We start from the raw sequence: 144,179 nt of genomic DNA, 5'->3' as shown, positions 1-144,179 counted from the left end.
CGGTTTAGATATTTCCATGTTTATACAGATAGCGGTGTAGATATTTCCATGTTTATACAGATAGCGTTGTAGATATTTCCATGTTTATAGAGATAGCGGTGTAGGTATTTCCATGTTTATAGACATAGCGGTGTAGATATTTCCATGTTTATATAGATGGCGTTGTAGATATTTCCATGTTTATACCGACAGCGGTGTTGGTATTTCCACGTTTATACAGATAGCGATGTAGATATTTCCATGTTTATACAGCTCGCGGTGCAGATATTTATATCTTTATACAGATGGCATTGTAGATATTTCCTTATTCACACAGATGGCAGTGAAGATGTTTCCATGTTTATACAGATCGCGGTGTAGATATTTCCATGTTTATACAGATCATGGTGTAGTTATTTCCATGTTTATACAGATCACGGTGTTGATGTTACCATGTTTATAGGGATAGCGGTGCAAATATTACCATATTTGTATAGATAGTGGTGTAGTTATTAGCATGTTTATACAGATAGCGGTGTAGATATTTCGATGTTTATAGAGATAGCAGTGGAGATATTTCCATGTTTATACAGATAGCGTTGTAGATATTTCCACGTTTATACTGATCGCGGTTGAGATATTTCCATGTTTATGGAGATGGCGGTGTAGATATTTCCATGTTCATACAGATAGCGGTGTTGATATTTCCATGTTTATAGAGATATCTGTGTGGATATTTCCATGTTTATACATATAGGTGTGTGGATATTTCCATGTTTATACAGATCACGGTGTAGATATTTCCATGTTTATACAGATCGCAGTGTAGATATTTCCATGTTTATACAGATCATGGTGTAGATATTTCCATGTTTATACAGATGGCTGTGTAAATATTTCCATGTTTATACAGATCACGGTGCAGATATTTCCATGTTTATAGAGACAGCAATGTAGATATTTCCATGTTTATACAGACAGCAGTGTAGATATTTCCATGTTTATACACATAGCAGTGTACATATTTCCATGTTTATATAGACAGCGGTGTAGGTATTTCCATGTTTATACAGAGAGCGGTGCAGATATTTCCATGTTTATACAGATGCCGATGCAGTTAATTCCATATTTATACAGAGGGCTGTGTAGATATTTCCATGTTTATACAGATGGCAGTGTAGATATTTCCATGTTCCTACACATGACTGTGTAGGTATTTCCATGTTTATACAGATGGCTTTGTAGAGATTTCCATGTTTATAGAGATAGCGGTGTAGATATTTCCACGTTTATACAGATATCGGTGTAGATATTTCCATGTTTATACAGACCGCAGTGTAGATATTTCCATGTTTGTACAGATAGCGGTGCAGATATTTCCATGTTTGTACAGATGGCGGTGTTGATATTTCCATCTATACACAGATGACCGTGTAGATATTTCCATGTTTATACAGCTGGCGGCACAGATATTTCTATGAATATGTAGATGGCGGTGTAGATATTTCCATGTTTATACAGATAGCGGTGTAGTTATTTCCATGTTTATATAGATAGCGGTGTAGATATTTCCATGTATATACACATGGCAGTGTAGATATTTCCATGTTTATACAGATGGCGGTGTAGATATTTCCATGTTTATACAGAGAACTTTGTAAGTATTTCCATGTTTATACAGATGGCGGTGTAGATATTTCGTTGTTTATAGAGATAGCAGTGTAGATATTTCCATGTATATGCTGATCGCGGTGTAGATATTTCCATGTTTATAGAGATGGCTGTGTAGATATTTCCATGTTCATAGAGATAGCGGTGTTGATTTTTCCATGTTTATAGAGATAGCTGTGTGGATATTTCCATGTTTATATGGATAGGGGTGTAGATATTTCCATGTTTATAGAGATGCCGGTGTAGATATTTCCATGTTTATACAGATCACGGTGTCGATATTTCCATGTTTATACAGATCGCGGTGTAGATATTTCCATGTTTATACAGATCATGGTGTAGATATTTCCATGTTTATACAGATCGCGGTGTTGATATTACCATGTTTGTAGGGACAGCGGTGCAAATATTTCCACATTTATACAGATAGCAGTGTAGATATTTGCATGTTTATACAGATAGCGGTGTAGATATTTTCATGTATAAACAGATGTCTGTGTATATATTTCTTTGTTTAAACAGATGGCGGTGTAGATATTTCCTTGTTTATACAAATAGCGATGTAGATATTTCCATGTTTATACAGATAGCGGTGTAGATATTTCCATGTATATAAAGATGGCTGTGTAGATATTTCCATGTTTATAGAGATGACTTTGTAGGTATTTCCATGTTTATACAGATGGCGGTGTAGATATTTCTATGTTTATAGAGATAGCTGTGTAGATATTTCCATGTTTATACAGATAGCTGTCTGGAAATTACGATGTTTATACAGATCGCGGTGTAGACATTTCCATGTTTATACAGATCACGGTGTAGATATTTCCATGTTTATACAGATAGCGGTGTAGATATTTCCATGTTTATACAGATGGCGGTGTAGATATTTCCATGTTTATGGAGATGGCGGTGTAGATATTTCCATTTTTATAGAGATAGCGGTGTAGATATATCCATGTTCATAGAGATAGCAGTGAGGCTATTTCCATGTTTATACGGATAGCAGTGTAGATATTTCCAATTTTATAGAGATAGCGGTTTAGATATTTCATATTTATACAGATAGCAGTGTAGATATTTCCATCTTTGCAGAGATTGCTGTGTAGATATTTCCATTTTTACACAGATAGCTGGGTAGATATATCAAAGTTTACTCAGATAGCTCTGTAGATATTTCCATGTTTACACAGATAGCTGGGTAGATACTTCCATGTTTATACTTACAGAAGTGTAGATATTTACATGTTTATACAGATAGCGGTGTAGATATTTCCATGTTTATACAGAGAGCGGTGGAGATATGTCCCTGTTTATACAGATAGCGATGTAGATATTTCCATGTTTCTACAGATAGCGGTGTAGATATTTCCATGTTTATAGAGATAGCGGTGTAGATATTTCCATGATTATACAGATGGCTGTGTAGATATTTCCATGTGTGTACTAATGGCAGTGTAGTTATTTCCATGTTTATACAGATGGCGCTGTAGATATTTCCATGTTTATACAGATGGCAGTATAGATATTTCCATGTTTACACAGATAGCGGTGGAGATATTTCCATGTTTACAGAGATAGCGGTGTAGATATTTCCATCTTTGCACCGACTGTGGTGTAATTATAGCCAAATTTACACAGATAGCGGTGTAGGTACTTACAAGTATACACAGATAGCTTTGCAGATATTTCCATGTTTACAGAGATAGCATTGTAGATATTTCCATGTTTATATAGATTGCGGTGTAGTTATTTCCATGTTGATACAGATAGCGGTGTAGATATTTCCATGTTTATACAGGTAGCGGTGTTGAAATTCCCATGTTTTACAGATCGCTTTGTAGACATTTCCATCTTTCTACAGATGTCAGTGTAGATATTTCCAAATTTATACAGATGGCAGTGTAGATATTTCCATGTTTATACAGATGTCTGTGTAGATATTTCCATGTTTATGCAGAATGCGGTGTAGATATTTCCATGTTTATAAAAATGGCAGTGAAGATATTTCCATGTATATACAGATAGTGGTGTAGATATTTCCATGTTTATACAGATGGCGGTGTAGATACATCCATGTTTCTGAAGATGGCGGTGTAGATATTTTCATGTTTATAGAGATGGCGGTGTAGATATTTCCATGTATATTGAGATTGCAGTGTAGATATTTCCATGTATATAGAGAAATCGGTGTAGGTATTTCCATGTTTATAGATACAGCGGTGTGGATATTTCCCTTTTATACAGATAGCTATGTAGGTATTTCCATGTTTATACAGATGGCGGTGTAGATATTTCCTTGTTTATACGGATATCGGTGAAGATATTTCCAGGTTTATACAGAGAGCGGTGTAGATATTTCCACGTTTTACAGATAGTGGTGTAGATATTTCCATCTTTATACAGATAGCGGTGCAGATATTTCTTTGTTTACACAAATAGCCGTGTAGATATTTCTATGTTTACACAGATAGAGTTGCAGATATTTCCATGTTTATAAAGATAGCGGTGCAGACATTTCCGTGTTTATACAGATAGCGGTGTGGCTATTTCCAAGTTTATACAGATAGCGGTGTGTGTATTTCCATGTTTATACAGATAGCGGTATAGATATTTCCATGTTTATAGAGGTGACTCTCTAGATATTTCCATGTTTATACAGGTTTCCGTGTAGATATTTCCATGTTTATACAGATGGTGGTGTACATATTTCCATGTTTATACTGATAACTGTGAAGGTATTTCCATGTTTATACAGATGACTGTGAATTTATTTCCATCTTTATACATATGTCAGTGTAGATATTTTCATGTTTATAGAGATAACGGTGTAGATATTTCCATATTTATACAGATAGCTGTGTGGTTCTTTTCAGCTTTATACAGATAGCGGTGTAGATATTTCCATATTTATACAGATAGCGGGGTAGATATTTCCAAGTTTATAGAGATGGCGTTGTAGGTATTTCCATGTTTATAGAGATAGCGGTGTAGATATTTCCATGATTATACAATTCGCAGTGCAGATATTTCCATCTTTATACAGATGGCAGTGAAGATTTTTCCATGTTTATACAGATAGTGGTGTAGATATTTCCATGTTTATACAGATGGCGGTGTAGATACAGCCATGTTTCTGAAGATGGCGGTGTAGATATTTTCATGTTTATAGAGATTGCGATGTAGATATTTTCATGTTTATAAAGCGGTGTTGGTATTTCCATGTTTATAGAGATAGCGGTGTAGATATTTCCATATTTCTACAGATAGCGGTGTTGGTATTTCCATGTTTATACACATGGCGGTGTAGATATTTCCATGTTTCTACAGATGGCAGTGTAGATATTTCCTTGTTTATACAGATAGCGGTGGAGATATTTCCATGTTTATACAGATAGCGGTGTAGATATTTCCATGTTTTCAAAGACAGCGGTGTAGATATTTCCCTCTTTACACAGATTGCCGTGTAGATATTTCCATTTTTACACAGATACCCGTGTAGATATTTCCATGTTTACACAGATAGCATTGTAGATATTTCCATGTTTATACAGATAGCGGTGTAGATATTTCCATGTTTATACAGATAGCAGTGTAGATATTTCCATGTTTAAACAGATAGCGGTGGAGATATTTCCCTGTTTATACAGATAGCGATGTAGATATTTCCATATTTATACAGATGGCGGTGTAGATAGTTCCATGTTTACGGAGATGGCGGTGTAGATATTTCCATGTTTGTAGAGATTGTGGTGTTGATATTTCCTTGTTTATAGAGATAGCGCTGTAGGTATTTCCTTGTTTATAGAGAGAGTTGTGTAGATATATCCATGTTTATACAGATGGCTGTGTAGATATTTCCATGTGTATACAGATGACTCTGTAGATATTTGTATGTTTACACAAATGGCGGTGTAGATAACTCCATATTTATACAGATATCGGTGTAGATACTTTCAAGTTTATACAGATAACGGTGTAGATATATCCATGTTTATACAGATAGCGATGTAGATATTTTCATGTTTATTCAGATAGAGGCGTAGATATTTCCATGTTTACAGAGATGGCAGTGTAGATATTTCCATTTTTGCACAGATTGCGGTGTAGATATTTCCATCTTTACACAGATAGCGGTGTAGATATTTTCATATTTATACAGATCGTGGTGTAGATAATTCCATCATTCCACAGATGGCAGTTTAGATATTTCCATGTTTATACAGATGACAGTGTAGATATTTCCATGTTTATACAGTTAGCGGTGTAGATATTTCCATGTTTATAGAGATAGCTTTGTAGATATTTCCATGTTTATACAGATGGCGGTGTAGAAATTTCCATGTTTATACAGATCGCGGTGTAGATATTTCCATGTTTATACAGATCGCGGTGTAGATATTTTCATGTTTATACTGATAGCGGTGTAGATATTTCCATGTTTTTACACATATCGGTGTAGATATTTCCATGTTTACACAGATTGCGGTGTAGATATTTCCATCTTTCTACAGATGGCATTGTAGGTATTTCCATGTTTATACAGATGGCGGTGTAGATATTTCCATGTTTATATAGATGGTGGTGTAGATATTACCATGCTTATACAGATAGCAGTATAGATATTTCCATGTTTATACAGATCGTGGTGAAGGTATTTCCATGTTTCTACAGATCGCGGTGTAGATATTTCCATATTTATACAGATCACAGTGTATATATTTCCATGTTTATACAGATGGCGGTGTAGATATTTCCATGTTTATAGAGATGGCGGTGTAGATATTTCCATGTTCATAGAGATAGCGGTGTAGGTATATACATGTTCATAGAGATAGCAGTGAGGATATTTCCATATTTATACAGATAGCAGTGTAGATATTTCCATTTTTATAGAGATAGCGCTTTCGATATTTCATATTTATACAGATAGCGGTGTAGATATTTCCATGTTTATACAGATTGTGGTGTAGATATTTCCATGTTTATACAGATAGCGGTGTAGATATTTCCATGTTAACAGAGATAGCGGTGTTGATATTTGCATCTTTGCACAGATTTCGGTGTAATTATTGCCAAATTTACACAGATATTGGTGTAGATATTTCCAAGTTTACACAGATAGCTGTGTAGATATTTCCATGTTTACAGAGATAGCATTGTAGATATTTCCATGTTTATACAGATTGCGGTGTAGTTATTTCCATGTTGATACAGATAGCGGTGTAGATATTTCCATCTTTATAAAGATAGCGGTGTAGATATTTCCATGTTTATACAGATGGCGGTGTAGATAGTTCCATGTTTATGGAGATGGCGGTGTAGATATTTTCATGTTTATATAGATGGCGGTGTAGATATTTCCATGTTTGTTGAGATTGTGGTGTTGATATTTCCATGTTTATAGAGATAGCGCTGTAAGTATTCCCTTGTTTATAGAGATAGTTGTGTAGATACATCCATGTTTATACAGATGGCTGTGTAGATATTTCCATGTGTGTACAGATGACTCTGTAGATATTTGTATGTTTCCACAAATGGCGGTGTAGATATTTCCATACTTATACAGACAGCGGTGTAGATATTTCCATGTTTATACAGATAACGGTGTAGATATATCCATGTTTATACAGATAGCGATGTAGATATTTCCATGATTATACAGATGGTGGCGTAGATATTTCCATGTTTACAGAGCTAGCGGTGTAGATATTTCCATCTTTGCACAGATTGCGGTGTAGATATTTCCATTTTTATACAGATAGCGGTGTAGATATTTTCATATTTATACAGATCGTGTTGTAGACATTTCCATCTTTCCACAGATGGCAGTTTAGATATTTCCATGTTTATACAGATGACAGTGTGGATATTTCCATGTTTATACAGACAACGTTGTAGATATATCCATGTTTATACAGATAGCGATGTAGGTATTTCAATGTTTATACAGATCGTGGTGAAGATATTTCCAAGTATATACAGATCGCGGTGAAGGTATTTCCATTTTTATACAGATCGCAGTGTAGATATTTCCATGTTTATACACATAGCGGTGTAGATATTTCCATGTTTATACAGATAGCGGTGTAGATATTTCCATGTTTATACAGATGGCGGTGTAGATATTTCCATGTTTATAGAGATGGCGGTGTAGATATTTCCATGTTCATAGAGATAGCGGTGTAGATATATCCATGTTCATAGAGATAGCAGTGAGGATATTTACATGTTTATACAGATAGCAGTGTAGACATTTCCATTTTTATAGAGATAGCGGTTTTGATATTTCATATTTATACAGATAGCGGTGTAGATATTTCCATGTTTATATAGATTGCGGTGTAGATATTTCCATGTTTATACAGATAGCGGTGTAGATATTTCCACGTTTATACAGATGGCGGTGTAGATATTTCCATCTTTCTACAAATGGCAGTGTAGATATTTCCATGTTTATAGAGATGGCGGTGTAGATATTTCCATGTTTATATAGATGGCAATGTATTTTCTTGTTTATGTAGATGGCGTTGTAGATATCTCCATGTTTAAAGAGATGGCGGTGTATATATATCTATTTTGATGGAGATATTGGTGTAGATATTTCCACGTTTATAGAGATAGCGGTGTAGTTATTTCCATGTTTATAGAGATTGCGGTGTAGATATTTCCATATTTCTACAGATGCCTGTGTAGATATTTCCATGTTTGTACAGATGGCAGTGTAGATATCTCCATGTTTATAGAGATAGCGGTGTAGATACTTTCATGTTTATACAGATTGCGTTGGAGATATGTCTATGTTTATACAGATATCAATGGAGATATTTCCACGTTAATACACATAGTGGTGTAGATATTTCCATGTTTATATAGATGACAGTGTAGCTATTTCCCGGTTTATACAGATGACTGTGTAGATATTTTCATGTTAATACAGATGGCGGTGTAGATATTTTCATGTTTATAGAGATAGCATTGTAGATATTTCCATGTTTATACAGATGGTGGTGTAGATATTTCCATGTTTACGCAGATGACTGTAGAGGTATTTCCATGTTTATACAGATGGCGGTGTAGATATTTCCATGTTTATAGAGATAGCGGTGTAGATATTTCCATATTTATACAGATAACGGTGTAGAAATCTCCACGTTTATACAGATATCGGTGTAAATATTTTAATGTTTATACAGATAACGGTGTAAATATTTCCATGATTATAGAGATAGCGGTGTATATATTTCCATATTTATACAGATAGCGGTGTAGATATTTCCATGTTTATACAGACCGCGGTGTAGATATTTCCATGTTTATACAGATTGCGGTGCAGATATTTCCATGTTTGTACAGATGGCGGTGATGATATCTCCATGTTTATACAGATTGCGGTGCAGATATTTCCATGTTTGTACAGATGGCGGTGTTGATATATCCATCTATACACAGATGACCGTGTAGATATTTCCATGTTTCTACAGATGGCAGCGCAGATATTTCTATGGATATGTAGATGCAGTGTAGATATTTCCATGTATATACAGATAGCGGTGTAGATATTTCCATGTTTATATAGAGAGCGGTGTAGATATTTCCATGTATGTACACATGGATGTGTAGATATTTCCATGTTTATACAGATGAAGGTGTAGATATTTCCATGTTTATACAGATAACTTTGTAAGTATTTCCATGTTTATACAGATGGCGTTGTAGATATTTCGATGTTTATAGAGATGGCAGTGTACATATTTCCATGTTTATACAGATAGCGGTGTAGATATTTCCTTGTCTATAGAGATAGCGGTGTAGTTATTTCCATCTTTATACAGATTGCGGTGTAGATATTTCCATCTTTATACAGATGGTGGTGTACATATTTCCATCTTTATACAGATGGCGGTGTAGATATTTCCATGTTTATACAGATGGCAGTGAAGATATTTCCATGTTTATACAGATAGTGGTGTAGATATTTCGATGTTTATACAGATAGCGGTGTAGATACATCCATGTCTCTGAAGATGGCGGTGTAGATATTTTCATGTTTTTAGAGATGGAGGTGTAGATATTTCCATGTATATAGAGATAGCAGTGTAGATATTTTCATGTTTATGGAGAAAGCGGTGTAGGTATTTCCATGTTTATAGAGATAGCGGTGTAGATATTTCCATATTTATACAGATAGCGGTGTACGTATTTCCATGTTTATACCGAACGCGGTGTAGATATTTCCATGTTTCTACAGATGGCGGTGTAGATATTTCCTTGTTTATACAGACAGCGGTGTAGATGTTTCCATGTTTATATAGGTAGCGGTGTAGATATTTCCATGTTTACAGAGATAGCAGTGTAGATATTTCCATCTTTGCACAGATTGCCGTGTAGATATTTCCATGTTTACACAGATAGCTGTGTAGATATTTCCAAGTTTACACAGATAGCTGTGTTGATATTTCCATTTTTACACACATATCATGGTAAATATTTCCATGTTTATACAGATTGTGGTGTAGATATGTCCATGATTATACAGATACCGGTTTAGATATTTTTATGTTTATACAGATAGCGGTGGAGATATTTCCATGTTTATAGAGACTGCGGTATAGATATTTCCATGTTTATACAGATAGCGGTGTTGATATTTTCATGTTTACAGAGATAGCGGTGTAGATATTTCCATCTTTGCACAGATTGCTGTGTAGATATTTCCATTTTTACACAGATAGCTGGGTAGTTATTTCCAAGTTTACACAGATAGCTGTATAGGTATTTCCATGTTTACACAGATAGCGGTGTAGATAGTTCCATGTTTATACAGATAGCGGTGTAGATATTTCCATGTTTACAGAGATAGCGGTGTAGATATTTCCATCATTGCACAGATTGTGGTGTAAGTATTGCCAAATTTACACAGATCGCGGTGTAGATATTTCCAAGTTTACACAGATAGCTTTGTAGATATTTCCATGTTTACAGAGATAGCATTGTAGATATTTAAATGTTTATACAGACTGCGGTGTAGTTATTTCCATGTTGATACGGATAACGGTGTAGATATTTCCATGTTTATACAGTTGGCAGTGTAGATATTTCCATTTTATACAGATGTCTGTGTAGATATTTCCATGTTTATGCAGATGGCGGTGTAGATATTTCCATGCTTATACAGATGGCAGTGTAGATATTTCCATGTTTATACAGATGGCAGTGAAGATATTTCCATATTTATACAGATAGTGGTGTACATATTTCCATGTTTATACAGATGGCGGTGTAGTTACATCCATGTTTCTGAAGATGGCAGTGTAGATATTTTCATGTTTATAGAGATGGAGGTGTAGATATTTCCATGTATATAGAGATAGCAGTGTAGATATTTTCATGTTTATAGAGAAAGCGGTGTAGTTATTTCGATGTTTATACAGATGGCATTGTAGATATTTCCATGTTTATACAGATATCGGTGTAGATATTTCCATATTTATATAGATAGCGTTGTATGTATTTCCATCTTTGCTCAGATTGCGGTGTAGTTATTGCCAAACTTACACAGATAGCGGTTTAGATATTTCCAAGTTTACAAAGATAGCTGTGTAGAGATTTCCATGTTTACAGAGATAGCATTGTAGATATTTCCGTGTTTATACAGATTGCGGTGTAGTTATTTCCATGTTGATAGAGATAGCGGTGTAGATATTTCCATGTTTATACAAGTAGCCGTGTAGAAATTCCCGTGTTTATACAGATCACTTTGTAGACATTTCCATCTTTCTACAGATGTCAGTGTAGATATTTCCAAGTTTATACAGATGGCAGTGTAGATATTTCCATGTTTATACAAATGCCTGTGTAGATATTTCCATGTTTATGCGGATGGCGGTGTAGACATTTCCATCTTTATAGAGATGGCGGTGTAGTTATTTCTATGTTTATAGAGATAGCGGTGTAAATAACTCCATGTTTATAGAGATGGTGGTGTAAGTATTTTTATGTTTATAGAGATAGCGCTGTAGATAGTTCCATGTTTATACAGATAACGGTGTTGTTATTTCCATGTTTATACAGATAGTGGTGTAGATACTTCCATGTTTATACAGCTCGCGGTGTAGATGTTTCCATCTTTATACAGATGGCAGTGTAGATATTTCCATGTTTACACAGATAGAGGTGTAGATATTTCCATGTCTATAGAGATAGTGGTGTAGCTATTTCCATAGTTATACAGATTGCGGTGTAGATATTTCCATCTTTATACAGATGGCGGTGTAGATATTTCCATGTTTATTCAGAAGGCAGTGAAGATATTTCCATGTTTATACAGATGGCGGTGTAGATATTTCCTTGATCATACAGATATCAGTGTAGATATTTCCAGGTTTATACAGAGAGCGGTGTGGATATTTCCACGTTTTACAGATAGTGGTGTAGATATTTCCATCTTTATACAGATAGCGGTGCAGTTATTTCCATGTTTACACAAATAGCCGTGTAGATATTTCAATGTTTACACAGATAGAGTTGCAGATATTTCCATGTTTATAAAGACAGCAGTGCAGACATTTCCATGTTTATACAGAGAGCGGTGCGGCTATTTCCATGTTTATACAGATAGCGGTGTGGGTATTTCCATGTTTATACAGATAGCCGTATAGATATTTCCATGTTTATAGAGATGACTGTCTAGATATTTCCATGTTTATACAGCTTTCCGTGTAGATATTTCCATGTATATACAGATGGTGGTGTAGATATTTCCATGTTTATACAGATGACTGTGAAGTTATTTCCATGTTTTTACATAAGTCAGTGTAGATATTTTCATGTTTATAGAGATAACGATGTAGATATTTCCATGTTTATACAGATAGCGGTGTAGATATTTCCATGTTTAGAGAGACAGCGTTGTAGATATTTCCATATTTATACAGATAGCTGTGTATAGCTTTACAGGTTTATACAGATAGCTGTGTAGATATTTCCATTTTTATACAGATAGCGGTGTAGATATTTCCATGTATATAGAGATGGCATTGTAGGTATTTTCATGTTTATAGAGATAGCGGTGTAGATATTTCCATGATTATACAACTCGCAGTGCAGATATTTCCATCTTTATACAGATGGCAGTGAGGATTTTTCCATGTTTATACAGATAGTGGTGTAGATATTTCCATCCTTATACAGATGGTGGTGTAGATACAGCCATGTTTCTGAAGATGGCGGTGTAGATATTTTCATGTTTATAGAGATGGCGGTGTAGATTATTCCATGTTTATAGAGATTGTGATGTAGTTATTTCCATGTTTATGGAGAAAGCGGTGTTGGAATTTCCATGTTTATAGAGATAGCGGTGTAGATATTTCCATGTTTATACAGATTGCATTGTAGATATTCCCATGTTTTCAGAGATAGCGGTGTAGATATTTCCCTCTTTGCAGAGATTGCCGTGTAGATATTTCCATGTTTATACAGATGGCGGTGTAGATAGCTCCATGTTTATGGAGATGTCGGTGTAGATATTTTCATGTTTACATAGATGGCGGTGTAGATATTTCCATGTTTGTAGAGACTGTGGTGTTGATATTTCCATGTTTATAGAGATAGCGCTGTAGGTTTTTCCTTGTTTGTAGAGATAGTTGTGTAGATTCATCCATGTTTATACAGATGGCTGTGAAGATATCTCCATGTGTATACAGATGACTCTGTAGATATTTGTATGTTTACACAAATGGCAGTGTAGATATTTCCATATTTATACAGATAGCGATGTAGATATTTCCATGTTTATACAGATAATGGCATAGATATTTCCATGTTTACAGAGATAGCGGTGTAGATATTTCCATATTTGCACAGATTGCGGTGTAGATATTTCCATCTTTACACAGATAGCAGTGTAGATATTTTCATATTTATACAGATCGTAGTGTAGATATTTCCATCTTTCCACAGATGGCAGTTTAGATATTTCCATGTTTATACAGATGACAGTGTAGATATTTCCATATTTATACAAGTAGCGGTGTATTTCCATATTTATACAGATAACGGTGTAGATATTTCCATGTTTATGCAGATAGCTGTGTAAATATTTCCATGTTTATACAGATCACGGTGTAGATATTTCCATGTTTATAGAGATAGCGGTGTAGATATTTCCATGTTTATACAGATAGCGATGTAGATATTTCCATGTTTATACAGATCGCGGTGTAAATATTTCCATGTTTATACAGAAAGCGGTGTAGTTAATTCCATGTTTGTATAGGTATTGGTTAAGATATTTCCATGTATATACACATGGCTGTGTAGATATTTCCATGTTTATACAGATGGCAGCGCAGATATTTCTATGGATATGTAGATGGTGGTGTAGATATTTCCATGTATATACAGATAGCGCTGTACTTATTTCCAAGTTTATATAGAGAGCGGTGTAGATATTTCCATGTATGTACACATGGCTGTGTAGATATTTCCATGTTTATTCAGCTGGCGGTGTAGATATTTCCATGTTTATACAGATAACTTTGTAAGTATTTCCATCTTTATACAGATGGCGGTGTAGATATTTCGATGTTTATAGAGATAGCAGTGGTGATATTTCCATGTTTATACAGATAGCGGTGTAGTTATTTCCATGTTTATATAGATAGCAGTGTAGATATTTCCGTGTATATACACATGGCTGTGTAGATATTTCCATGTTTATACAGATGGCGGTGTAGATATTTCCATGTTCATACAGATAAATTTGTAAGTATTTCCATGTTTATACAGATGACGGTGTAGATATTTCGATGTTTATAGAGATAGCAGTGGAGATATTTCCATGTTTATACAGATAGCGGTGTAGATATTTCCATGTTTATACTGATCGCGGTGTAGATATTTCCATGTTCATAGAGATAGCGGTATTGATTTTTCTCATATTTATAGAGATAGCTGTGTGGATATTTCCATGTTTATACAGATAGGGGTGTAGATATTTCCATGTTTATAGAGATGGCGGTGTAGATATTTCCATGTTTATACAGATAACGGTGTAGATATTTCCATGTTTATACATACCGCGGTGTAGGTATTTCCATGTTTCTACAGATCATGGTGCAGATATTTCCATGTTTATACAGATCGCGGTGTTGATATTACCATGTTTACAAGGATAGCGGTGCAAATATTTCCACATTTATACAGATAGCGTTGTAGTTATTAGCATGTTTATCCAGATAGCGGTGTAGATATTTCCATGTATAAACAGATGTCTGTGTATATATTTCCATGTTTAAACAGATGGCTGTGTAGATATTTCCTGGTTTATACAAATAGCGGTGTAGTTATTTCCATGTTTATACAGATAGCGGTGTAGATATTTCCATGTATATACAGATGGCTGTGTAGATATTTCCATGTTTATACAGATGGCTGTGTAGATATTTCCATGTTTATACAGAAGACTTTGTAGATATTTCCATGTTTATACAGATGGCGTTGTAGTTATTTCCATGTTTATAGATATATCTGTGTAGATATTTCCATGTTTATACATATAGCGGTGTAGATATTTCCATGTTTATACAGATCGCGGTGTAGATATTTCCATGTTTATACCGACAGCACTGGAGATATTTCCATGTTTATACACATAGCGGTGTACATATTTCCATGTTTATAGAGACAGCGGTGTTGGTATTTCCATGTTTATACAGATAGCGGTGAAGATATTTCCATGTTTATACAGATGCCTATGCAGATATTTCCATATTAATACAGAGGGCTGTGTAGATAATTTCCATGTTTATACAGATGGCAGTGCAGATATTTCCATGTTCCTACACATGACTGTGTAGGTATTTCCATGTTTATACAGATGGCTTTGTAGATATTTCCATGCTTATAGAGATAGCGGTGTAGATATTTCCATGTTTATACAGATAGCGGTGTAGATATTTCCATGTTTATACAGACCGCAGTGTAGATATTTCCATGTTTTTACAGATAGCGGTGCAGATATTTCCATGTATGTACTGATGGCGGTATTGATATTTCCATCTATACACAGATGACCGTGTAGATATTTCCATGTTTATACAGATGGCGGCACAGATATTACTATGGATATGTAGATGGCGGTGTAAATATTTCCATGTTTATACAGATAGCGGTGTAGTTATTTCCATGTTTATATAGATAGCAGTGTAGATATTTCCATGTATATACACATGGCTGTGTAGATATTTCCACGTTTATACAGATGGCGGTGTAAATATTTCCATGTTTACAGAGATAACTTTGTAAGTATTTCCATGTTTATACAGATGGTGGTGTAGATATTTCGATGTTTATAGAGATAGCAGTGGAGATATTTCATGTTTATACAGATAGCGGTGTAGATATTTCCATGTTTATACTGATCGCGGTGTAGATATTTCCATGTTTATAGAGATAGCGGTGTAGGTATTTCCATGTTTATAGACATAGCGGTGTAGTTATTTCCATGTTTATATAGATGGCGTTGTAGATATTTCCATGTTTTTACCAATAGCGGTGTTGGTATTTCCACGTTTATACAGACAGCGATGTAGATATTTCAATGTTTATACAGCTCGCGGTGCAGATATTTATATCTTAAAACAGATGGCACTGTAGATATTTCCTTATTCACACAGATGGCGGTGTAGATGTTTCCATGTTAATACAGATGGCGAAGTAGTTAGTTCCATGTTTATGGAGATGGCAGTGTAGATATTTTCATGTTTCTAGAGATGGCGGTGTAGATATTTCCATGTTTCTAGAGATAGCAGTGTAGATATTGACATGTTTATACAGATGGCTGTGTAGATATTTCCATGTGTATACAGATGGCATTGTAGATATTTCCATGTTTATACACATGACTGTATAGGTATTTCCATGTTTTTACAGATGACAGTGCAGATATTTCCATGTTTATAGAGATAGCGATGTAGATATTTCCATGTTTGTACAGATGGCAGTGTTGATATTTCCATCTATACAGAGATGGCCGTGTAGATATTTCCATGTTTATACAGATGGCGTCATAGCTATTTCCATGGACATGCAGATGGCGGTGTAGACATTTCCATATTTATACAGAGAGCGGTGTAGATATTTCCATGTTTATACAGATAGCGACGTAGATATTTCCATGTTTATGCAGACCGCGGTGTAAATATTTCCATGTTTATACAGATAGCTGTGCAGATATTTCCATGTTTGTACAGATGGCGGTGTTGATATTTCCATCTATACACAGATGACCGTGTAGATATTTCCATGTTTATACAGATGGCGGCGCAAATATTTCTATGGATATGTAGATGGCAGTGTAAATATTTCCATGTTTATACAGAAAGCGGTGTAGTTATTTCCATGTATATATAGAGAGCGGTGTGGATATTTCCATATATATACACATGGCTATGTAGATATTTCCATGTTTATACAGATGGCGGTGTAGATATTTCGATGTTTATAGAGATAGCAGTGGAGATATTTCCATGTTTATACAGATAGCGGTGTAGACATTTCCATGTTTATAATGATCACGGTGTAGGTATTTCCATGTTTATAGAGATGGTGGTGTAGATATTTCCATGTTCATAGAGATAGCGGTGTAGATATTTCCATGTTTATACAGATCGCGGTGTTGATATTACCATGTTGATAGGGATAGCGGTGCAAATATTTCCACATTCATACAGATAGCGGTGTAGTTATTAGCATGTTTATACAGATAGCGGTGTAGATATTTCCATGTATAAACAGATGTCTGTGTATATATTTCCATGTTTAAACAGATGGCGGTGTAGATATTTCCTTGTTTATACAGATAGCGGTGTAGATATTTCCATGTTTATACAGATGACTTTGTAGGTATTTCCATGTTTATACAGATGGAGGTGTAGATATTTCCATGTTTATAGAGATAGCTGTGTAGATATTTCCATGTTTATACAGATAGCGGTGTAGATATTTCCATGTTTATACAGATCGCGGTGTAGATATTTCCATGTTTATACAGATCGCGGTGTAGATATTTCCATGTTTATACCGATCGCTGTGTAGATATTTCCATGTTTATACAGATGGCGTTGTAGATATTTCCATGTGTATACAGATAGCTCTGTAGGTATTTCCATGTTTATACAGATGGCGGTGTAGATATTTCCATGTTTATAGAGATGGCGGTGTAGATATTTCCATGTTTATAGAGATAGAGGTGTATATATATGCATGTTCATAGAGATAGCAGTGAGGATATTTCCATGATTATACAGATAGCAGTGTAGATATTTCCATTTTTATAGAGATAGCGATTTAGATATTTCATATTTATACAGATAGCGGTGTAGATATTTCCATGTTTATACAGATTGCGGTGTAGATATTTCCATGTTTATACAGATGCCTATGCAGATATCTCCATATTTATACAGAGGGCTGTGTAGATATTTCTATGTTTTTACAGAAGGCAGTGTAGATATTTCCGTGTTCCTACACATGACTGTGTAGGTATTTCGATGTTTATAGAGATCACGGTGTAGATATTTCCATGTTTATAGAGATAGCGATGTAGATATTTCCATGTTTATACAGATAGCGGTGTAGATATTTCCATGTTTATACAGACCGCGGTGTAGATAGTTCCATGTTTATACAGATAGCAGTGCAGATATTTCCATGTTTGTACAGATGGCGGGGTTGATATTTCCCTCTATACACAGATGACCGTGTAGATATTTCCATGTTTATACAGATGGCGGTGCAGAAATTTCCATGGATATGTAGATGGCGGTGTAGATATTTCCATGTTTATATAGATAACGGTGTAGTTATTTCCATGTTTATATAGATAGCGGTGTAGATATTTCCAGGTATATACAAATGGCTGTGTAGATATTTCCATGTTTATACAGATGGCGTTGTAGATATTTCCATGTTTATACAGATAACTTTGTATTTCCATGTTTATACAGATGGCGGTGTAGATATTTCGATGTTTATAGAGATAGCAGTGGAGATATTTCCATGTTTATACAGAGAGCGGTGTAGATATTTCCATGTTTATACTGATCGTGGTGTAGATATTTCCATGTTTATAGAGATGGCGGTGTAGATATTTCCATGTTCATAGAGATAGCGGTGTTGATTTTTCCATGTTTATAGATACAGCGGTGTGGATATTTCCACGTTTATACAGATATGGGTGTAGATATTTCCAAGTTTTTACAGATATCGGTGTAGATATTTCCATGTTTACACAGATTGCGCTGTAGATATTTCCATCTTTCTTCAGATGGCATTGTAGATATTTCCATGTTTATACAGATGGCGGTGTAGATATTTGCATGTTTATATAGATGGTGGTGTAGATATTACCATGTTTATACAGATAGCCGTGTAGATATTTCCATGTTTATACAGATTGTCGTGAAGATATTTCCATGTTTATACAGATCGTGGTGTAGATATTTCCATGTATATACAGATCGCGGTGTAGATATTTCCATGTTAATACAGATAGCGGTGTAGATATTTCCATGTTTATACAGATCGCGGTTTAGATATTTCCATGTATATACAGATCGCTGTGTAGATATTTCCATGTTTATACAGATAGCGATGTAGATATTTCCATGTTTATACAGCTCGCGGTGCAGATATTTATATCTTTATACAGATGGCATTGTAGATATTTCCTTATTCACACAGATGGCGGTGTAGATGTTTCCATGTTTATACAGATGGCGGAGTAGTTAGTTCCATGTTTATGGAGATGGCAGTGTAGATACTTTCATGTTTATAGAGATGGCGGTGTAGATATTTCCATGTTTATAGAGATAGAATTGTAGATATTTACATGTTTATACAGATGTCTGTGTAGATATTAACATGTGTATACAGATGGCATTGTAGATATTTCCATGTTTATACAGTTGACTCTATACGTATTTCCATGTTTTTACAGATGGCAGTGCAGATATATCCAAGTTTATAGAGATAGCAGTGTAGATATTTCCATGTTTGTACACATGGCGGTGCTGATATTTCCATCTATACACAGATGGCCGTGTAGATATTTCCATGTTTATACAGATGGCGGCGTAGATATTTCCATGCACATGGAGATGGCGGTGTAGATATTTCCATGTTTATACAGATAGCGGTGTAGATATTTCCATGTTTACACAGATGGTTGTGTAGATATTTCCGTGCTTATACACATGGCGGTGTAGATACTTCCATCTTTATGGAGATGGCAGTGTAGATATTTTCATGTTTATAGAGATGGCAGTGTAGATATTTCCATGTTTATAGAGATGGCGGTGTAGATATTTCCATCTTTCTACAGATGGCAGTGTAGATATTTCCATGTTTATACAGATGGCTGTGTAGATATTTCCATATTTATACAGATGTCTGTGTAGATATTTCCATGTGTATACAGATGGTATTGAAGGTATTTCCATGTTTATACAGATGGTAGTGTAGATATTTCCATGTTTATTCAGATGACTGTGTAGATATTTCCATGTTTTTACAGATGGCAGTGTAGATATTTCAATGTTTATAGAGGTGGCGCTGTAGATATTGCCATGTTTATACAGATAACGGTGGAGTTATTTCCATGGTTATACAGAGAGCACTGGAGATATTTCCATGTTTATACCCATAGCGATGTAGATATTTCCATGTTTATACAGCTCGCGGTGCAGATATTTATATCTTAAAACAGATGGCATTGTAGATATTTCCTTATTCACACGGATGGCGGTGCAGATGTTTCCATGTTTATACAGATGACGGAGTAGTTAGTTCCATGTTTATGGACATGGCAGTGTAGATATTTTCATGTTTATACAGATGGCTGTGTAGATATTTCCATGTGTATACAAATGGCATTGTAGATATTTCCATGTTTATACAGATGACTGTACTGGTATTTCCATGTTTTTGCAGATGGCAGTGCAGATATTTCCATGTTTATAGAGATAGCGGTGTAGATATTTCCATGTTTGTACAGATGGCGGTTTTGCTATTTCCATCTATACACAGATGGCCGTGTAGATATTTCCATGTTTATACAGATTGCGGTGTAGATATTTCCATGTTTACACAGATTCCTATGCAGATATTTCCATATTTATACAGAGGGCTGTGTAGATATTTCTATGTTTATACAGATGGCAGTGTAGATATTTTAATGTTCCTACACATGACTGTGTAGGTATTTCCATGTTTATACAGATGTCTTTGTAGATATTTCCATGTTTATAGAGATAGCGGTTCAGATATTTCCATGTTTATACAGATAGCGGTGTAGATATTTCCATGTTTATACAGACCGCATTGTAGGTATTTCCATGTTTATAGAGATAGCAGTGTAGATATTTCCATGTTTGTACAGATGGTGGTGTTGATGTTACCAACTATACACAGATTGCCGTGTAGTTATTTCCATGTGTATACAGATGGCATTGTAGATATTTCCATGTTTATATAGATGGTGGTGTAGATATTTCAATGTTTACACAGATGACTTTGTAGGAATTTCCATGTTTATACAGATGGTGGTGTAGGTATTTCCATGTTCATAGAGATAGCTGTGTAGATATTTCCATGTTTATACAGATAGCGGTGTAGATATTTCCATGTTTATACAGATAGCGGTGTAGATATTTCCATTTTTATAGAGATAGCGGTGTAGGTATTTCCATGTTTATAGACATAGCTGTGTAGATATTTCCATGTTTATATAGATGGCGTTGTAGATATTTCCATGTTTATACCGATAGCGGTGTTGCTATTTCCACGTTTATACAGATCGCTATGTAGATATTTCCATGTTTATACAGCTCGCGGTGCAGATGTTTATATCTTTATACAGATGGCATTGTAGATATTTCCTTATTCACACAGATGGCGGTGTAGATGTTTCCATGTTTATACAGATGGCGGAGAAGTTAGTTCCATGTTTATGGAGATGGCAGTGTAGATATTTTCATGTTTATAGAGATGGTGGTGTAGATATTTCCATGTTTATAGAGATAGCATTTTAGATATTTACATGTTTATACAGATGGCTGTGTAGATGTTTCCATGTGTATACAGATAGCACTGTAGATATTTCCATGTTTATACAGATGACTGTATAGTTATTTCCATGTTAATACAGAGAGCAGTGGAGATATTTCCATGTTTATACAGATAGCGGTGTACATATTTCCATGTTTATAGAGACAGCGGTGTAGGTATTTCCATGTTTATAGAGATAGCGGTGCAGATATTTCCATGTTTATACAGATGCCTATGCAGATATTTCCATATTTCTACAGAGGGCTGTGTAGATATTTCTATGTTTATACAGATGGCAGTGTAGATATTTAAATGTTCCTACACATGACTGTGTAGGTATTTCCAAGTTTATACAGATGTCTTTGTAGATATTTCCATGTTTATAGAGATAGCGTTGCAGATATATCCATGTTTATACAGATAGCGGTGTATATATTTCCATGTTTATACAGATCGTGGTGTAGATATTTCCATGTTTATTCAGATACAGGTGTTGATATTTCCATGTTTATACAGACCGCAGTGTAGATATTTCCATGTTTATACAGATGGCGGTGTAGATATATACATGTTTATACAGATAACTTTGTAATTATTTCAATGTTTATACAGATGGCGGTGTAGATATTTCGATGTTTATAGATTTAGCAGTGGAGATATTTCCATGTTTATACAGATAGCGGTGTAGATATTTCCATGTTTATACTGATCGTGGTGTAGGTATTTCCATGTTTATAGAGATGGCGGTGTAGATATTTCCAAGTTCATAGAGATAGCGGTGTTGATTTTTCCATGTTTATAGAGATAGCTGTGTGTATATTTCCATGTTTATACAGATAATGGTGTAGATATTTCCATGTTTATAGAGATGGCGTTGTAGATATTTCCATCTTTATACAGATCACGGTGTATGTATTTCCATGTTTATACAGATCGCGGTGTAGATATTTCCATGTTTATACAGATCATGGTGTAGATATTTCCATGTTTATACAGATCACGGTGTTGATATTGCCATGTTTATAGGGATAGCGGTGCAAATATTTCCATATTTATACAGATAGCGGTGTAGTTATTAGCATGTTTATACAGATAGCGGTTTAGATATTTCCATGTATAAACAGATGTCTGTGTATATATTTCCATGTTTAAACAGATGGCGATGTAGATATTTCCTTGTCTATACAAATAGCGGTGTAGTTATTTCCATGTTTATACAGATAGCGGTGTAGATATTTCCATGTATATACAGATGGCTCTGTAGATATTTCCATGCTTATGCAGATGGCTCTGTAGATATTTCCATGTTTATACAGACGACTTTGTAGGTATTTCCATGTTTACACAGATGGCGGTGTAAGTATTTCCATGTTTATAGAGATAGCTGTGTAGATATTTCCATGTGTATACAGATAGCGGTGTAGATATTTCCATGTTTATACAGATAGCGGTGTAGATGTTTCCAAGTATATACAGATGGCTGTGTAGACATTTCCATGTTTATACAGATGGCTGTGTAGATATTTCCATGTTTATACAGACGACTTTGTAGATATTTCCATGTTTATACAGATGGCGGTGTAGATATTTACATGTTTATAGAGATAGCTGTGTAGATATTTCCATGTTTACACAGATAGCGGTCTAGATATTTCCATATTTATACAGATCGCGGTGCAGATATTTCCATGTTTATACAGATCGCGGTGTAGATATTTCCATGTTTATACAAATAGCAGTGTAGATATTTCCATGTTTATACAGATTTCGGTGTAGATAATTCCATATTTATAGAGATGGCGGTGTAGATATTTCCATGTTTATAGAGATAGCGGTGTAGATATATCAATGTTCATAGAGATAGCAGTGAGGATATTTCTATGTTTATACAGAAAGCAGTGTAGATATTTCCACTTTTATAGAGATAGTGGTTTAGATATTTCATATTTATATAGAGAGCGTGTTGATATTTCCATGTTTATACAGATTTCGGTGTAGATATTTCCAGGTTTATACAGATAGCGGTGTAGATATTTCCACTTTTATACACATGGCAGTGTAGATTTTTCCATCTTTATACAAATGGCAGTGTAGATTTTCCATGTTTATAGAGATGGCGGTGTAGATATTTCCATGTTTATATACATAGCAGTGTAGATATTTTCTTGTTTATGTAGATGGCGTTGTAGATACCTCCATGTTTAAAGAGATGGCAGTGTGTGTATTTCCATGTTAATGGAGATAGCGGTGTAGATATTTCCATGTTTATAGAGATAGCGGTGTAGTTATTTCCATGTTTATAGAGATAGCGGTGTAGATATTAACATGTTTCTACAGATGACTGTGTAGATATTTCCATGTTTGTATAGATGGCAGTGTAGATATTTCCATGATTATAGAGATAGCGGTGTAGATATTTTCATGTTTATACAGATTGCGGTGGAGATATTTCCATGTTTATACAGAAAGCAATGGAGATATTTCCACGTTAATACACATACCGGTGTAGATATTTCCATGTTTATACAGATAGCGGTGTAGTTATTTCCATCTTTACACAGATGGCTGTGCCGATATTTCCATGTTCATACAGAGTTCTCTGTGGATATTTCCATGTTTATATAGATGACAGTGTAGATATATCCAGGTTTATACAGATGACTGTGTAGATATTTCCATGTTAATACAGATGGCGGTGTAGATATTTCCATGTTTACAGAGATAGCGGTGTAGATATTTCCATGTTTATAGAGATAGCGGTTTAAATATTTCCATCTTTATACAGATAATGCTGTAGATATTTCCATGTTTATACAGATGGCGGTGTAGATACAGCCAGGTTTCTGAATATGGCAGTGTAGATATTTTCATGTTTACATAGATGGCGGTGTAACTATTTCCATGTTTACAGAGATTGCGGTGTAGATACTTCCATGTTTATACTGCAAGTGGTTTAGCTATTTCCATGTTTATACAGATAGCGGTGTAGACATTTCCATATTTATACAGGTAGCGGTGTAGGTATTTGCATGTTTATACAGATGGCGGTGTAGATATTTCCATGATTCTAAAGATGGCGGTGTAGATATTTCCTTGTATATACAGATAGCTGTGTAGATATTTCCATGTTTATACAGATAGCGGTGTAGATATTTCCATGTTTCTATAGATGGCAGTGTAGATATTTTCTTCTTTATGTAGATGGCGTTGTAGATACCTCCATGTTTAAAGATATGGCGGTGTGTATATTTCCATGTTGATGGAGATAGCGGTGTAGATATTTCCATGTTTATAGAGATAGCGTTTTAGATATTTCCATGTTTATACAGACCGCGGTGTAGATATTTTCATGTTTATACAGATTGCCATGCAGATATTTCCATGTTTGTACAGATGGCGCTGTTGATATTTCCATCTATACACAGATGACCGTGTAGATATTTCCATGTTTATACAGATGGCGACGCAGATATTTCCATGGATATGTAGATGGCGGTGTAGATATTTCCATGTTTATACAGATAGCGGTGTAGTCATTTCCATGTTTATATAGATAGCGGAGTAGATATTTCCATGTATATACACATGGCTGTGTAGATATTTCCATCTTTATACAGACGTCGGTGTAGATATTTCCATGTTTATGCAGATAACTTTGTAAGTATTTCCATGTTTATACAGATGGCGGTGTAGATATTTCGATGTTTATAGAGATAGCAGTGGAGATATTTCCATGTTTATAGGGATAGAGGTGTAGATATTTCCATGTTTATACTGATCGCGGTGTAGATATTTCCATGTTTATAGAGATGGCGGTGTAGATATTTCCTTGTTCATAGAGATAGCGGTTTTGATTTTTCCATGTTTATAGAGATAGCTGTGTGGATATTTCCATGATTATACAGATAGAGGTGTAGATATTTCCATGTTTATAGAGATTGCGGTGTAGATATTTCCATGTTTATACAGATGACTGTATAGCTATTTCCATGTTTTTACAGATGGCAGTGCAGATATTTCCATGTTTATAGAGATAGCGTTGTAGATATTTCCATGTTTGTACAGATGACGGTGTTGATGTTTCCATCTATACACAGATTGCCATGTAGGTATTTCCATGTGTATACAGATGATATTGTAGATATTTCCATGTTTATACAGATGGTGGTGTAGATATTTCCATGTTTATACAGATGACTGTATAGGTATTTCCATGTTTTTACAGATGGCATTGTTTATATTTCCATGTTTATAGAGATAGAAGTGTTGATATTTCCATGTTTATACAGATGGCGGTGTAGATGTTTCCATGTTTATAGAGATAGCGGTGTGGATATTTCCATGTTTATACAGATAACTGTGTAGATATTTCCATGTTTATACAGATAGCGGTGTAAATATTTCCATGTTTATACAGATCATGGTGTAGATATTTCCATGTTTATAGAGATAGCGGTGTAGATATTTCAATGTTTATACAGATAGCGGTGTAGATATTTCCATGTTTATACAGACCGCGGTGTAGATATTTCCATGTTTATACAGATAGCGGTGCAGATATTTCCATGTTTGTACAGATGGCGGTGTTGATACTTCCATGTATACTCCGATGACCGTGTAGATATTTCCATCTTTATACAGATAGCGGTGGAGTTATTTCCAAGTTTATATAGATAGCGGTGTAGATATTTCCATGTATATACAGATGGCGGTGTAGATATTTCGATGTTTATAGAGATAGCAGTGGAGATATTTCCATGTTTATACAGATATCGGTGTAGATATTTCCATGTTTATACTGATCGCAGTGTAGATATTTCCATGTTTATACAGATGGCGGTGTAGATATTTCCATATTTATACAGATGTCTGTGTAGATATTTAGATGTGTATACAGATGGTATTGTAGGTATTCCCATGTTTATACAGATGGTGGTGTAGATATTTCCATGTTTATTCGGATGACTGTGTAGATATTTGCATGTTTTTACAGATGGCAGTGTAGATATTTCAATGTTTATGGAGATGGCGCTGTAGATATTTCCATGTTTATACAGATAAAGGTGGAGATATTTCCATGTTTATACAGACAGCCGTGGAGATATTAACATGTTTATACACATAGCGGTGTACATATTTCCATGTTTATAGAGACAGCGGTGTAGGTATTTCCATGTTTATACAGATAGCGGTGCGGATATTTCCATGTTTATACAGATGCCTATGCAGATATTATCATATTTATACAGAGGGCTGTGTAGGTATTTCCATGTTTATACAGATGGCAGTGTAGATATTTCCATGTTCCTACACATGACTGTGTAGTTATTTCCATGTTTATACAGATGGCTTTGCAGGTATTTCCTTGTTTATAGAGATAGCGGTGTAGATATTTCCATGTTTATACAGATAGCGGTGTAAATATTTCCATGTTTTATACAGATCGTGGTTCAGATATTTCCATGTTTATACAGATAGCGGTGTAGATGTTTCCATGTCTGTACAGACGACGGTGTTGATGTTTCCATCTATACACAGATTGCCGTGTAGTTATTTCCATGTGTATACAGATGGCATTGTAGATATTTCCATGTTTATACAGATGGTGGTGCAGATATTTTCATGTTTCTGCAGATGGCGTTGTAGGTATTTCCATGTTTATACAGATAACGGTGTAGATATTTCCATGTTTATACAGATAGCGGTGTAAATATTTCCATGTTTATACAGATCACAGTGTAGATATTTCCATGTTTATAGAGATAGCGGTGTAGATATTTCCATGTTTATACAGATAGAGGTTTATAAATTTCCATGTTTATACAGACCACGGTGTAGATATTTCCATGTTTATAGAGATTGCAGTGTGGATATTTCCATGTTTGTACAGATGGCGGTGTTTATATTTCCATCTATACACGGATGTCCGTGTAGATATTTCCATGTTTATAGAGATGGCGGCGCAGATATTTCCATGGATATGTAGATGGCGGTGTAGATATTTCCATGTTTATACAGATAGCGGTGTAGATATTTCCATGTTTATATAGATAGCGGTGTAGTTATTTCCATGTATATACACATGGCTGTGTAGATATTTCCATGTTTATACAGATGGCGGTGTAGATATTTCCATGTTTATACAGATAGCGGTGTAGATATTTCCATGTTTATACAGATAGCGGTGTAGATATTTCCATGTTTATAGAGATAGCGGTGTAGGTATTTCCATGTTAATAGACATAGCGGTGTAGATATTTCCATGTTTATATAGATGGCGTTGTAGATATTTCCATCTTTATACCGATAGCAGTGTTGGTATTTCCACGTTTATATTGATAGCAATGTAGATATTTCCATGTTTATGCAGCTCGCGGAGCAGATATTTATATCTTTATAGAGATGGCATTGTAGATATTTCCTTATTCACACAGATGGCGGTGTAGATGTTTCCATGTTTGTACAGATGGCGGAGTAGTTAGTTCCATGTTTATGGAGATGGCAGTGTAGATATTTTCATGTTTATAGAGATGGCGGTGTAGATATTTCCATGTTTATAGAGATAGCAGTGTAGATATTTACATGTTTATACAGATGGCTGTGTAGATATTTCCATGAGTATACAGATGGCATTGTAGATATTTCCATGTTTATACAGATGACTGTATAGCTATTTCCATGTTTTTACAGATGGCAGTGCAGGTATTTCCATGTTTATAGAGATAGCGGTGTAGATATTTTCATGTTTGTACAGATGGCGGTGTTCATATTTCCATCTATACACAGATGGCCGTGTAGATATTTCCATGTATATACAGATGGCGGCGTAGATATTTCCATGGACATGGAGATGGCGGTGTAGATATTTCCATGCTTATACAGATAGCGGTGTAGATATTTCCATGTTTACACAGATGGTGGTGTAGATATTTCCGTGTTTATGCACATGGCGGAGTAGATACTTCCATCTTTATGGAGATGGCAGTGTAGATATTTTCATGTTTATAGAGTTGGCGGTGTAGATATTTCCATATTTATAGAGATAGCGGTGTAGATATTTCCATCTTTCTACAGATGGCAGTGTAGATATTTCCATGTTTATACAGCTGGCGGTGTAGGTATTTCCATATTTATACAGATGTCTGTGTAGATATTTCCATGTGTATACATATGGTATTGTAGCTATTTCCATGTTTATACAGATGGTGGTGTAGATATTTCCATGTTTATTCAGATGACTGTGTAGATATTTCCATGTTTTTACAGATGGCAGTGTAGATATTTCAATGTTTATAGAGATGGCGGTGTGGATATTTCCATGTTTATACAGATAACGGTGGAGATATTTCCATGTTTATACAGACAGCAATGGAGATATTTCCATGTTTATACACATAGCGGTGTACATATTTCCATGTTTATAGAGACAGCGGTGTAGGTATTTCAATGTTTATACAGATAGCGGTGCAGATATTTCCATGTTTACACAGATGCCTATGCAGATATTTCCATATTTATACAGAGGGCTGTGAAGATATTTCTAAGTTTATACAGATGGCAGTGTAGATATTTAAATGTTCCTACACATGACTGTGTAGGTATTTCCATGTTTATGCAGATGGCTTTGTAGATATTTCCATGTTTATAGAGATAGCAGTGCAGATATTTCCATGTTTCTACAGATAGCGGGTTATATATTTCCATGTTTATACAGATCATGGTGTAGATATTTCCATGTTTATACAGATACCGGTGTAGATATTTCCATGTTTATACAGACCGCAGTGTATATATTTCCATGTTTATAGAGATAGCAGTGTAGATATTTCCATGTTTGTACAGTTGGCGGTGTTGATGTCTCTATCTATACACAGATTGCCGTGAAGGTATTTCCATGTGTATACAGACGGCATTGTAGATATTTCCATGTTTATACAGATGGTGGTGTAGATATCTCCATGTTTACACAGATGACTGTATAGTTATTTCCATGTTTATACAGATGGCGGTGTACATATTTCCATGTTTATAGAGATAGCGGTGTAGATATTTCCATATTTATACAGATAACGGTGTAGAAATTTCCATGTTTATTCAGATAGCGGTGTAAATATTTCCATGTTTATACAGATCACGGTGTAGATATTTCCATGTTTATAGAGATAGCGGTGAAGATATTTCCATGTTTATACAGATAGCGGTGTAGATATTTCCATGTTTATACAGACCGCGGTGTAGATATTTCCATGTTTACACAGATAGCGGTGCAGATATTTCCATGTTTGTACAGATGGGGGTGTTGATATTTCTATCTATACACAGATGGCCTTGTAGATATTTCCATGTTTATACAGATGGCGGCATAGATATTTCCATGGACATGCAGATGGCGGTGTAGATATTTCCATGTTTATACAGATAGCGGTGTAGATATTTCCATGTTTATAGAGATAGCAATGTAGATATTTACATGTTTATACAGATGGCTGTGTAGCTATTTCCATGTGTATACAGATGGCATTGTAGATATTTCCATGTTTATACAGATGACTGTATAGGTATTTCCATGTTTTTACAGATGGCAGTGCAGATATTTCCATGTTTATAGAGATAGCGGTGTAGATATTTCCATGTTTGTACAGATGGCGGTGTTGATATTTCCATCTATACACAGATTGCCGTGTAGGTATTTCCATGTGTATACAGATGGCATTGTAGATATTTGCATGTTTCTAGAAATGGTGGTGTAGATATTTCCATGTTTACACAGATGACTGTATAGTTATTTCCATGTTTATACAGAAGGCGGTGTTGATATTTCCATGTTTATAGAGATAGCGGTGTAGATATTTCCATATTTATACAGATAACGGTGTAGAAATTTCCTTGTTTATAGAGATAGCGGTGTAGTTATTTCCATGTTTATACAGATAGCGGTGTAGATATTTCCATGTATACACAGATGGCTGTGTAGATATTTCCATGTTTATACAGATGGTTTGTAGATATTTCCATGTTTATACAGATGAATTTTAGGTATTTCCATGTTTATACAGATGGCGGTGTAGATATTTCCATGTTTATAGAGATAGCTGTGTAGATATTTCCATGTTTATACAGATCGCGGTGTAGATATTTCCATGTTTATACAGATCGCGGTGTAGATATTTCCATGTTTATACAGATAGAGGTGTAGATATTTCCATGTTTTTACACATATCAGTGTAGATATTTCCATGTTTACACAGATTGCGGTGTAGATATTTCCACCTTTCTACAGATGGCATTGTAGATAATTCCATGTTTATACAGATGGCGGTGTAGATATTTCCATGTTTATACAGATCGCGGTGTAGATATTTCCATGTTTATACAGATAGCGGTGTAGATATTTCCATGTTTATATAGATGGCGTTGTAGATATTTCCATGTTTATACCGATAGCGGTGTTGGTATTTCCATGTTTATACAGATAGCGATGTAGGTATTTCCATGTTTATACAGCTCGCGGTGCAGATATTTATATCTTTTTATAGAGGCATTGTAGATATTTCCTTATTCACACAGATGGCGGTGTAGATGTTTCCATGTTTATACCGACGGCGGAGTAGTTAGTTCCATGTTTATGGAGATGGCAGTGTAGATATTTTCATGTTTATAGAGATGGCGGTGTAGATATTTCCATGTTTATAGAGATAGCACTGTAGATATTTACATGGTTATACAGATGGCTGTGAAGATATTTCCATGTGTATACAGATGGCATTGTAGATATTTCCATGTTTATACAGATTACTGTATAGGTATTTCCATGCTTTTACAGATGGCAGTGCAGATATTTCCATGTTTATAGAGATAGCGGTGTAGATATTTCCATGTTTGTACAGATGGCGGTGTTGATATTTCCATCTATACACAGATGGCCGTGTAGATTTTTCCATGTTTATACAGATGGCAGCGTAGATATTTCCATGGACATGCAGATGGCGGTGTAGATATTTCCATGTTTATACAGATAGCGGTGTAGCTATTTCCATATTTATACAGATTCCGGTGTAGATATTTCCATGTTTATACAGACCGCAGTGTAGATATTTCCATGTTTATAGAGATAGCAGTGTAGATATTTCCATGTTTGTACAGATGGTGGTGCTGATGTTTCCATCTATACACAGATTGCCGTGTAGTTATTTCCATGTGTATACAGATGGCATTGTAGATATTTCCATGTTTACACAGATGTCTATATAGGTATTTCCATGTTTATACAGATGGCGGTGTAGATATTTCCATGTTTATAGAGATAGCGTTGTAGATATTTCCATATATATACAGATAACGGTGAAGAAATTTCCATGTTTATACAGATAGCGGTGTAGATATTTCCATGTTTATACAGATCACGGTGTAGATATTTCCGTGTTTATACAGACCGCGGTGTAGATATTTCCATGTTTGTACAGTTGGCGGTGTTGATATTTCCATCTATACACAGATGACCGTGTAGATACTTCCATGTTTATACAGATGGTGGCGCAGATATTTCTATGGATATATAGACGGCGGTGTAGATATTTCCATGTATATAGATATAGCGGTGAAGATATTTCCATGTTTATACAGATAGCGGTGGAGATATTTCCATGTTTATAGAGATAGCGGTGTAGTTATTTCCACCTTTGCACAGATTGCCGTGTAGTTATTTCCATGTTTACGCAGATAGCTGTGTAGACATTTCCAAGTTTACACAGATAGCTGTGAAGATATTTCCATGTTTACATACATACCGTTGTAGATATTTCCATATTTATACAGATTGCGGTGTAGATATGTCCATGATTATACAGATAGCGGTGTAGATATTTTCATGTTTATACAGATATCGGTGGAGATATTTCCATCTTTATAGAGTCTGCGGTATAGATATTTCCATGTTTATACTGATAGCGGTGTAGATATTTCCATGTTTACAGTGATAGCAGTGTAGATATTTCCATCTTTGCACAGATTTCTGTGTAGATATTTCCACTTTTACACAGATAGCTGTGTAGATATTTCCAAGTTTACACAGATATCTGTGTAGATATTTCCATGTTTACACATATAGCATTGTATATATTTCCATGTTTATACGGATAACGGTGTAGATATTTACATGTCTATAGAGGTAGCGGTGTAGGTATTTCCATATTTATACAGATTGCGGTGTAGATATTTCCATCTTTATACAGATTGCGGTGTAGATATTTCCATGTTTATACACATGGAAGTGAAGGTATTTCCATGTTTATACAGATAGTGGTGTAGATATTTCCATGTTTATACAGATGGCGGTGTAGATACAACCATGTTTCTGAAGATGGCGGTGTAGATATTTTAATGTTTATAGAGATGGCGGTGTAGATATTTCCATGTATACAGAGATTGCAGTGTAGATATTTCCATGTTTATAGAGAAAGCGGTGTAGGTATTTCCATGTTTATAGAGATAGAGGTTTGGATATTTCCATATTTATACAGATAGCGGTGTAGCTATTTCCATGTTTATACAGATGGCGGTGTAGATATTTCCTTGTTTATACAGATAGCGGTGTAGATATTTCCATGTTTATACTGATATCGGTGTGGATATTTCCAGGTTTATACAGAGAGCGGTGTAGATATTTCCACGTTTTACAGATAGTGGTGTAGATATTTCCATCTTTATACAGATAGCCGTGCAGTTATTTCCATGTTTACACAAATAGTCGTGTAGATATTTCTATGTTTACACAGATAGAGTTGCAGATATTTCCATGTTTATAAAGATAGCGGTGCAGATATTTCCATCTATATACATATAGCGGTGTGAGTATATCCATGTTTATACAGATAGCGGTGTGGGTATTTCCATGTTTATACAGATAGCGGTATAGATATTTCCATGTTTATAGAGATGACTACCTAGATATTTCCATGTTTATACAGCTTTCCGTGTAGATATTTTCATGTTTATACAGATAGCGGTGTAGATATTTCCATGTTTATACAGATAGCTGTGTAGATATTTCCATGTTTATACAGACAGCAATGTAGATATTTCTATGTTTATAGAGATAGCGGTGTAGATATTTTCATGTTCATACAAACAACAGTGTAGATATATTCATGTTTATGGAGATAGCGGTGTAGATATTACCATTTTTATAGACATAGCGGTGTAAATATTTCCAAGTTTTTACAGATAGCGGTGTAAATATTTCCATGATTATTCAGATAGCGGTGTAAATATTTTCATGTTTATAGACATAGCGGTGTAGATATTTCCATGTTTTTAGAGATATCGGTGTAAATATTTCCATGTTTATACAGATAGCCGTGTAAATATTTACACGTTTATAGGGATAGCGGTGTAGATATTTCCCCGTTTATAGAGATAGCGGTGTAGATATTTCCACGTTTATACAGATAGCGGTGAAGATATTTCCACTTTTATACAGATTGCGGTGTAGAAATTTCCAAGTTTATACACATAGCGGTGCAGATATTTCCACGTTTATACACATACCGGTGTAGATATTTCCATGTTCATACAGATAGCGGTGTAGATATTTCCACGTTTGTAGAGATAGCGATGTAGATATTTCCACGTCTATACAGATAGCGGTGTAGCTATTTCCACGTTAATAGAGATAACGGTGTAGATATTTCCAGGTTTATAGAGACAGCTGTGTAGATATTTCCATGTTTCTACAGATAGCGGTGTAAATATTTCCATGTTTATAGAGACAGCGGTGTAGATATTTCCATGTTTATACCGATAGCGGTGTAGATATTTCCATGTTTTACAGATAGTGGTGTAGATATTTCCATATTTATAGAGATAGCGGTGTGGATATTTCCATGTTTATAGAGATAGCTTTGTAAATATTTCCATGTTTATACAGATAGTGGTGTAAGTATTTCCATGTTTATAGAGATAGCGGTGTAGATATTTCCATGTTTATACAGATAGCGGTGTAGATATTTCCACATTTATACCTATAGCGGTGTAGATATTTCCAGGTTTATAGAGTTAGCGGTGTAGATGTTCCCACGTTTATAGAGATAGCGGTGTAGATATTTCCATGTTTCTAGAGACAGTGATGTAGACCTTTGCGTGTTTATAGAGATAGCATTGCAGATATTTCCAGGTTTATAGAGACAGTGGTGTCGATATTTCCATGTTTATACAGATAGAGGTGTAGATATTTCCGTGTTTATAGAGACAGCAGTGTAGATATTTCCATGTTTATACAGATAGCTGTGTAGATATTTCCATGTTTATAGAGACAGCGGTGTATATATTTCCATGTTTTTAGAGATAGCGGTGTAGATATTTCCATGTTTATAGAGCCGGCGGTGTAAATAGTTCCATGTTTATACAGAATGCGTTGTAAATGTTTACACATTTACAGAGATAGCGGTGTAGATATTTCCACGTTTACAGAGATTTTATGAAAATTTATTTTATGAAGACCAAACAAGTCATTGGGGTACCTACCTTATGTCATTTTTTACATTGAGAGTGTTAAAAATACCCCTACCCTAACCAAAATCCTGACTTATAGAGCCAGGAAAGGCCATGCAATAAAGGATTCTTGGGCTTGTATGCCTGATAACAGAAACTTATCACAGAAGACTGCAAAAAACACAATCTTGCACAAAGCCCATTGCAACTTTGCACACAACAATGCTTTTGAAGGATATTTGCCCAACAACTGCCTGTCCAACCTGGGCCTGGCATCACCTTTGTTATTGATCTTTGTAGCCAAGGATAGTCATTTCCAAATCATCATATAATCTTCCTCATTTTTTCTTTTGTCTTCCTTTACCTCCGTGAATATGCATATAGTTTACTCTGGCTTGCCTGTTTTTATTGCAAGGCTCTGTTTCCAAACGAATATCTTCTTCTTGTGGAGAGCCTCTCTCTGTTTGTTATTTAGGTTGATAAGAGAAATGTGAACATTTGAGAGCTCAGGTAAAAGGCCTTAGTCTACAGTGAAACTTTTTTGCACCCTTAGATGCTTACTTCCACTACAACTTGCAGGTGGGCCTTGAAAAGTTCTTGGAATAAGTTTGAGCTTTGGTCTTCTCCGATTCATTTAGCATAGATTCTCAAAATGTGGTCCCTGGACCCACAGCATCAGCATCACCTGGAGATTGTTAGAAATGCACATCATCGGGCCTCATTCCAGACCCTCAGCTGGAAACTCTAGGGGCATGGCCAGACCCTCTGTAGCTGAACAAGCCATCCAGGTGGTTTTGATGCAGCTAAAGTTTTGGAACAACTAATGTAGCCCCATTTGGAAAACTTGCCTCTACAGGCCTCCCTAGCTGGTAAGCTGCTAGCGTTTTTTGTTTGTTTGTTTCTTTGTTTTGATACAGGGTCTTGCTCTGTTGACCAGACCGTGACCTCCTGGGTTCAAGCGAGGACTCAGCCTCCTGAGTAGCCGGGACTACAGGTATGTGCCACCACCATGCCCAACTACTTTTTGTATTTTTTTTTGTAGGGATGGGGTTTTAGCCCAGGCTAGTCTCAAACTCCTGGACTCAAGCAATCTGCCCACTTTGGCCTCATGAAGTGCTGGGATTATAGGCATGAGCCACTGTGCCCAGCCCTGCCAGCTTTGTATAAGCTGAGGAGTTTTTAAAAATACCTAGACTCAGGGCAAACCCCAGACACTTAAGTCAGATTCTCTGGGAGGTGAAGCCCAGGCACTGGTATTTTTAAAGTCTCTACAGATGGTTCTAATGTGCTGCTAAGTTAGAGAACCGCTGATCTAGACCAGGCCTTTTCAAACTTAATGTGCACGTGAATTACCTGGACTTTGTTAAAATGCAGATTCAGTCTGCATAGGCCTGGGGTGGAGCCTGAGCTTCTGCATTTTTAACAAGTCTCTAGAGGATGCTGCTGCATCTGGGCTGCTAACTACACTTGGAGATAGGAGGTTCTGGAGAGCAGAGGAAAGAGCATGAACCATAACCTAGGGGCTGGTAGTCCTGACTTCCGAGCCAAGGTTTGCCTTTATGTGGCTGGCAACTTGCTTGGACTCCTACCTCAATTCTTTGGGCCCAAGGTTTGTCCTGCCTCAGAAGGATGTCAAGAAAATTGAGTGAGTAATGCAGAATTGTTTCTTAAAGTGTGTGCGGATGCTCCATGAATTTAGAGAGTATGTGGATGCACATTAGTAAATTTTAATAGTTGTGACCATCTTGTTATGAGTACTTAGAACAAGTAATAATGGCTTTTGATGTATAGTAGTAAGAAAGCTTCCTTTTAAAAGGCGTGTATTTAAGTTTCAAAAGTGGGTCTATTTAAAAATATATGAAATAAATAATAGTAGAGGTAATTGACAGATCAAAATTAGGAAGGCAGGATGAGAATGACTCAAGTTTGGGAAATGCTGAGAAAGCAGATGCCCAAGGGCTATGAAAACTTAAAAAAATAGGTAGCACTTGATTTTGATTGGCTGAATGAGATGATGTGTTTGATTATTTATGGGGTTGGCATTTGGCAACATGCACTGGGTGGCTGGGATCACTGTTTATTAAAAAATATTTGAGTCTCCACTTTGCACTAGATACTCTTTTAGTCTCTTGGAAAAGGGATTGGGGGGCAGGCAGGATAAAAACAAATCATTTATGCCCACAAGAAAATTGCAGGAAGATAACAGTCATGAAATAAACTCTATGCTTCTAATTTAATATTTTTTATAGATTATGAGAAAAAAGTTTTGCTCACTATCAGCTAGGAAAGCTGTCTTAGCACAACCATTCATTCTTGCACAAATCAAAATCAAGACGAGCCAGATTTAATTTAATATTTTTTCACAGATTATGAGAAAAAAGTTCTAATTTAATTTTTCATAGACTATGAGAAAAAAGTTTCGCTCTCTATCAGCTAGGGAAGCTGTCTTAGCACAACCATTCATTCTTGCACAAATCAAAATCAAGATGAGCCAGAAGGCTCCATTCTGACAGCTTCTAATGGAGAAGCTACATTTACTGGACATGGGGAAAGTTGCTGGGCTCTAAGGACTGTGCTCATTTCTTGTACTAGATAAATGGTCTTGGTGTAGCATAATACCAAAACTTCTTGTCGCAGCCTGTAAGGACAGAACTCAATCAGCCTGAAAAGGAAGTCAGTGACTCCGACTCAACACAGGAATGTTCTGTGATTCCTAAAGAAGGATGTAGGAGTGTGGCACAATTCAACCACAGTCTGTGGCCCTGTGCCTCTGCCTTGACATGAGTGGGATTTCCCAGCTGGTCATTTTCTTCTTATCTAAGACATTGGGAACAAATTACTTGACCTCCTCTGGGCTTCAGTACTCCCACTCATGAAATTAGAGGACTGGGCAGTCGCTAGGCTCTCTTTAGGCATCATATTTTAGTTTCTGTGATTTTAAATTTGAGAAGGGGTGTCTAAGGGAGAATACATAGGGGAGGGGGAAAGGCTTATTAAAAGTGTAGTTAGACACTGAATTTTTAAGAATTGCATTTTGTAATAATACCTTTACCTAATCAGGACTGACAATCTTACCTGATGACAGCACATGGAGGAATGGCTGCATTCAAAAATAAAAATGAAATAAAACAAGACCTTATTTGAACTTAGCAATAATGCTGACTCCTCTTTTTGATTTGAGGAGGTTATAGCTGTTGTAAATGCTTGAATTGGGTCTGCCCAGGCAAAACGGAGTCAAGAGTCCATGTCGGATGAATTTTAACAATATAGACAATAGAAAGGGTTGCTTAAACTGCCCCTCTTTTACCAAAACACATTTACAAATGAAAGAACAACACTTCCATTTTTTAAAAACATTTTTTGAGATGAAGTCTTGCTTTGTCACCCAGAGTGGAGTGCAGTGGTGCGATCTTGGCTCACTGCAAACTTTGCCTCCCGGGTTCAAGTGATTCTCCTGCCTCATCCTCCCGAGTAGCTGGGACTACAGGCGCCCACCACCATCCCCAGCTAATTTTTGTATTTTTAGTAGCGACATGGTTTCACCATGTTGGCCAGGCTGGTCTCGAACTCCTGACCCCAGGTGATCTGCCGACCTCGGCCTCTGAAAGTGCTGGGATTACAGGCGTGAGCCAACAGGCGTGGCCAAAAAATTTCCATTTTTAATTGCAGGGTCTGGGGAATTAAAATGCATCCGTAATTTCTTGCATCTCTCCGCTCGGGCTTGCATGAATGCAGAGGGATGGGGAGGACTTCTTGAGGCAAGCATCCCCCTCTTGTCGCCTGCCATCTGGAGAGAGAGGGCTGTGATTTATCTCACTTTAATCAGGAAGGACCCGATGGGTGGATGGAGAGGTCTGACGGCTTTGTTGCTCCATGTGGGAAAGAAACGGACAGAGTGAATTTGTGTATGATCCCTAAGGAGAAAGCGTCTTTGTGCTCTATTTCATTTTGACCTGGAGCCCCTAAAAGCAAGCTAGTTACAAGTTGAAATAGGCCATTTCTAAAGTGTGATTTTGTTTGTGTATGAGCCTTGATTACAAAGGGGAAAAAAACCCGCTTAATTTACATACACCACATGTAGCGCAGGATCCCCTGGGCTGTCTTTTCAGGTATCAGGAAACTTTGATGAAAGTCGCTTGCCTCATCTAGGACTCATTTGATATTGTTTAGCAGAGCCTGGTATTAACATTTCCTTCCAAATGTTTACTGGAATCTGTGTGTTCCCTTCAAGTGATGCATACTAGGTGCACAGGCTTCCTGCCACTGTCATCCTAATCTTTCCATGCAGACAGGAGCAGAGGGGAGAGCGCTGAGCCAGGCCCCAGCTTGCTTTTCTTTCCTAACACAGCCCGGCTCCGCTGCACTTCTCAGCTCTTGCTCTAGGTGGTGCTGTTTGACCATTTTCTTCATGTGACCCTCCACTCGGTAATATAAATTCATTCGGAGGATGACCTGATATCAAAAAAAATTCCTTTTGATTAGTAGAATCAACTTGTTCCTTCACACGATACTCTTCCCACTGAGACACATGGAGACAATTCTGACTCCAGGTTTGCAACCTTGAGATTTCTCTCAGATGCAATAAAAAAAACAAAAAAGCATTTTGAGTGGCACAGTGATGCCTAGTGCATGATCATGTTTGTCTGCTCAAACATTAAAGGGAAACTTGTGGGTTTGAGGATGCCCAGCAGCACGACAGCTGCCAATGTAAATGAGCCGTATAGAGAGAGAGGGGGCGGGAAGGGACTACAAACTTCAGAATATGGGCTGTTCGTTTATAAGTTAAAAAAAAAAAAAAGTCAAAAGGGAGCCCAGGATGGTGCAAGAAAGAGGAGAAAGGAAGATTTTCCTTGCAGCTAATCAGGAGAGTTCATAAGGGCTGATTACATGAGTGGAAGCCTTAAGTTCTTTTTTTTAAAAAATGTGAAAATTTGCATGTATGTATGTATGTATGTATGTATGTATAGCTTCGTGTATTACCATTATTATTGCAATCAGCAAATGGATTTACTTCCTTTATCTCATGGGCTCCTTCCCACTCACTTCTGGCAGCACATTTTCCTTTCTCCTTCATCCCAGAACACCAAAGAACAGATGCGCTTCCTAACCCTGGCTCCAGGGGACTTTATACATTGTAAACAGTGCACCTCTAACGTGGTTCACCGCTTAGAGAACGTGTGTCCCATTTTAAAACTGTGACTCCTTTATATTTTGCAGTGCTTATTTTAATAAGAGACATTGGACTTGTGACATATTTTTCATGGAGGAGTGAGCTTAATGGTTGAAAGTAATCGATAAACTTGTTTTTCCTCTGATGCCATCAGCCAAGATCCTATGGCAATAGTAAGAGGATGACACTGGGCTGGCACCCCCTCCATAACATATTTGGACCATGTTTTCCCCCCAGAATGCACATGCAATAGCTTTGGTTTGGTAAGAGAGAGATGGTGTACTTGGTTTCCTTCTGTCACACTTTTGGTGAAATGAATTAGACTTTTAAATCAGGAAATTCAGTGAGATGAGTTAGATTTTTACACAAGAGCAGTGGAGGACTTCCAGCTGGTTGGGGGAATGATATGGAAATATCTTGCTAAATCAGGGTCTGATGGAATGCTGCTCCCCTTGCAGGCTCCTCTTCACAGGGAGCAATCTGTGGGTTGCTTATAGAACAGAGCGAGCAGGAGGCATAGCATGGTCTTGCTCAGGGGAAGACCCGGTGTTCAGATGTTTGTCATTAGGAACTGGGTGTGGGCTTTTTCAAGTTAAACTGAAGCAGCAGTTCTATTAGGAAGAGCCTCCCAGATCAGCATCTTCTGTTTCTGGATACTCTCCCTTTGAAAAGCCAGATTTCAGCAAAAAGCTTTGCTAATGGTGAAATTGCACAACTGAAACCCTATGGGAGCAATGGGAAAGACGGAGAAAGAGGTGGTTATATCATGTACTTCAACAGTTTATTTAGAGGCTGTTGACGTTAGAATAACAAGCCAAGACAAACAAAAATACTCATTTTGGATGAAAATATTGTCTTTTCATGTTATTATAGATAGCTGAGTCCTAAGACTTCTACAGAAACACATTTTCCTAATGAGTGGCTGATTTTTCTGGTTGTGCAAGTAATGTCCAAATTATTGTACAAATTTTTGGCTCAGGAGCAAACATTGTATTGCATATTGAGCTAATCACTTGCCCTTTCTAAGGTAAGCCCTTACCTCTGCTTTCCCTTCATCTTGTCATTTCTGTTTGTTGGGTACAGGTTTCCTGTTGGTTCTTTCTGTTGGCTCTGATGTAACATGAATGAAGTTCTTAACATCCTTTCAGACATAAACACAACTTAGCTCATTGTTTCTGAGTTCATATAGAGGTTTTCTTGCCCCTGAGACTTTCGTGTCAGACAGCTGGATGTTGCTGCGTTCAAGGCTCTATCTGTTGATTCTGTATCCTACAACTTTACTGATTTCACCTATCAGTTCAGTTCTAACAGTTTTCAAATTTTGTTTATTTGTTTTTGTTTTTTAAATATTGTATGTTGCATTTTAGAGTCAGGAGGGTAGATGTACAGGTTTCTTAAATAGGTATATTGCATGGTGCTGAGGTTTGGGCTTCTAATGATCCCACCACCCAAGCAGTGAGCATAGTAATCGATAGGTAGTTTTTCAACCCTTGCTCCCACCATCCTTCCCTCCCACGTTTGGAGTCCCCCAGTGTCTATTGTTCCCTTCTTTGTGTTGAGTTCTAACCTTTTTTTAGTGAAGTTTGTAGGGTTTTCTATATATAACAAGATCATGCCGTCACTAGAGACAGTTTCACTTCTTCCTTTCCTATTAGGATGCCTTTTATTTCTTTCTTTTGCCTAATTACCCTGAGAAGTGGTGTCTGTGGGCATCCTTGTCTTGTTCCTGATGGTAGAGGAAAAGTTTCAACTTTTCACCATTGATCATGGTGTTAGCTATGGGTTTGTCATATATGGCCTTTATTTTGTTGGGATACAGTCCCTCAATACGTGATCTGTTGGGTGTTTTTTTTTTTTTCACCATGAAAGGGTTTCGAATTTTGTCAAAAACTTTTTCTATATCTATTGTGATGGCCATATAGTTTCTATCCTTTATTTTTCTAATATGGTATATTATATGTATTGATTTGCTTATGTTGAACCATGACATGATCATGGTGAATGATTCTTTCAATGTGCTATTGAATTTGGTTTGCTAGGATTTTGTTGAGGATTTTTGCATCTATGTAGATCAAGGATATTGGCCTGTCATTTTCCTTTCTTGTAGTGTTCTTGTCTGGCTTTGGAATCAGGGTAATGCTGGCCCTGTAAGATGAGTTTGGAAGTATTCCCTCCACTTCAGCTTTTTGGAAGAGTTTGAGAAGGACTGGTATTAGTTCTTCTTAAAATATTTGGTAGAATTAATCTGGGAAGCCATCTGGTTTTGGGTTTTTCATTGATAGGAGACATTTTCTTACGGATTCAACCTCCTTGCTTGCTATTAGTCTGTTCAGATTTTTAAATTTCTTCATGAGTCAATCTTGGTAGGTTTTATGTGTCTGGGAATTTATCCATTTCTTCTAGATGATCCAATTAGTTAGTGTGTAATTATACCTAGCAGTTTCTTAGGATCCTTTGTATTTTTGTGATATTGACTATGATGTTTCATCTTTCATTTCTGATTTTATGCTCTATTGAAAACATGAGGCATAGCAGGTAGGGGGCACTGGTCAGGACTTGGGGTATAAACTGGCAGATGTTAAGGTGGGTGATTCTGGTTAACTCAGAAACTCCGAAGTCCCGTGTGGAAGAATTAACTGCCTGTACTCACCTAGTAATGTATATCCTTGGTCAAAAAAGATCCAGCTGAGAATGTTGGATGAAGGGACCAAATCAATATTCATCATTATATTGAAAACAAGTCAGATTGGCTGTGGTCTTTTGACAGCAGGTCAGTGGCTAAGTCTATTTGAACAAAGTTAGGGCAGGTTCAAGGGAGAATCCTGAGATCGGTATTCTTTGTTCCATACAAACTTGCCTTTCAGTTTCTTCTCCCCATGCCTCCAGGATGTCCCTGCACGGCCCGTAGGGCCCCCTCCTTCAGTACCTTGCCTTACGAAGGGGAGAAAATGAGTTTTCCAATGTTAGCATATATTTAGCCTTCCAAAATTTTCTATTTCTATTTTAGGGGAGCTCTAGGAAAACAGCAGATTACTCTAAATCCCCAGGTAAAAATCTGAAATGGTGGAATTTCATATGACCAGGAGACATATTTTGGGGCAAGTGGGCTTTTCACAATCACTTGGACATGAAGGCATCTGCTTCTTCTATGCCTAAAATAGTCCTTCAATTTAGTAGTTTAATTCCTCTTCCTCTTTTTCAAATTTCAAGACAATACATGTAGTGACTGAACAATTTGGATCCAAGTTTCACTATTTAACTGCCAGTGTGACCTTGGGCGAGTCACTTAATCTTTTCAAGGCTCAATTTCATCATGTAAAGTAGAAGTACAAACAATCCCTGACTTAGAATATTTTGACTTATGATTTTTCAACTTTAAGATAGTTTGAAAGCAATACACATTCAGCAGAAGCTGTACTTTGAGTACTCATACAACCATTCTGTTTTCCACTTTCAGTACAGTATTCATTATATTACATGAGATATTCAAAGCCCACTTTATTATAAAATGGGCTTTCTGTTAGATGATTTTGCCTAACTGTAGGTTAATGTGAGTGTTTAAGGTAGGCCGAGCTAAGCTATGATGTTTAGTAGGTTAAGTGTATTAAATGCATTTTCAGCTTACAATATTTTCATAAGTTTATTGGAATATAACCCCATTGTAAATTGAGGGGTATTTGTAATAATGATATCTCTTCAAGGAGACTTTGTGAGCCTCTCATAGGAAAATGCATACACAGATGCACATAAATATATAATCTTTCTTTTCCATACATATGATATTCTTTAAGGATATTCAAAAATCTGGAAACAGTTGCCTCCAGGGAGATAAATGGTAGTGGGTTGGGAAACTTTTAACTGTATACGCTTTTGTACCTTTTGCATTTTGAATCAGATGAATGTATAATCTACATAAAATATTAAGATTAAAACATCACCGAATAACTTATCAGGAGTTTGGTGAACATAAGGGAAGGCCTCCTATGGTGGCTGTATTTTATTCAGTGTTGGTCACTGTTGGGCACTTCATAGAGCTTATTTCATTTCATCCTTACAAGCGCCATAGGAGGAAGGGGCCCCAGAGGGATTCATGGTTAGAATAGCAGAGTAGGAGCATTTGGCAGCTATATTCTGTGTAGGTGATAACTTTAAAGATATTTCTGTTATAAAATGTTTCAAACATACAAAAAATATAGAGAAGCAGTTTTCTATAGTTATTAAATATTGTTAATGGGTAGTCACAGAAATTATCATCCAAAGTGGGATATTCTTGAGAGAAAAAGGAGGTTCTATTTATAATTATGGTGGGATAACAAACTTAAGATGAACAGCTCTGGACAAACTGGGTTGTATGGTTCCTGGAAAACAAGGATTACTGTAAATGTGAGTCCCGCCTTGTGCTTCTCTCTGTCCCACCAAGAAAATATGATCTTGATACAGATGTTCATTGTGTCAAGGCAACCATGGCAACCATGATCTAGATACACTGTTCAAGTTTTATGCTGATCCTACATATATATGTCTCAGGAACTTTCCAGAGTTTCCTTTGAGTGCTTCTAAATTTTGCATAAATGGTATGTTGTCCCTTGTCTCTTTTTAAAACCAGTAAGCCATTTTCCCTTCTTTTCCTGGAAAATTAAAGGAACAAAGACCAGGAAATAACAATGTATTAGCTAAGGTTCTGTTGATTGAAAGCAACAGAACCTAATTCTGGCTAGCTTAAACCATGCTAGGATTTAATGAAGAATACTGCAGAATCTTAGATATCTTATGACTGGGAAAGAGGAGGTTCAGGCAGTTCCTGGGATGTCAGCAACAGGTAGCTGTCAATTAACTGCCCCCACACCACCCACTGCTGCCGTCATCAATATAGCACACCACGATGGCTCCCAGCCTCTGTACGTCTGGGTTCCGGTGTTCAAATTCTAGAGACAGCAAGAGAAATCCCATTGAGTCAGGGATCCTTCCCTGGGTCACACTCCCTGCATATGGTCAGAAATGCAGGATTATGTACTAAAGACCCAGCTAAAGAGGACCCACTTCACTGTTTTGGGACCATTTGCAGGGGAGGCAAAATTGTGAGCTACTCACTTAAAGAGGTGATAACCATAAGTTTGCAGGAAAAAAAAAAATTGGAGAAGAGAAGGATAACACTATCCTACGGTTTCTTCTGAAAATGGACGAAGGGAACAGCATTTCCATTTGGAAATTCTCTCCTGGCATTTCAATATTTATGGATTCTGAATTCTGAGAAAAATCAGTTGAGAAATTAGGAAAATGGGAAGGAAGATTCTAATTTTCCTGTGAAAATTACAGCTTAATAGTCAGTATAGAGAACTTACTGGCTTGAAGAAATGCACTGACTTCAAATCAAGCAAGATGAGGAAGCACTGACATGTGGAGATGAAAGTTAAGGTGAACAGGACAGGAGCAGTAAAGGAGCCTCAGTCAGACTTTCTTGTATCTGTTGCTGTGTTACAAGTGTGTTTTCATGGCCTTGTCCACTGCTAACAGTGAACCATTTCTGCAAATAAATATTAATGTGTTCCTAGGCATAGTATATGTTTTACAAATCCTATGAGAGGTTTTCTAAGAAATGCCAAGTTTTAGAAACAAAATATACCCTTAAATCGGCAATTTTGCCAGTTGCTTCTTTCTAGTGCTATTCATCTTGCCAGGAGATCAGAATGTTATGTTATTTAAATGGTATTGGAGGGGATGATTGATGCCTTGTATAACAATGTCATGTAAACAACGATTAAAGCATTAAGTATTTGTGGTGTTACCTTTCAATCTTTAAAGGACTTTTCTTTAGCATTTATTTTGTGATAACATTCATTTCTTTTTAATGTTTTCTCTATTAATGCTATTGGAGTTTATAATCTTGTTACAATATGTTGGCTCATAATAATAATAAATCATCATTTGTTATCATATCTCTTTAACACAGAAGACTACTAAAACTTTTCATATAATCCTGTTACAGAAAAAAACGACTATTTGCTTGTTATTATAGTCATTTATTATTTTTCAAAAACTTGTAAGTGAAGTGTTATGAAAATCATATGAATTTGGGAATTCCCAAGCATTCTCAGAAATTCTATTTCCTTGTTCCCAAATCCCAATGATTAATATCTGCCAGGAGTCGGAAAACAGTGAAAGGAAGTAACATCCTATGTTGGATACCTGGTAGGGTTAGTGAAGAAACGTTATTGCTGAGCTCTGTGTTACGCTCACGAATGATGCCATTGAGGAAGTCACGCTTGTTGAAAGGAACGCAGATACACAAAGAGTTTTGCTGCTGTCTGTTGGATAAGAACCCCCTGGTCGATTTCAGCTCCTACTGCAAGTTACAAAAATCAATCCAATGATAAATGAAAAGTGCCCAGTGTGCTGGGAAATAACTTATTTTTTGGCTTCAGAGGAAATTTTAGAAACAGTGCCAAGTGAAACGTAAAAACAAACTACGAAGACGTTCATGAATTTCCCTCTGAAGCTGACAGCCGTATTTTAGCAGATGGAACTCCTACTATTAGCCCAACTCTTGGGTTGAAACAGTGTGTCCAGGAAACCCTATGTTAAAATGCAATGTGTTGGGGATATTGTTCCTCTATTTGCTTGAGTTAATTTTCAAATTAGTGTACTCTTGCTTAGCTGTGCTCTGAGGGAATGAACAAAAGATTGGTAAACTCTGATGGAGAACACTGGTCAGGCAGGGCACATAGAATCCCTGGGGATGGTGGTTCCTGGCAAATGGGGGAGGAGGACCTGAGCCAGGCTTGGGCTGGGCTGGAGGAACATGAAGATGGGATCTACTCACAACCCCCAAAACTGAGGGGTCCTGGTAACATATTATTTCACCCTCAGCCATGCAAATTCATTATTTTTATGGATAAAATAGTTTTAAAAAACTAATTTACATTGAAATGTTAAAATATTTATATAGAGATAAGAAATATTTATATAGAGATTATTGGGAATCCCCTCCTAAAGCCAAACATAAAAACTACCAAAAAAAAACATTCTGTGTAGGCTAAGATTGCAAATGACTGATGGAATGTCATTTAAATTAAACATGGAAAATATATTTCCTCTTTAATAAAGATCTAAATTCTATTCTTTTTAGGAGCCTTCAGAAATGAAATTCAACTATTAAAAAAAGTATAGAGAAGCCTTTAGAAAAGAAACTTTTCTTTTGCTGTATTATATATTAAAGAACTTTGATGAGAATAGTTCTAAAGTGTTTAATAATCGATTCCACTGATGTTTCTAGGTATTGTGGGGAACACCTAGAAATTAAATCTTCATCTTTGGCAGATCAGAGGCCTATTATTTTTAGGTAAAACAATTAAAATCTGCTTTTAATAAATCACAAATTTTGCAAGTTAGCCATTAATAGTAAGTGCTTTTCAAAGTTTGGCCCAATACATGAAAAAGCCAGAAAAACATACCTGCATTAGTTTTGCCCATCACCTTCTTATGCTGGCCTCAGGAGATTTATTAACAGCATTCAATATTTTAGGTAGGCTGGATGTGGTGGCTCATGCATGTAATCCCAGCACTTTGGGAGGCTGAGGTGGGAGGATGGCTTGAGACCAGGAGTTCAAGACCAGCCTGGTCAACCTAGTGAGCCCCTCGGTCTCTCTGAAAAGAAAAAAAATTTAGGTATCCTGTGGCTACCTCCAAAAACAAACTCCAGAGGAACTGAATTTTCTTTTTTATTTCATGTGTTGGGATAATGGCTTCTTTTGCAGTTACTTACGGAGAATTTAAGGGTCAGTAAAAATATTTTTTCATCCTTAATAACATGAATTCTCTAATTTGTGTGTGATATAATGCTAGATATTGTGCCAAAAGTGTTACATAGACATAATCCATGCCCATTTTCAAAGATAATACTAATATAGAGAATAAGAATCATTATTATTGTAGTAATTATTATTTTAGTAATAGTAGTAATAATCAAAACAATTACATCAAACACTTATTAAACCCTTATTATGTGATAGGTACTGTGTAAGCAATTTCCACATATTAGCTCCTTAAATGTGATCACTAACCCCATGAGGTAGGTAGCATTATGTCCATTTTATAGATGCAGAAACTGAGCTTTGAAGAGGGAAAGCAACTTGCCCAAGGCCATGCAGGCAGTCATTGATAAGGGTGGGGAGCGAGAAGTTGAAGTCTGAGATGTAAGTTCACAGACACGAGTACACAAACACGTACAAGATACTCGTATGACATGTGGGGTTGCTTGAAATATGTAATTGACTTTCCCCAGCACAAGAAAGTGTTTGGACAGATTTCAAAGGGATCTAACACTTCCTCAGAGGACTGCCCTACGACATTTTTCCGTGTGCTTTTCTGCCTCTTGTCCTATACTTTTGGCATTTCTTCTGCTCTTAGAGGCAATGAGTCAACAGCATATTTTTAGCACCTCCTGTGTGCATAGAAGTGGCCCCTGACTCAATGGGAGTGTATAACTACCATGGGCCAAATCAGTGTGCTTTCCTGTTAGCCAGGGGATTATAGAAGAACACGCTCCCCTGATTCCAACAGAACTTGCTGCCACTCTGATGTCTTCATTGTAAGGCCTCTAAATGAATGTTCAAGAAATTCATGTTAAAGGCACGTGTCATATGTGTAACTTGTAAACATTTGTGTACTTGTCTCTGTGTCCTTACACCTCAGGCTTCAACTCTTGTTTTTACCTTTATCAATGACTACCTGTGTGCTGTGTGGCTTTGGACCAATTGCTCACCCCCTCTAAAGCTCAGTTTCTGCATCTGTAAAATGGATATAATGCCATATATACATAGATATAGATATACATACACCAATATATATACACACATATATATGTGTGTATATACATATATATATAATATACAAACTGAAATATATAGTTATATAAATATTTCAATTTAAGTTTCAAAAATCACTGGAGGGTATTTTTATAATACCCTTCAGCAATTTTACCTGCTGCCTTTGCACATTCTGGTGAATTTCTAAATGGAAGTCTGATAGAGATTAATCTTTTAATGCATCATAAATAAAAAAGAAAATCACAGAATGATGTAGCTGGAGAGGACCTTGGGGATCTAGTGTTTCATGAAAGATTAATGTCCTTGATGTGTTTGTAAGTGTTTTGGAAAAATCTTCCATGGTCAAATAAAACTTGGCAATGTTGGATTAAAGTTAAATAGGTTTTTTTTTCCTGCAGAACTTCATAGTCTTTAATATGCTCATATGTTTTGTGAATCCACAAGAAATGAAGTGTTTCAATGCTTATTTTACCCAGATTCTCATTTTGGGACAGGCTGGTCAAGCTGAGTCAGATAGTATATTCTCTAGATGGAGATGATGGCTGATGCCTTTTTGAGAGCAAGAGAGTCCCCAGGGGAAGCAAGGGTATATCAGTTGCTCCATTTCATGCCAAGGATCCTCAGTCTTTAGAGGCTCAGAGAAGGCTGAAAGGCTACTCTAGGCTATCAGGGCTACCATTCATTGTGACCCATGCTACAGAGAAGCTTTGAGCTCAGTGCAAAGGAGTGACCAGCCCTTGGGAATCAGGAAAATTTATTTATTCCTGACCTAGTCCACTGAGGACATACAAGGAATGGGGCAGGGGAGTGTCACCAGCTATGGTTACAAGCTAGTCTGATTCTCTTTCATTAAGAAAACTGGTCCCTGTGAGTTTAGATTGGGAAGCACCAGGTTAAAAAAATTTTAGGCCAGGAGTGGTGGCCACTGTACTCCAGCCTGGGTGACAGAGTGAGAATCTGTCTTAAAAAAAAAAAAAAGTTAAGTGATGTCTTCTGTTGAGGACCTCTCAGAACTTTTAATATGAAAGTGTGCATTGTGAAGAATGGGAGTAGAGTGTACAGGAGTTTTAAAAGCTACTTGGTCATGAAACTCTTGCTTTGTGCAGGATTTGAGGGGCACTAACATTGTGAGGAAAATATTTTGGGAAACATTGATCTAATCCAAACTTCTCATTTTACCAGCAAACAACTGTGGGGCCCTCTAAGTTTCCTTTCTCCATCATTGTGACAAATTCATTGGAATTAATTCAATCAAACCTGGGGTCAGCTTTGAAGGGATTTATTTAGCAGGTAAATCTGTTTTGTACATTTTGAGGGAGTTCTGAGTTTCCATAGTCAAAAACCACAGATCAATTTAACCAACCTTTATGGAATATCACCTATGGCCCAAAGACCCTTTAGCTACAGTGATGGTCTACAAAAATATAAACTGTAATTCTTGCAATACAGGAGATTAGTAATAATGGTAAATATAATGATGATGACACCATGAATAGCTAACATTTATTGAATGCCTTTCTATTAGTCAGGCACTTTACTAAGTATTTTAATCATCCCAACAATTTATGAGGTAGGGATTATAATAATTCCCATCTTATAGTGAGGACACTGAGGTTAGGAAATTATCCTAGCCTAAACGTTAAGTGTAAGCATGAATAGAAAGGTGTTATCAGCCTATAAGACATTCCTTTATGAGTGATACAAAATCCTATATAAATTCAGAGAAAAGAAAAGTGGTTTTAGAAGTCCTTGATCAGTGAGTGTGAAGCATGTGGTGGCCCGGTTACTGTTTGTTTGCCCATCTGTCCTCCCTCTGGGGATCAGCACCCCCTTACTTTGGAAGAATTGTTTTCCTTTTCACTGTAAGGTTCTTTCTGGCTATGCGATGGGGCACATTGCCTCAAACTAGCCCTGTTCCAGTCTTTGAGAACCTTGAAATTGGAACCAAGGGAAGAGGATTGCCTCTTGAATGGTAATTCTCTAAAATCTAGTCTGAGGTGCTGGTTCCTAATCCCTGGGTCTGTGGAAGGAGCTGCGCTGTGAGAGGGGAGAATGATGTTGATGTCAAGAGAGAGGCAGGTGCTAGGAGCAGAGAGATGGAGGCCTGGAGGGTTTCTGGGCTTCTCTGAGGCTTAGGGTTTGGATCATTGTCTTCATTACTGGAACAAAGGATTTACCATACCTGCTCTTCTGGGAATGAAACTGTCCTGCTTTGCAAAATAAAGTGTCATTAGAAAGAGATCTTAAAAACCCCACACCATAGACAGGTGCACAGATCCGTAGAAGTGTTAAGGTTCTGTCTGTTGGATGCTAAGCCAAGACTCTTAAGTATGTTCTAAAGAGAAACTGGTGTGTGTAGGCTGTGCACTCCCAGGGAGATAAAAAGTTAGGAACTTTATGGGTTGGGCTTGGTGGCTCCCACCTGTAATCCCAGCACTGTGGGAGGCTAAAGTGGGCAGATTGATTCAGCTGAGGAGTTCGAGACCAGCCTAGGCAACATGGTGAAACCCCATGTCTACAAAAGCTACAAAAATTAGCTGGGCGTGGTGGCATGTACCTGTAGGCGGGAGGATCGCTTGAGCCCAAGAGGGAGAGGGTGCAGTGAGCCATGATTGTGCCACTGCACTCCACCTGGGTGACAGGAATTTTATGGGGAATGGGATCTTGGAGACTGAGTAGAGACTAGAGGAAAAAAAAAAAAAAACTACCTCCCCAACTGGCCACACTATTCTTTTAAAAAAATGTTAATTGACAAATTAAAATTGTATGTATTTACGGAGGTATAATGTGATGTTATGATATATGTATACATTGTGGAATAATTAAATCCAGAGAATTAATAGATTCATCACCTCAAAACCTATCTTTTTTGTGGTGAGAACATTTGAAATTTATTGTCTTAGCAATTTTGAAATACACAATACTTCATTGTAAACTACAGTCACCATGCTGTGCTGTAGATCTCAACAAAATGTATTCTTCCTGTCTCAACTAAAACATTGTACTCTTTGACAACATTTCCCCATTCCTCTCACCCCCTCCAAAAACACCCATTCTTTATGTTGAAGAGAATGGCTAAAAAGTCCCAGCAGGTTTCAACTGACAGCTTCAGTGGTTGTCCCATCACACTTCAATGTTATTAATAGAAAGGGGAGGGGCAATACATAATTCGGACAGGCAGAAAGTACCATTGTAACCACTTTCCTGACTTCACAGAAAAAGTCCTCTTGTTTTCATCTGTAAAATGGGAACTGCGTGAATACCATTCTTCTTTTCTTCAGCCTCCAAAGAAAAAACAGATGCAAAGCCTTTTATCAATTGCAAAACAGTATACAATGTGTGTTATTACTCACAGTTGTCTTACTGTGACCAAACACTTTATAAGCCTGCGGCAAGTCAGCCTTACTCTCAGGAAGTGGACAATATTTGGGGAAGGAGAAGCAGCAGGATCTTTCAGGACAGTAGCCTTGGTGGGTCCAAAAATTCCTTGAGCGAAATGGGAGACAAAACTTTCTTCCTGCTTTGCGGTTTATCCTGTTAGTCTTGTCTCTCTTCACTCCTATTTTCTATGGAGAATTTCCTGGTTTTGGAGTTTGGGTGCGTTTTATGGAGAGGAGGCAGAACATCTTTAGCTCCAGCAGAATGAAAGGATACATGCAAAGGAACCTAGCACAGTATGTGGTACCCAGTTCCCCTTTAACTTGGCTTTATTCATTCACTCCTGGTAGGGCATTAATAAGGGATTTAGCCCCCTCCTATTGAAAACGATTAATTCAGGGAAGAGTTCAGGCAGTGTGGACAGATACAGTGTAGGCCAAGCCTGTTTCTAAGGCAGGAGCTGGGTAGGGTGGGTGAGAAGGGCGAGAAGAATAGGGAAATATGTGTCGTCTGTGTTGCTGCTGTTGCAACCACCACAACAAACAAACAAGTGAAAAAAAAAAAAAAAAGTATTGTCCATACCGGAAAGTGAGCTGTTTTGGAGGAGGCTGGGGAAAGTGTGGATGGCTCGAGTGGGTCCTGTTGGATTGAAGTCTGACAGTGGTGATTCCCTTCAACAAATGGTCGGGGTGGGAGGGTACACACACACACACACACACACACACACACACACACACACACCCCACATGCAGCGCCCAGCCTCCGATTTCAGCGCTGGCAGGAGATAACCATTCTTAGCTCGCCTTTCCAGGGTTATTTTTGGCTGAGGCTGTTCGCTGATGGCAAAAGGTTTCAGCCCCCTCCCAAATCCCTCCCCGTGCTTGTTCTAAAGAGAAACTGGTGCGTGTAGGCTGCGCACTCCCAGGGAGACAGGGAGACGGGCCTGGCGCCGGAGAGGAACCCGGACTCTGCCCAAAGTCTCGCCACCCGCCGGCTGTTTTCTGGCGGAGGGTGTGCCCCGGAGGGCGGCGATCGCGCGTGAAGGCTGGGGCCAGGCGCGGGTGGAGGCGTCACCGGGGTTGGGCTAGCAGGCCCTGGAATCAGGCTTTTGGGACACCCCGAAAGTGAGTCCAACTTGGGGAGAAACTGAGGACACCTCGGGAGGTCTGGCAGCGGAGAAGGTGGGCGGGAGAAAACTTTACAGGAAGGCAGAAGCAATCTCCGCCGAGGGAGTCAGCGAGCAGCCGCACGGAGAGGAGGGGCGGGCAGTCCCCAGGCGGGCGGGTGCAGGGCGCAGGGTGCCGACCTGCCGGAGAGGGGGCCTGGGCGCGAGGCGGAGTCCTGGTGCGCGGCCAGGTGGGCGGAGGCCCCCAGCAGGCTGCAGATTGCCTCCGGCCCCGGAAGCCTCAGCAGGACCGGCCAGGAGGCGCCACGGAGGGGAGCCCCATCCCGGTGCTGACAGTGCCCACCGCGCCCTACGAGGACCGGCGGCCGGCCGGCGGCGGGGGTCTGCGGCGACCTACCGGCCTCTTCGAGGGCCAGCGCAACTACCTGCCCAAATTCATCCAGAGCGTGCTATCGTCCATCGACCTGCGCGACCGCCGGGGCTGCAGCACGGTGGTGGGCAGCGACGGCAGGTACTTTAGCAGGACGGCCATCGAGATCGTGGGGCAGATGGCTGTGGCCAACGGGGTGATTGTCTGGATGCCCCTCACTTCCCGCCGCGCTGCCGCCATGCCCTCTCCTAGCCCTTGTCCCCCTGCTGCCTCCGGGCCCAGCTGGGAGGCCCCTGCCCGGCCCAGGCTTTGCTTCCTCACTCCCACGTCCTCACCCTCCAGCGCCCCACTCCCGCCGCGCTCGCAGCCTCCCCGGCGCACCCCGGACACTGGGTTCTATTAGTACCCACCGCCCCCAAAAGCCTTGAGGGGTGTCCGTCGTTCCTGGAGCCAATCCGGGTGCCCTGGACTCTTCTCCGACTCTGCACACATCCCGCACCTGCTCATTTTTCTTTCGGACATTCTCTTACCCGGCCCTGTAGATTCCAAGGCAGCTCCCAGTTTTCCATATTGTTCCCAACGCGTTCACTGCCCACAGTCCCCACACAAACTTCTTTCCCAGGCTCACCACATAGTCCCTCTTCCCCGTGCCCTTTTTGCAATAATCTGCCAGTCCCCTAAGTCTTAGCTCTGCCTATTTAACAGTAGTGGTGTCTCAGAACACACACACACGCACACACACACACACACACACACGATCCCTGACATATTTGGCAAGAGTAGGTCCTGAAGGTTTTTAATATTTTGATTTTTTAACCCAGTGGAATTACTGAATGATTTATTTAATTAGGGTAGGGATGGAGTGGATCCATTTGTTTGATGCTAAACAGCCTGAGCTCGCAGTTCCCAGGGGGCATATCTCTAAATGGTCTGAAATGAGATTTGCAGTGGTTTTCTTAATGCAATTCCCAACTTCTCTCCAAATGCCTTTTGACATTTGACAACATTTCATGCCTCTTCCCCTTTCGCTTTTCATCCTTGTTTTCTCTCCCTTCTCCCACGACCTCGGTAGTCTTCTGCAATCCAGATTCTCAGACTTCGGGTTTTTCTCCCTCTGCCCCTTTCCTCTCTGTCCTATAACTAGAAGCACCTTTTGGCATAGACCTGTATCCCAGTTTCCTCTTTCCCAGGTCCAGCAGCATCTCAAGGACATCTACAAGAGGGATACCTAACTTCAGGGGTCTCTGAATGATATGTGGGAAACATCGTCTAAAAAGGTAATTTTATCCTTATTCATGCAACCAGACCCACACTCATAGAACTTGTCTTTAAGGGGAGTGTCTTGCAGATGTATAAATGAGTGTTAACGTCTTTAAAAGCAAAACTGAACATTTCCCTGGCATTTGTATTCCCTCCTTCCTTCCCAACCCTTTCCTTTTCATTTTCTCATTTATTATTAAAAACATTTTTAAAGGATCTCCATGCTTCATATTTATCTACTATAATTCCTCCTTCTCGGTGTTGCAGGGATAGGGAAAGAGGATTTTTTAAAAAACACAATAAAAAGCAATTGGGAGAAACAGGGCCAGTGGTGTTGGGGTGGGTAGTGGAATTGTGATTTTTGACTCCAGTAGACAATGATGCTGGATATATGGGGTTTGATTTCTCTCTGGCTCCTCACTTGAGATTGATGAAGTTTGGCTAGAATCAGGGAGTTGAAGAGAGGTTGACAAATGGTCTTTCACTCTTCTCTGACAGGCTGTTCCTGTGGAGTGATGGAGAATAATGAGCCTTGGGAGAGCTATGGGAGCTCTCATACTCCTTCCCGAGCCAATTTTTTAGGGAGTGTGAGAAACATGGCCTGTCCAATACTTGTTGTGGGTCAGGATATTTTTGAAGCTACGTTTGTTGATTTGCATGGGAAAATTGTTATGTCTTATTATTTCTTGTCCCACTTTACCATAAGGGCTCCTCAGCTTCTTACTTCAATGGGTCTTCCATGACAAACACACTTTATTAACTCTAAGAGTGGAATTTATTTTAACAGATAATTAGCATAGGTCAATATATGCTTAAAATAGAGTCAAATTAAACGCACTAGCTGTTATAAAGGACAGCTGACAAAATCCACATAGAAGCATCGACTCTTAAATAATCTGAAAGTACTACTTCTAAGAGGGGCGGGCATGGGTGAAGGGAATGGTGGACATGTTTCAGAATTTCAAACGCCAACTTTAACCAATCGTTTCCTCATTTTGTTCACCTTCTTGGGGGCTTATGCTAAAGTGAAGTGAATAGCCATAAGGCTGGCTTCAGGAGAAAGGTGGTCTAAAAGAACTGGATAATTATAAGCAAAATTGGTCTCGAATGATTGAAAATTGATGAGAATGTGCTTGTCTCCTGATTTGGCATCCTGAGTTAGACTCAGGAATACTGAACATGGATCCCAAAGGCTTTGGTCTTTTTTGATATCCTATTGGATAATCATAAGCAGGCTAGAAAAATAGGAAACTAGAATTTTTTCTCTTTGAACTGACAAATCTGACCAGTGGGCTGCATTCTCTATATCTGAAAAATCTTGGTTTGGATTGAAAAAGTTAATTTTACAAAGCAGTTTTCTTTTTTTAAATTAAATTTCATTTTTTTTTGACACAGGGTCTCACTTTGTTGCCCAGGCTGGAGTGCAATGGTACAGTCTTGGCTCACTGTAGCCTTGACCTCCCCAGATTCAGGTGATCTTCCCACCTCAGCCTCCTGAGTAGCTGGGGCTATAGGTTCATGCCACTACGCACAGCTGATTTTTGTGTTTTTACTACTCATAGGGTTTCTCTGTGTTGCCCAGTCTAGTCTCAAACTCCTGATCTCAAGAGATCTGCCTGCCTTGGCCTCCTAAAGTGTCATGAACCACCATGCCCAGCCTACAAAGCAATGTTCTAGGAAAAACTACAGTTACTCTTTGATTATGTAATTGCTGGAGAAGAAAAGCATGGCATTTCTAAAATGATGAACTATATTACTTATATTTTAATATCTCATAAAGTTTGAAATAGACATTTCAAACATAAACATGTATAAAAATTTTTATAAATTATAAAATCAAAAACATTTTACAATTATTTTATTATAAAATTATTATAGAATCAAAAACATTATAAATTTAAACAACTTTTTTAAAAATTTATTTTGGGATTTCCCATGGAGTGATGGAGAATAATGAGCCTTGGGAGAGCTATGGCAGCTCTCATACTCCTTCCTGGGCCAACTTTTTTAGGAAATGGGAGAAATATACCCTGTTCAATGTTTATTGTGGGTCAGGATATTTTTGAAGCTATAGTTGTTGATTTGCTTCAAACTACAAAAAAATTATTATAAAATTATGGGATGTAAAAAAATTTATTATAAAACTTTGAAATTTTCAAACTTTCAGAAAAGCAGAGAGATGAGATGAATGGCACTCACAGGCAAGCATAGAACATAGATTGTAAACATTTTGCTATATTTGTGTCATGACTATTTTTTGCTTGTGTTTGAAAGTATATTAAAGAAAATGATATTTTACCCCTAAATTCTTTAGTACAGATTTCTAAAAAAATAAGAACATTTTCCTGTATAGTTACAAAATCATCTTTTCAAACAAAATAAAAAATGGCTTTTTTATATCATTTATTACCCAGTCCACATTCAGATTTCCTCAATTATTATGAAATGTCCTTTTATTTTTTGAGACAAAGTCTAGCAAGTTTAAAATCAAGGAGCATGTGGTTTTGATATCTGGTTAGGACCAACTTTCTGGTTCATAGATTGGCCTTCTTGCTGGGCCCTCACATAGTGGGAGAGACTAGCTAGCTCTCTGGGGCCTCTTTTATAAGGGCACTAATTCCAATCATGAAGCCTCTGTCCTTATGATCTAATGAACCCCTAAAGGCCCCACCTTTTAATACCAGCACCTTTGGGGTTAGGATGTCAACATATTAATTTGGGGAAGACATACACGTTCAGCCCATTGCAAGGTTTAGTTAGATTCAGGTTCAACTTCTTTTTTTAAAGACTATTTCATAGGCAATAATGTGTATTCACATCCCATCATTAGTGATGGTGAGATGATCGCAAGTTTAGGGTGATCACTGCCTATCTCCTCTGCTATATTCCTCCTTGGGTCAAGCCAGTAGTCTGTGACGTGAACTTTGTACCATGTGTATATTCAGTTATATTCTGTATCAATAGTTACTTGATTGTTTTAGCATTTATTAATGATCCTTGCTTGAGTTGATTATTTCATTAGGGATTTCCAAATGGTGAATTTCTAATTCTCTAATTCTATCTACATGTTTTAGCTGGCATTTTTCTATAAGCAGACCATTTTCTTCACAACTGGGTTATTTGGCTACCCTGAAACATAGTTCCTTCCGGGAAGGCAGAACATATGTTTATTTCTGTCTTTTAAAAATTACTGGTGTTTGGAGTGAAGATTAGGTGAGCTAACTACCTCCACAGGTGACAAATGAATTTTGTTTTGTCTCACTTTTGCTTTTTTGAATATCACTGTGGCTGCTTGGATTTTTATATTTAATTTGAATGGATTAGGGAATAAATGAGAAGATAGGTTTTATCTGTTTCTGTAGTTTTTATGTGGCTGTGTGAACTTACTTTTAAAAATTCCCAGAAATATTTTAATTCCCCTTTAAAGATATAAACTATGTCATACTATAAAGCAAAAGAAAAACCAATCATGTGAAGAGTAAATAGTATCATTTAAACGAATTGTGGTTAAGCTTAGTTTGTAACTAATTAGTTTTTTATTTTCTTTCTACTTTTATCTGCTTCAGAGCCTCTTCAGTGGTTTAGATCTTCTATGTGTCAAATTATTCTAATCTCTTAAAAAGTTTAAGAGCTAAAATACAACACAATGACTACAAGAATGCCTTTGTCCTTTTCTGGGTAGGTACACCTAAGGCAACTTCTTTTTCTCTTCTTTGTTCTCTTCTTCTTTCTTATTCTTAAATTATCTTCAATATTGGACAGATGACAGCACTATGCCTGCCTCAAGATGTTTCTGACTTTTTCTTTTTCTTTTTTTTTTTTTTTGAGATGGAGTCTTGCTCTGTCACCCAGGCTAGAGTGCAGTGGCACAATCTTGGCTCACTACAACTTCTGCCTCCTGGGTTCCAGTGATTCTCCCAACTCAGCCTCCTGAGTAGCTGTGGTTACAGGCATGCACCACCACGCCTAGCTAATTTTTTGTATTTTTACTAGAGACGGGGTTTCACCATGTTGGCCAGGCTGGTCTTGAACTCCTGACCTCAAGGGATCTGCCTGCCTTGGCCTCCCTAAATGCTGGGATTACACGTGTGAGCCACTGCACCCGGCCGTTTCTGACTTTTTCTAAAGTCTTCTTTCTCTGGAGATGACATTATATAATAGCACTGTTCAATAGAAGTTTCTCTGATGATGGAACTGTTCTATAATCTGCATTGTCCCAGCCACTAGCCATATGTGACTACTGTAACACTTGAAATGTGGCTAGAGCAACTGAAGAACTGAATTTTGCATTTTACTGAATTGTAATTAATTAAAATAGAAATGCAAATAACCATAAGTGGTTAGTAGCTACCATACTGGACAGCAAAGATCTATAATTCAGCATTTAAAATCGATTTTGTTTTGTTTTCAAAAATGGAGTCAGACTGTTACAACCCAAAAGAACTGTAGGTTAAATTAAGGTAAATCCCCAAATACTACATACACATTTGGGAAATCCAAACCCGATTTTTTCATGTGATAACCACACCCTCTTTTGACTTTAGCCTTGGAGGTAATGGATTATGGCAGAAAAAACCCTGTATCAGCAGCTGGAAGACTCACCTTCTTTTCCTAGCTCTGCCATATATTGACCAAAAGAGTCAAAGTCCATTCAGATGGTTGAAGGGCCTTGGAATTTTGTTTTTGGTTTTCACATACAAGTTGGAGGGCAGATGCGTTAGCCTCTTGAAATAGCCAGAAACCACTTGTTTCCTCATCTAAAAATCAGGTATGACAGGATCATTTAATTATCCTGGAAATCAGATGAAGCACTGCATATGAAAGCACTTTGTAACATCGATAGCACTGGGAAATGTAAAGACCTTTTACTGAAATATAAAGGTGTATGGTCAACTGAATATATCTCAGATAGTTAGGATTTGACTGTATATATTGAATATAACCTGTAGTGGGCCCCTTGGTAAACAGCTTACAGTTTTGTTGCAAGTTTTAGCCAAGAGAAAATTTATTTGTTGACTAGTCATGCCCTTTATTGGCCACATGATGAGCAGCCAAGATATTAACACACAGTGCACCTTGCAGAATTCAAGAATGTCTCAGTGTCTTGTGAACTAGGAAGCTGAAATGCAGTGGTATGCAGAAGGCTGGCTCAGTAGGAGCCTTGGGAGTGTCCTCCAGATAGATGTTTGTGCAGGTTGTGTTTGATTCCAGTTGGCCATGAAAAGCTGGTTGCTCTAAAGAATGAGAATATACTTGGTTTTGCATTTACTAGAACTATCTGGGGAACAAATCTTGGGGTGGAAGAAAGAAGGGAGGGAGGGAAAGCTGTGCTTCAATACCTAGGGCTTCTTTCCTGGAATGGATCTGAGAATCTGGGATTGGGTGGCTAATAGCTCATCTCTAGAAGGGAGAAAGAACTGGGTGGTGATGGCTTTGTATTTTCTATTGGAGTTCACTACAGAATAGGTGAATGGAATGGGCTGCTATGATCCAGACATTAGGGAGGACAGGTTTGTGATACGTTAGAAAACTTGAATGAGCCCTTCTATGATTCTCTCTTCCCTCTTTCTGCTTCCCGTTCTTAATCACCATCCGCAGGTTGTGGAATTAGCAAATCTATTATGTGAGCAATAGCAAACTTACAGGAGCCCTTGGCTCCATCTATCTCCCTGTTTGTGTCAGTTCCTTCTGGATGCTTTTAGTCTGTGGTCTTCATTCACTCTTTTTATGGGGAAATAAAAGGAGTGGGACAGATTATGAGAACAGCTGGGTCCTCCCAGTTGCTGGGGTGGTTATTTTAAGCTTTGTTTAATGTGTCCAGAGACCCAGATGGCATTTTTAACTAAGCTGCTTTATTAAATCTTGTGATAAAGCATAGTGATGTTTATTGAAAAGGCAGACACGCATCAGCAACATTATGCGTGAAACTTGCTGTAAGAATTTTCTATAAAACATCTGTTCTCTTTGAGCCTTTTGTGAACTCTGGAAGTTTGCTAGTTTCTATACAGACTTGAGGACACGAAGTTGGAACCCACTTTTGGAGATGTCCAAGCATAGGTATTGGAATCATTAATCCTAACCCTCTCAGTTTTAAGGCCCCAGATACCCTTCTGTTAGACAACAGTAACATGAGCAAGCACTGTAATAACCTTTAAACAAGATGATTTGGAAATAATGGACAAGAAAAATTAGTATAAATTGTTTGGGGATTTTAAAATTAAAGATAAAAAGCTAGGGCTTCAATGACCTGTGCCAGCCTATAGCCTTAAGAGTCAATCTGCAAACACTCAAGATTTGGCCAATATGCCTCTACTACTTCTACTTAACACAGTCAAAGGGAAATTTTTAGATTCTTTCATCTGATTTGACTCTCTTAGTTACGAATAAGAGGATATCTAGAATATATATGTGACTTGTTAAAATGAAAATCCACCTTCTCTGAGTCTTCAAATATCTTTCATATCTTACATTTTTTAGTCACATCAACTTTTGAAGTCATGTCCGTAGTTGTATGAAAAGAAAAATTTCAGGAACATTCAACCTCAAAAGTTCTTTTTCTTAGTCTGAAGTCGTAGAAGCATTTGACTTTTACTTTCTCTTTTTAAGTTTGTACTAGTAGGTATTTTGTATAAATATATTATTTAATTATTGCCTTTGTATTCTTTTTCTCTAGTAAACATCCTGGTTTTTAGCTATCAATATGTAGTTTTACATTTAGGGATTTCTAATGGAAAGAGAAAGGAATCTGAAATCAGAGGACGAGAGTTTATTCTACTTGACCAAACACATACACAATACTGGAAGGAGAGTTTTACAACAAATATTTAATATCTATGACATGTAAAACGTTTTTTGAAATCAAGAAAATTCAAACAATTCAATACAAATATCATCAATAATAACACATGAACAGGTGGGCAACCTTATTAATAACCAGAGAAATATAAATTAAAACAATCCATCAACTTGTAAAAAAGATGAAATTACCCAGAGTTGGTGTAGGTGATGGAAAATTGTCATGTTTGTATACTGTTCATAGAAGTTAAATTGACATAACTTTTTGGTCAGGCAATTTGGAAGTATATATCTAAATTAATAGAGTAGTTTTCTAATAACCTGGGAATCTCTTAATCTAAGAATCTTTGCTGTAGATTTTTCTAGAACAAATGTACAAACATCTGTGTACAAGGGTACTCACTGCAGCATTTTGCTAAGGAAAAACTCAGAAAAAATCTATATGTTCAACAGAGAACAGGTACATAATTTATGACACAACTGCACAATATACACCACTAAAATAAAGGATATAAATTTATATGTAGTATGAAAAAGATGTGAATGATAGCTTGTTGGTGAAAAACAGCAATGACTGGAATATTGTGTGTAACGTAATCCTGCTTTTCTGTATATAATGTAGGCATAGAAAATAGGATTGAAAGGACATACTCTAGTCAACAGTGTATATAGCTTGGGTGGAGGGAGTGTATAATGGGGAAGGAGAGTCCCTTTTCCTATCTATTCCATATACATCTCTGGATTTAAAAGATCATACATGCATATGCATTACCTTCAAAATTAAAATGATAAAGACAAAAGGAGAAGCTTTGGATTTGAATCATGATACTACTGTTTGCAACTTCTATGACCGTGGGGAAGTTGCCTAGCCTCCTGGGGTTTATTTCCTCATTTATAAAAATAGGGAAAGCAATAATACTTGTCTACATATCTTCTAGGGTTGTTGGGAGGATTGAATGTGATAATGGGTTACAGCATTATGAATTATTTATTCATAGAACACAATTATTATAAAAATATTTTGCTCTGATTAAAATAAAAGAAGGACGAGATCGTGTGTGTTTTTCAGTCCCAGTAGCTTTACTAACCAGAAAGCGCCTGCTGATGTGGTGATCACAGTTGCTTTGGTGCAGCTTCCTGTTGGCTTTTGGCAATTCTCCACGCTGCTAGCTAAGGCTGAGGTGGCGACTGTGGAAGGTGTGATCTCCTCCCCCTCCCAGCACACATTTGTGTGCATACTCACACTCATGCACACACAAACACACACATGCACACTCTATCACAGTACATGAGGTGGCAGCAGCTGCTCCGGCATAGACTTTCACACAACATAAAGGGCTTTTTTGGTGTGGTCTGTGCATTATTTCCTGTTAAGCATGAGCTGAGTCAGTGCCATGCTTTTCCATCTGAAACCTTTCTGAGGCTCAGGCTGTGTTAAGAGCAAACCCTCTCCCCTCCATGCCCACCCCATGGCCCTCTACTGAAGCCAGATCATAATCTGCTCATTTCATGAGGATTTTCAAACCGAATGGACTGGGCCATGTGAGAGATCACTGAAAGGAACAGACCAAGCAGAGGCTAAGAGACTCCAAGCTAATCTGCTGAGTCATCTGAAAATGCACAGCAGTGGCAGCTCACGGTGCTTTAAAGTACTTTGGCAGGATGTTTGTTCAGGGGGCCTGTTCCTGCAGCCCTGCTGAATGTTTGGTTAGGAGGCATAATCATTTTTTGGACAGGATCTCCCAAATGTAAGGTGATAGATGCTAATGTGGAATATAATACAGAAGATACAGCTTGGATGTCATAAATAACAATAAATTGTTTAATCTTGCTGAGTTGTAAATATATGATTGCCAGAGGTCTTTAGTTCACTGGAACATAGTATGGGGGCAGGGGCACTTAGCAAATAGGCAGTTATTATTTTCCAACCAGACAGAAACTGGTCTGATGAAATTTATCTAAAAAGGCATACACATGTATTTTAATTAATTGTGACAATTACTCAGAGAAAACACATGGCCCTAAAGAGGCTGAGGGGTTTTTATGTTCTACCTATAAATGTATATGTATATTCACCTGTATTCTACCTATGTATAAGTAAGAGAATGAGTTTATGTTTTGGGGATATATATTTATACGTATCTATACAGACAGATATACACATACTTAATTTCTGTGTACCTATTAAGGTGCGGTGACAGATGGAAAGTATTTTTAAGCATTTAGATAGCTTATTCTATAGCATATGTGTGCATATAGCCCCCCCATAAAGCTTTGTCTCTTTGCTGGATATATTTAACAAGAGGCTAGAACAGAGTCCAAAATGTCAGAAATGTTTGAACATTCCATAGAAATGAAGGAGGTGTTTCCAAATGACCTATGTTTCTATGGCAATAAATAGAACTTGTGCTGCGTTGGATGGGTCAGGAGTAAGGAATATAAACAGTGTAAGTATGGCTATTCCAGGTAGAAATCTACCTTGTAAGAACAGCTTTGTGCAGTGAGCTTGACAACATTGATCAGTTAGCAGTCCGGTTCAGTACAACATTGATCAGGTAGCAAGACGTATCGGCAGTGCCAGTCGGAGACACAGATGGGGACAATCAAAGAAGATGCAGGTCAGGACAAGGATGCAGACATGTACCTGTCACTACCATGGACTTCAGCAGCTTCTTAGTGAGCAGGTTTATGATCAAAGAAGAAAGACATCGTTGATATGTAAGCATGTTACAATTAATTTGCTGTTTAGTTACTAGCAAACTACATCCAGTTTTTGGATTTTAGGTTTTTTTTCTTTTTTCTTTTTTGAAACAGGTTCTTGTTCTGTCATCCAGGCTGGAGTGCAGTCGTTATCCAAGCTCACTGCAGCCTTAAACTTCTGGGCTCTGTGGATCGTCCAATCTCAGCCTCCCAAGAAGCTGGGACTACAGGTGCACACCACCATGGCCAGCTAATATTTCTTATTTTTTTGTAGAGATGAGGCCTTGCTGTATTGCCCAGGCAGCTCTAGAGATCCTGGCATTGTAGATATTTCCAAGTTTAAACAGATAGCGGTGTAGGTATTTCCATGTTTATACAGATAGCGGTGTAGATATTTCCATGTTTATACAGATAGCAGTGGAGATATATCCATGTTTACACAGATGGCAGTGTAGATATTTCCATGTTTATAGAGATAGTGGTGTAGATATTTCCATATTTATACGGAAAGCGGTGTAGTTATTTCCACGTTTATACAGATCATGGTGTACATATTTCCACGTTTACACAAATAGCGTTGTAGATATTTCCATGTTTATTCAGATAGCGATGTAGATATTTCCATGATTATACAGATCGCGGTGTAGATATTTCTCTCTACGGACGGCAGTGTAGACATTTGCATGTTTATACAGATGGCAGTGTAGAGATTTCCATGATTATATAGATGGCGGTGTAGATATTTCCTTGTTTATGTAAATGGCGGGGAAGATATCTCCATGTTTATAGAGATGGCGGTGTACATATTTCCATGTTTATGCAGATAGCGGTGTTGGTATTTCCATGTTTATACAGATAGCGGTGTATATATTTCCATGTTTATACACATAGCGGTGCAGATATTTCCATGTTTATACAGACAGCGGTGGAGATGTATTCATGTTTATACAGATAGCGATGTAGATATTTCCATGTTTATAGAGATAGTGGTATAGATATTTCCATATTTATAGAGATAGCGGTGTAGATATTGCTATGTTTATGCAGATAGCGGTGTACATATTTCCATGTTTACACAGATCATGGTGTAGATATTTCCATGTTTATACAGATAGCATGGTAGATATTTCCATGTTTATACAGATAGCGGTGTAGATATTTCCATGTTTATACAGACGGCGGTGTAGATTTTTCCATGTTATAGAGATAGCGATGTAGGTATTTCCATGTTTATACAGGTAGCGGTGCAGATATTTCCATGTTTATATGGATAGCGGCGTTGATATTTCCATGTTTATGGGGATAGTGGTGTAGATGCTTCCATGTTTATACAGATAGTGGTGTAGGTATTTCCATTTTTATACAGTTAGCAGTGTAGATATTTCCATGTTCATAGACATGGCTGTGTAGATATTTCCATGTTTATACAGATGGCAGTGTAGATATTTCCATGTTTATGCAGAAGGCAGTGTAGATATTTCCATGTTTATAGAGATGTTGGTGAAGATATTTTCATGTTTATAGAGATATCGGTTTAGATATTTCCATGTTTATACAGATAGCGGTGAAGACATTTCCATGTTTATAGAGATAGCGGTGTAGATATTTCCATATTTATACAGAGAGCGGTGTAGATATTTCCATGTTTATACAGATAGCGGTGTAGATATGTCCATACTTATGCAGATATCGGTGTAGATATTCCATGTTTATAGAGGTGGCGGTGTAGGTATTTCCATGTTTATAGAGATAGTGGTTTAGATATTTCCATGTTTATACAGACAGCGGTGTAGATATTGCCACGTTTATACCCATAGCGGAGTTGATATTTCTATGTTTATACAGATAGTGGTTTAGATATTTCCATGTTTATACCGCTCATGGTATAGATATTTCCATCTTTATACAGATGGCAGTGTAGATGTTTCCAAGCTTATACAGAAAGCGGTGTAGATATTTCCACTTTTATACAGATTGTGGTGTAGTTAGTTCCATGATTATGGAGATTGCGGTGTAGATATTTTCATGTTCATAGAGATGGCGGTGTAGTTATTTCCATGTTTATTGAGATTGCGGAGTAGATATTTCCATGTTTTTAGAGATAGCTGTGTAGGTATTTCCATGTTTATAGAGATAGCAGTGTAGATATTTCCATGCTTATACAGATGGCTGTGTAGATATTTCCATGTGTATACAGACGGCAGTGTATATATTTCCATGTTTATAGAGATGGTGGTGTAGATATTTCCATGTTTGTAGAGATAGTGGTGTAGATATTTCCATATTTATACAGATAGCGGTTTTGATATTTCCATGTTTTTACAGATTCTGTTGTAGATATTTCCATGTTTATACAGATAGCGGTGTAGATATTTCCAAGTTTACACAGATAGCGGTGTAGATATTTACATGTTTACAGAGATACTGTTGTAGATTTTCCATGTTTATACAGATAGCGGTGTAGATATATCCATGTTTATACAGATAGCGGTGTCGATATTTGCATGTTTATAGAGACAGCTGTGGAGATATTTCCATCTTTATGCAGATAGCGATGTAGACATTTCCATGTTTATACAGATAGCGGTGTAGATATTTCCATGTTTATAGAGATAGCGGTGTAGATATTTCCATGTTTATACAGATAGTGGCGTAGATGTTTTGAAGTTAATACAGATAGCGGTGAAGATATTTCCATGTTTATACAGATAGCGATGTATACGTTTCCATGTTTATACAGATAGCGGTGTAGATATTTCCATGTTTGTAGAGATAGCGGTGTAGATACTTCCATGTTTATACTGACGGCTTTGAAGATATTTCCATGTGTATACAGATGGCAGTGTAGATTTTTCCATGTTTATAGAGATGGTGGTGTAGATATTTCCATGTTTATACAGATGACTGTGAGGATATTTGCATGTTCATACAGATGGCAGTGTAGATATTTCCATGTTTATAGTGATAGCGGTGTAGGTATTTCCTTGTTTATAGAGATAGCGGTGTAGGTATTTCCATGTTTAAAGAGATAGCGGTGTAGGTATTTCCATATTTATGCAGATAGCGATGTAGATATCTCCATGTTTATTCAGATAGTGGTGTAGATATTTCCATGTTTATACAGATGTCGGTGTAGATATTTCCATGTTTACACAGGTAGCGGTGTAGGTTTTTCCAAGTTTATTCAGATAGCAGTGTAGATATGTCCATGTTTACAGAGATACCGGTGTAGATATTTCCATGTTTACGCAGATAGCGTTGTAGGTTTTTGGACGTTTATACAGTTAGCAGTGTAGATATTTCCACGTTTATACAGATAGCGGTGTAGATATTTCCACGTTTATACAGATAGCGGTGGAGATATTTCCACGTTTTTACAAATAGCCTTGTAGACATTTCCACGTTTATACAGATATCGGTGTAGATATTTCCATGTTTATGGAGATGGTGGTGTAGATATTTCCTAGTTTATAGAGATGGCGGTGTAGATATTTCCATGTTTATAGAGATAGCGGTGTAGATATTATGTTTATAGAGTTAGCGGTGTAGATATTTCCATGTTTATACATATGGCTGTGTAGATATTTCCACGTGTAGACAGACGGCACTGTATATATTTCCATGTTTATAGAGATGGTGGTGTAGATATTTCCATGTTTGTAGAGATAGTGGTGTAGGTATTTCCATATTTATACAGATAGCGGTTTAGATATTTCCATGTTTTTACAGATCCTGTTGTAGATATTTCCATGTTTATACAGATAGCGGTGTAGATATTTCCATGTTTACACAGATAGCTGTGTAGATATTTACATGTTTACAGAGATAGTGTTGTAGATTTTCCATGTTTATACAGATAGCGGTGTAGATATTTCCATGTTTATACAGATAGCGGTGTCGCTATTTCCATGTTTATACAGACAACGGTGGAGATATATCCATCTTTATGCAGATAGCAATGAGGACATTTCCATGTTTATACAGATAGCGGTGTAGATATTTCCATGTTTATAGAGATAGCGGTGTAGATATTTCCATGTTTATACAGATAGTGGCGTAGATGTTTTGAAGTTAATAGAGATAGCGGTGAAGATATTTCCATGTTTATACAGATAGCGATGTATACGTTTCCATGTTTATACAGATATCGGTGTAGATATTTCCATGTTTATGCAGATGGTGGTGTAGATATTTCCTAGTTTATAGAGATGGCGGTGTAGATATTTCCATGTTGATAGAGATAGCGGTGTAGATATTTCCATGTTTATAGAGTTAGCGGTGTAGATATTTCCATGTTTATACAGATAGCGGTGTAGATATTTCCATGATTATAAGGATAGCGGTGTTGATATTTCCATGTTTACAGTGATAGCGGTGTAGATATTTCCATGTTTATACAGATAGCGGTGTAGGTATTTCCATGTTTATGTGGATAGCGGTGTAGACATTTCCATATTTATACAGATAGCAGTGTAGATATTTCCATCTTTATACAGATAGCGTTGTAGATATTTCCATGTTTACTCAGATAGCGGTGTAAATATTTCCATGTTTGCACAGATAGCGTTGCTGTTATTTCCATGTATATAGTGATAGCGGTGTAGATATTTCCATGTTTTTACGGATACTCGTGTTGATATTTCCATGTTTATAAGGATAGCGTTGTAGATATTTCCATGTTTACACAGATAGAGTTGCAGATGTTTACAAAGATTGCGTTGTAGATATTTCCATGTTTACAAAGATAGCGTTGTAGATATTACCATGTTTATACAGACAGCGGTGTAGGTATTTCCATGTTTATACAGAGAGCGGTGTACATGTTTCCAAGTTTATACAGATAGCGTTGTAGATATTTCCATGTTTATTCAGATAGCGATGTAGATATTTCCATGATTCTACAGATAGAGGTGTAGATATTTCCATGTTTACAAAGATAGCGGTGTAGGTATTTCCATGTTTATACAGATGGCTGTGTAGATATTTCCATGGGTATAGATATGGCTGTCTAGATATTTCCATGTTTATTGAGATGTTGGTGTAGATATTTACATGTTTATACAGATGACTGCGTAGATATTTGCATGTTTATACAGATGGCGGTGTAGTAATTTCCATGTTTATACAGATAGCCCTGTAGATATTTGCATGTTTATACAGATAGCGGTGTAGATATTTCCATATTTACAGAGATAGCGGTGTAGATATTTCCATCTTTGCACAGATTGCGGTGTAGTTATTTCCATACTTATACAGATGGCGGCGTAGATATTTTCATGTTTATACAGCTGGTGGGGTAGATATTTCCATCTTTATACAGATGACTGTGTAGGTATTTCCATGTTTATACAGATGACTGTGTAGGTATTTCCATGTTTATACAGATGGCGGTGTAGCTATTTCCATGTTTATACAGATGGCGGTGTGGATACTTCCCTGATTATGGAGATGGCAGTGTAGATATTTACTTGTTTATAGAGATGGCGGTGCAGATGTTTCCATGTTTATAGAGATAGCGGTGTAGATAATTCCATGTTTATAGAGATAGCGCTGTAGGTAATTCCATGTTTATAAAGATAGCGGTGAAGTTATTTCCATGTTGGTACAGATGGCTGGGTAGATATTTCCATGTGTATACAGATGGCAGTGTAGGTATTTCCATGTGTACACAGATGGCAGTGTAGATATTTCCAAGTTTATACAGATGGTGGTGTAGATATTTCCATGTTTACAGATGACTGTGTAGATATTTCCATGTTTATACAGATCACTGTGTAGATATTTCCATGTTTTTACAGATGGTGGTGTAGACATATCCATGTTTATAGAGACAACGGTGTAGGTAATTCCATGTTTATACAGACAGCAGTGTAGATATTTCCATGTCCATACAGATCGTGGTGGAGATATTTCCATGTTTTTACAGATGGCGGTGTAGATATTTCCATGTTTATACAGATAGCGGTGTAGATATTTCCAAGTATATACAGATAGTGGTGTAGGTATTTCCATGTTTATACAGATAGCGGTGTTGGTATTTCCATGTTTATACAGATAGCGGTGTAGAAATTTCCATGTTTATTCAGCTCATGTTGTTGATATTTCCATCGTTATACAGATGGCAGTGTAGATATTTCCATGTTTATACAGATATGGATATCGTTATTTCCATGTTTACACAAATGGTGGTGTAGATATTTCCATCTTTATGGAGATGGTGGTGTAGATATTTTCAAGTTTATAGAGATGGCGTTGTAGATATTTCCATGTTTATAGAGATTGCGCTGTAGATATTTCCATGTTTATAGAGATAGCGGTGTAGGTATTTCCATGTGTATAGAGATAGCGATGTAGATGTTTCCATGTTTATACTGATGGCTGCGTAGGTATTTCCATTTGTATACCGATGGCACTGTTTATAATTCCATGTTTATAGAGATGGTGGTGTAGATATTTCCATGTTTATACAGATGACTGTGTAGATATTTTCAGGTTTATACAGATGTCGGTGTAGATATTTCCATGTTTAAAGAGACAGCGGTGTAGATATTTCCATGTTTATACATATAGCGGTGAGGATGTTTGTGTGTTTATACAGATAGCGGTGTAATATTTTCATGTTTATACAGATAGCGGAGTAGATATTTCCATTCTTATGCACATAGCGGTGGAGATATTTCCATGTTTATAGAGATGGCGGTGTAGATATTTCCATGTTTATAGAGATAGCAGTGTAGTTATTTCCAAGTTTATACAGATAGTGCTGTCGGTATTTCCATGTTTATACAGATATCGGTGTAGTAATTTCCATGATTATACAGAAAGCAGTGTAGGTATTTCCATGTTTATAGAGATAGCAGTGTAGATGTTTCCATGTTTATACTGATAGCTGTGTAGTTATTTCCATGTGTATACAGATGGCAGTGTAGATATTTCCATGTTTATACTCACGGAGGTGTAGATATTTCCAAGTTTATACAGATGACTGTGTAGATATTTCCATGTTTTTACAAATTGCGGTGTAGATACTTCCATGTTTATACAGATGGCGGTGTGGATTTTTCTATGAATATACAGATGGCGGTGTTGATATTTCCATGTTTATACAGATAGCGGTGCAGATATTTCCTTGTTTATTTACCTCGCGGAGTAGGTATTTACATCTATTCAAGGATGGCATTGTAGATATTTCCATGTTTATTCAGAAGGCGGTGTAGATATTTCCATATTCATACAGATGGCGGTGTAGATAGTTCCATGATTATGGAGATGGCAGTGTAGATATTTTCATGTTTATAGAGATGGCGGTGTAGTTATTTACATGTTTATACAGATAGCGGTGTAGATATTTCCATGTTTATAGCGATAGAGGTGTATTTATTTCCATGTTCATAGAGATAACGGTGTAGATATTTCCCTGTTTATACAGAAGGCAGTGTAGATATTTCCATGTGTATACAGATAGCGGTGAAGATAGAAGCCTGATTATGGAGATGGCAGTGTAGATATTTTCATGATTATAGAGATGGCATTGTAGATATTTCCATGTTTATAGAGATAGCGGTGTAGGTATTTCCATGTTTACAGAGATAGCGGTATAGAAATTTCCATGTTTATACAGAAGGTTGTGTAGATATTTCGATGTTCATACAGATAGCGGAGTAGTTATTTCCATGTTTATACAGATAGCGGTGTAGATATTTCCATGTTTCAACAGATAACGTTGTAGATATTTCCATGTTTATGGAGATAGCGGTTTATGTATTTCCATGTTTACACAGATAGCGTTGTAGTTATTTCTAAATTTATAGAGATATCGGTTTAGATATTTCCAAGTTTATACAGATAGCGGTGTAGACATTTCCATGTTTATAGAGATAGCAGTGTAGATATTTCCACATTTAACGATATAGTGGTGTAGGTATTTCCATGTTTATACAGATATCGGTGTAGATATTTCCATGTTTATACAGATAGCGGTGTAGTAATTTCCATGTTTATAGAGATATCAGTGTAGATATTTCCATGTTTATACTGATGTCCGTGTTGATATTTCCATGTGTGTACAGATGACAGTGTAGATATTTCCATGTTTATACAGATGACTGAGAAGATATTTCCAGGTTTTTACAGATAGCGGTTTAGATATTTCCATGTTTATACAGATGGCCGTGTGGATATTTCCATGATTATACAGATGGCGGTGTTGATATTTACATGTTTAAACAGATGGCGGTGCAGATATTTCCATGTTTATACAGACGGCGATGTAGATATTTAGATGTTTATGCAGATGGCGGTGTAGATATTTCCATGTTTATAGAGATAGAGGTGTAGATATTTCCATATTTACACAGAAAGCGGTGTAGATATTTCCAAGTTTATACAGGTGAGTGTGTAGTTATATCCAACTTTTTACAAATGGTGGTGTAGATATTTCCATGTTTATACAGATGGCGGTGTAGATATTATCATGTTGATACAGATAGCGGTGTAGATATTTCCATGTTCATATAGATGGCTGTGTAGATATTTCTATGTTTACACAGATATTGTTATAGATATTTCCATGTTTATAGAGCTAACAGTGTAGATATTTCCATGTTTATACAGATAGCGGTGCAGATATTTCCATGTTCATGCAGATAGCGGTGTTGGTATTTCCATGTTTATACAGATAGCGGTGTAGATATTTCCATGTTTATACAGCTCACTGTGTAGATACTCCTATCTTTATACAGATGGCAGTGTAGATATTTCCATGTTTATACAGATAGTGGTGTTGATATTTCCATGTTTATACAGATGGCGGTGTAGATATTTCCATGTTTCTGGAGATGGCGGTGTAGATATTTTCAAGTTTATAGAGAATGCAGTGTAGATATTTCCATGTTTATAGAGATTGCGGTGTAGATATTTCCTTGTTTATAGAGATAGCGGTGTAGATATTTCCATGTTTATGGAAGTAGCGGTGTAGATATTTCCATGTTTATACAGATGGCTCTGTAGATATTTCCATGTGTATACCGATGGCAGTGTAGATATTTCCATGTTTATACAGATGGTGGAGTAGTGATTTCCTTGATTATACACATAGCAGTGTAGATATTTCCATGTTTACAGATAGCGGTGTAGATATTTCCATGTTTATACAGATATCGGTGTTGGTATTTCCATGTTTATACAGCTCGCGGTGTAGATATTTTAATCTTTATACAGACGCCAGTGTAGATATTTCCATGTTTATACAGATAGTGGTGTAGATATTTCCATGTTTATACAGATTGCGGTGCAGGTATTTCCATGTTTATAGAGATAGCGGTGTAGACATTTCCATGTTTATACAGATGGCTGTGTAGATATTTCCTTGTGTATACAAATTGCAGTGTAGATATTTCCAGGTTTATACAGATGACTGTGTAGATATTTTGATGTTTTTACACATGGCGGTGTTGATATTTCCATGTTTTTACAGATACGGTGTCGCTATTTCTATGTTTATACAGAGAGCAGTGTAGATATTTCCATGTTTATAGAGATAGCTGTGTAGATTTTCCCATGTTTGTACAGATAGCGGTGTAGATATTTCCTTGTTTATAGAGATGACAGTGTAGATATTTCCATGTTTATACAGATAGTGGTGTAGATGTTTCCATGTTTATACAGATGACTGTGTATGTATTTCCAATTTTATACAGGTGGTGGTGTAGATATTTCCATGTTTATGGAGTTAGCCATGTAGATATTTCCATGTTTATAAAGATAGCGGTGTAGGCATTTCCATGTTTGTAGAGATAGCGTTGTATGTATTTCAATATTTATAGAGATAGCGGTGTAGATATTTCCATGTTTATGCACATAGTTGTGTAGATATTTCCATGTTTTTACAGATAGCGGTGTAGACATTTCCATGTTTATACAGATCGTGGTGTAGATATTTCCATGTTTATACAGATAGCGGTGTACATATTTCCATGTTTATACAGATAACGGGGTAGATATTTCCATGTTTACAGAGATAGCGTTGTAGATATTTTGATATTTGCAAAGATTGGGGTGTACATATATTCATCTTTACACAGATAGCGTTGTACACATTTCCATGTCTACACAGATAGCTGTGTAGATATTTCCATATTTACACAGATATTGTTGTAGATATTTCCATGTTTATACAGATAGCTGTGAAGATATTTCCACGTTTATAAAGATAGCGGTGTAGATATTTCCATGTTTTTCAGATAGCGGTGTAGATATTTCCATGTTTATACAGAGAACGGTGTAGATATTTCCATGTTTATACAGATTGCGGTGTAGCTAATTCCATGTTTATAGAGATAGCGGTGTAGATATTTGCATGCATACACGGATAGCTGTGTAGGTATTTCCATGTGTATACAGATTGCAGTGTAGATATTTCCATGTTCATACAGATGGAAGTGCAGATATTTCCATATTTATACAGATAGCAGTGTAGATATTTCCATGTTTATGGAGACAGCTTTGTAGATATTTCCATGTTTATGCAGATGGCAGTGTAGATATTTCCATGCTTATACAGATAGTGGTGTAGGTATTTCCATGTTTATGCAATTGACTTTGTAGGTATTTCCTTGTTTATACAGATGGCGGTGTAGATATTTCCATGTTTATAGAGATATCCATGTAGATATTTCCATGTTTATACAGCTAGCGGTGTGGGTATTTCCATGTTTATGGAGACAGCTGTGTAGATATTTCCATGTTTATACAGATGGTTGTGTAGATATTTCCATGTGTATACAGATGGCAGTGTAGATATTTCCATGTTTATACACATGGCAGTGTAGATATTTCCATGTTTATACACAAGGAGATGTAGACATTTCCATGTTTATACAGATGACTGTGTAGATATTTACATGTTTTTCCAGATGGAGGTGTAGATATTTCCATGTTTATGCAGAGAGCGGTGTGGCTATTTCCATGTTTATACTCATAGCTGTGTAGATATTTCCATGTTTATAGAGATGGCTGAGTAATTACTTCCATGTTTATACAGATGTCTGTGTAGATATTTCCATGTTTATACCGATCGCGGTTTAGATGTTTCCATGTGTATACAGATAGTGGTGTAGATTTTTCCATGTTTATACAGATGACTGTGTAGTTATTTCTATGTTTATGCAGATGGCGGAGTAGATATTTCCATGTTTATAAAGATAGCGGTGTAGGAATTTCCATGTTTATAGAGATATTGTTGTTGGTATTTCAATATTTATAGAGATAGCAGAGTAGAGATTTCCAAGTTTATAAAGATAGCGGTGTAGATATTTCCGTGTATATACAGATAGCAGTGTAGACATTTCCATGTTTTTACAGATCGTGGTGTAGATATTTCCATGTCTATACAGATAGCGGTGTAGATATTTCCATGTTTATACACATAACAGGGTAGATATTTCCATGTTTACAGAGATAGCGGCGTAGATATTTTGATATTTCCATAGATTGCGGTGTACATGTTTTCATCTTTCACAGAAAGCGGTATTCATATTTCAATGTTTACACAGAGATCCGTGTAGATATTTCCATGTTTACACAGATATTGTTGTAGATATTTCCATGTTTATACAGATAGCGGTGTAGATATTTCCATGCTTATAAAGATAGCGGTGTAGATATTTCCATGCTAATACAGATAGCCGTGTAGGTATTTCCATGTGTTTATAGATGGTAGTGTAGATATTTCCATGTTTATACAGAAGGCAGTGTAGATATTTCCATGTTTATACAGATAGTGGTGTAGATATTTCCATGTATATAGTGGTAGAGGTGTAGATATTTCCATGTTTATGAAGATCTCGGTGCAGATATTTCCATCTTTCTACAGATGAGAGTGTAGATGTTTCTATGTTTATAGAGACGGCGGTGTAGATATTTCCATGTTTATACAGATGGCGGTGTAGTTATTTCCATGTTTATGCTGATGGCGGTGTTGATATTTCCATGTTTATAGAGATGGCGTGTAAGATATTTCTATGTTTATAAAGATAGCGATGTAGATAATTCCATGTTTATGCATATAGCGGTGTAGGTATTTCCATGTTTATACAGAGAGCAGTGCAGAAATTTCCATGCTTATACAGTTAGCGATGCAGATATTACCAGGTATATAAAGACAGCGGTGTAGATATTTCCATGTTTATACAGATAGTGGGATAGATATTTCCATGTTTAAACACATAGCAGTGTACATATTTCCATGAGTATGGAGATAGCGGTGGAGATATTTCCATGTTTATACAAATAGCAGTGGAGATATTTCCATGTTTATACAGATGGCGTTGTAGATATTTCCAAGTTTATACAAATCGTGGTGTATATATTTCCATGTTTGTTCAGATAGCGGTGTAGATATTTCCATGTTTATACCAATAGCGGTATAGGTATTTCCATGTTTATGGAGATAGCGGTGTAGATAATTCCATGTTTATACAGATGGCGGTGTAGATATTTCCATGTGTATACAGATGGATGTGTAGATATTTCCGTGTTTATACAGATGACAGTGAAGATATTTCCATGTTTTTACAGATGGTGGTGTAGATATTTCCATGTTTATAGATATTGCTGTTTAGATATTTGCATGTTTACACAGAATCAGTGTAGATATTTCCATGTTTATACATATAGTGTTGTAGATATTTCCATGTTTATACAGATGGCTGTGTAGTTATTTCCATGTTTATACAGATGGTTTTGTAGATATTTCCATGTTTGTAGAGATAGCCATGTAGATATTTCTATGTTTATACAGATAGCGGTGTAGACATTTCCATGTTTATAGAGATAGCAGTGTATATATTTCCATATTTATAAAGATAGCGGTGTATATATTTCCATCTTTATACAGGTAGCGGTGGAGATATTTCCATGTTTATACAGATAGCGGTGTAGATATTTTCATGTTTACACAGATGGTGGTGTAGATATTTCCATGTTTAAACAGATAGCGGTGTAGATATTTCCATGTTTATAAAGATGGCGTTGTAGATATTTCCATGTTTATACAGATCGTGGTGTCGATATTTCCATGTTTATACAGATTGCGGTGCAGGTATTTCCATGTTTATAGAGATAGCGGTGTAGACATTTCCATGTTTATACAGATGGCTGTGTAGATATTTCCTTGTGTATACAAATTGCAGTGTAGATATTTCCAGGTTTATACAGATGACTGTGTAGATATTTTGATGTTTTTACACATGGCGGTGTTGATATTTCCATGTTTTTACAGATACGGTGTCGCTATTTCTATGTTTATACAGAGAGCAGTGTAGATATTTCCATGTTTATAGAGATAGCTGTGTAGATTTTCCCATGTTTGTACAGATAGCGGTGTAGATATTTCCTTGTTTATAGAGATGACAGTGTAGATATTTCCATGTTTATACAGATAGTGGTGTAGATGTTTCCATGTTTATACAGATGACTGTGTATGTATTTCCAATTTTATACAGGTGGTGGTGTAGATATTTCCATGTTTATGGAGTTAGCCATGTAGATATTTCCATGTTTATAAAGATAGCGGTGTAGGCATTTCCATGTTTGTAGAGATAGCGTTGTATGTATTTCAATATTTATAGAGATAGCGGTGTAGATATTTCCATGTTTATGCACATAGTTGTGTAGATATTTCCATGTTTTTACAGATAGCGGTGTAGACATTTCCATGTTTATACAGATCGTGGTGTAGATATTTCCATGTTTATACAGATAGCGGTGTAGATATTTCCATGTTTATACAGATAACGGGGTAGATATTTCCATGTTTACAGAGATAGCGTTGTAGATATTTTGATATTTGCAAAGATTGGGGTGTACATATATTCATCTTTACACAGATAGCGTTGTACACATTTCCATGTCTACACAGATAGCTGTGTAGATATTTCCATATTTACACAGATATTGTTGTAGATATTTCCATGTTTATACAGATAGCTGTGAAGATATTTCCACGTTTATAAAGATAGCGGTGTAGATATTTCCATGTTTTTCAGATAGCGGTGTAGATATTTCCATGTTTATACAGAGAACGGTGTAGATATTTCCATGTTTATACAGATTGCGGTGTAGCTAATTCCATGTTTATAGAGATAGCGGTGTAGATATTTGCATGCATACACGGATAGCTGTGTAGGTATTTCCATGTGTATACAGATTGCAGTGTAGATATTTCCATGTTCATACAGATGGAAGTGCAGATATTTCCATATTTATACAGATAGCAGTGTAGATATTTCCATGTTTATGGAGACAGCTTTGTAGATATTTCCATGTTTATGCAGATGGCAGTGTAGATATTTCCATGCTTATACAGATAGTGGTGTAGGTATTTCCATGTTTATGCAATTGACTTTGTAGGTATTTCCTTGTTTATACAGATGGCGGTGTAGATATTTCCATGTTTATAGAGATATCCATGTAGATATTTCCATGTTTATACAGCTAGCGGTGTGGGTATTTCCATGTTTATGGAGACAGCTGTGTAGATATTTCCATGTTTATACAGATGGTTGTGTAGATATTTCCATGTGTATACAGATGGCAGTGTAGATATTTCCATGTTTATACACATGGCAGTGTAGATATTTCCATGTTTATACACAAGGAGATGTAGACATTTCCATGTTTATACAGATGACTGTGTAGATATTTACATGTTTTTCCAGATGGAGGTGTAGATATTTCCATGTTTATGCAGAGAGCGGTGTGGCTATTTCCATGTTTATACTCATAGCTGTGTAGATATTTCCATGTTTATAGAGATGGCTGAGTAATTACTTCCATGTTTATACAGATGTCTGTGTAGATATTTCCATGTTTATACCGATCGCGGTTTAGATGTTTCCATGTGTATACAGATAGTGGTGTAGATTTTTCCATGTTTATACAGATGACTGTGTAGTTATTTCTATGTTTATGCAGATGGCGGAGTAGATATTTCCATGTTTATAAAGATAGCGGTGTAGGAATTTCCATGTTTATAGAGATATTGTTGTTGGTATTTCAATATTTATAGAGATAGCAGAGTAGAGATTTCCAAGTTTATAAAGATAGCGGTGTAGATATTTCCGTGTATATACAGATAGCAGTGTAGACATTTCCATGTTTTTACAGATCGTGGTGTAGATATTTCCATGTCTATACAGATAGCGGTGTAGATATTTCCATGTTTATACACATAACAGGGTAGATATTTCCATGTTTACAGAGATAGCGGCGTAGATATTTTGATATTTCCATAGATTGCGGTGTACATGTTTTCATCTTTCACAGAAAGCGGTATTCATATTTCAATGTTTACACAGAGATCCGTGTAGATATTTCCATGTTTACACAGATATTGTTGTAGATATTTCCATGTTTATACAGATAGCGGTGTAGATATTTCCATGCTTATAAAGATAGCGGTGTAGATATTTCCATGCTAATACAGATAGCCGTGTAGGTATTTCCATGTGTTTATAGATGGTAGTGTAGATATTTCCATGTTTATACAGAAGGCAGTGTAGATATTTCCATGTTTATACAGATAGTGGTGTAGATATTTCCATGTATATAGTGGTAGAGGTGTAGATATTTCCATGTTTATGAAGATCTCGGTGCAGATATTTCCATCTTTCTACAGATGAGAGTGTAGATGTTTCTATGTTTATAGAGACGGCGGTGTAGATATTTCCATGTTTATACAGATGGCGGTGTAGTTATTTCCATGTTTATGCTGATGGCGGTGTTGATATTTCCATGTTTATAGAGATGGCGTGTAAGATATTTCTATGTTTATAAAGATAGCGATGTAGATAATTCCATGTTTATGCATATAGCGGTGTAGGTATTTCCATGTTTATACAGAGAGCAGTGCAGAAATTTCCATGCTTATACAGTTAGCGATGCAGATATTACCAGGTATATAAAGACAGCGGTGTAGATATTTCCATGTTTATACAGATAGTGGGATAGATATTTCCATGTTTAAACACATAGCAGTGTACATATTTCCATGAGTATGGAGATAGCGGTGGAGATATTTCCATGTTTATACAAATAGCAGTGGAGATATTTCCATGTTTATACAGATGGCGTTGTAGATATTTCCAAGTTTATACAAATCGTGGTGTATATATTTCCATGTTTGTTCAGATAGCGGTGTAGATATTTCCATGTTTATACCAATAGCGGTATAGGTATTTCCATGTTTATGGAGATAGCGGTGTAGATAATTCCATGTTTATACAGATGGCGGTGTAGATATTTCCATGTGTATACAGATGGATGTGTAGATATTTCCGTGTTTATACAGATGACAGTGAAGATATTTCCATGTTTTTACAGATGGTGGTGTAGATATTTCCATGTTTATAGATATTGCTGTTTAGATATTTGCATGTTTACACAGAATCAGTGTAGATATTTCCATGTTTATACATATAGTGTTGTAGATATTTCCATGTTTATACAGATGGCTGTGTAGTTATTTCCATGTTTATACAGATGGTTTTGTAGATATTTCCATGTTTGTAGAGATAGCCATGTAGATATTTCTATGTTTATACAGATAGCGGTGTAGACATTTCCATGTTTATAGAGATAGCAGTGTATATATTTCCATATTTATAAAGATAGCGGTGTATATATTTCCATCTTTATACAGGTAGCGGTGGAGATATTTCCATGTTTATACAGATAGCGGTGTAGATATTTTCATGTTTACACAGATGGTGGTGTAGATATTTCCATGTTTAAACAGATAGCGGTGTAGATATTTCCATGTTTATAAAGATGGCGTTGTAGATATTTCCATGTTTATACAGATCGTGGTGTCGATATTTCCATGTTTATACAGATAGCGGTGTAGATATTTCCGTGTTTATAGAGATGGCTTTGTAGATATTTCCATGTTTATACAGATGGCAGTGTAAATATTTCCATGTTTAGACATATAGTGGTGTAGATATTTCCATGTTTATAAAGATAGCGGTGTAGAGATTTCCATGTTCATAGAGATAGCGGTGTAGATATTTCCATATTTATACAGATAGCTGTGTAGATATTTAAATGTTTATACAGATAGAGGTGTAGATATTTCCATGTTTATGCAGATGTCGGTGTAGATATTTGCATCTTTCTACAGATGGCAGTGTAGATATTTCAATGTTTATAGAGATGGCAGTGTTGATAATTCCATGTTTATAAAGAAGGCGGTGAAGTTATTTCCATGTTTATGCTGATGGCGGTGTAGATATTTTAATGTTCATAGAGATGTCGTTGTACATATTTCAAGGTTTGTAGAGATAGCGTTGTGGATATTTCCATGTTTATAGAGATGGCGGTGTATATATTTCCATGTTTATAGAGATAGTGGTGTAGATATTTCCATGTTTATACAGATAGAACTGTAGACATTTCCATGTTTATACAGATAGTGGTGTTGGTATTTCCATGTTTATGCAGATAGCGGTGTAGAAATTTCCATGTTTCCACAGCTGGCAGTGTAGATTGTTCCATGTTTATGGAGATGGCTGTGGAGATATTTTCATGTTTATAGAGATGGCGGTGTAGATATTTCCATGTTTATACAGATTGCGTTGTAGATATTTCCATGTTTATAGAGATTGCGTAGTAGATGTTTCCATGTTTATACAGATAGCGGTGGAGGTATTTCCATGTTTATACAGATCGTGGTGTAGATATTTCCAAGTTTATGGAGATAGCGGTGTAGATATTTCCATGTTTATACCGATAGAGGTGTAGATATTTCCATGTTTATTCACATGGTGTTGTAGATATTTCCATGTTTATACAGATGGTGGTGTAGATATTTCTATGTTTATACTGATAGTTGTGTAGATATTTCCACGTTTATACAGATAGTGGTGTAGATATTTCCATGTTTATACAGATAGTGGTTTAGATATCTCCATGTTTACAGAGATAGCGGTGTAGATATTTCCATATTTGCACAGATTGCGGTGTAGATATTTCCATCTTTACACAGATAACGGTGTACATATTTCCATGTTTACACAGATAGCTGTGTAGATATTTCCATGTTTACACAGATAGTGTTGTAGGTATTTCCATGTTTATACAGATAGTGTTTTAGATATTTCCATGTTTATACAGATATCGGTGGAGATCTTTCCATGTTTACACAGATGGCCGTGGAGATATTTCCATCTTTATAGAGATGGCGGTGTAGATATTTCCAAGTTTATACAGATAGCAGTGTAGATATTTCCATGTTTATACAGATAGCGGTGTAGATATTTGCATGTTTATACAGGTAGAGGTGTAGATATTTCCATGTTTATACAGATCGTGGTGTAGTTATTTCCATGTTTATGCAGATGGCGGTGTAGATATTTCCATGTATATTGAGATGGCGGTGTAGATATTTCTATGTTTATAGAGATAGCGGTGTAGATAATTCCATGTTTATAGAGATGGTGGTGTAGGTTTTTCCATGTTTATAGATATAGTGGTGTAGATATTTCCATGTTTATTCAGATAGCGGTGTAGATATTTCCATGTTTATACAGATAGTGGTGTTGATATTTCCATGTTTATACACATAGCGGTGTAGACATTTCCATGTTTATTCAGCTCACGGTGTAGATATTTTCATGTTTATAGAGTTGGCATTGTAGGTTTTTCCATGTTTATGCAGATAGCGGTGTAGATATTTCCATGTTTATACAGAGAGCGGTGTAGATATTTCCATTTTTATACAGATCGTGGTGTATATGTTTCCATATTTATACAGATAGCGGTGTAGATATTTCCATGTTTACACAGATAGCTGTGTAGACATTTCCATGTTTAAACAGATAGCTGTGTAGACATTTCCATGTTTACTCAGATAGTGTTGTAGATATTTCCCGGTTTATACAGGCAGCAGAGTAGATATTTCCATGTTTATACAGATAGCGGTGTAGATGTTTCCATATTTATACAGATTGCGATGTAGATATTTCCATGTTTATGCATATGGCTGTGTAGATATTTCCATGTTTCTAGAGATGGTGGTGTAGATATTTCTATGTTTATAGAGATAGCGGTGTAGATAATTCCATGTTTATAGAGATGGTGGTGTAGGTTTTTCCATGTTTATTCAGATAGCGGTGTACATATTTCCATGGTTATACAGATGGTGGTGTTGATATTTCCATGTTTATACACAAATCGGTGAAGACATTTCCATGTTTATTCAGCTCGCGGTGCCGGTATTTCCATGTTTATACAGATGGCAGTGTAGGTATTTCCATGTTTATGCAGATAGCAGCGTAGATATTTCCATGTTTATACAGATAGCAGTCTAGATCTTTCCATGTTTATACAGATAGCGGTGGAGATATTTCCGTGTTTATACTGATATTGTTGCAGATATTTGCATGTTTATACAGATAGCTGTGTACATATTTCCATGTTTACACAGATAGCGGTGTAGATATTTCCATGTTTACACAGATAGTGGTGTAGATGTTTCCATGTTTATACAGATAACTGTGTAGGTATTTCCATGTTTATACAGATGACAGTGTAGATATTTCTATGTTTATACAGATGGCGGTGCAAATATTTTCATGTTTATACAGATGGCGGTGTAGATATTTCCATTTTTATACAGATAGTGGTGTATATGTTTCCATGTTTATACAGATAGCGGTGTAGATATTTCCATGTTTACACAGATAGTGTTGTAGATGTTTCCATGTTTATATAGACAGCGGTGTAGATATTTCCATGTTTATACAGATAGCGGTGTAGATGTTTCCATGTTTATACAGATAGCGGTGGAGATATTTCCATGTTTATACAGATCGTGGTGTAGATATTTCCATGTTTATGGAGATAGCGGTGTAGATATTTCCATATTTATACAGATAGCGGTGTAGACATTTCCATGTTTATTCAGATGGCGGTGTAGGTATTTCCATGTTTATACAGATGGTGTAGATATATCCATATTTACACTGATAGTGTTGTAGATATTTTCATGTTTATACAGATAGCGGTGTAGATATTTCCATGTTTATAGAGACAGAGGTGTAGATATTTCCATGTTTGTACAGATACCGGTGCAGATATTTCCATGTTTATACAGAGAGCGGTGGAGATCTTTCCATGTTTATACAGATGGCCATGGAGATATTTCCCTCTTTATACAGATGGAAGTGTAGATATTTCCAAGTTTATACAGATAGCGGTGTAGATATTTCCATGTTTATACAGATGGTGGTGTAGATATTTCCAAGTTTATACAGATAGCAGTATAGATATTTCCATGTTTATACAGGTAGCGTTGTAGATATTTGCATGTTTATACAGGTAGAGGTGTAGATGTTTCCATGTATATACAGATCGCGGTGTAGATATTTCCATGTTTATACAGTCGGCAGTGTAGATATTTCCATGTTTATGCAGATAGCGGTGTAGATACTTCCATGTTTATACAGGTAGTGGTGTAGATATTTCCATGATTATACAGATAGCGGTGTAGACATTTCCATATTTATACAGAGAGCGGTGCATATAATTCCATGTTTATAGAGATAGCGTTGTAGATATTTGCATCTTTGCACAGATTGCGGTACAGATATTTCCATCTTTACAGAGATAACGGTGTAGATATTGCCATGTTTACACAGATAGCTGTTTAGATATTTCCATGTTTGCACAGATAGCGTTGTAGATATTTCCAGGTTTATACACATAGCGGTGTAGATATTTACATGTTTATGCAGATAGCGGTGTAGATGTTTCCATGTCTATACAGATAGCGGTGAGGGTATTTCCATGTTTATACAGATCGTGGTGTAGATATTTCCATGTTTATACAGATATCTGTGTACATATTTCCATGTTTACACAGATAGCGGTGTATTTATTTCCGTGTTAACACAGATAGTGTTGTAGATATTTCCATGTTTATACAGATAGCGGTGTAGATATTAACATGTTTATACAGATCGTGGTGTAGATATTTTCATGTTTATACAGACAGCAGTGTAGGTATTTCCATGTTTATAGAGATAGCAGTGCAGATATTTCTATGTTTATAAAGATAGCGGTGTAGATGTTTCCATCTTTATACAGATAGCGGTGTAGATATTTCAATGTTTATACAGATGGCGGTGTAGGTATTTCCATATTTATAGAGATAGCGGTGTAGATATTTCAGTGTTCATACAGATGGCAGTGTACATATTTCCTTGTGTATACAGATGGCAGTGTAGATATTTCCATGTTTATACAGATGGATGTGTAGGTATTTCCATGTTCATACAGATGACAGTGAATATATTTCCACGTTTTTACAGATGGCGGTGTAGATATTTCCATATTTATACAGATGGCAGGGTCGGTATTTCCATGTTTGTGCAGATAATGGTGTAGATATTTCCATGTTTATACAGATAGCGGTGTAAAATATTTCCATCTTCATTCAGATGGCTGTGTAGATACTTCCATTTTTATACTGGTAGCAGTGTAATTTCCATGTTTATACAGATAGCGGTGTAGATGTGTCCATGTTTATACAGATAGCGGTGGAGATATTTCCATGTTTATACAGATCGTGGTGTAGATATTTCCATGTTTATGGAGATAGCGGTGTAGATATTTCCATATTTATACACGTAGCGTTGTAGATATTTCCATGTTTATTCAGATGGCGGTGTAGATATTTCCATGTTTATACAGATGGTGTAGATATTTCCATGTTTATGCTGACAGCGGTGTAGATATTTCTATGTTTATACAGATAGTGATGTAGATATTTCCATGTTTATACAGATAGCGATGTAGATATTTCCATGTTTATACAGATAGCGGTGGATATATTTCCATTTTTACACAGATGGCGGTGTAGATATTTCCATGTTTATTCAGAGAGCGATGCATATAATTCCATCTTAATATAGATATTGTTGTAGATATTTTCATCTTTGCACAGATTGCGGTGTAGATATTTCCATCTTTACAGAGATAGCGGTGTAGATATTGCCATGTTTACACAGATAGCTGTTTAGATATTTCCATGTTTACAAAGATAGCGTTGTAGATATATCCAGGTTTATACAGATAGTGGTGTAGATATTTCCATGTTTATGCAGATGTCGGTGTAGATGTTTCCATGTCTATACAGATAGCGGTGAAGGTATTTCCATGTTTATACAGATCATGGTGTAGATATTTCCATGTTTATACAGACAGCGGTGTAGATATTTCCATGTTTATACAGATAGTGTTGTAGATATTTCCATGTTTATACAGATAGCGGTGGAGATATTTCCATGTTTACACAGATAGCGGTGTAGATATTTCCATGTTTACACAGATAGTGGTGTAGATGTTTCCATGTTTATACAGATAACTGTGTAGGTATTTCCATGTTTATACAGATGAGAGTGTAGATATTTCTATGTTTCTACAGATGGCGGTGCAAATATTTTCATGTTTATACAGATGGCGGTGTAGATATTTCCATTTTTATACAGATAGTGGTGTATATGTTTCCATGTTTATACAGATAGCGGTGTAGATATTTCCATGTTTACACAGATAGTGTTGTAGATGTTTCCATGTTTATATAGACAGCGGTGTAGATATTTCCATGTTTATACAGATAGCGGTGTAGATGTTTCCATGTTTATACAGATAGCGGTGGAGATATTTCCATGTTTATACAGATCATGGTGTAGATATTTCCATGTTTATGGAGATAGCGGTGTAGATATTTCCATATTTATACAGATAGCGGTGTAGACATTTCCATGTTTATTCAGATGGCGGTGTAGGTATTTCCATGTTTATACAGATGGTGTAGATATATCCATATTTACACTGATAGTGTTGTAGATATTTTCATGTTTATACAGATAGCGGTGTAGATATTTCCATGTTTATAGAGACAGAGGTGTAGATATTTCCATGTTTATACAGATACCGGTGCAGATATTTCCATGTTTATACAGAGAGCGGTGGAGATCTTTCCATGTTTTTACAGATGGCCATGGAGATATTTCCCTCTTTATACAGATGGCAGTGTAGATATTTCCAAGTTTATACAGATAGCGGTGTAGATATTTCCATGTTTATACAGTCGGCAGTGTAGATATTTCCATGTTTATGCAGATAGCGGTGTAGATACTTCCATGTTTATACAGGTAGAGGTGTAGATATTTCCATGATTATACAGATAGCGGTGTAGACATTTCCATATTTATACAGAGAGCGGTGCATATAATTCCATGTTTATAGAGATAGCGTTGTAGATATTTGCATCTTTGCACAGATTGCGGTACAGATATTTCCATCTTTACAGAGATAACGGTGTAGATATTGCCATGTTTACACAGATATCTGTTTAGATATTTCCATGTTTGCACAGATAGCGTTGTAGATATTTCCAGGTTTATACACATAGCGGTGTAGATATTTACATGTTTATGCAGATACCGGTGTAGATGTTTCCATGTCTATACAGATAGCGGTGAGGGTATTTCCATGTTTATACAGATCGTGGTGTAGATATTTCCATGTTTATACAGATATCTGTGTACATATTTCCATGTTTACACAGATAGCGGTGTATTTATTTCCGTGTTAACACAGATAGTGTTGTAGATATTTCCATGTTTATACAGATAGCGGTGTAGATATTAACATGTTTATACAGATCGTGGTGTAGATATTTTCATGTTTATACAGACAGCAGTGTAGGTATTTCCATGTTTATAGAGATAGCAGTGCAGATATTTCTATGTTTATAAAGATAGCGGTGTAGATGTTTCCATCTTTATACAGATAGAGGTGTAGATATTTCCATTTTTATACAGATGGCGGTGTAGGTATTTCCATATTTATAGAGATAGCGGTGTAGATATTTCAGTGTTCATACAGATGGCAGTGTACATATTTCCTTGTGTATACAGATGGCAGTGTAGATATTTCCATGTTTATACAGATGGATGTGTAGGTATTTCCATGTTCATACAGATGACAGTGAATATATTTCCACGTTTTTACAGATGGCGGTGTAGATATTTCCATATTTATACAGATGGAAGGGTCGGTATTTCCATGTTTGTGCAGATAATGGTGTAGATATTTCCATGTTTATACAGATAGCGGTGTAAAATATTTCCATCTTCATTCAGATGGCTGTGTAGATACTTCCATTTTTATACTGGTAGCAGTGTAATTTCCATGTTTATACAGATAGCGGTGTAGATGTGTCCATGTTTATACAGATAGCGGTGGAGATATTTCCATGTTTATACAGATCGTGGTGTAGATATTTCCATGTTTATGGAGATAGCGGTGTAGATATTTCCATATTTATACAGGTAGCGGTGTAGATATTTCCATGTTTATTCAGATGGCGGTGTAGATATTTCCATGTTTATACAGATGGTGTAGATATTTCCATGTTTATGCTGACAGCGGTGTAGATATTTCTATGTTTATACAGATAGTGGTGTAGATATTTCCATGTTTATACAGATAGCGATGTAGATATTTCCATGTTTATACAGATAGCGGTGGATATATTTCCATTTTTACACAGATGGCGGTGTAGATATTTCCATGTTTATTCAGAGAGCGATGCATATAATTCCATCTTAATATAGATAGTGTTGTAGATATTTTCATCTTTGCACAGATTGCGGTGTAGATATTTCCATCTTTACAGAGATAGCGGTGTAGATATTGCCATGTTTACACAGATAGCTGTTTAGATATTTCCATGTTTACAAAGATAGCGTTGTAGATATATCCAGGTTTATACAGATAGTGGTGTAGATATTTCCATGTTTATGCAGATGTCGGTGTAGATGTTTCCATGTCTATACAGATAGCGGTGAAGGTATTTCCATGTTTATACAGATCATGGTGTAGATATTTCCATGTTTATACAGACAGCGGTGTAGATATTTCCATGTTTATACAGATAGTGTTGTAGATATTTCCATGTTTATACAGATAGCGGTGGAGATATTTCCGTGTTTCTACAGATAGTGTTGCAGATATTTCCATGTTTATACAGATACCTGTGTACATATTTCCATGTTTACACAGATAGCGGTGTATTTATTTCCGTGTTAACACAGATAGTGTTGTAGATATTTCCATGTTTATACAGATAGCGGTGTAGATATTTCCATGTTTATACAGATCGTGGTGTAGATAATTCCATGTTTATACTGACAGCAGTGTGGATATTTTCATGTTCATTGAGATAGCAGTGTAGATAATTCCATGTTTACAGAGATAACGGTGTAGATATTTCCATCTTTGCACTGATTGCGGTGTAGATATTTCCATCTTTATACAGATAGCGGTGTACATATTTCCATGTAAACACAGATAGCGGTGTATTTATTTCCATGTTTACACAGATAGTGTTGTAGATATTTCCATGTATATACAGACACCGGTGTAGATATTTCCATGTTTATACAGATAGTGGTGTAGATGTTTCCATGTTTATACACATAGCGGTGGAGATATTTCCATGTTTATACAGATCGTGGTGTAGATATTTCCATGTTTATGGAGATAGCGGTGTAGATATTTCCGTATTTATACAGATAGCGGTGTAGATATTTCCATGTTTATTCAGATGGCGGTGTAGATATTTGCATGTTTATACAGATGGTGTAGATATTTCCATGTTTATACTGACAGTGGTGTAGATATTTCTATGTTTATACAGATAGTGGTGTAGATATTTCCATGTTTATACAGATAGCGGTGTAGATATCTCCATGTTTACAGAGATGGCGGTGTAGATAATTACATATTTGCACAGATTTCGGTGTAGATATTTCCATCTTTACACAGATAGCGGTGTACATGTTTCCATGTTTACTCAGATAGCTCTGTAGATATTTCCATGTTTATACAGATAGCGTTGTAGATATTTCCATGTTTATACAGATAGCGTTGTAGGTATTTCCATGTTTATACAGATGGCAATGGAGATATTTCCCTGTTTATATAGATGGAGGTGTAGATATTTCTAAGTTTATACAGATAGCAGTGTAGATATTTCCATGTTTATACAGATAGTGGTGTAGATATTTGCATGTTTATACAGGTAGAGGTGTAGATATTTCCATGTTTACACAGATCGCGGTGTAGATATTTCCATGTTTATGCCGACGACGGTGTAGATATTTCCATGTTTATAGAGATGGCGGTGAAGATATTTCTATGTTTATAGAGATAGCGGTGTAGATAATTCCATGTTTATAGAGATGGTGGTGTAGGTATTTCCGTGTTTATGAAGATAGTGGAGTTGATATTTCCATGTTTATTCAGATAGCGGTGTAGATATTTCCATGCTTATACAGATAGTGATGTTGATATTTCCATGTTTATACACATAGCGGTGTAGACATTTCCATGTTTATTCTGCTTGCGGTGCACGTATTTCCATGTTTATACAGATGGCAGTGTAGGTATTTCCATGTTTATGCAGATAGCGTTGTAGATATTTACATGTATATACAGATAGCAGTGTATATCTTTCCATGTTTATAGAGATAGCGGTGTAGGTATTTCCATGTTTATTCAGATAGCGGTGCTGATGTTTCCAAGTTTATAATGATGGCTGTGTAGATATTTCCATGAGTATACACATGGCAGTGTAGATATTTCCATGTTTATATAGATGGTGGTGTAGGTATTTCTATGTTTATTCAGATGACTGTGTAGATATTTCCATGTTTTTACAGATGGCAGTGTAGATATTTCAATGTTTATAGAGATGGCGCTGTAGATATTTCCATGTTTATACAGGTCGCGGTGTAGATATTTCCATGTTTATACAGATAGCGGTGTAGATATTTCCATGTTTTTACAGATATCGGTGTAGATATTTCCATGTTTACACACATTGCGGTGTAGGTATTTCCATCTTTCTACAGATGGCATTGTAGATATTTCCCTGTTTAAACAGATGGCGGTGTAGATATTTCCATGTTTATATAGATGGTGGTGTAGATATTACCATGTTTATAAAGATAACGGTGTAGATATTTCCAAGTTTATACAGATCGTGGTGAAGATATTTCCATGTTTATACAGATAGCGGTGAAGATATTTCCATGTTTATACAGATCGCAGTTTAGATATTTCCATGTTTATACAGATAGTGGTGTAGATATTTCCATGTTTATACAGATACCGGTGTAGATATTTCCATGTTTATAGAGATAGCGGTGTAGATATTTCCATGTTTATAGACATAGCGTTGTAGATATTTCCATGTTTATATAGATGGCGATGTAGATATTTCCATGTTTATACCGATAGCGGTGTTGGTATTTCCACGTTTATACAGATAGCGATGTAAGTATTTCCATGTTTATACAGCTCGCGGTGCAGATATTTATATCTTTCTACAGATGGCATTGTAGATATTTCCTTATTCACACAGATGGCGGTGTAGATGTTTCCATGTTTATACAGATGGCGGAGTAGTTAGTTCCATGTTTATGGAGATGGCAGTGTAGATATTTTCATGTTTATAGAGATGGCGGTGTAGATATTTCCATGTTTATAGAGACAGCAGTGTAGATATTTCCATGTTTATACAGATGGCGGTCTAGCTATTTCCATGTGTATACAGATGGCATTGTAGATATTTCCATGTTTATACAGATGACTGTATAGGTATATCCATGTTTTTACAGATGGCAGTGCAGATATTTCCATGTTTATAGAGAAAGCGGTGTAGATATTTCCATGTTTGTACAGACGGCGGTGTTGATATTTCCATCTATACACAGATGTCCGTGTAGATATTTCCATGTTTATACAGATGGCGGCGTAGATATTTCCATGGACATGCAGATGGCGGTGCAGGTATTTCCATGTTTACACAGATGGTGGTGTAGATATTTCTGTGTTTATACACATGGCGGAGTAGATACTTCCATCTTTATGGAGATGGCAGTGTAGATATTTTCATGTTTGTAGAGATGGCGGTGTAGATATTTCCATATTTTTAGAGATAGCGGTGTAGATATTTCCATCTTTCTACAGATGGCAGTGTAGATATTTCCATGTTTATACAGATAGCGGTGTAGATATTTCCATGTTTTTACAGATATCGGTGTAGATATTTCCATGTTTACACACATTGCGGTGTAGGTATTTCCATCTTTCTACAGATGGCATTGTAGATATTTCCCTGTTTTACAGATGGTGGTATAGATATTTCCATGTTTATATAGATGGTGGTGTACATATTACCATGTTTATACAGATAACGGTGTAGATATTTCCAAGTTTATACAGATCGTGGTGAAGATATTTCCATGTTTATACATATCGCGGTGTAGATATTTCCCTGTTTATACAGATCGCGGTGTAGATATTTCCATGTTTATACAGATAGCGGTGTAGATATTTCCATGTTTATACAGATACCGGTGTAGATATTTCCATGTTTATAAAGATAGCGGTGTAGGTATTTCCATGTTTATAGACATAGCGTAGTAGATATTTCCATGTTTATATAGATGGCGTTGTAGATATTTCCATGTTTATACCGATACCGGTGTTGGTATTTCCACGTTTATACAGATAGCGATGTAGGTATTTCCATGTTTATACAGCTCGCGGTGCAGATATTTATATCTTTATACAGATGGCATTGTAGATAATTCCTTTTTCACACAGATGGCGGTGTAGATGTTTCCATGTTTATACAGATGGCGGTGTAGTTAGTTCCATGTTTATGGAGATGGCAGTGTAGATATTTTCATGTTTATAGTGATGGCGGTATAGATATTTCCATGTTTATAGAGATAGCAGTGTAGATATTTACATGTTTATACAGATGGCTGTGTAGATATTTCCATGTGTATACAGATGGCATTGTAGATATTTCCATGTTTATACAGATGACTGTATAGGTATTTCCATGTTTTTACAGATGGCAGTGCAGATATTTCCATGTTAATAGAGATAGCGGTGTAGATATTTCCATTTTGTACAGATGGCGGTGTTGATATTTCCATCTATAGACAGATGTCCGTGTAGATATTTCCATGTTTATACAGATGGCGGCGCAGATATTTCCATTGACATGCAGATGGCAGTGTAGATATTTCCATGTTTATACAGATAGCGGTGCAGGTATTTCCATGTTTACACAGATGGTGGTGTAGATACTTCCGTCTTTATACACATGGCGGAGTAGATACTTCCATCTTTATGGAGATGGCAGTGTAGATATTTTATGTTTGTAGAGATGGCGGTGTAGATATTTCCATATTTATAGAGATAGCGGTGTAGATATTTCCATCTTTCTACAGATGGCAGTGTAGATATTTCCATGTTTATACAGCTGGCAGTGTAGATATTTCCATATTTATACAGATGTCTGTGTAGATATTTCCATGTGTATACAGATGGTATTGTAGGTATTTCCATGTTTATTCAGATGGTGGTGTAGATATTTCCATGTTTATTCAGATGACAGTGTAGATATTTCCATGTTTTTACAGATGGCAGTGTAGATATTTCAATGTTTATAGAGATGGCGCTGTAGATATTTCCAGGTTTCTACAGATAACGGTGGAGATATTTCCATGTTTATACAGATAACGGTGGAGATATTTGCAGGTTTATACAGACAGCGGTGGAGATATTTCCATGTTTATACACATAGCGGTGTACATATTTCCATGTTTATAGAGACAGCGGTGTAGGTATTTCCATTTTTACACAGATAGCTGTGCAGATATTTCCATGTTTATACAGATGCCTATGCAGATATTTCCATATTTATACAGAGGGCTGTGTAGATATTTCCATGTTTATACTGATCACGGTATAGATATTTCCATGTTTATAGAGATGGCGGTGTTGATATTTCCATGTTCATAGGGATAGCGATGTTGATTTTTCCATGTTTATAGAGATAGCTGGTAGATATTTCCGTGTTTATACAGATAGGGGTGTAGATATTTCCATGTTTATAGAGATGGCGGTGTAGATATTTCCATGTTTAGACAGATCACGGTTAGATATTTCCATGTTTATACAGATCGCGGTGCAGATATTTCCACGTTTATACAGATCATGGTGTAGATATTTCCATGTTTATACAGATCGCGGTGTTGATAATACCACGTTTATACGGATAGCGGTGGAAATATTTCCACATTTATACAGATAGCAGTGTAGATTTTAGCATGTTTATACAGATAGCGGTGTAGGTATTTCCATGTTTATACAGATGGTGGTGTAGATATTTCCATGTTTATACAGATGACTGTATAGGTATTTCCATGTTTTTACAGATGGCATTGTAGATATTTCAATGTTTATAGAGATAGCAGTGTAGATATGTCCATTTTTATAGAGATAGCGGTTTAGATATTTCATATTTATACAGATAGCGGTGTAGATATTTCCATGTTTATACAGCTGGCGGTGTAGATATTTCCATATTTATACAGATGTCTGTGTAGATATTCCCATGTGTTTACAGATGGTATTGTAGCTATTTCCATGTTTATACAGAGGGTGGTGTAGATATTTCCATGTTTATTTAGATGACTGTGTAGATATTTCCATGTTTTTACAGATGTCAGTGTAGATATTTCAATGTTTATAGAGATGGCGCTGTAGATATTTCCATGTTTATACAGATAAATGTGGAGATATTTCCATGTTTATACAGACAGCAGTGGAGATATTTCCATGTTATACACATACCGGTGTACATATTTCCATGTTTATAGAGACAGCGGTGTAGGTATTTCCATGTTTATATAGATAGCGGTGCGGATAATTCCATGTTTATACAGATGCATATGCAGATATTTCCATTTTTATACAGAGGGCTGTGTAGATATTTCTAAGTTTATACAGATGGCAGTGTACATATTTCCATGTTCCTACACATGACTATGTAGGTATTACCATGTTTATACAGATGGCTTTGTAGATATTTCCATATTTATAGAGATATCGGTTTAGATATTTCCATGTTTACACAGAATGCGGTGTAGATATTTACATCTTTCTACAGATGGCATTGTAGATATTTCCATTTTTATACAGATGGCGGTGTAGATATTTCCATGTTTATATAGATGGTGGTGTAGATATTACCAAGTTTATACAGATAGCGGTGTAGATATTTCCATGTTTATACAGTTCGTGGTGAAGATATTTCCATGTTTATACAGATCGCAGTGTAGATATTTCCATGTTTATACAGATAGCGGTGTAGATATTTCCATGTTTATACAGATAGCGGTGTAGATATTTCCATGTTTATACAGATAGTGGTGTAGATATTTCCATGTTTATAGACATAGCGGTGTAGGTATTTCCATGTTTACAGACATAGCGGTGTAGATATTTCCATGTTTATATAGATGGCGTTGTAAATATTTCCATGTTTATACCGATAGCGGTGTTGGTATTTCCACGTTTATACAGATAGCGATGTAGATATTTCCATGTTTATACAGCTCGCGGTGCCGATATTTATATCTTTATACAGATGGCATTGTAGATATTTTCTTATTCACACAGATGGCGGTGTAGATGTTTCCATGTTTATACAGATGGCAGAGTAGTTAGTTCCATGTTTATGGAGATGGCAGTGTAGATATATTCATGTTTATAGAGATGGCGGTGTAGATATTTCCATGTTTATAGAGATAGCAATGAAGATATTTACAGGGTTATACAGATGGCTGTGTAGATATTTCCATGTGTATACAGATGGCATTGTAGATATTTCCATGTTTATACAGATGACTGTATAGTTATTTCCATGTTTTTACAGATGGCAGTGCAGATATTTCCATGTTTATAGAGAAAGCGGTGTAGATATTTCCATGTTTGTACAGATGGCGGTGTTGATATTTCCATCTATACACAGATGGCCGTGTAGATATTTCCATGTTTATACAGATGGCGGCGTAGATATTTCCATGGTCACGCAGATGGCGGTGTAGATATTTCCATGTTTATACAGATAGCGGTGTAGATATTTCCATGTTTTCACAGATGGTGGTGTAGATATTTCCGTGTTTATACACATGGCGGAGTAGATACTTCCATCTTTATGGAGATGGCAGTGTAGATATTTTCATGTTTATAGAGATGGCGGTGTAGATATTTCCATATTTATAGAGATAGCGGTGTAGATATTTCCTTTTTTCTACAGATGGCAGTGTAGATATTTCCATGTTTATACAGATGGCAGTGTAAATGTTTCCATATTTATACAGATGTCTGTGTAGATATTTCCATGTGTATACTGATGGTATTGTACGTATTTCCGTGTTTATAAAGATGGTGGTGTAGATATTTCCAGGTTTATTCCGATGACTGTGTAGATATTTCCATGTTTTTACAGATGGCAGTGCAGATATTTCAATGTTTATAGAGATGGTGCTGTAGATATTTACATGTTTATACAGATAACGGTGGAGATATTTCCATGTTTATACAGACAGCAGTGGAGATATTTCCATGTTTATACACATAGCGGTGTATATATTTCCATGTTTATAGAGACAGCGGTGTAGGTATTTCCATGTTTATACATATAGCGGTGCAGATATTTCCATGTTTATACAGATACCTATGCAGATATCACCATATTTATACAGAGTGCTGTGTAGATATTTATATGTTCATACAGATGGCAGTGTAGATATTTCCATGTTCCTACAATGACTGTGTAGGTTTTTCCATGTTTATACAGATGGCTTTGTAGATATTTCCATGTCTATAGAGATAGCGGTGCAGATATTTCCATGTTTATACAGATAGCGGTGTATATATTTCCATGTTAATACAGATCGTGGTGTAGATATTTCCATGTTTATACAGATACCGGTGTAGATATTTCCATGTTTATACAGACCGCAGGGTAGATATTTCCATGTTTATAGAGATAGCAGTGTAGATATTTCCAAGTTTGTATAGATGGCAGTGTTGATATTTCCATATGTATACAGATGGCATTGTAGATATTTCCATGTTTATACAGATGACTGTATAGATATTTCCATGTTTTTACAGATGGCAGTGCAGTTATTTCCATGTTTATAGAGATAGCGGTGTAGATATTTCCATGTTTGTACAGATGGCGGTGATGATATTTCCATCTATACACAGATTGCCGTGTAGGTATTTCCATGTGTATACAGATGGCATTGTACATATTTCCATGTTTACACAAATGGTGATGAAGATATTTCCATGTTTACACAGATGACTGTATAGGTATTTCCATGTTTATACAGATGGCGGTGTTGATATTTACATGTTTATAGAGATAGCCGTGTAGATATTTCCATATTTATACAGATAACGGTGCAGAAATTTCCATGTTTATACAGATGGCGGTGTAAATATTTCCATGTTTATGCAGATCACGGTGTAGATATTTCCTTGTTTATACAAATGGCGGTGTAGTTATTTCCATGTTTATACAGATAGCGGTGTAGATATTTCCATGTATATACAGATGGCTGTGTAGATATTTCCATGTTTATACAGATGGTTTGTAGATATTTCCATGTTTATACAGATGACTTTTTAGGTATTTCCATGTTTATACAGATGGCGGTGTAGATATTTCCATGTTTATAGAGATAGCTGTGTAGATATTTCCATGTTTATACGGATCGCGGTGAAGATATTTCCATGTTTATACAGATCGCGGTGTAGATATTTCCATGTTTATACAGATATCAGTGTACATATTTCCATGTTTACACAGATTGCGGTGTAGGTATTTCTATCTTTCTACAGATGGCATTGTAGATATTTCCATGTATATACAGATGGCGGTGTAGATATTTCCATGTTTATATAGATGGTGGTGTAGATATTACCATGTTTATACGGATAGCGGTGTAGATATTTCCATGTTTATATAGATAGTGGTGAAGATATTTCCATGTTTATGCAGATCGCGGTGTAGATATTTCCATGTTTATACAGATCGCGGTGTAGATATTTCCATGTTTATACAGATAGCGGTGTAGATATTTCCATGTTTATAGAGATAGCTGTGCAGATATTTATATCTTTATACAGATGGCATTGTAGATATAGCCTTATTTACACTGATGGCGGTGTAGATGTTTCCATGTTTATACAGATGGCGGAGTAGTTAGTTCCACGTTTATGGAGATGGCAGTGTAGATATTTTCATGTTTATAGAGATGGCGGTGTAGGTATTTCCATGTTTATAGAGATAGCAGTGTAGATATTTCCATGTTCATACAGATGGCTGTGTAGATATTTCCATGTGTATACAGATGGCATTGTAGATATTTCCATGTATATACAGATGATTGTATAGGTGTTTCCATGTTTTTACACATGGCAGTGCAGATATTTCCATGTTTATAGAGATAGCGGTGTAGATATTTTCATGTTTGTACAGATGGCGGTGCTGATATTTCCATCTATACACAGATGGCCGTGTAGATATTTCCATGTTTATACAGATGGCGGCGTAGATATTTCCATGGACATACAGATGGCGGTGTTGATATTTCCATGTTTATACATATAGCGGTGTAGATATTTCCATGTTTACACAGATGGTGGTGTAGATATTTCCGTGTTTATACACATGGCGGAGTAGATACTTCCATCTTTATGGAGATGACAGTGTAGATATTTTCATGTTTATAGAGATGGCGGTGTAGATATTTCCATATTTATAGAGATAGCGGTGTAGATATTTCCATGTTTCTGCAGATGGCATTGTAGATATTTCCATGTTTATACAGATGGTGGTGTAGATATTACCATGTTTATAGAGGTGGTGGTGTAGATATTACCATGTTTATACAGATAGCTGTGTAGTTACTACCATGTTTATACAGATCGTGGTGAAGATATTTCCATGTTTATACAGATCGCGTTGTAGATATTTCCATGTTTATACAGATCGCGGTGTAGATATTTCCATGTTTGTACAGATAGCGGTGTAGATATATCCCTGTTTATACAGATAGCGATGTAGATATTTCCATGTTTACACAGATGGTGGTGTAGATATTTCCGTGTTTATACACATGGCGGAGTAGATACTTCCATCTTTATGGAGATGGCAGTGTAGATATTTTCATGTTTATAGAGATGGCGGTGTAGATATTTCCATATTTATAGAGATAGCGTTGTAGATATTTCCATCTTTCTACAGATGGCAGTGTAGATATTTCCATGTTTATACAGATGGCGGTTTAGATATTTCCATATTTATACAGATGTCTGCGTAGATATTTCCATGTGTATACAGATGTTATTGTAGCTATTTCCATGTTTATACAGATGGTGGTGTAGATATTTCCATGTTCATTCAGATGACTGTGTATATATTTCCATGTTTTTACAGATGGCAGTGTAGATATTTCAATGTTTATAGAGATGGCGCTGTAGATATTTCCATGTTTATACAGATAACGGTGGAGATATTTCCATGTTTATACAGAGAGCAGTGGAGATATTTCCATGTTTATACACATAGCGTTGTACATATTTCCATGTTTATAGAGACAGCGGTGTAGGAATTTCAATGTTTATTCAGATAGCGGTGCAGATATTTCCATGTTTATACAGATGCCTATGCAGATATTTCCATATTTATACAGAGGTCTGTGTAGATATTTCTATGTTTATACATATGGCAGTGTAGATATTTAAATGTTCCTACACATGACTGTGTAATTATTTCCATGTTTATACAGATGTCTTTGTAGATATTTCCATGTTTATAGAGATAGCGGTGCAGATATTTCCATGTTTATACAGATAGCGATGTATATATTTCCATGTTTATACAGATCGTGGTGTAGATATTTCCACCTTTATACAGATACCGGTGTAGTTATTTCCATGTTTATACAGACCGCAGGGTAGATATTTCCATGTTTATAGAGATATCAGTGTAGATATTTCCATGTTTGTACAGATGGCGGTGTTGATGTTTCCATGTATACACAGATTGCCGTGTAGGTATTTCCATGTGTATACAGATGGCATTGTAGATATTTCCATGTTTGTACAGATGGTGGTGTAGATATTTCCATGTTTACACAGATGACTGTATAGGTATTTCCATGTTTATGCAGATGGCGGTGTAGATATTTCCATGTTTATAGAGATAGCGGTGTAGATATTTCCATATTTATACAGATAACGGTGTAGAAATTTCCATGTTTATACAGATAGAGGTGTAGATATTTCCATGATTATACAGACCGCGGTGGAGATATTTCCAAGTTTATACACATAGCAGTGCAGATATTTCCATGTTTGTTCAGATGGCGGTGTTGATATTTCCATCTATACACAGATGACCGTGTAGATATTTCCATGTTTATGAAGATGGCGGCCCAGATATTTCTATGGATATGTAGATGGTGGTGTAGATATTTCCAGGTATATACAGATAGTGCTGTACTTGTTTCCATGTTTATATAGAGAGCGGTGTAGATATTTCCTTGTATGTACACATGGCTGTGTAGATATTTCCATGTTTATACAGTTGGTGTTGTAGATATTTCCATGTTTATACAGATCACTTTGTAAGTATTTCCATGTTTATACAGATGGCGGTGTAGATATTTTGATGTTTTTACAGATAGCAGTGGACATATTTCCATGTTTATACAGATAGCGGTGTAGGTATTTCCATGTTTATACTGATCGCGGTGTAGAGATTTCCATGTTTATAGAGATGGCGGTGTAGATATTTCCATGTTCATAGAGATAGCGGTGTTGATTTTTCCATATTTATAGAGATAGCTCTGTGGATATTTCCATGTTTATACAGATAGGGGTGTAGATATTTCCATGTTTATAGAGATGGCGGTGTAGATATTTCCATGTTTATACAGATCACCGTGTAGATATATCCATGTTTATACAGATCGCGGTGTAGATATTTCCATGTTTATACAGATCATGGTGTAGATATTTCCATGTTTATACAGAATGCGGTATTGATATTACCATGTTTATAGGGATAGCGGTGCAAATATTTCCACATTTATACAGATAGCGGTGTAGTTATTAGCAAGTTTATACAGATAGCGGTGTAGATATTTCCATGTATAAACGGAAGTCTGTGTATATATTTCCATGTTTAAACAGATGGCGGTGTAGATATTTCCTTGTTTATACAAATAGCTGTGTAGATATTTCAATGTTTATACAGATAGCGGTCTAGATATTTCCATGTTTATACAGATATCAGTCTAGATATTTCCATGTTTATACAGATCGCAGTGTAGATATTTCCATGTTTATACAGATCGCGGTGTAGATATTTCCATGTATATACAGATAGCGGTGTAGATATTTCCATGTTTATACAGATCACGGTGTAGATATTTCCATGTTTATACAGACAGCAGTGGAGATATTTCCATGTTTATACACATAGCGGTGTACATATTATCATGTTTATAGAGACAGCGGTGTACATATTTCCATGTTTATAGAGACAGCTATGTAGTTATTTCCATGTTTATACAGATAGCGGTGCAGATATTTCCATGTTTATACAGATGCCTATGCAGATATTTCCATATTTATACAGAGGGCTGTGTAGATATTTCCATGTTTATACAGATGGCAGTGTAGATATTTCCATATTTATTCAGACAGCATTGTAGATATTGCCATGTTTATTCAGATGGCGGTGTAGATGTTTCCATGTTTATACAGATGGTGGTGTAGATATTTCCATGTTTATACAGATAGCGGTGTAGGTATTACTGTGTTTACACAGATAGCGGTGTAGATATTTCCATCTTTGCAAAGATTTCGGTTTATATATTTCCATCTTTACACAGATAGCGGTGTAGATATTTCCATCTTTGCACAGATTGCGGTGTAGATATGTCCATCTTTACAGAGATAGTGGTGTAGATATTTCCATGTTTACACAGATAGCGGTGTACATATTTCCATGTTTACACAGATAGCGTTCTAGATATTTGCATGTTTATACAGAAAGGGGTGTAGATATTTCCATGTTTATACAGATAGCTGTGTAGATGTTTCCAGGTTTATACAGATAGCGGTGTAGATATTTCCACGTTTATACAGATGGCGGTGTAGATATTTCCATCTTTCTACAAATGGCAGTGTAGATATTTCCATGTTTATAGAGATGGCGGTGTAGATATTTCCATGTTTATATAGATGGCAATGTAGATATCTTCTTGTTTATGTAGATGGCGTTGTAGATATCTCCATGTTTAAAGAGATGGCGGTGTATATACTTCCATGTTGATGGAGACAGCGGTGTAGATATTTCCATGTTTATAGAGATAGCGGTGTAGTTACTTCCATGTTTATAGATATAGCGGTGTAGATATTTCCATATTTCTACAGATGACTGTGTACATATTCCATGTTTGTACAGATGGCAGTGTAGATATTTCCATGTTTATAGAGATAGCGGTGTAGATATTTTCATGTTTATTCAGATTGCGGTAGAGATATGTCCATGTTTATACAGATAGCAATGGAGATATTTCCACGTTAATACACATAGAGGTGTAGATATTTCCATGTGTGTATAGATAGCGGTGTAGATATTTCCATGTTTACACAGATTGCTTTGTCGATATTTCCATGTTTATACAGAGTTCTCTGTAGATATTTCCATGTTTATATAGATGACACTGTATATATTTCCAGGTTTATACAGATGACTGTGTAGATTTTTCCATGTTAATGCAGATGGCGGTGTAGATATTTCCATGTTTATAGAGATAGCGGTGTAGATATTTCCATGTTTATTGAGATAGCGGTGTAAATATTTCCATATTTATACAGACAGTGGTGTAGATATTTCCATGTTTATAGAGATAGCGGTGCAGATATTTCCATGTTTATAGAGATAGCGATGTAGATATTTCCAGCTTTGCACTGATTGTGGTGTAGATATTTAAATCTTTAAACAGATAGCGGTGTTGATACTTCCATGTTTACAGAGATAGCTGTGTAGATATTTCCATGTTCACACACATAGCGTTGTAGATATTTCCATCTTTATACAGATAGTGGTGTAGATGTTTCCATATTTCTACAGATAGCGGTGTAGATGTTTCCATGTTTATACAGATAGCGGTGGAGGTATTTCCATGTTTATGAAGATATCGGTGAAGATATTTCCATGTTTACACAGATCGTGGTGTAAAGATTTCCATGTTTATGCAGATAGCGGTGTAGATATTTCCATGTTTATACAGATAGCGGTGTAGATATTTCCATGTTTACAGAGAAAGCGGTGTAGATATTTCCATATTTGCACAGATTGCGGTTTAGATATTTCCATCTTTACCCAGATAGCGGTGTCCATATTTCCATGTTTACACAGATAGCTGTGTAGATAATTCCATGTTTACACAGATCGTGTTGTAGATATTTCCATGTTTATACAGATAGCAGTGTAGATATTTCCATGTTTATAAAGAGAGCGGTGTAGATATTTCCATGTTTATACAGATAGCGGTGGAGATATTTCCATGTTTATACAGATGTATGTGTAGATATTTCCATGTGTATACAGATGGCAGCGTAGATATTTCCATGTTTATACAGATCGTGGTGTAGATATTTCCATGTTTATGCAGGTAGAGATGTAGATATTTCCATGTTTATACAGGTCGCGGTATAGATATTTCCATCTTTCTACAGATGGCAGTGTAGATATTTCTATGTTTATACAGATGGCGGTGTACATATTTCCATGTTTATGCAGATGGCGGTGCAGATATTTCCATATTTATGCAGATGGCGGTGTAGTTGTTTCCATGTTTATAGAGATGGCGGTGGAGATATTTCTATGTTTATAAAGATAGCGGTGTAGATAATTCCATGTTTATAGAGAGGGCGGTGTAGGTATTTCCATGTTTATAGAGATAGTGGTGTAGATATTTCCTTGTTTATACAGATAGCGGTGTAGATATTTCCATGTTTATACAGATAGTGGTGTTCTTCTTTCCATGTTTATACAGATAGCGGTGTAGATATTTCCATGTTTATACAACTCGCGGTGTAGATATTTCCATCTTTATACAGATGGCAGTGTAGGTATTTCCATGTTTAAACAGATAGCGGTGTAGATATTCCCATGTTCACACAGATGGCGGTGTAGATAGGTCCATGTTTATGGAGATGGCGGTGTAGTTATTTTCTTTTCTATAGAGATGGCGTTGTAGATAATTCCAGGAGATATTAAGATGTTTATACAGATGGCGGAGTATGTATTTCCAAGTTTATACAGATAGCAGTGTAGACATTTCCATGTTTATAAAGATAGCGGTGTAGTTATTTCCATGTTTATACAGATTGCGGTGTAGGTATTTCCATGTTTATAGAGATAGCGGTGTAGATATTTCCATATTTATACTGATGTCTGTGTAGATATTTCCAAGTGTATACAGATGGTAGTGTAGATATTTCCATGTTTATACAGATGTAGTTGTAGATAATTCCGTGTTTAGACAGATAGCGATGTGGCTATTTCCATGTTTATACAGATGGCATTGTAGTTATTTCCATGTTTATAGAGATGGCTGTGTAGATATTTCCATGTTTATACAGATGGCAGTGTAGGGATTTCCATGTTTATACTGATAGTGCTGTATATATTTCCATGTTTATACAGATGACTGTGTTGGTATTTCCATGTTTATGCAGATGGTGGTGTAGATATGTCCATGTTTATAGATATAGCCATGTAGGTATTTCCATGTTTATACAGATAGCGGTGTAGACATTTCCATGTTTATTGAGATAGCGGTGTACATATTTCCATATTTATACAGATAGCGGTGTAGATATTTGATGTTTATAGAGATAGCGGTGTCCATATTTCCATGTTTACACAGATAGCTGTGTAGTTATTTCCATGTTTACACAGATATTGTTGTAGATATTTCCAAGTGTATACAGATAGCGATGTAGGTATTTCCATCTTTGCAGAGATTGCGGTGTAGATATTTCCCTGTTTACACAGATAGCGGTGAAGATAGTTCCATGTTTACACAGATATTTGTGTATATATTTCCTTGATTACACAGATAGCGTTGTAGATATTTCCATCTGTATACAGATAGCAGTGTAGATATTTCCATGTTTATACAGATAGCCGTGTAGATGTTTCCATGTTTATTCAAATGGCGATGTAGATATTTCCATCTTTCCACAGATTGAGGTGTAGATATTTCCATATTTATACAGATAGCGGTGCAGTTATTTCCATCTTTACATGGATAGCAGTGTAGAAAATTCCATGTTTACACAGATAGCTGTGTAAATATTACCATGTTAACACAGATAGCGTTGTAGATATTTCCATGTTTATACAGATAGCGGTGTAGGTATTTCCACATTTATATGGATAGCGGTGTAGATGTTTCCATGTTTATACAGATAGCGGTGGAGATATTTCCATGTTTATACAGATAGCGGTGAAGATATTTCCATGTTTATAGAGAAAACGGTGTAGATATTTCAATATTTATACCGATAGCTGTGTAGATATTTCCATGTTTATTCAGATTGCGGTGTAGATATTTCCATGTTTATACAGATCGTGGTGTAGATATTTCCATGTTTATAGAGATAGCGGTTTAGATATTCCCATGTTTGTACAGATAGCGGTGTAGATATTTCCATGTTTATACAGATAGCTTTGTAGATATTTCCATATTTACACCGATAGCATTGTAGATATTTCCATGTTTATACGCATAGAGGTGTAGATATTTCCATGTTCATACAGATAGCAGTGTAGAAGTTTCCATGTTTATGCAGACAGCGGTGAAGTTATATCCATGTTTATACAGATAGCGGTGTAGGTATTTCCATGTTTATAGAGATAGCGGTGTGGATATATGCATATTTATACACACAGCGGTGTAGATATTTCCATGTTTATACAGACAGCGGTGTAGATGTTTCCATGTTTATACAGATAGTGTTGTAGATATTTCCATGTTTATACAGATAGCGGAGGAGATATTTCCATGTTTATACAGATCGCGGTGTAGATATTTCCAAGTTTATACAGATAGCGGTGCAGATATTTCCATGTTTTTACAGATAGCGGTGTAGATATTTCCATGTTTATTCAGATAGCGGTATAGGTATTTCCATGTTTATAGAGATAGTGGTGTTGATATTTCCATGTGTAAACAGATGTCAGTGTAGATATTTCCATGTTTATACAGATGGCGGTGTAGATATTTCCATGTTTATACAGATGGAAGCGTAGATATTTCCATGTTTATACAGATGACATTGTAGATATTTCCATGTTTTCACAGATGGCGGTGTAGAAATTTCCATGTTTATACAGATAGCGGTGTGGCTATTTCCATGTTTATACAGATAGCGGTGTAGATATTTCCTTGATTATAGAGATGTCTGTGAAGATATTTCCATGTTTATACAGATGGCAATGTAGATATTCCCATGTTTATACAGATAGTGGTGGAGATATTTCCATGTTTACACAGATAGTGGTGTATATACTTCCACGTTTACACAGATAGCTTTGTAGCTATTTGCATATTTATACAGATATCAGTGTAAATATTTCCATGTTTATACAGATTGCGGTGTAGATATTTCCATGTTTATACAGATCCTGGTGTAGATATTTCCATGTTTACACAGATAGCGGTGTAGATATTTCCATGTTTATACACAAAGCACTGTTGATATTTCCAAGTTTACAGAGATAGCGGTGTAGATATTTCCATATTTTCACTGATTGCGGTGTAGATACTTTCATCTTTACACAGATAGCGGAGTACATATTTCTATGTTTACACAGATAACAGTGTATATATTTCCATGTTTACACAGATAGTGTTGTAGATATTTCCATGTCTATATAGAAAGCTGTGTAGTTATTTCCAGGCTTATAAAGATAGTGATGTAGATATTTCCATGTTTGTACAGATAGCGGTGGAGATATTTCCATGTTGAAACAGATAGCGGTGTAGATATTTCCATGTTTATACAGATAGCGGTGTAGATATTTCCAAGTTTACAGATATAGCGGTGTAGATATTTCCATATTTTCCCAGATTGCAGTGTAGATATTTCCATTTTACACAGAGAGCGGGGTACGTATTTCCATGTTTACACAGATAACAGTGTATATATTTCCATGTTTACACAGATAGTGTTCTAGATAATACCATGTTTACATAGATAGCTGTGTAGATATTTCCATGCTTATAAAGATAGCGATCTAGATATTTCCAAGTTTGTACAGATAGCGGTGGAGATGTTTCCATGTTTATACAGATAGCGGTGTGACTAATTCCATGTTTATACATATAGCAGTGTATATATTTCCATGATAATAGAGACGTCTGTGTAGATATTTCCATGTTAATACAGAGGGCAGTGTAATATTTCCATGTTTATACAGATAATGGTGTAGATATTTCTATGTTTATACAGATGACTGTGTAGGTATTTGCATGTTCATACAGATGGCGGTGTAGATATTTCCATGTTTATAAACATAGCCATGTAGATATTTCCATGTTTATACTGATAGCGGTGTAGATATTTCCAAGTTTACAGAGATAGCAGTGTAGATATTTCCATATTTATACAGATAGCGGTGTAGATATTTCCATGTTTATAAAGATAGCGGTGCAGATATTTCCATGTTTATAGAGATAGCGATGTAGATATTTCCATGTTTATACAGATAGCAGTGTAGATATTTCCATGTTTAAACAGATAGCGGTGAAGGTATTTCCATGTTTATACTGATAGTGGTGTAGATATTTCCATGTTTAAACAGTTAGCGGTGAAGGTATTTCCATGTTTATACTGATAGTGGTGTAGATAATTCCATGTTTATACAGATAGCGGTGTGGCTCTTTCCATGTTTCTACATGTAGCGGTGTAGATATTTCTAAGTTTATAGAGATGGTTGTGTAGATATTTCCATGTTCATACAGATGGCTGTGTAGATATTTCCATGTTTATGCAGATAGTGGTGTAGATATTTCCATGTTTCTACACATGACTGTGTAGCTATTTCCATGTTTATACAGATGGCGGTGTAGATATTTCCATGTTTATAGAGATAGCCATGTAGATATTTCCATGTTTATACAGATAGCGGTGTAGTCATTTCCATGTTTATAGAGATAGCGGTGTAGATATTTCCATATTTATACAGATATCGGTGTAGATATTTCCATGTTTATACAGATAGCTGTGTAGATATTTCCATGTTTATACAGATAGCGGTGTAGTTATTTCTATGATTGTACAGATCGTGGTGTAGATATTTCCATTTTTATTCAGATAGCGGTGTAGATATTTCCATGTTTATACAGATAATGGTGTAGGTATTTCCAAGTTTACAGAGATAGCGTGGTAGATATTTCCATATTTTCACAGATTGCGGTGTTGTTATTTCCAACTTTATACAGATAGCGGGCTACATATTTCCATGTTTACACAGATAGCAGTGTATATATTTCCATGTTTACACAGATAGTGTTGTAGATATTTCCATGTTTATACAGATAGAGGTGTAGATATTTCCATGTTTATACAGATAGCAGTGTAGATATTTCCATGTTTAAAGAGATAGTGGTGTAGATATTTCAATGTTTATACAGATAGTGGTGAAGATATTTCCATGTTTATACAGATAGCTGTGTCTATTTCCATGTTTATACAGGTAGCGGTATAGATATTTCCAAGTTTAAAGAGATGGCTGTGTAGATATTTCCATGTTTATAAAGATGGCAGTGTAGATATTTCCATGTTTATACAGATATTGGTGTAGATATTTCCATGTTTATACAGATGACTGTGTAGGTATTTCCATGTTTATACAGATGGCGGTGTAGATATTTCCATATTTATAGAGATAGGCATGTAGATATTTCCATGTTTATACATTTAGTAGTGTAGACATTTCCATGTCTATACAGATAGTGGTGTAGATATTTCCATACTTATACAGATATCAGTGTAGATATTTCCATGTTTATACAGATAGCGGTGTAGATATTTCCATGTTTATACAGATCGTGGTGTAGATATTTCCATGTTTACACAGATAGCGGTGTAGATATTTCCATGTTTATACACAAAGTGCTGTAGATATTTCCAAGTTTACAGAGATAGGGGTGTAGATATTTCCATATTTTCACAGATTGCGGTGGAGATATTTCCATCTTTACACAGATAGCGGAGTTCATATTTCCATGTTTACACAGATATCAGTGTATATATTTCCATGTTTACACAGATAGTTTTGTAGATATTTCCATGTTTATATAGATAGCGGTGTAGTTATTTCCATGCTTATAAAGATAGCGATGTAGATATTTCCATGTTTGTACAGATAGCGGTGGAGATATTTCCATGTTTATACAGATAGCGGTGTGGCTAATTCCATGTTTATACTGATAGCAGTGTAGATATTTCCATGTTAATAGAGACGGCTGTGTAGATATTTCCATGTTAATACAGATGGCAGTGTAATATTTCCATGTTTATACAGACAGTGGTGTAGATATTTCCATGTTTATACAGATGACTGTGTAGGTATTTCCATGTTTATACAGATAGCGGTGTAGATATTTCCAAATTTGCAGAGATAGCGGTGTAGATATTTCCATATTTTCAGAGATTGCGGTGTAGATATTTCCATCTTTACACAGATAGCGGGGTACATATTTCCATGTTTACACAGATAGTAGTGTATATATTTCCATGTTTACAAAGATAGTGTTCAAGATATTTCCATGTTTATATAGATAGTGATGTAGATATGTCCATGCCTATAAATATAGCGATGTAGATATTTCCAAGTTTGTAGAGATAGTGGTGTAGATAATTCCATGTTTATACAGATAGCAGTGTAGATATTTCCATGGTTATAGAGATAGCGGTGTAGATATATCCATGTTCATAGAGATAGCAGTGAGGATATTTCCATGTTTATACAGATAGCTGTGTAGATATTTCCATTTTTATATAGATAGCTGTTTAGATATTTCATATTTATACAGATAGCGGTGTAGATATTTCCATTTTTATACAGATTGCGGTGTAGATATTTCCATGTTTATTCAGATGACTGTGTAGATATTTCCATGTTTTTACAGATGGCAGTGTAGATATTTCAATATTTATAGAGATGGCGCTGTAGATATTTCCATGTTTATACAGATAACGGTGGAGATATTTCCATGTTTATACAGACAGCTGTAGAGATATTTCCATGTTTATACACATAGCGGTGTACATATTTCCATGTTTATAGAGACAGCGGTGTAGGTATTTCCATGTTTATACAGACAGTGGTGCAGATATTTCCATGTTTATACAGATGCCTATGCAGATATTTCCGTATTTATAAAGAGGGCTGTGTAGATATTTCTATGTTTATACAGATTGCAGTGTAGATATTTCCATGTTCCTACACATGACTGTGTAGGTATTTCCATGTTTATACAGATGGCTTTGTAGATATTTCCATGTTTATAGAGATAGAGGTGCAGATATTTCCATGTTTATACAGATAGCGGTGTAAATATTTCCATGGTTATACAGATCGTGGTGTAGATATTTCCATGTCTATACAGATACCGGTGTAGATATTTCCATGTTTATACAGACCGCGGTGTAGGTATTTCGATGTTTTTAGTGATAGCAGTGTAGATATTTCCATGTTTGTACAGATGGCGGTGTTGTTGTTTCCATGTATACACAGATTTCCGTGTAGGTATTTCCAGGTGTATACAGACGGCATTGTAGATATTTCCATGTTTAAGCAGATGGTGGTGTAGATATTCCCATGTTTACACAGATGACTGTATAGGTATTTCCATGTTTATACAAATTGCGGTGTGGATATTTCCAAGTTTATAGAGATAGCGGTGTAGATATTTCCATATTTATACAGATAACGGTGTAGAAGTTTCCATGTTTATACAGATAGCGCTGTAAATATTTCCATGTTTATGCAGATCACGGTGTAGATATTTCCATGTTTATAGAGATAGCGGTGTAGATATTTCCATGTTTATACAGATAGCGGTGTAGATATTTCCACGTTTATACAGATAGCGGTGTAGATATTTCCACGTTTATACAGACCGCGGTGTAGATATTTCCATGTTTATACAGATAGCGGTGCAGGTATTTCCATGTTTGTACTGATGGCCGTGTTGATATTTCCATCTATACACAGATGACTGTGTAGATATTTCCATGTTTATACAGATGGCGGCGCAGATATTTCCATGGATATGTAGATGGTGGTGTAGATATTTCCATGTATATACAGATACTGGTGTAAATATTTCCATGTTTATACAGATCACGGTGTAGATATTTCCATGTTTATAGAGATAGCGGTGTAGATATTTCCATGTTTATACAGATAGCGGTTTAGATATTTCCATGTTTATACAGACCGCGGTGTAGATATTTCCATGTTTATAGAGATTGCGGTGCAGATATTTCCATGTTTCTACAGACGGCGGTGTTGATATTTCCATCTATATATAGATGTCTGTGTAGATACTTCCATGTTTATACAGATGTTGGCGCCGATATTTCCATGGATATGTAGATGGCGGTGTAGATATTTCCATGTTTATACAGATAGCGGTGTAGTTATTTCCATGTTTATATAGATGGAGGTGTAGATATTTCCATGTATATACACATGGCTTTGTAGATATTTCCATGTTTATATAGATGGCGGTGTAGATATTTCCATGTTTATACAGATAACTTTGTAAGTATTTCCATGTTTATACAGATTGCGGTGTAGATATTTCGATGTTTATAGAGATAGCAGTGGAGATATTTCCATGTTTATAAAGATAGCGGTGTAAATATTTCCATGTCTATACAGATAGTGGTGTAGATATTTCCATGTTTTTACAGAAAGCGGTGTAGATATTTCCATGTTTACACAGATTGCGGTGTAGATATTTCCATCTTTCTACAGATGGCATTGTAGATATTTCCATATTTATACAGATGACGGTGTAGATATTTCCATGTTCATATACATGGTGGTGTAGATATTACCATGTTTATACAGATAGCAGTGTAGATATTTCCATGTTTATACAAATCGTGGTGAAGATATTTCCATGTTTATACAGATCGCAGTGTAGATATTTCCATGTTTATACAGATCGCGGTGTAGATATTTCCATGTTTATACAGATAGCGGTGTAGATATTTCCATATTTATACAGATAGCGGTGTAGATATTTCCATGTTTATAGAGATGGCGTTGTAGGTATTTCCATTTTTATAGACATAGGGGTGTAGATATTTCCATGTTTATGTAGATGGCGTTGTAGATATTTCCATTTTTATACCGATAGCAGTGTTGGTATTTCCACTTTTATACAGATAGCGATGTGGGTATTTCCATGTTTATACAGCTCGCGGTGCAGATATTTATATCTTTATACAGATGGCATTGTAGATATTTCCTTATTCACACAGATGGCTTTGCAGATGTTTCCATGTTTATACAGATGGCGGAGTAGATAGTTCCATGTTTATGGAGATGGCGGTGTAGATATTTTCATGTTTATATAGACGGCGGTGTAGATATTTCCATGTTTGTAGAGATTGTGGTGTAGAGATTTCCATGTTATAGAGATAGCGGTGTAGGCATTTCCATGTTTATAAAGATGGCTGTGTAGTTATTACCATGTGTATACAGATGGCAGTTTAGATATTTCCATGTTTAAACAGATGGCAGTGTAGATATTTCCATGTTTATACAGATGACTGTGTAGGTATTTCCAGGTATATGCAGATGGCGGTGTAGATTTTTCCATGTATATAAAGATAGCGGTGTAGATATTTCCATATTTATACAGATAGCGGTGTAGATATTTCCATGTTACTACAGATAGCTGTGTAGGTATATCCATGTGTATATTGATCGTGGTGAAATTATTTCCTTGTTTATACAGATAGTGGTGTAGATATTTCCATGTTTATACAGATAGCGGTGTAGATATTTTCCTATTTATACAGATGGCAGTTTAGATATTTCCATATTTATGCAGATTGCAGTGTAGATATTTCCATGTTCATAGACATGGCAGAGTAGATATTTCTTTGTTTATAGAGATAGCGGTGGAGATACATCCATACTTATACTGCTCGTGGTGTAGATATTTCCATCTTTATACAGATGGCAGTGTAGTTATTTCCATGTTCATGCAGAGAGTGGTGTAGATATTTCCATGTTTATACAGAGACCAGTGTAGTTATTTGCATGTTTATAGAGATAGAGGTATAGATATTTCCAAGTTTATACAGATGACTGTGTAGATATTTCCATGTTTTTAGAGATGGCGGTGTAGATATTTCCATGTTTATTCAGGTAGCGGTGTGGCTATTTCCATGTTTATAGAGATAGCGGTGTAGATATCTCCATGTTTACAGAGATGGCTGTGTAGATATTTCCATGTTTATACAGATGGCAGTGTAGATATTTCCATGTTTATACAGATAGTGGTGTAGATATTTTCATGTTTATACAGATGGCGGTGTAGATATTTCCAGGTGTATGCAGATGGCGGTGTAGATATATCCTTGTTTACAGAGATGGTGGTGTAGATATTTCCATGTTTATAGAGATAGCAGTGTAGATATTTCCATATTTATACTGCTCACAGTGTAGACATTTCCATCTTTATGCAGATGACAGATTGGGTATTTCCTTGACCATTCAGATAGCGGTGTAGATATTTCAATGTTTTTACAGATTGCAGTGTAGGTATTTCCATGTTTATACAGATAGCGGTGTAGATATTTCCATGTTTATACAGATGACTCTGTAGATATTTCCATGTTTTTACAGATTGCGGTGTAGATATTTCCGTGTTTATACAGATAGCGGTGTGGCTATTTTCATGTTTATACAGATAGCGAGGTAGATATATCCATGTTTATAGAGATGACTGGGTAGATATATCCATGTTTATACATATGGCAGTGTAGATATTTCCATGTTTACACAGATAGTGGTATAGATATTTCTATGTTTATACAGACGACTGTGGAGTTATTTCCATGTTTATACAGATGGCGGTGTAGATATATCCATGTTTATAGAGATAGCCATGTAGATATTTCCATGTTTATACAGATAGCTCTGTAGGTATTTCCATGTTTATAGAGATAGCGTTGTAGATATTTCCATGTTTATACAGATCGTGCTGTTGATATTACCATGTTTATAGGAATAGCGGTGCAAATATTTTCACATTTACGCAGATAGCAGTGTAGTTATTAGCATGTTTATACAGATAGCGGTGTAGATATTTCCATGAAAACAGATCTCTGTGTATATATTTCCATGTTTAAACATATGGGGGTGTAGATATTTCCTTGTTTATACAAATAGCGTTGTAGTTATTTCCATGTTTATACAGATCACGGCGTAGATATTTCCTTGTTTATGCAAATAGCGGTGTAGTTATTTCCATGTTTATACAGAGAGCGGTGTAGATATTTCCTTGTTTATACAAATAGCGGTGTAGATATTTCCATGTTTATACAGATCACGGTGAAGATATTTCCTTGTTTATACAAATAGCGGTGTAATTATTTCCATGTTTATACAGATAGCGGTGTAGTTATTTCCATGTATATACAGATGGCTGTGTAGATATTTCCATGTTTATACAGATGGCTGTGCAAATATTTCCATGTTTATACAGATGACTTTGTATGTATTTCCATGTTTATACAGGTGACGGTGGAGATATTTCCATGTTTATAGAGATAGCTGTGTAGATATTTCCATGTTTATACAGATAGCGGTGTAGATATTTCCATGTTTATACAGATCGCGTTGTAGATATCTCCATGTATATACAGATCGCGGTGTAGATATTTCCGTCTTTATAGAGATAGCGTTGTAGATATTTCCATGTTTTTACAGATATTGGTGTAGATATTTCTATGTTTACACAGATTGCGGTGTAGATATTTCCATCTTTCTACAGATGGCATTGTAGATACTTCCATGTTTATACAGATGGCGGTGTAGATATTTCGATGTTTATACAGATCATGGTGTAGATATTTCCATGTTTATACAGATCACGGTGTGGATATTTCCATGTTTTTACAGACCGCAGTGTAGATATTTCCATGTTTATAGAGATAGCGGTGTAGATATTTCCATGTTTATACAGATAGCGGTGTAGATACTTCCATGTTTATACAGATGGCGGTGTAGATATTTCCATGTTTATAGAGATGGCAGTGTAGATATTTCCATGTTCATTGAGATAGCGGTGTAGATATATCCATGTTCATAGAGAGAGCAGTGAGGATATTTCCATGTTTATACAGATAGCAATGTAGATATTTCCATTTTTATAGAGATAGCGGTTTTGATATTTCATATTTATACAGATAGCGGTGTAGATATTTCCATGTTTATACACATTGCTGTGTAGATATTTCCATGTTTATACAGATAGCGGTGTAGATATTTCCACGTTTATACAGATGGCGGTGTAGATATTTCCATCTTTCTACAAATGGCAGAGTAGATATTTCCATGTTTATACAGATGGCGGTGTAGATATTTCCATGTTTATAGAGATAGCGGTGTAGGTATTTCCATATTTATACAGATAACGGTGTAGGAATTTCCATGTTTACACAGATAGCGGTAGAGATATTTCCCTGTTTATACAGATAGCGATGTAGATATTTCCATGTTTATACAGATAGCGGTTTAGATATTTCCATGTTTATACAGACCGCTGTGTAGATATTTCCATGTTTGTACAGATGGCGGTGTTATTATTTCCATCTATACACAGATGACAGTGTAGATATTTCCATGTTTATACAGACGGCGGCGCAGATATTTGCATGGATATATAGATGGCGGTGTAGATATTTCCATGTTTATACAGATAGCGGTGTAGATATTTCCATGTTTATACAGAATGCGGTGTAGATATTTCCAAGTTTATACAGATCGCGGTGTAGATATTTCCATGTTTATACAGATCGCAGTGTAGATATTTCCATGGTTATACAGATAGCGGTGTAGATATTTCCATGTTTATACAGATGGCGGTGTAGATATTTCCATGTTTTTGGAGATGGCTTTGTAGATATTTCCATGTTTATAGAGATAGCGGTGTAGATATATCCATGTTCATACAGATAGCAGTGAGGATATTTCCATGTTTATACAGATAGCAGTGTAGATATTTCCATTTTTATTGAGGTTGCGGTTTAGATATTACATATTTATACAGATAGCGGTGTAGATATTTCCATGTTTATACAGATGGCGGTGTAGATATTTCCATGTTTATAGAGATGGCTTTGTAGATATTTCCATGTTTATAGAGATAGCGGTGTAGATATATCCATGTTCATACAGATAGCAGTGAGGATATTTCCATGTTTATACAGATGGCAGTGTCGATATTTCCATGTTTTTACAGATAGTGATGTAGATATTTCCATGTTTATACAGATGACTGTGTAGTTATTTCCATGTTTATACAGATGGCGGGGTAGATATTTCCATGTTTATAGAGATAGCCATGTAGATATTTCCATGTTTATACAGATAGCAGTGTAGACATTTCCATGTTTATAGAGATAGCTGTGTAGATATTTCCATATTTATACAGATAGCGGTGTAGATATTTCCATGTTTATACAGATGGCGGTGTAGATATTTCCATGTTTATGCAGATGGAGGTGTAGATATTTCCATGTTAATAGAGATGGCAGAGTAGATATTTCTTTGTTTATAGAGATAGCGGTGTAGATACTTCCATACTTATACTGATCGCGGTGTAGATATTTCCATGTTTATACATATGGCAATGTAGTTATCTCCATGTTCATGCAGATAGCGGTGTAGATATTTCCATGTTTATACAGATAGCAGTGTACGTATTTCCATGTTTATAGAGATAGCGGTGTAGATATTTCCATGTTTATACAGATGAGTGTGTAGATATATCCATGTTTTTACAGATGGCCGTGTAGATATTTCCATGTTTATACAGGTAGCGGTGTGGCTATTTCCATGTTTATAGAGATAGCGGTGTAGATATTTCCATGTGTATAGAGATGGCTGTATAGATAGATCCATGTTTATACAGATGGCACTGTAGATATTTCCATGTTTATAAAGATAATGGTATAGATATTTCCATGTTCATAGAAATGACTGTGTAGATATTTCCATGTATATACAGACGGCGGTGTAGATATTTCCATGTTTATAAAGATAGCAGTGTAGATATTTCCATATTTATACAAATAGCCGTGTAGATATTTCCATGCTTATACAGATAGCGTTGTAGATATGTCCATGTTTATACAGATCGCGGTGTAGTTATTTCCATGTTTACAGAGATAGAGGTGACGTTATTTCCAAATTTGCACAGATTGCGGTGTAGATATTTCAATCTTCACACAGATAGCGGTGTACATATTTGAATGTTAACACAGACAGCTGTGTAGATATTTCCATGTTTACACAGATAGTGTTGTAGATATTTCCATGTTTATACAGATTGCGGTGTAGATATTTCCATGTTTATAAAGATAGCGGTGTAGATATTTCCATGTTTATACAGATAGCGGTGTAGATATTTCCATGTTTATACAGATAGCGTTGCGGCTATTTCCATGTTTATATAGATAGCGATGTAGATATTTGCATGTTTATAGAGATGGCTGTGTAGATATTTCCATGTTTATACAGATGGCAGTGTCGATATTTCCATGTTTTACAGATAGTGGTTTAGATATTTCCATGATATACAGATGACAGTGTAGTTATTTCCATGTTTATACAGACGGCGGTGTAGATATTTCCATGTTTATAGAGATAGCCATGTAGATATTTCCATGTTTATACAGATAGCGGTGTAGATATTTGCATGTTTATAGAGATGGCTGTGTAGATATTTCCATGTTTATACAGATGGCATTGTAGATATTTCCTCGTTTATAGAGATAGTGGTGTAGATATTTCCATGTTTGTACAGATGACTGTAGAGTTATTTCCATGTTTATACAGATGGTGGTGTGGATATTTCCATGTATATGCAGATGGCCGTGTAAATATTTCCATGTTTAGATATGGCGGCGTACATATTTCTATGCTTATAGAGATAGCGGTGTAGATATTTCCATAATTATACTGTTTGCCTTGTAGATATTTCCATCTTTATTCAGATGGCAGTGTAGATATTTCCATGCTCTTGCAGATAGCCGTGTAGATATTTCCATGTTTATACAGATAGCTGTGAAGGTATTTCCATGTTTATAGAGATAGCGGTGTAGATATTTCCATGTTTATACAGAGCACTGTGTAGATATTTCCATTTTTTTACAGATGGCAGTATAAATATTTCCATGTTTACACACATAGCGGTCTGGCTATTTCCATGTTTACAGAGATAGCGGTGTATATGTTTCCATGTTTTTAGTGATGGCTGCGTAGATATTTCCATGTTTATACAGATGGCAGTGTAGATATTTCCATGTTTATACAGATGACTGTGTAGGTATTTCCAGGTATATGCAGATGGCGGTGTAGATTTTTCCATGTATATAAAGATAGCGGTGTAGATATTTCCATATTTATACAGATAGCGGTGTAGATATTTCCATGTTACTACAGATAGCTGTGTAGGTATATCCATGTGTATATTGATCGTGGTGAAATTATTTCCTTGTTTATACAGATAGTGGTGTAGATATTTCCATGTTTATACAGATAGCGGTGTAGATATTTTCCTATTTATACAGATGGCAGTTTAGATATTTCCATATTTATGCAGATTGCAGTGTAGATATTTCCATGTTCATAGACATGGCAGAGTAGATATTTCTTTGTTTATAGAGATAGCGGTGGAGATACATCCATACTTATACTGCTCGTGGTGTAGATATTTCCATCTTTATACAGATGGCAGTGTAGTTATTTCCATGTTCATGCAGAGAGTGGTGTAGATATTTCCATGTTTATACAGAGACCAGTGTAGTTATTTGCATGTTTATAGAGATAGAGGTATAGATATTTCCAAGTTTATACAGATGACTGTGTAGATATTTCCATGTTTTTAGAGATGGCGGTGTAGATATTTCCATGTTTATTCAGGTAGCGGTGTGGCTATTTCCATGTTTATAGAGATAGCGGTGTAGATATCTCCATGTTTACAGAGATGGCTGTGTAGATATTTCCATGTTTATACAGATGGCAGTGTAGATATTTCCATGTTTATACAGATAGTGGTGTAGATATTTTCATGTTTATACAGATGGCGGTGTAGATATTTCCAGGTGTATGCAGATGGCGGTGTAGATATATCCTTGTTTACAGAGATGGTGGTGTAGATATTTCCATGTTTATAGAGATAGCAGTGTAGATATTTCCATATTTATACTGCTCACAGTGTAGACATTTCCATCTTTATGCAGATGACAGATTGGGTATTTCCTTGACCATTCAGATAGCGGTGTAGATATTTCAATGTTTTTACAGATTGCAGTGTAGGTATTTCCATGTTTATACAGATAGCGGTGTAGATATTTCCATGTTTATACAGATGACTCTGTAGATATTTCCATGTTTTTACAGATTGCGGTGTAGATATTTCCGTGTTTATACAGATAGCGGTGTGGCTATTTTCATGTTTATACAGATAGCGAGGTAGATATATCCATGTTTATAGAGATGACTGGGTAGATATATCCATGTTTATACATATGGCAGTGTAGATATTTCCATGTTTACACAGATAGTGGTATAGATATTTCTATGTTTATACAGACGACTGTGGAGTTATTTCCATGTTTATACAGATGGCGGTGTAGATATATCCATGTTTATAGAGATAGCCATGTAGATATTTCCATGTTTATACAGATAGCTCTGTAGGTATTTCCATGTTTATAGAGATAGCGTTGTAGATATTTAAATGTTTATACAGATCGCGCTGTTGATATTACCATGTTTATAGGAATAGCGGTGCAAATATTTTCACATTTACGCAGATAGCAGTGTAGTTATTAGCATGTTTATACAGATAGCGGTGTAGATATTTCCATGAAAACAGACCTCTGTGTATATATTTCCATGTTTAAACATATGGCGGTGTAGATATTTCCTTGTTTATACAAATAGCGTTGTAGTTATTTCCATGTTTATACAGATCACGGCGTAGATATTTCCTTGTTTATGCAAATAGCGGTGTAGTTATTTCCATGTTTATACAGAGAGCGGTGTAGATATTTCCTTGTTTATACAAATAGCGGTGTAGATATTTCCATGTTTATACAGATCACGGTGAAGATATTTCCTTGTTTATACAAATAGCGGTGTAATTATTTCCATGTTTATACAGATAGCGGTGTAGTTATTTCCATGTATATACAGATGGCTGTGTAGATATTTCCATGTTTATACAGATGGCTGTGCAAATATTTCCATGTTTATACAGATGACTTTGTATGTATTTCCATGTTTATACAGGTGACGGTGGAGATATTTCCATGTTTATAGAGATAGCTGTGTAGATATTTCCATGTTTATACAGATAGCGGTGTAGATATTTCCATGTTTATACAGATCGCGTTGTAGATATCTCCATGTATATACAGATCGCGGTGTAGATATTTCCGTCTTTATAGAGATAGCGTTGTAGATATTTCCATGTTTTTACAGATATTGGTGTAGATATTTCTATGTTTACACAGATTGCGGTGTAGATATTTCCATCTTTCTACAGATGGCATTGTAGATATTTCCATGTTTATACAGATGGCGGTGTAGATATTTCGATGTTTATACAGATCATGGTGTAGATATTTCCATGTTTATACAGATCACGGTGTGGATATTTCCATGTTTTTACAGACCGCAGTGTAGATATTTCCATGTTTATAGAGATAGCGGTGTAGATATTTCCATGTTTATACAGAAAGCGGTGTAGATACTTCCATGTTTATACAGATGGCGGTGTAGATATTTCCATGTTTATAGAGATGGCAGTGTAGATATTTCCATGTTCATTGAGATAGCGGTGTAGATATATCCATGTTCATAGAGAGAGCAGTGAGGATATTTCCATGTTTATACAGATAGCAATGTAGATATTTCCATTTTTATAGAGATAGCGGTTTTGATATTTCATATTTATACAGATAGCGGTGTAGATATTTCCATGTTTATACACATTGCTGTGTAGATATTTCCATGTTTATACAGATAGCGGTGTAGATATTTCCACGTTTATACAGATGGCGGTGTAGATATTTCCATCTTTCTACAAATGGCAGAGTAGATATTTCCATGTTTATACAGATGGCGGTGTAGATATTTCCATGTTTATAGAGATAGCGGTGTAGGTATTTCCATATTTATACAGATAACGGTGTAGGAATTTCCATGTTTACACAGATAGCGGTAGAGATATTTCCCTGTTTATACAGATAGCGATGTAGATATTTCCATGTTTATACAGATAGCGGTTTAGATATTTCCATGTTTATACAGACCGCTGTGTAGATATTTCCATGTTTGTACAGATGGCGGTGTTATTATTTCCATCTATACACAGATGACAGTGTAGATATTTCCATGTTTATACAGACGGCGGCGCAGATATTTCCATGGATATGTAGATGGCGGTGTAGATATTTCCATGTTTATACAGATAGCGGTGTAGATATTTCCATGTTTATACAGAATGCGGTGTAGATATTTCCAAGTTTATACAGATCGCGGTGTGGATATTTCCATGTTTATACAGATCGCAGTGTAGATATTTCCATGGTTATACAGATAGCGGTGTAGATATTTCCATGTTTATACAGATGGCGGTGTAGATATTTCCATGTTTATAGAGATGGCTTTGTAGATATTTCCATGTTTATAGAGATAGCGGTGTAGATATATCCATGTTCATACAGATAGCAGTGAGGATATTTCCATATTTATACAGATAGCAGTGTAGATATTTCCATTTTTATTGAGGTTGCGGTTTAGATATTACATATTTATACAGATAGCGGTGTAGATATTTCCTTGTTTATACAGATTGCAGTGTAGATATTTCCATGTTTATTCAGATGACTGTGTAGATATTTCCATGTTTTTACAGATGGCAGTGTAGATATTTCAATGTTTATAGAGATGGCGCTGTAGATATTTCCATGTTTATACAGATAACGGTGGAGATATTTCCATGTTTATACAGACAGCAGTGGAGATATTTCCATGTTTATACACATAGCGGTGTATATATTTCCAAGTTTATAGAGACAGCGGTGTAGGTATTTCCATGTTTATACAGACAGCGGTGCAGATTTTTCCCTGTTCATACAGATGCCTATGCAGATATTTCCATATTTATTCAGAGTGCTGTGTAGATATTTCTATGTTTATACAGATGGCAGTGTAGATATTTCCATGTTCCTACACATGACTGTGTAGGTATTTCCATGTTTATACAGATGGCATTGAAGATATTTCCATGTTTATAAAGATAGCGGTGCAGATATTTCCATGTTTATAAAGATAGCGGTGTATATATTTCCATGTTTATACGGATCGTGGTGTAGATATTTCCATGTTTACACAGATACCGGTGTAGGTATTTCAATGTTTATACAGACCGCAGTGTAGATAATTCTATGTTTATAGACATAGCAGTGTAGGTATTTCCATGTTTGTAGAGATGGAGGTGTTCATGTTTCCATCTATACACAGATTACCCTGTAGGTATTTCCATGTGAATACAGATGGCATTGTAGATATTTCCTGTTTATACAGATGGTGGTGTAGATATTTCCATGTTTACACAGATGAGTGAATAGGTATTTCCATGTTTATACAGATGGCGGTGTAGATATTTCCAAGATTATAGAGATACCGGTGTAGATATTTCCATATTTATACAGATAATGGTGTAGAAGTTTCCATTTTTATACAGATAGCGGTGCAGATATTTCCATGTTTATACAGACAGCAGTGTAGATATTTCCATGTTTATACAGATAACGGTGCAGATATTTCCATGTTTGCATAGATGGCGGTGTTGATATTTCCATCTATACACAGATGACCGTGTAGATATTTCCATGTTTATACAGATGGCGGCCCAGATATTTCCATGGATATGTAGATGGCGGTGTAGATATTTCCATGTTTATACAGATAGCGGTGTAGGTATTTCCATGTTTATATAGATAGCGCTGTAGATATTTCCATGTATATACACATGGCTGTGTAGATATTTCCATGTTTATACAGATGGCAGTGTAGATATTTCCATGTTTATACAGATAACTTTGTAAGTATTTCCATGTTTATACAGATGGCGGTGTAGATATTTCAATGTTTATAGAGATAGCAGTGAAGATATTTCCATGTTTAAACACAAAGCGGTGTAGATATTTCCATGTTTATACTGATCGTGGTGTAGATATTTCCATGTTATAGAGATAGCGGTGTAGATATTTCCATGTTCATAGAGATAGCGGTGTTGATTTTTCCATGTTTATAGAGATAGCGGTTTGGATACTTCCATGTTTATACAGATAGGGGTGTCGATATTTCCATGTTTATTGAGATGGCGGTGTAGATATTTCCATGTTTATACAGATCACGGTGTAGATATTTCCTTGTTTATACAAACAGCGGTGTAGTTATTTCCATGTTTATACAGATAGCGGTGTAGTTATTTCCATGTATATACAGATGGCTGTGTAGATATTTCCATGTTTATACAGATGGCTGTGTAGATATTTCCATGTTTATACAGATGACTTTGTAGGTATTTCGATGTTTTTACAGATGGCAGTGTAGATATTTCCATGTTTATAGAGATAGCTGTGTAGATATTTCCATGTTTATAGAGATAGCGGTGTAGATATGTCCATGTTTATACACATCGCGGTGTAGATATTTCCATGTTTATACAGATCGCGGTGTAGATATTTCCATGTTTATAGAGATAGCTGTGTAGATATTTCCATGTTTACACAGATTGCGATGTAGATATTTCCATTTTTCTACAGATGGCATTGTAGATATTTCCATGTTTATACAGAGGGCGGTGTAGATATTACCATGTTTATACAGATAGCGGTGTAGATATTTCCAGGTTTATACAGATCGTGGTGAAGATATTTCCATATTTATACAGATAGCGGTGTAGGTATTTCCATGTTTATACAGATCACGTTGTAGATATTTCCATATTTATACAGATGTCTGTGTAGATATTTCCATGTTTATACAGATGTTATTGTAGGTATTTCCATGTTTATACAGATGGTGTAGTAGATGTTTCCATGTTTATTCAGATGACTGTGTAGATATTTATATGCTTTTACAGATGGCAGTGTAGATATTTCAATGTTTATAGAGATGGCCCTGTTAATATTTCCATGTTTATACAGAAAACGGTGGAGATATTTCCATATTTATACAGCGAACAGTGGAGATATTTCCATATTTATACACATAGCGGTGTACATATTTCCATGTTTATAGAGACAGCGGTGTAGGTATTTGCATGTTTATACAGATAGCGGTGCAGATATTTCCATGTTTATACAGATAACTATGCAGATATTTCCATATTTATACAGAGGGCTGTGTAGATATTTCTATGTTTATACTTATGGCAGTGTAGATATTTAAATGTTCCTACACATGACTGTGTAGGTATTTCCACGTTTATACAGATGTCTTTATAGATATTTCCATGTTTATAGAGCTAGTGGTGCAGATATTTCCATGTTTATACAGATAGCGATGTATATATTTCCATGTTTATACAGATCGTGGTGTAGATATTTCCATGTTTATACAGATACCGTTGTAGTTATTTCCATGTTTGTACAGACCGCAGTGTAGATATTTCCATGTTTATAGAGATAGCACTGTAGATATTTCCATGTTTGTACAGACCACAATGTAGATATTTCCATGTTTATAGAGATAGCACTGTAGATATTTCCATGTTTGCACAGATGGCGGTGTTGAGGTTTCCATCTATACACAGATTGCCGTGTTGGTATTTCCATGTGTATACAGATGACATTGTAGATATTTCCATGTTTATACAGATGGTGGTGTAGATATTTCCATGTTTACACAGATGACTGTATAGGTATTTCCATGTTTATACAGATGGCAGTGTAGATATTTCCATGTTTATAGAGATAGCGGTGTAGATATTTCCATATTTATACAGATAACGTTGTAGAAATTTCCATGTTTATACAGATAGCGGTGTAAATATTTCCATGTTTATACAGATCACAGTGTAGATATTTCCATGTTTATAGAGATAGCGGTGTAGATATTTCCATGTTTGTACAGACCGCGGTTTAGATATTTCCATGTTTATACAGATAGCGGTGTAGATATTTCCAAGTTTGTACACATGGCGGTGTTGATATTTCCTTCTATACACAGATGACCGTGTATATATTTCCATGTTTATACAGATGGCGGCGCAGATATTTCTATGGATATGTAGATTGTCGTGTAGATATTTCAATGTATATACAGATAGCGCTGTACTTATTTCCATGTTTATATAGAGAGCGGTGTAGATATTTCGATGGATGTACACATGGCTGTGTAGATATTTCCATGTTTATACAGATAACATTGTAAGTATTTCCATGTTTATACAGATGGCGGTGTAGATATTTCGATGTTTATAGAGATAGCAGTGGAGATATTTCCATGTTTATACAGATGGCGGTGTAGATATTTCGATGTTTATAGAGGTAGCAGTGGAGATATTTCCATGTTTATATAGATAGCGGTGTAGATATTTCCATGTTTATACTGATCGCGGTGTAGATATTTCCATGTTTATAGAGATGGCGGTGTAGATATTTCCTTGTTCATAGAGGTAGCGGTGTTGATTTTTCCATGTTTTTAGAGATAGCTGTGTGGATATTTCCATGTTTATACAGATAGGGATGTAGATATTTCCATGTTTACAGAGATAGCGGTGTAAATATTTCCATGTTTATACAGATGGCAGTGTAGATGTTTCCAGGTGTATACAGATGGCAGTGTAGATATTTCCATGTTTATACAGATGGCGGTGTAGATATTTCCATGTTTATACACATAACAGTGTGTCTATTTCCATGATTATACAGATAGCGGTGTAGCTTTTTCCATGTTTTTAGAGATCGCTGTGTAGTTATTTCCATGTTTACATAGATGGCTGTGTTGATATTTCCATGTTTATTCAGATGGTGGTGTAGGTATTTCCATGTTAATACAGATGACTTTCTAGGTAATTCCATGTTAATACAGATGGTGGCGTAGATATTTCCATGTTTATAGAGATAGCCGTGTAGGTATTTCCATGTTTATACAGATAGTGGTGTAGACATTTCCATGTTTATAGAGATAGCGGCGTAGATATTTCCTTATTTATAAAGATAGCAGTGTAGATATTTCCATGTTTATACAGACATCGGCACAGATATTTCCATTTTTATACAGGTAGCGGTGTAGATATTTCCATGTTTATACAGGTTGCGGTGTAGATATTTCTATGTTTACGCAGATCGCGTGGTAGTTATTTCCATCTTTCTACAGATGGCATTGTAGATATTTCCTTGTTGATAGAGATAGCGTGTTAGGTATTTCCGTGTTTATACAGATGGCGGTGTAGATATTTCCATGTTTATACAGATAGCAGTGAAGATATTTCCATATTTATAAAGATAGAAGTATAGATATTTCCATGTTTATACAGATAGCAGTTGAGATATTTCCATGTTTATACAGATAGCGATTGAGATATTTCCATGTTTATACAGAGAGCGGTGTAGATATTTCCATGTTTATAGAGATAGCGGTTTATGTATTTCCATGTTGACACAGATAGCGTTGTAGTTATTTCTAAATTTATAGAGATAGTGGTTTAGATATTTCCAAGTTTATACAGATAGCGGTGTAGACATTTCCATGTTTATAGAGATAGCAGTGTAGATATTTCCATATTTAAAGATATAGTGGTGTAGGTATTTCCATGTTTATACAGATAGCGGTGTAGACATTTCCACGTTTATACAGATAGCTGTGTAGTAATTTCCATGTTTATAGAGATAGCGGTGTAGATATTTCCATGTTTATACTGATGTCCATGTAGATATTTCTATGTGTGTACAGATGGCAGTGTAGATATTTCCATGTTTATACAGATGACTGTGTAGATATTTCCAGATATTTACAGATGCCGATTTAGATATTTCCATGTTTATACTGATGGCGGTGTGGATATTTCCATGATTATACAGATGGCAGTGTTGATATTTTCATGATTATACAGAACGCGGTGTAGATATTTCCATGTTTACACAGATAGCGGAGTTGGTATTTCCATGTTTATACAGAGAGCGGTGTAGATATTTCCATGTTTCTAGAGCTCACGTTGTAGATATTTCCTTGTTTATACTGATTTTGGTGTAGATATTTCCATGTATATACAGATGGCGGTGTAGATAATTCCATGATTATGGTGATGGCAGTGTAGATACTTTCATGTTTATAGAGATGGCGGTGTAGATATTTCCATGTTTATAGAGATAGTGGTGTAGGTATTTCCATGTTTATAGAGATAGCAGTATAGATATTTTTCTGTTTATAGAGATAGCGATGTAGATATTTCCAAGTTTATACAGATGGTTTTGTATATATTTCCATGTTTATACAGATAGCGGTGTAGGTATTTCCGTGTTTATACAGATAGCGTTGTAGATATTTCCATGTTTACACAGATAGCATTGTATATGTTTCCATGTTTATACAGATAGTGGTTTATATATTTCCATGTTTACACAGATAGCATTGTAGATATCTCCACGTTTATGGAGAGAGCGGTTTTGGTATTTCCAAGTTTATCCAGATAGCGGTGTAGACATTTCCATGTTTATAGAGATATCGGTGTAGATATTTCCATGTTTATACAGATAGTGGTGTAGATATTTCCATGTTTATACAGATCGTGGTGTAGATATTTCCAAGTTTATACTCATAGCGGTGTAGATATTTCCACGTTTATACAGATAGCGTTGTAAATATTTCCATGTTTATACCGATGGCGGTTTGGATTTTTCCATGATTATGCAGATGGCGGTGTTGATGTTTCCATGTTTATACAGATAGCGGTGTAGATATTTCCATGTTTATTTACCTCGTGGAGTAGATATTTACATCTTTACACAGATGGCATTGTAGATATTTCCATGTTTATTCAGATGGCGCTGTAGATATTTCCATATTTATACAGATGGCAGTGTAGATAGTTCCATGATTATGGAGATGGCAGTGTAGATATTTTCATGTTTATAGAGATGGCGGTGTAGATATTTACATGTTTATACAGATAGCGGTGTAGATATTTCCATGTTTATAGAGACAGTGGTGTATTTATTTCCATGTTCATAGAGATAACGGTGTAGATATTTCCTTCTTTATACAGACGGCAGTGTAGATATTTCCATGTTTATAGAGATAGCGGTGTAGGTATTTCCATTTTTACAGAGATAGCGGTATAGAAATTTCCATGTTTATACAGATGGTTGTGTAGATATTTCCATGTTCATATAGATAGCGGAGTAGGTATTTCCATGTTTATACAGATAGCGGTGTAGATATTTCCATGTTTCCAAGGATAACGTTGTAGATATTTCCATGTTTATAAAGATAGCAGTGTAGATATTTCCATATTTAACGATATAGTGGTGTAGGTATTTCCATATTTATACAGATATCGGTGTAGATATTTCCATGTTTATACAGATAGCGGTGTAGTAATTTCCATGTTTATAGAGATTGTGGTGTAGATATTTCCATGTTTATACTGATGTCCGTGTAGATATTTCCATGTATATAAAGATAGCGGTGTAGATAGTAGCCTGATTATGGAGATGGCAGTGTAGATATTTTCATGATTAAAGAGATGGCATTGTAGATATTTCCATGTTTATAGAGATAGCGGTGTAGGTATTTACATGTTTACAGAGATAGCGGTATAGACATTTCCATGTTTATACAGATGGTTGTGTAGTTATTTCCATGTTCAGACATATAGCGGAGTACGTATTTCCAAGTTTATACAGATATCGGTGTAGATATTTCCATGTTTCCACAGATAACGTTGTAGATATTTCGATGTTTATAGAGATAGCAGTTTATGTATTTCCATGTTTACACAGATAGCGTTGTAGTTATTACTAAATTTATAGAGATAGCGGTTTAGATATTTCCAAGTTTATACAGATAGCCTTGTAGACATTTCCATGTTTATAGAAATAGCAGTGTAGATATTTCCATATTTAACGATATAGTGGTGTAGGTATTTCCATGTTTATACATATATCGGTGTAGATATTTCCATGTTTATACAGATAGCGTTGTAGTAATTTCCATGTTTATAGAGATATAGGTGTAGATATTTCCATGTTTATACTGATGTCCGTGTAGATATTTCCATGTGTGTACAGATGGCAGTGTAGATATTTCCATATTTATAGAGATGACTGAGTAGATATTTCCAGGTTCTTACAGATGGCGGTTTAGATATTTCCATGTTTATACGGATGGCCGTGTGGATGTTTCCATGATTATACAGATGGCGGTGTTGATATTTGCATGTTTATAAATATGGCGGTGTAGATATTTCCATGTTTATACAGACGGCGATATAGATATTTAGATGTTTATTCAGATGGTGGTGTAGATATTTCCATGTTTATAGAGACAGAAGTGTAGATATTTCCATATTTACACAGAAAGCGGTGTAGTTATTTCCAAGTTTATACAGGTGAGTGTGTAGATATTTCCAACTTTTTACAAATGGCGGTGGAGATATTTCCATGTTTATACAGATGGCGGTTTAGATATTTCCAAGTTTATAGAGATAGCGGTGTAGATATTTCCATGTTAATATAGATGGCCATGTAGATATTTCCTTGTTTATGTAGATGGCTGTGTAGGTATTTCCATGTTTATGGAGATGGCAGAGTATAAATTTCCATGTTTGTAGAGATAGCGGTACTGATATTTCCATGTTTATAGAGATAGCGGTGTAGGTAATTCCCTGTTTATAGAGATAGCAGTGCAGATATTTCCATGTTTACACAGATAGCAGTGTAGATATTTCCATGTTTATACAGGTAGCAGTGTTGGTATTTCCATGTTTATACAGATAGCGGTGTAGATACTTCCTTGTATATACAGTTCGCGGTGTAGATATTTACATCTTTGTAAAGATGGAAGTGTAGATATTTCCATGTTTATACAGATAGCGATGTAGATATTTCCATGTTTATACAGATAGCGGTGTAGATATTTCCATGTTTATACAGATGACTGTGTAGGTATATCCATGTTTTTACAGATGGCGGTGTAGATATTTCCATGTTTATACAGATAGCGGTGTAGATATTTCCATGTTTATACAGATGACTGTGTAGGTATATCCATGTTTTTACAGATGGCGGTGTAGATATTTCCATGTTTATACAGATAGCGGTGTAGGTATTTCCATGTTTAACAGATAACGGTGTAGGTATTTCCATGTTTGTACAGATAGCGGTGTAGATATCGCCATGTTTACAGAGATAGAGGTGTAGATATTTCAGTATTTGCACAGATAGCGGTGTAGATATTTCCATGTTTATAGAGATAGCAGTGTAGATATTTTGATGTTTATACAGATGGCGGTGCAGGTATTTCCATGTTTATAGAGATAGCGGTGTACATATTTCCATGTTTATACAGATGGCTGTGTAGGTATTTCCATATGTATATAGATGGCAGTGTAGATATTTCCATGTTTTACAGATGGCAGTGTAGATATTTCCATGTATATACAGATACCGTTGTAGATATTTCCATGTTTATAGAGATGACTGTGTAGATATTTCCATGTTTATACAGATGGCAGCGTAGGTATTTCCATGTTTACAGATAGTGGTGTAGATATATCCATGTTTTTGCAGATGACTGTGTAGGTATTTCCATGTTGATACAGATGGCGGTGTAGACATTTCCATGGTTATAGAAATAGCCGTGTAGTTATTTCCATATTTGTACAGATAGCGGTGTAGATATTTCCACGTTTATACAGATTGCGGTGTCGGTATTTCCATGTTTATAGAGAGACCGGTGTAGATATTTCCATGTTTATACAGATGGCTGTGTAGATATTTCCATGTGTATACAGATGGCAGTGTAGATATTTCCATGTTTATACACATGGTGGTGTAGATATTTCCATGTTTATACAGATAGCGGTGTGACTATTTCCATGTTCATATAGATTGCTTTGTAGATATTTCCATGTTTATAGAAATGGCTGTGTAGATATTTCTATGTTCATAGAGATTGCTGTTTAGATACTTCCATGTTTATACAGATGGCTGTGTAGATACTTCCAAGTTTATACAGATGCCATTGTAGATATTTCCATGTTTATACAGATAGTGGTGTAGATATTTCCACGTTTATACAGATTACTGTGTAGGTATTTCCATGTTAGTACAGATGGCGTTGTAGACATTTCCATGTTTACAGACATAGCCATGTAGATATTTACATGTTTATACAGATAGCGGTGTAGATATTTTGATGTTTATAGAGATAGCGCTGTAGATATTTCTATATTCATACAAATAGCAGTGTACATATCTCCATGTTTATACAGATAACAGTGTAGATATGTCCATGTTTATACAGATAGTTGTGTAGATATTTCCATGTTTATACAGATAGCGGTGAAAATATTTCCATGTTTAGAGAGATAGCGCTGTAGATATTTCCATATTTGCACAGATTGCCGTGTAGATATTTCCATGTTTACAGAGATAGCTTAGCAGATATTTTGATATTTGTACAGATTGTGGTGTACATATTTTCATCTTTACACAGATATTGTTATACATATTTCCATGTTTACACAGATAGCTGTGTAGATATTTCCATGTTTACACAGATATTGTTGTAGATATTCCCATGTTTATACAGATAGCGGTGTAGATATTTCCATGTTTATAAAGATAGCGGTGTAGATATTTCCATGTTTACACAGATAGTGGTGTAGATATTTCCATGTATATGCAATTGACTGTGTAGATATTTCCATGTTTATACAGATGGCGGTGTAGATATTTACATGTTTCTAGAGATAGCCAAGTATATATTTCCACATTTATACAGCTAGCGGTGTAGATATTTCCATGTTTATAGAGATAGCGGTGTAGATATTTCCATATTTTTACAGATAGCAGTGTAGATACTTCCATGTTTATACAGATTGCGGTGTAGATATTTCCATGTTTATACAGATTGCGGTGTGGGTATTTCCATGTTTATGGAGTTAGCGGTGTAGATATTTCCATGTTTATACAGATGGCTGTGTAGATATTTCCATGTGTATACAGATGACGGTGTAGACATTTCCGTGTTCGTAGAGATAGCAGTGTAAATATTTCCATATTTATACAGATAGCTGTGTAGGTATTTCCATGTTTATACAGGTAGAGGGGTATATATTTCTATGATTATGCAGATCTCGGTGTAGATATTTCCATCTTTCTACAGATGGCACTGTAGATGTTTCTATGTTTATAGAGAGGGCGTTTTAGATATTTCCATGTTTCTACAGACGGCGGTGTATTTATTTCCATGTTTATGCTGATGGCGGTGTAGATATTTCCATCTTTATAGAGATGGCGTTTTAGATATTTCTATGTTTATAGAGATAGCAGTGTAGATATTTCCATTTTTATACAGATAGCGGTGTAGGTATTTCCATGTTTATACAGATAGCGGTGTAGATATTTCCATGTTTATACAGATAGCGGTGTAGATATTTCCATGTTTATACAAATAGTAGTGTATATATTTCCATGTTTATGCAATCAACTGTGTAGGTATTCCCATGTTTGTACAGATGGCGGTGTAGATATTTCCATGTTTCTAGAGATAGCCAAGTAGATATTTCCACATTTATACAGCTAGCGGTGTAGATATTTCCATGTTTATGGAGATAGCGGTGTAGATATTTCCATATTTTTACCGATAGCTCTGTAGATACTTCCATGTTTATACAGATAGTGGTGTAGATATTTCCATGTTTATACAGATTGTGGTGTAGGTATTTCCATGTTTATGGAGATAGCGGTGTAGATATTTCCGTGTTTATACAGATGGCTATGTAGATATTTCCATGTGTATACAGATGGCGTTGTAGATATTTCCATGGTTATGCACATGGAGGTGTAGATATTTCCATGTTTATACAGATGACAGTGTAGATATTTCCATGTTTTTACAGATGGCGGTGTATATATTTCCACGTTTATGCAGATAGAGGTGTGGCCATTTCCATGTTTATACAGATAGCAATGTAAATATTTCCATGTTTATAGAGATGGCTGTGTAGATATTTCCATGTTTATACAGATGTCTGTGTAGATATTTCCACGTTTATACAGATGGCAGTGTAGTTATTTCCATGTTTATACAGATGGCTTTGTAGATACTTCCATGTTTATACAGATGACAGTGTAGATATTTCCATGTTTATACAGATAGTGGTGTAGATTTTTCCATGTTTATAAAGATGACTGTGTAGGTATTTCCATGTTTATACCGATGGCGGTGTAGATATTTCCATGTTTATGGAGATAGCCATGTAGATATTTCCATGTTTATGCAGATAGCAGTGCAGATATTTCCGTGTTTATATGGATAGTGGTGTAGATATTTGCATGTTTACAGAGATAGCGTAGTATGTATTTTGATATTTGCACAGATTGCGGTGTACATATTTTCATCTTTACACAGATAGTGGTGTACATATTTCCATGTCTACACAGATAGCTGTGTAGATATTTCCATGTTTACACAGATATTTTTGTAGATATTCCCATGTTTTTACAGATAGCGGTGTAGATATTTCCATGTTTATAAAGAAAGCGGTGTAGATATTTCCATGTTAATACAGATAGCGGTGTAGATATTTCCATGTTTACACAGATATTGTTGCAGATATTTCCATCTTTATAGAGATAGCGTTGTAGGTATTTCAATATTTATAGGGATAGCGGTGTCGATATTTACATGTTTATGCAGATAGCGGTGTAGATATTTCCATGTTTACAGAGATAGCGGTGTAGATATTTCCATCTTTGGACAGATTGCGGTGTGGATATTTCCATCTTTACACAGATAGCTGTGTAGATATTTCCAAGTTTGCACAGATAGCTGTGTAGGTATTTCCATGTTTACACAGATATCATTGTAGATATTTCCATGTTTATACAGATAGCGGTGTTGGTATTTCCATGTTTCTACAGAGAGCGGTGTAGATATTTCCAAGTTTATACAGCTCGTGGTGTAGATATTTCCATCTTTATAGAGATGGCGGGGTAGATATTTCCATGTTTATGAAGATAGTGGTGCAGATATTTCCAAGTTTACAGAGATAGCGGTGTAGATATTTGCATCTTTCCACAGATTGTGGTGTAGATATTTCCATCTTTACACAGATAGCTATGTAGATATTTCCAAGTTTACACAGATAGCTGTGTAGATATTTCCATGTTTACACAGATAGCGTTGTACATATTTCCATGTTTATACAGATAGCGGTGTAGATATTTCCATGGTTATAGAGATGGCAGTGTAGATATTTCCATGTTTATACAGATTGCGGTGTAGATATTTCCATGTTTATAGGGATGGCGGTGTAGGTATTTCCATGTTTATAGAGATAGCGGTGTAGATACTTCCACGTTTCTACAGATGGCTTTGTAGTTATTTCCATGTGTATAGAGATGGCAATTTAGGTATTTCCATGTTTATAGATATGGTGGTGTAGATATTTCCATGTTTATACAGATGATTGTGTAGATGTTTGCATGTTTATACAGATGGCGTTGTAGATATTACCATGTTTATAGAGATAACAGTGTAGATATTTCCATGTTTATACAGATAGCGTTGTAGATATTTCCATGTTCATGCAGATGGCGGTGTAGATATTTCCATGTTTATAGAGATGGCCATGTAGATATTTCTATGTTTATAGAGATAGCGGTGTAGATATTTCCATGTGTATAAAGATGGCGGTGTAGTTATTTCCATGTTTATAGAGATAGTGGTGAAGGTATTTCCGTATTTATACAGATAGCGGTGTAGATATTTCCATGTTTACAGAGATGGCGGTGTAGATATTTCCATCTTTGCAAAGATAGCTGTGTATATTTCCAAGTTTACACAGATAGCTGTGTAGATATTTCCATGTTTACACAGATAGCGTTGTAGATATTTCCACCTTTATACAGATAGCGGTGTAGATATTTCAATGTTTATACAGATAACGGTGTTGCTATTTCCATGTTTATAAAGATAGCGGTGTAGATATTTCCATGTTTATACAGCTCGCGTTGTAGATATTTCCATCTTTATACACATGGCTGTGTAGATATTTCCATGTTTATACAGATAGTGATGTCAATATTTCCATGTTTATACAGATGGCGGTGTAGATAGTTCCATGTTTCTGGAAATGGCGGTGTAGATATTTTCATGTTTATAGACATGGTGATGTAGATATTTCCATGATTATAGAGATTGTGGTGCAGACATTTCCATGTTTATAGAGATAGCGGTGTAGGTATTTACATGTTTATAGTGATAGCAGTCTAGATATTTCCATGTTTATACAGAGAACGGTGTAGATATTTCCATGTTTATACAGATTGCTGTGTAGCTAATTCTATGTTATAGAGATAGCGGTGTAGATATTTCCATGCTTCTACAGATAGCTGTGTAGGTATTTCCATGTGTACAGATTGCAGTGTAGATATTTCCATGTTTACACAGATGGAAGTGCAGATATTTCCATGTTTACACAGATAGCAGTGTAGATATTTCCATGTTTATGGAGACAGCTGTGAAGATATTTCCATGTTTATACAGACGGCAGTGAAGATATTTCCATGTTTATACAGATAGTGGTGTAGATATTTCCATTGTTATGCAATTGACTGTGTAGGTATTTCCTTGTTTATACAGATGGCGGTGTTGGTATTTCCATGTTTATAGAAATATCCATGAAGATATTTCCATGTTTATACAGCTAGCGGTGTGGGTATTTCCATGTTTCTGGAGATAGCGGTGTAGATATTTCCATGTTTATACCGATGGTTGTGTAGATATTTCCATGTGTATATAGATGGCAGTGTAGATATTTCCATGTTTATACACATGGCAGTGTAGATATTTCCATGTTTATACACATGGAGATGTAGTTATTTCCATGTTTATGCAGATGACTGTGTAGACATTTACATGTTTTTCCAGATGGAGGTGTAGATATTTCCATGTTTATGCAGATAGCGGTGTGGCTATTTCCATGTTTATACAGATAGCTGTGTAGATATTTCCATGTTTATAGAGATTGCTGAGTAGATATTTCCATGTTTATATAGATGGCGGTGTAGATATTTCCATGTTTATAGAGATAGTCATGTAGATATTTCCATGTTTATGAAGACAGCGGTGTAGGAATTTTCATGTTTATAGAGATAGTGTTGTAGGCATTTCAATATTTATAGAGATAGCAGAGTAGATAATTCCAAGTTTATACAGATAGCGGTGTAGATATTTCCATGTATATACAGATAGCGGTGTAGACATTTCCATGTTTTTACAGATCGTGGTGTAGATATTTCCATGTTCATACAGATAGCGGTGTAGATATTTCCATGTTTATACACATAACGGGGTAGATATTTCCATGTTTACAGAGATAGCGGTGTAGACATTTTGATATTTTCACAGATTGCGGTGTACATGTTTTCATCTTTCACAGAAAGCGGTATACATATTTCCATGTTTATACAGAGAGCTGTGTAGACATTTCCATGTTTACACAGATATTGTTGTAGATATTTCCATGTTTATACAGATAGCGGTGTAAATATTTCCATGTTTATAAAGATAGCGGTGTAGATATTTCCATGCTCATACAGATAGCGGTGTAGGTATTTCCATGTGTTTAGAGATGGCAGTGTAGATATTTCCATGTTTATAAAGATGGCAGTGTAGATATTTCCATGTTTATACAGATAGTGGTGTAGATATTTCCATGTTTATACAGGTAGAGCTGTAGATATTTCCATCTTTTTGAAGATCTCGGTGCAGATATTTCCATCTTTCTACAGATGAGAGTGTACATGTTTCTATGTTTATAGAGACGGCGGTGTAGATATTTCCATGTTTATACAGATGGTGGTGTACTTATTTCCATGTTTATGCTGATGGCGGTGTAGATATTTCCTCGTTTATAGAGATGGCGTTTAAGATATTTCTATGTTTATAGAGATAGCGATGTAGATAATTCCATGTTTATGCATATAGCGGTGTATGTATTTCCATGTTTATACAGAGAGCAGTGTAGATATTTCCATGCTTATACAGATAGCGGTGTAGATATTTCCATGTTTACAGAGATAGCGGAGTAGATATTTCCATATTTGCACATATTGCGGTGAAGATATTGCCATCTTTACACAGATAGCGGTGTACATATTTCCATGTTTACAAAGATAACTGTGAAGATATTCACATGTTTACACAGATAGTGTTGTAGATATTACCATGTTTATACAGGTAGCGGTGTAGATATTTCCATGTTTACAAAGATAGCGGTGTAGACATTTCCATGTTTATAGAGATAGCGCTGGGGATATTTCCATGTTCATTTAGATAGCGATGTAGATATTCCCGTATTTATACACATAGCGGTGTAGATTTTTCCATGTTTATACAGATAACGGTGTAGATATTTCCATGTTTATAGAGATAGCATAGGAGATATTTCCATGTTTATACAGATAGCGGTGGGTATATTTCCATGTTTATACACAAGGCGGTGTAGATATTTCCAAGTTTATAAAGATAGCGGTGTAGATATTTCCATGTTTATACAAATAGCGGTGTACATATTTCCATGTTTATACAGATGGCTGTGAAGATATTTCCATGTGTATACAGATGGCAGTGTAGATATTTCCATGGTTATACAGATGGAGGTGTAGATATTTCCAAGTTTATACAGATGACTGTGTAGATAACTTCATGTTTTTACAGATGGCGGTGTAGATATTTTCATGTTTATACAGATAGCGGTGTCGCTATTTCTATGTTTATACAGATAGTAGTGTAGCTATTTCCATGTTTATAGAGATATCTGTGTAGATATTTCCATGTTTACACAGATGGCAGTGTAGATATTTTCATGTTTCTACAGATAGTGGTGTAGAGGTTTCCATGTTTATACAGATGACTGTGTTGGTATTTCCATGTTTATACAGATGGCGGTGTAGATATTTCCATGTTTATAGAGATAGCCATGTAGATATTTCCATGTTTATAAAGATAGCGGTGTAGGCATTTCCATGTTTATAGAGACAGCATTGTAGGTATTTCAATATTTATAGAGATAGCAGAGCAGATATTTCCAAGTATATACAGATAGCGGTGTAGATATTTCCATGTATATGCAGATAGCGGTGTAGACATTTCCATGTTTATAGAGATCGTGGTGTAGATATTTCCATGTTTATACAGATGGCAGTGTAGATATTTCCATGTTTATACAGATAGTGGCGAAGATATTTCCATGTTCATACAGGTAGAGGTGTGGATATTTCCATGTTTTTGAAGATCTCGGTGCAAATATTTCCATCTTTCTACAGAAGACAGTGTAGAAGTTTCTATGTTTATAGAGATGGCAGTGCAGATATTTCCATGTTTATACAGATGGCGGTGAAGTTATTTACATGTTTATGCTGATGGCGGTGGAGAAATTTCCATGTTTATAGAGATGACGTTTTAGATATTTCTATGTTTATAGAGATAGCGGTGTAGATAATTCCATGTTTGTACACATAGCGATGTAGGTATTTCCATGTTTATACAGACAGCAGTGTAGATATTTCCATGTATATACAGATAGCGGTGTAGATATTCCCATGTTTACAGAGATAGCGGTGTAGATATTTCCATATTTGCACATATTGCGGAGAAGATATTTCCATCTTTACGCAGATAGCGGTGTACCTATTTCCATGTTTACACAGATAACTGTGAAGGTATTCCCATGTTTACACAGATATTGTTGTAGATATTTCCATGTTTATACAGGCAGCGGTGTAGATATATCTATATTTATAGAGATGGCGGTGTAGATATTTCCATGTTTATACAGATGGCTGTGTAGATATTTCCATATTTATACAGATGGCGGTGTAGATATTTCCATGTTTATAGAGATGGCGTTGAAGTTATTTCCATATTTATACTGATAGCGGTGTAGATATTTCTATGTTTATACAGATGGCGGTGTAGATATTTCCATGTTCATACAGATAGCAGTGGAGATATTTCCATGTTTATACAGATAGCGATGTAGATTGTCCCATGTTTATACAGATAGTGCTGTGTACATTTCCATGTGTATACAGATGGCTGTGTGGATATTTCCATGTTTATACAGATGACCGTTTAGATATTTCCATGTTTTTACAGATGGCGGTGTTGATATTTCCATGTTTATACAGATTTCGGTGTGGCTATTTCCATGTTCATACAGAAAGCGGTGTAGGTATTTCCATTTTTATATAGATGGCTTTGTAGATATTTCCATGTTCATACAGATGGCAGTGTAGATATTTCCTTGTTTATACAGACGTTGGTGTAGCTATTACCATGTTTATACAGATGACTCTGTAGTTATTTCCATGTTTATACAGAAGGCACTTTAGATATTTCCATGTTTACATAGATAACCGTGTAGATATCTCCATGTTTATACAGATAGCGATGTAGAAATTTCCATGTTTATAGAGATAGCGCAGTAGATATTTCCATATTTATACAGATAGCGGAGTAGTTATTTCCATATTTGTACAGATAGCTGTGTAGATGTTACCATGTTTATTCAGATGTAGGTGTAGATATTTCTATGTTAATACAGACGACTGTGTAGGTATTTCCATGTATATACAGATGGCACTGTAGATATTTCCATGTTTATAGAGATAGCACTGTAGTTATTTCCATGTTTATACAGATGGCAGTGTAGGTATTTCCATGTTTATGCAGAAGGCGTTGTAGATATTTCCAGGTTTTTAGAGATAGCCATGTAGATATTTCCATGTTTATAGAGATAGCGTTGAAGATATTTCCATATTTATACAGATAGCGGCGCAGATATTTCCATGTTTATACAGATAGTGGTGTAGATATTTCCATGTTTATACAGATTGTGGTGTGGATGTTTCCATGTTTATACAGACAGCGGTGTAGATATTTCCATGTTTATACAGATAGTGGTGTAGATATTTCCATGTTTACAGAGATAGAGGTGTAGATATTTCCATATTTGCACAGATTGCGGTGTAGATACTTCCAACCTCACACGGATTGCGGTGTACATATTTCCATGTTTACACAGACAGTTGTGTAGATATTTCCATGTTTATACAGATAGTGTTGAAGATATTTCCATGTTTATAGTGATTGCGGTGCAGATATTTCCATGTTTATACAGATAGCGGTGTAGATATTTCCATGTTTATACAGATAGCAGTGGAGATATTTCCATGTTTATACAGATAGCACTGTAGATATTTGCATGTTTATACAGTTAGCAGTGTAGATATTTCCATGTTTAAACAGATAGTGGTGTAGATATTTCCATGTTTATACAGATAGCGTTGTAGATATTTCCATGTTTATACAGAGAGCGGTGGAGATATTTCCATGCTTATACAGATGGCGGTGGAGATATTTCCATGTTTATACAGATAGCGGTGGAGATATTTCTATGTTTATACAGATAGCGCAGTAGTTATGTGCATGTTTATAGAGATTTCGGTGTCGATATTTCCATGTTTATACAGATAGCGGTGGAGATATTTCCATGTTTATACAGATAGCGCTGTAGATATGTGCATGTTTATGCAGATAGCGGTGTACATATTTCCATGTTTATACAGATAGCGGTTTAGCTATTTCCATGTTTATACTGATAGCGATGTAGATATTTCCATGTTTATAGAGATGGCTGTGTAGATATTTCCATGTTTATACACATGGCAGTGTAGATATTTCCATATTTATAAAAATAGCCATGTAGATATTTCCATGTTTAAACAGAGAGCGGTGTAGACTTTTCAATGTTTATAGAGATAGCGGTGTAGATATTTCCATATTTATACAGATAACGGTGTAGATATTTCCATGTTTATACAGATAACGGTGTAGATATTTCCATCTTTATACAGATGACTGTGTAGATATTTCCATGTGTATACAGATGGCAGTGTAGATTTTTCCATGTTTATGCAGATAGCGGTGTGGCTATTTCCATGTTTACAGAGGTAGCGTTGTAGATATTTCCATGTTTATAGAGATTGCTGTGTAGATATTTCCATGTTTATACAGATGGCAGTGTAGATATTTCCACGTTTATACAGATAGTGGTGTTGATGTTTCCATGTTTATACAGATGACTGTGTAGCTATTTCCATGTATATACAGATGGCAGTGTAGATATTTCCATGTTTACAGAGATAGCGGTGTAGTTATTTCCGTGTTTATTCAGATGGCAGTGTAGATATTTTCATATTTATACAGAAGGCGGTGTAGACATTTCCATGTTTATAGAGATAGTGGTGTAGATATTTCCATATTTATACAGATAGCGGAGTAGATATTTCCATGTTTATACAGATAGCGGTGTAGATATTTCCGTGTTTATACAGATTGTGGTGTAGATATTTCCATGTTTACAGAGATAGAGGTCTAGATATTTCCATATTTGCACAGATTGCGGTGTAGATATTTCCATCCTCACACAGATTGTGGTGTACATATTTCCATGTTTACACAGACAGCTGTGTAGATATTTCCTTGTTTACAAAGATAGTGTTGTAGGTATTTCCATGTTTATAGAGATTGCAGTGTAGATATTTCCATGTTTATAAAGATAGCAGTGTAGATATTTCCATGTTTATACATGTAGCGGTGGAGATATTTCCATGTTTATACTGATAGCACTGTAGATATTTGCATGTTTATAGAGATAGCGGTGTAGATATTTCCATGTTTATACAGATAGCCGTGTAGATATTTCCATGTTTATACAGGTAGCGGTGTAGATATTTCCGTGTTTACAGAGATAGCGGTGTAGATACTTCCATATTTATAGAGATAGCGGTGTAGATACTTGTATGTTTATTCAGATGGCGATGTAGATATTTCCATGTTTATACAGAGAGTGGTGTAGACATTTCCATGTTTATAGAGATAGCGGTGTAGATATTTCCATATTTTTACAGATAACGGAGTAGATATTTCCATGTTTATACAGATAGTGGTGTAGATATTTCCATGTTTATACAGATAGCGGTGTAGATATAAACATGTTTATACAGATTGTGGTGTAGATATTTCCATGTTTATACAGATAGCGGTGTCGATATTTCCATGCTTATATAGAGAGTGTTGTAGATATTTCCATGTTTACAGAGATAGAGGTGTAGATATTTCCATACTTGCACAGATTGCGGTGTAGATATTTCCATCTTCACACAGATTGCGGTGTAAATATTTCCATGTTTACACAGACAGCGGTATAGATATTTCCATGTTTACACAGATAGTGTTGTAGATATTTCCATGATTATAGAGATTGCGGTGTAGATATATCCATGTTTATACACATAGCGGTTTTGATATTTCCATGTTTATACAGATAGCGTTATAGATATTTCCATGTTTATACAGAGAGTGGAGGAGATATTTCCATGTTTATACAGATAGCGGTAGAGATATTTCCATGTTTCTAGAGATGGTGGTGTAGATAGTTCCAAGTTTATGCAGGTAGCGGTGTAGATATTTCCATGTTTATAGAGATAGCGGTGTAGATATGTCCATGTTTATACAGGTAGCAGTGTAGGTATTTCCATGTTTACAGAGATATCGGTGTAGATATTTCCATATTTATACAGATACCGGTTTAGATATTTGTATGTTTATTCAGA

Source organism: Pan troglodytes, chromosome 6 (assembly GCF_028858775.2).
Source record: "Pan troglodytes isolate AG18354 chromosome 6, NHGRI_mPanTro3-v2.0_pri, whole genome shotgun sequence".
NCBI lineage: Eukaryota > Metazoa > Chordata > Mammalia > Primates > Hominidae > Pan > Pan troglodytes.
Note: the sequence above shows the minus strand (reverse complement) of the source record.